We start from the raw sequence: 129,944 nt of genomic DNA, 5'->3' as shown, positions 1-129,944 counted from the left end.
AGTGTTTCCCTACAACCTAAGAGGGAGAGAGAGTAGCGCAGCGACTGTCATGAGTCTGTGGACTGGTATATTTACATATACTGTGGCAGTTAAAGCAAGGTAGGATAACTCCTTTGACACCCGGACAATTTTAATTATGTCATTCAATTTGGTATCAAGTATTGAGTCCGGTTTTTAATCATACAAAAAATGTTGTTATTAATCAGCACCAAAACTGTCAACCGTGGGAAAACTGCAACTGACTCGTATACTAAGATATACTCGTATACTAAGATATACACTATTAGAGGCGATGTTTCAAGAATATTTACGATTTATTTTCTATGTTTATTTTCTAAAATATTATAAATTATGTCCATTGTGATAAACACTGAACCGCAAAAGAAACGTCACCCCAAGTAACATTGCATGAAAAGTTGTCGTTTACATATCTGGGTAATTTTTGCCAAGTTTCATTTTTTTGATATGTCTCAAAGTATGTTTACAGTGTTTGGACAAACAAGGTTTCTCATATAGCTATCCATGGTGACGTTTCTTTTGTTGTTCAGTATAGTATGACCGTAGAGAAGGACTGCTAGCCTGTGACCTATTATCCACGTATGGTATCCTGTGCCCTTCTTTCACTGTCCTCTCTAAGTCGTAGTGTTCACAAACACAAGACCTTGTACATCGGTCGAACTGTGGAGCGTTGTGTCCGTGCATCAGTTATTAAATATTGGTTTGGCATCCATTTGTGTTACATTGTCAGTATCTACCTGTGTCGTCATCAGCTGTCGTCAGGGTGTTTGTGTGTGATGACAGTGACGTCATAGTCAGTGATATTACAGTTATATATATCACAGCTATCTGTAGTTAGCATATTACAGTTATATCTCGGAGAACTGTCGTCAGTGGTATTACAATTGTATCCCGGTGCGCTGTAATCTCACTAAAATCAGATCTAAGTTCTGGCTGCCGCTAAACAAAGATCTGAGGACATCCCAATACGGGTCACGTCAGACCGACCTTTCATTAACTTTGACCCACCACTGAAACGTAGAACAAGAAATCGACATCAGCCAATTAGAAAGCAGCTTTCTCGAGCTTTACGGCACTCGTTTCAACCTGGTGAGTAGCCTAGTGGTTAAAACGTTTGCTCGTCACGCCGAAGACCCGGATTCGAATCCCGACATGGGTATAATGTGTGAAGCCCATTTCTTGTGTCCCCCGCCGTGATATTGCTGGAATATTGCTAAAAGCGGCGTAAAATCAAACTCACTCTCTCACTCATGATCTGGTAAGCGACGCTTTGATTGGTCGTATGAAAGGTCGTTCTGACATGACGTGTAATGGGATGTCCTCAGATCTTTGTTTAGCGATAGCATGAGCTAAGATCTGATTTTAATGAGATTGGGTGCGATGTAGTCAGCAATAATACTGCTATATATCACAGCGGATATTTGAATGAGACAAAATATTCAAACAGTGCTCCAAGACATAAAAATACTGACAACACATCTATTTCACAATGTGCCGTTGACCTATAGTTTTTATACTCGGGTGCGGTGTTTGCCCGGAAGTACCGGCCTTCACCCGGGGCAACACAACAACATAGTTGGCGGTGTTCAAACATACCCGGACTTCCGGGTTCACACACGTGCTCTGCGACAGGAGACTGTAGTCGTTATATGTTGCCGGTGTCAGGTAAGGCAAACGTTCTAGTATTTTGTAAAATATCATCTTTATTTATATTATATTAGGAATAACATATATTTTAATAATAAAATAGTTTATTCGACGACCTGTACATAATTGAGTCAGGAACTGACGAACAGGTTTTTCTAAAAAGCTAACTTTAAAACCCGCACTAATCTCATAATACTGAAGGTGTTTTTTTAAAGTGTTCGAGCCTGACCCGCCTTTGTCACATGTTCTCATTCATCGTTTTGATTCTCTAAAAAACGTATCCGACCCTGATCTCATGATTGTATCTGAACAATACGGAGAATTATTGACCGGTTTCTCATACAGTATCTGATTTTCTCCCTGCTCAAGGGCGGTCGGGTAGCCTGGTGGTTAAAGCGTTCGCTCGTCACGCCGAAGACCCGGGTTCGATTCCCGACATGGGTACAATGTGTGAAGCCCATTTCTGGTGTCCCCCGCCGTGATATTGCTGGAATATTGCTAAAAGCGGCGTAAAACCATACTCACTCACTCACTCTCCCTGTTAAATGTGTTCTGTCTCCGATTAATCATTCTGTCTCTCTCTCTCTCCATGTATTAAAAGGCCACGACAGCATCGAAGCAATCTCGAAAGTGACCGCCATTCTAAATGCTGAATTTGTTTTCTAAGATTTTGGGATGTAGTTTTGCTTATAGCAATAGAATTGTGATGACGAGTATCATTATTCGAAAAACCTTTTTGACATAAGTTATATATTATTTACAATATAAGAGCGAACGCAGTGCGTGAGGGTTTGAGAGATTATTCTTTGACGCCGCAATAGTAGGCTTGCTGTTATTCACGCACACACACGCGGGCACACACACACACACAAACGCACACGCGCACACACACATACACACATACACCTGTTGTAACTACACTAAACATTATATATTCGGAAGATTTAAAAAATGTGGTCGGGTTTCTACACGTAAGCTGTTTGCAACTCGACAACTAACTTTTTGGTAGTGTAAATATCAAACCAATACAACGTACAAACTCTAAATACATCTAGGGTTGTTAACATTCACGTAGAACGTGTACGCAAACAGATCAGCACAAAATACACCGCGTCTTAGGAAACGGTCTAGACTAACATCTAGTCTCTGAAATGAACATATCGCACAGAAAAAACAGTTGTTCAATTATCTTAATAAAAATATAATAAAAGCGAGCCCAGAGACTCTCTTCATTTTCAGATACTGCAGTAATCTAGATTTGCCAAACATTATAGACTTGCATGGGCTGTATTTGATATATATGTGCAGGGTCTGTAAGACAGCCTAGAAACGGTCGTTTATTACAGGAGTGGGAGTGTCAGGTTTATCATTTACTAAAGTACTGAAACTAATTAAGAAAATGACACTAGTCCTGTAGTCCTTACCAAACTGCCTAATAGTCAAGGTATCACAAGGACGAGTAGAAATTTGCCCTTGTTAAGGATTTCGTTATCTGTTGTTTTTAATATCGGGACTAGTTGATAAAACTGTTAGTTTCTACCTACGTATTTGTACAAAACCTGTGGCCACATTTGCTATCCATTCGCCGAAAACTGTATGATGTACTTTGAAATAACACACAAAGCTATATAATTTCAAGCAATGAAAACGAAAACATGTTGATAAACATTTGTCACGTGACCGCACCACACCTTGGGAGTTGGGCGATGTGTCAGCACGGACCGACTTTCCGACAACGCAGCGTTCCTCGGAATAAGTCCGGCTTACCAGGAAAACCCACGTGACGTCACACATCCGCGTTGAGCTATAAATAGCACAACCGGACGCAGCGCTAACATATCTGATAAACAACCGGAGACTTGAAGTCACTAAATAGTCAGCTGCTACGAGTGTTATAACGTGCTTCTGCTACTGTCTGTAGACCGCTTTCGTGGATCTTCGGGATAATTTGGATATCACTGACCGGGAATTGCCTCGTCACATCTTTGCTGTCAAGAGCCATGTCTATCGCTACCGTGTACACGAACAAGCCCCTGGCTCACGTCCCCAGGGAATTCCAGGGTGCCCTGACGAGCCTCGTCCAAAAGGGGGTAGAGGCGAGCAGAGAGGTGAGAATATCATTTGTGTATAAATACAGTAAACTACGGTTATAACGAACTCAAAGGGACCACTAATTATAGTTCGTAATAACCGTAGTTCGGTATAAGCATATATACAGCATATATATATATATATATGTATATACACAACAAAAGGGTGGGACTAAAATAAGTTCGTTATATATCGGTATGTTCGTTATAAGCGTGTTCGTTATAAACGTAGTTTACTGTATGTCACGCGTATAGTCCGGAGATGCTAAACTCTATCAGGCGTTTTATTTTATTTGCTTAGTTTACGAATCCCCCGATACTACAAATAAGAAACGGGCCAAAACATTAAATTCAAGTTCAAAAAAGTTTCAAGTTTATAAACACCGAACATGATTCATGTTTATGAAAACAAAATTACAAATTCTTTCCATACCACTCACTAATCCAGGCAAGTGGTATTCATGCTAAAGAATCCATAATGTTTTGTTCAATACAGTTATGAAGCTAGAGAATTTAAAACAAACTGTTTTCTCGTTCCTCTGACTTTATGTTCTTACAAAAGAAAAAAAAGTAACTCACATGAAGTGACACGCCCCGATTTAACTGTAACTCTGATTAGCTGGTTAAACCCATCTAACACATCCGTCTCACACACCATCTCACATCTCATCTCACACACCCATCTCATACACCCATCTCACACACCCATCTCACACATCCGTCTCACACACCCATCTCACACACCCATCTCACACACTCATCTCACACACTCATCTCACACATCCGTCTCACACACTCATCTCACACACTCATCTCACACACTCATCTCACACACTCATCTCACACACTCATCTCACACACTCATCTCACACACCCATCTCACACACCATCTCACACACCCATCTCACACACTCATCTCACACACCCATCTCACACACTCATCTCACACACCATCTCACACACTCATCTCACACACTCATCTCACACACTCATCTTACACACCCATCTCACACATCCGTCTCACACACCCATCTCACACACTCATCTCACACATCCGTCTCACACACTCATCTCACACACCCATCTCACACATCCGTCTCACACACTCATCTCACACACTCATCTCACACACTCATCTCACACACCATCTCACACACCCATCTCACACACCCATCTCACACACCATCTCACACACCCATCTCACACACTCATCTCACACACCCATCTCACACACTCATCTCACACACCATCTCACACACTCATCTCACACACTCATCTCACACACTCATCTTACACACCCATCTCACACATCCGTCTCACACACCCATCTCACACACTCATCTCACACATCCGTCTCACACACTCATCTCACACACCCATCTCACACATCCGTCTCACACACTCATCTCACACACTCATCTCACACACTCATCTCACACACTCATCTTACACACCCATCTCACACATCCGTCTCACACACCCATCTCACACACTCATCTCACACATCCGTCTCACACACTCATCTCACACACCCATCTCACACATCCGTCTCACACACTCATCTCACACACTCATCTCACACACTCATCTCACACACTCATCTCACACACCCATCTCACACACTCATCTCACACACTCATCTCACACACCCATCTCACACTCATCTCACACACTCATCTCACACACCCATCTCACACACCCATCTCACACACTCATCTCACACACTCATCTCACACACTCATCTCACACACTCATCTCACACACCCATCTCACACACTCATCTCACACATCCGTCTCACACACTCATCTCACACACTCGTCTCACACACTCATCTCACACACTCATCTCACACATCCGTCTCACACACTCATCTCACACATCCGTCTCACACACTCATCTCACACACTCATCTCACACACCCATCTCACACACTCATCTCACACACCCATCTCACACACACATCTCACACACTCATCTCACACACTCATCTCACACATCCGTCTCACACACTCATCTCACACATCCGTCTCACAAACCCATCTCACACACTCATCTCACACACTCATCTCACACATCCGTCTCACACACTCATCTCACACATCCGTCTCACACACTCATCTCACACACTCATCTCACACACCCATCTCACACACTCATCTCACACACCCATCTCACACACTCATCTTACACACCCATCTCACACACTCATCTCACACACTCATCTCACACACCATCTCACACACTCATCTCACACACTCATCTCTCACACTCATCTCACACTCATCTCACACACTCATCTCACACACTCATCTCACACACCATCTCACACACTCATCTCACACACCCATCTCACACACTCATCTTACACACCCATCTCACACACTCATCTCACACACTCATCTCACACACCATCTCACACACTCATCTCACACACTCATCTCACACACTCATCTCACACTCATCTCACACACTCATCTCACACACCATCTCACACACCATCTCACACACTCATCTCACACACTCATCTCACACGCCCATCTCACACACCCATCTCACACACCCATCTCACACACTCATCTCACACACCCATCTCACACACTCATCTCACACACTCATCTCACACACCCATCTCACACACCATCTCACACACTCATCTCACACACCATCTCACACACCCATCTCACACTCATCTCACACACTCATCTCACACGCCCATCTCACACACTCATCTCACACACCCATCTCACACACTCATCTCACACGCCCATCTCACACACTCATCTCACACACTCATCTCACACACCTATCTCACACACCATCTCACACGCCCATCTCACACACTCATCTCACACATCCGTCTCACACACTCATCTCACACACCATCTCACACACTCATCTCACACACTCATCTCACACACTCATCTCACACATCCGTCTCACACACTCATCTCACACACTCGTCTCACACACTCATCTCACACACTCATCTCACACATCCGTCTCACACACTCATCTCACACATCCGTCTCACACACTCATCTCACACATCATCTCACACACCCATCTCACACACTCATCTCACACACTCATCTCACACATCCGTCTCACACACTCATCTCACACATCCGTCTCACAAACCCATCTCACACACTCATCTCACACACTCATCTCACACATCCGTCTCACACACTCATCTCACACATCCGTCTCACACACTCATCTCACACACTCATCTCACACACCCATCTCACACACTCATCTCACACGCCCATCTCACACACTCATCTCACACACTCATCTCACACACCCATCTCACACACCATCTCACACACTCATCTCACACACCATCTCACACACTCATCTTACACACTCATCTCACACGCCCATCTCACACACTCATCTCACACACTCATCTCACACACCCATCTCACACACCATCTCACACACTCATCTCACACACTCATCTCACACAATCATCTCACACACCCATCTCACACACTCATCTCACACACTCATCTCACACACTCATCTCACACACTCATCTCACACACTCATCTCACACACCATCTCACACACTCATCTCACACACTCATCTCACACACCTATCTCACACACCATCTCACACACTCATCTCACACACTCATCTCACACACTCATCTCACACACTCATCTCACACACTCATCTCACACACCATCTCACACACTCATCTCACACACTCATCTCACACACTCATCTCACACACCCATCTCACACACTCATCTCACACACTCATCTCACACACCATCTCACACACTCATCTCACACACTCATCTCACACACTCATCTCACACATCCGTCTCACACACTCATCTCACACACCCATCTCACACACTCATCTCTCACACCATCTCACACACTCATCTCACACACCATCTCACACACTCATCTCACACACTCATCTCACACACTCATCTCACACGCCCATCTCACACACTCATCTCACACGCCCATCTCACACACTCATCTCACACACTCATCTCACACACTCATCTCACACACTCATCTCACACACCATCACACACCCATCTCACCTCACACACTCATCTCACACATCCGTCTCACACACTCATCTCACACACCCATCTCACACATCCGTCTCACACACTCATCTCACACACCCATCTCACACACTCATCTCACACACCCATCTCACACACTCATCTCACACACTCATCTCACACACCATCACACACACCCATCTCACACACTCATCTCACACACTCATCTCTCACACCATCTCACACACTCATCTCACACACTCATCTCACACACCATCACACACACCCATCTCACCTCACAAACTCATCTCACACATCCGTCTCACACACTCATCTCACACACCCATCTCACACATCCGTCTCACACACTCATCTCACACACCCATCTCACACACTCATCTCACACACCCATCTCACACACTCATCTCTCACACCATCTCACACACCCATCTCACACACTCATCTCACACACCATCACACACACCCATCTCACCTCACACACTCATCTCACACATCCGTCTCACACACTCATCTCACACACCCATCTCACACATCCGTCTCACACACTCATCTCACACACCCATCTCACACACTCATCTCACACACCCATCTCACACACTCATCTCTCACACCATCTCACACACTCATCTCACACACTCATCTCACACACCCATCTCACACACCCATCTCACACACTCATCTCACACACCCATCTCACACACTCATCTCACACACTCATCTCACACACCCATCTCACACACTCATCTCACACACCCATCTCACACACTCATCTCACACACTCATCTCACACACTCATCTCACACACCCATCTCACACACTCATCTCACACACCCATCTCACACACTCATCTCACACACCCATCTCACACACTCATCTCACACACTCATCTCACACACTCATCTCACACACTCATCTCACACACCATCTCACACACCCATCTCACACACTCATCTCACACACTCATCTCACACACTCATCTCACACACCCATCTCACACACCCATCTCACACACTCATCTCACACACTCATCTCACACACTCATCTCACACATCCGTCTCACACACTCATCTCACACACTCATCTCACACACCATCTCACACACTCATCTCACACACTCATCTCACACATCCGTCTCACACACTCATCTCACACACCATCTCACACACCATCTCACACACTCATCTCACACATCCGTCTCACACACTCATCTCACACACCATCTCACACACCATCTCACACACCCATCTCACACACTCATCTCACACACTCATCTCACACATCCGTCTCACACACCATCTCACACACCCATCTCACACACTCATCTCACACACCCATCTCACACACCCATCTCACACACTCATCTCACACACTCATCTCACACACTCATCTCACACATCCGTCTCACACACTCATCTCACACACTCATCTCACACACTCATCTCACACACTCATCTCACACACCATCTCACACACTCATCTCACACACTCATCTCACACATCCGTCTCACACACTCATCTCACACACCATCTCACACACCATCTCACACACTCATCTCACACACCCATCTCACTCATCTCACACACTCATCTCACACACTCATCTCACACATCCGTCTCACACACTCATCTCACACACCCATCTCACACACTCATCTCTCACACCATCTCACACACTCATCTCACACACTCATCTCACACACTCATCTCACACGCCCATCTCACACACTCATCTCACACACTCATCTCACACACCCATCTCACACACTCATCTCACACACTCATCTCACACACTCATCTCACACACTCATCTCACACACCCATCTCACACACCCATCTCACACACCCATCTCACACACCCATCTCACACACCCATCTCACACACCCATCTCACACACCCATCTCACACACTCATCTCACACACTCATCTCACACACCATCTCACACACTCATCTCACACACTCATCTCACACATCCGTCTCACACACTCATCTCACACACCCATCTCACACACTCATCTCTCACACCATCTCACACACTCATCTCACACACCCATCTCACACACCCATCTCACACACCCATCTCACACACTCATCTCACACACCCATCTCACACACCCATCTCACACACTCATCTCACACACTCATCTCACACACTCATCTCACACACCATCTCACACACCCATCTCACACACTCATCTCACACACTCATCTCACACACCCATCTCACACACTCATCTCACACACTCATCTCACACACTCATCTCACACACTCATCTCACACATCCGTCTCACACACCCATCTCACACACCCATCTCACACACCCATCTCACACACTCATCTCACACACTCATCTCACACACCCATCTCACACACTCATCTCACACACTCATCTCACACACTCATCTCACACACTCATCTCACACACCCATCTCACACACCCATCTCACACACTCATCTCACACACTCATCTCACACACTCATCTCACACACCCATCTCACACACTCATCTCACACACTCATCTCACACACCATCTCACACACTCATCTCACACACTCATCTCACACACTCATCTCACACACCCATCTCACACACCCATCTCACACACCCATCTCACACACCCATCTCACACACTCATCTCACACACTCATCTCACACACCCATCTCACACACTCATCTCACACACCCATCTCACACACCCATAACATCCGTGAAGATCCGGGGTAGAATAGGTCTTCAGCAACCCATGCTTTCCGTAAAAGGCGACTATGCTTGTCCTCAGAGTCGACTAACGGGATCTGGTGGTCAAGCTCGCTGACTTGGTTGATGCATGTCATCGTTTCCCAATTGCGTGGATCGATGCTCATGATGCCAATCACTGGATTGTCTGGTCCAGACTCGATTATTTACAGACCGCCGTCATATAGCTGGAATATTGCTGAGTGCGGCGTTACAAAACAAACAAACAAACAATCACTAACTCAATAACTGCGGCTCCTGATTCTGACTGCATTTCCTGATTGGCCAGGTTGTTGTGGTGCGAGTGTGTTCGGAGGAGAATATGACGATGGGCGGGAACTTCCACCCATGCGTGTTTGCGACCCTGGAAACGTCAGCCAAGCTGTCCCCCGCCAAGTGTGTGGAAGTGCTGTCCCAGCTGGAGAACTTTCTGCACTCCAAGCTACAGGTGCCCACAAACAGGTAATGTACAGAATCAGAAGCCATACGACGGTGAATGGTCTCTGACAGATTGTTGCAATGGTTGGAAAAACATCTTACCGAGCCCAGGGAGTTAACTGACTGTAAAAGTCCAGTTTCCCCAGGCAAGGGAGTTAACTGACTGTAAAAGTCCAGTTTCCCCAGGCAAGGGAGTTAACTGACTGTAAAAGTCCAGTTTCCCCAGGCAAGGGAGTTAACTGACCGTAAATGTCCTGTTTCCAACTGGTCTTTTATAGTCAATTAACTCCCTTGCCTCGGGAAGATGTTTGAAAACCAACCGCCGTTGTCAACCGCATTTCAGACAAGTGTCATTGGAATGTAATCTAAATGCTTTAGGCGCGAAAGGACAGTGTCTCAGAATGTGTAATATTGGATAGTATGTATTTGTTTGTTGTTTAACGCCGCACTCAGCAATATTCCAGCTATATGACAGCGGTCTGTAAATAATCAAGTCTGGACCAGACAATCAAGTGACTGACATCATGAACATCGATCTAGGCAAATGAGATGCGATGACATGCATCAACCAAGTCAGCGAGCTTGACCACCGATCCCGTTAGTCGGCTCTTACGACAAGCATGGGTAACTGAAGACCTATTCCCTACCTGGATCTTCACGGGTCTATTTGATAGTAACACAACTTTCACGCTCGTGTCTTCTGTCTCAATTTTGATGTGTAATATATCACTCAGAAAACGTCGATAACAAATCTTCGGAGTTTTTATATAAAAAGCCAATTGGTTTTTCTTTGTTCCTCGACAATTGTTCTTATAATGTTGCTCAGAGTGTCATACACTCTCACTCTTAAATTACAGTGGCAGGATGTATACTTTGTTGGTGTATAGCTCGTTGTCCCGCAAAAGTGTGGTAAACATTTTCGTTTTCGACGTCTGAAATGATGATGGGTTTAAAATTTAGACAATTCTGATCCAATTCTAATCATGGTCGCCTAGGCAGCCATATTGAAAAAGTAATGTTTGCCTATTACTCAATTATTTTTGAAAAAATAATGTCATTTGATATGCAGTTTAGCTCACCTGAATAACAGCATACGAGTAAGTTCAGGTGAGCTAAAGAGGTTTGAGGTTATTTTCTATTTTTATCATCCCCTCTCTACCCCCTCGTCTTACAGAATCCTCATCCGCCTGATCCCTGTCGAAGCTCACCTCTCCTCCTACAGCAGCCAGCAGCATCATCTCAACATCGTCGGCTCCTAAACGTGCCTGCCTCGTAGACTCTGTAAATTTGTTATGTGTTTGTTTGTTGTTAAACGCCGCACTCAGCAATAGTCCATGCCAGCTATATGTCGGCGGTCTGTAAATGATCCAGTCTGGACCAGACAATCTAGTGAATGACATCATGAGCATCGATCTACGCATTTGGGATACGATGACATGCATCAACCACGTCAGCGAGCCTGACCACCCGAACCCGTTAGTCGCCTCTTGCGACAAGCATGGCTTGCTGCAGATCTAGTCTCTACCCGGATCTTCATGGGTTTTCTGTAAATATGTGAATAAAGCATCTCTACAAAATCATAGCATGACTTTCATCTCATTACCACATCGCGAAACCTTAAAGGAAATCATCAACCGTACCAAAATGCTGGACGAACGAAAGTAACACGTGACCAAGACACGTGACTATTATCTCATTACCACATCACTCTACAATTTAAAGGTAACCATCAACCATACCAAAACCCTGGACGACCGTTAGTAACACGTGACCACACCACTCTACAATTTAAAGGTAACCATCAACCATACCAAAATACTGGACGAACGAAAGAAAAACGTGACCAAGACACGTGACTATTATCTCATTACCACACCACTCTACAATTTAAAGGTAACCGTCGACCATACCAAAACGCTGGACGACCGAAAGTAACACGTGACCAAGACACGTGGCTATTATCTCATTACCACACCACTCTACAATTTAAAGGTAACCATCAACCATACCAAAATGCTGGACGACCGAAAGTAACATGTGATCAAAACACGTCACAATGGAATTCCCTTTCTGCACACACCAGTGTGCTAGTTAAGACTTTTGTGGAAAAAGACAGCTACGCTACACTATATACATGCACGCCTCCCTTTAGGAAGAGGCTGACCTTGGAATGAGCGAGCAATGGCTGCCTTGAATCATACAAGGTCGGTGGAATAGCCCAATGGTTACAGCGCTTGCTTCTCATGCCAGGTCGATTTCAACATTGGATCAGTGTAAGAGTCGGAGGCTCCATTGTGATAGGGCGGAATACTGCTAAAAGCGGCGTAAAAATCTATCCAGTCAGCCGAGATTGAACGAGGCTGGTAATGCCATTTTTAAAGTCGTAAGGTTCACGTGACTATCACGTGACTCAAAGCAACCAGCGGCACGATTAGCCTGCTGTAGTAAATGTTCTGATTTTGTTTTTGTCCAAATCAAAGTGATTCCCAATATATGTTGTAAATCTTACGTCGTTTTCAAAAACAGCCCGGCATGTTTAACGATTATTATTTAGCGGGATATGATTGTATGAACCCTGCAAATTCGTCTCACTGTATGAAGCTGATTAAATTGGTCGCAAGTATATACTCATATGTTGCCGGAGACCTATTCTAACCAAGAATCCGCATGGGTCGATTTTACCCCACATTTACAATGTAGTTATAAACTCAATCAATTTGAACCATGGACTTTGGAAAATGTATGCATTTGCCGCGGACGGCCGCGTTAAAGAAAATTCATTCACTCGTCCACTGTTCACATTGCAACACGGAAACAAAAATGCTTTCGATAAATATATAATCTGTATGCAAATATAGGCGCGTAGCCAACAATGACGTGATCGGTGGGGTTTAGGGTTCAAGAGCGACGTGCAGGTGAGGTGAGGTGAGGTGAGGTGAGGTGAAATGGGTTAACGCTTTCAAGATTATTGCACTTGCGAGTGTGTGTGAGTGTGAGTGTGTGTGAGCGCTAGTCCCGACTGATGCCGATTTTACAGTGCTAGCTCACTGACGTGCCATGCTGCATGACGTCGGCCTATTGTTCTCCAGTTGGGTTAAATCTCATTAAATTTGGTTTTGGTTTGGTTTGTTTAACGCCGCACTCAGCAATATTCCAGCTATATGAAGGCGGTCTGTAAATTATCGCGTCTGGACCAGACAATCCAATGATTAATATCATGAGCATCCATCCACGCAATTAGGATCGATGACATGCATCAAACCAAGTCAGCGAGCCTGACCACCCGATCCCGTTAGTCGCCTTTTACGACAAGCAAAGTCACGGGTTCTCATTAATACGGATGTCATGATGTCCCCGGGATTTATCAATACAGCTTCCGTTTACATTGTAACATGTGAATGTTTCTTCCTTGAGATATATTTTGCATTTGAACCCAATCTCAAAGGAGAAATGTTTTCTTTTCATTCCCGCGCATTCATCACACAACCTTCGTTTCTGTATCCCATCGCACCACAAGGATAAAGAGGCGCTGATAAACCACAATGATTTTAAGAACGTCTTTTTCAAGTCCCGTACGCCGGAACAGATATTTTACTCCCGTTTCCAAAGGTTCATGGAAAGTATGTTTGAAACATAAAAATGTTGGTAAATATTGTTTCAAGTTTTTTTTTCAGTTTATAAGTTAGATGAAACACTTATCCTCTGGTTTGGGGTTTTAAATGTCAATAAACCATCTGGCGTGTTTTATCCTACACATATATCCCAGCCACAGGTTTGGGGCTTACAAAATCTGTAAAAATATGTGTGAATCTGGGATTCGAACACACGATCATAGGTTTCTGAGGTGCCTCAAGGTAGTGTGTGTGTATGTGTGTGATAATTGCTTAACAAGTCACTCTGCAATATTCCAGCCATAAGACTGACATTACATTTCATTGATTGATATCATGAGCAACGACCCACACTGTCCGGATACGTTGCCATGCCATCAACCAAGTGACCAGCCTCCCACCAGATCCATTCATGTCGCCTCTAACCACCTGCATAGGTTGCCCGAGACCAATTCAAACCCCCATCGATTGCACCATTGACACCATTATTTTAATCCAGAACATACTTACAGGATTGATTTGTGTAAAATAACGAAAATTAAGACTTCAGGATCAAACAAGATTTTCACTGGTTTCAGTGACGTCATACAGCTTGGGGCCCTTGAAGATTCCGGGGTAGAATAGGTCTTCAGCAACCCATGCTTGCTGTAAAAGGTGACTATGCTTGTCGTAAGAAGCGACTATCGGATCCGGTGGTCAGGCTCGTTGACTTGGTTGATGCATGTCGTCGTGTCCCAATTGCGTGGATCGATGCTTATGATGTCAATCACTGAATTGTCTGGTCCAGACTTGATTATTTACAGACTGCCTTCATATTGCTGGAATATTGCTGAGTGCAGCATTAAAAAATATACAAACAAACAAACAAAACAAATCATACAGATTCGCCCTCACTCTGTGAAGGTTCATACTCCAAAGAACTCACAGAAAGTTTAAGCCAATTCTGAAATGAACGTTTGCTATCATGTGACCGGCCTCTCTTCAAACGGAAAAGTGATATATCATAAACTTCACATTGAAAAATCATAATTTGTTGTTTTCAACTTCTTAAGATAAACGTACACAGAATATTGCTAACCGTGGCGTAAACCATACTCTCTCTTTTGAGGAGGTCTTACTCATAATAAATACTATGAATAATATATTTACATTGATAGTGACTTCTCATTCATTTATATTATTTTTACACATTTCAATTTTTTGGAGTCAGTGGATTCGTAAACCAAGTTATTGAAAGAATCTGGCCTAAACAGAAAAAAGGCCGCTGAGGTAGAACCAGACCTTAGTCATACAAGGTGAGGTGAGGTGAAATGTGGTTTAACATCGCATCCAAGATTATTGCACTTATATAGCATCGTGCATGCGTGTGTGTGTGTGTGTGTGTGTGGCTGCTTGTACTAGTCCGGACTGATGCCGATTTATAGTGCTAGCTCACTGAGATACCATACCGCAGTTTAACATGAATACCCCACTCAGACACAGTATACCGACTCCGAGCCAACCAGTCCTTGTTTTAGCCCCTTAATGCCAAGCGCCAGACAGGGTAACAACAAGTACCATCTTTTAACGTCTTTAGGTATGACGCTGCCGGGGATTGAACCCCGGACCTTCCTCTCTCCAGGTGGGTGCCCTACCACTAGACCACGGAGGCTGTCAGTCATACAAGGACAAGATAGTGAGGACAAATATGTAGTTTATTGAGACACACTTCTCAAACATAACAATACAAATATATACAACCAGGTTATCAAAGCCAGTGTGGGCGCGGGGGGATATCATGGCTCATCCTCCCTTATCCAGGGTATAATATGTCCATTCGGTCACAATACATACCCCGGACCCAGTCCATCATAACTTCATTTGGGAGAGAGTCGAAGGGAGTTTATTGGAGACAGCAGCGATTCCATAATATTGACACAGGACAACATCTCATGCTAATAACACAAAACAGGAGTGAGACTGTATTTTTACACATTTCATTCTTTGAGTGTCCCCCCCCCCCCCCCCCCCCCCCCCAAACCTTAAAAATCAATGTGACTGTTCACATATGCAAAAACATTGACACAACATGCAATCAGTCAAGTGTTCCAAAGAAACACTTCATAGCCCATACACTTCTTGATAAGGGTACAAATATTACAATGATTAAGAAAAGAAATAACTGCTTTAAATGTCTACATGTAAACTGTATCTATAAGCATTACAGTGTCAAAGAAATTTCAGGGGTAGATTTGTTAATATAATTCCACTTCCATGTGGTGATAGCACAAATCAAATAGAGCCTTTGGAAGTAGTGGTCTTGGCCATGTTATGATTATCGATTAGTTTATCTTTCTTGTTTGTTTGTTTATTTGTTGATTAACGCCGCTCTCAGCAATATTCCAGCCATATGACGGCGGTCTGTAAATAATCAAGTCTGGACAAGATGATCCAGTGATTGACATCATGAGCATCTATCTAATCAATTGTGATACGATGACATGCACCAACCAAGTCGGCGATCCTGACCACCCGATCCTGTTAGTCGCCTCTTATGACAAGTATAGTCTCCTACGGCAAGCATGGGTTGCTGAAGACCTATTCTAACCCTGATCTTCACGGCTCTTATCTATCTTGACTGGGATTTGATTGGAACATGCCTAGATGAGCAAAAGACACGGCCATCAGCAGTTTCCACAAACTGATTTGGTCATTTTGAAAATAAACCAGCCAAAACATGACCAAATTAGGGATGAAGTATCGGCTTCAAATACTAGCCGGTCCAGTGTTGTATTTGGTTGCCACAAGCCAAGGGACAAGCAGCCCAATCTACCCCTCAAGTTTTCATGTACAGATGAGGATAGCCTGTCAAAAACATTTCATCTGGAACAAACTCCAAATCCCAAAATGTAACAATCAACAAGAATATATTACAAGTGAAATGTTGGTCATGCACTCCAATCTGACTTCATCAGGAGCTATGGAATAGTTTGTCACATTAAGGCACCGACATCTCCAGCAATACAGGGAGGCACAGGTGGCCCAGTCGTCTAAGGCGCCGCGATTCGCTGTGCAGAGTTGCGTCCCTTGGGCACGCCAGAAACCTATGATTGTGTGTTCGAATCCCGGTTCACCCTGATTATGTTTCTAGGTGTGTCAGCACCATACCCGTGCTCGTGGGTTTCACCGAAGTGGTAAACGTCTGAGACCTGCATCACTTCGGGCTTTCCTCCCACATTAAGCTGACACGCCGTGATATAACTTGCATACTGTTAAAAGCGGCGTTAAACCCAACTCACTCACTCCAGCAGAACCACAAACACCAGGATGTTCTTGTCCAGTGGGGTATTCTGTGTGAGAATACGTCGTGGGTACTCCAGACTTGTCTTACAGGGGTTTAAGCTTGGGCCAAAAGGTGCTAGCAGACTTGATACAAGTCATGTAATATTGTCATGTCTGTTGACTCGAATTCCAGGAGTTCCTGATTACCGTTATTCCAAGACAATGTCTCAGTTTCACACACAGCACCAGCATGCAAAATAAAATAAACGCTGGTTGGTAGCCCGTGCCTAGCTTAATTTTATTCTAGTGAGCTGTAATATTGTTATTCAGGTGTCAAATATGAATTTCGAAAAAAGGAAAGGAATTTCCTGCTAAATCAGTCGATCTGCTTCAAATAGCTGATTTGTTGAACTCAGTGCTCCATTGCATACCTGTGCTACTATAGTACAGCACCTTCCTATCTGAGTGAACTTCTTACCCTACACCAGCCAGCACGAGATCTCAGATCAGCACATAAACTCCAGTTTAGTGTCCCTATGGTCTCACTCAAAGCATTCGGCAACAGAACTTTTGCTCACACTGCATCAGTGCTCTGGAATTCCCTTCAAGTGGAAATTAGGCAATCTCCAACTCTGGACACTTTCAAGACAAAACTAAAGACTTATCTCTTTAGATGTGTCTATGACCCTGTGTGCGGCGCTATGAGCGAGTACGTAGACGGAAGTGGCGCTGAAGAAATGGACTTTATTATTATTATTATTATTTACACATATTCGTGTAGAGTGAACGCTGTATTCCAGTTATATTAGGCTTGTCAGCTTGATGTGGGAGGAGTGAGTTAGTGAGTCGAGTTTAACGCCACTTTTAACAGTATTCCAGTTATATCGCGGCGTGTCAGCTTAATGTGTGAGGAAAGCCCGAAGTGATGCAGGTCTCAGACGTTTACAAATTTGGTGAAAGCCACGAGCACGGGTATGGTGCTGACACACCTAGAAATATACCGTATTCTAAGTAATAAGTGCTCAGGGCGCTCTCAAAATAAGAAATAGGGGGCTCTTATTAGAATGGTATTTTGATTGAAAAAAAAAAGAGTTGAAAGATACATTTTGTGGTTTATGCTGACAGCCTGAAATGTTTATATACGACAGATATATCTTTCCAGAATTAAATTGCCCATAATTAATGGTGCGTATAACACACGAGTGTGTTTTATACACGAATAAATAAGTCTTGTGTACATTGATCAATCGGAAGGGGTGCTAATTGGGATTGTTCACAAGCCAATATATTAATATATATCGCCGTGGGCGCTTATGAGAGTGGGGCGCTTATTACGTCGAATACGGTAACCGGGGCGAACCGGGATTTGAACCAAAGGTTTCTGGTGTGTCCTATGATGTACAGCGAATTGCATCACCTAAACCAACTGGGCCACTCGTGCCCCTCATCCATGTGGAGCTCATGCACCATATACACATGCATGTTGAGGTGCAGTCCTGATGCACGGCTATCCTGATACACTTGCAGGGTCAGCTTTGTGATCCAATCATATGTCTGTCTCTCCCGGCTGTCAGTTTCTAGCCACATCTAGCCTCACATCTAGCCTCACATCTAGCCTCACATCTAGCCTCACATCTAGCCGGAATGTCACTAGTCCTGTGAAAGCATTCACTCACACACCAAGACGTCCACCTGGTCAGTTTGGTCTTCCTGCTTGCTGACTGTGATACGTGCTCTGAAAGAGAAAATTGCGACTGAGTAAGTGAGGTTAGGTTCAACATAATTTTGAACGATATTTCAGTTACAGCACGGTGTGTCTGCTTAGTGTCATCTTCCCGAGGCAAGGGAATTAACTGACTATAAAAATCCAGTTTCCACCCTTGCCGAACTAGGCTGGTATTATGGAGTTACATTTTGGCTGGACTAACGAGTCTATGCATAGTCCAATCAAAATTGTGCAACGAAATCGAAATCCGGTAAACTGTCATGCAGATTTCGGTCGATTGAAGGATTTGCAAAGCATGTGCACCGCCAACTCGTTGTTTACAGATATTTTCTAAATCTTTTCATGTTTTTAATCAAGGTGCTCACGCTTTGCGCGATGTTAAGACCCGTTTTATCACAACATAGACCTTGATTATTGATCAGATCGTCTTGACTGGGCGCCACTGTTTTGTTTGAAACAAATGCAAGTGATACGAAAGGTGGAATCTGATTGGTCTAAAGGAGAGGCTTAGAAGGGACATAACAGCCACTGGTGGCGCAACGATGGACCCAAGGATTTCCAATCTAGTTCGGCAAGGGTGGAAACTGGACTTTTAAAGTCAGTTAACTCACTTGCCTCGGGAAGATGCTTAGTGTGGGAGGTAAGCCCTACCGTATATTGCTGTCTATAAGGCAAGTTTTCATAACTAGAATTAGGGGGGTTTGAAGTGGGGACCCCCTATACACGGGGTTGAAGATCTCACAATTATTGCTAATTGTACCACTTTCAGGCTCCCCTGGCGAGGACAACCGGCGTTTGATAGCCAGAACAGCACCAATGTTGTTTGACAGTAAACTTCATATTTTGTCCAAAATAACTGTACCAAGAACTATTTCTGAATATAAACACCAATTGTATCTGATTTTCTTGTTTAACTGAGTCTTGCCTCTGATAGATAATATATCAACACGAGTTGATAAAAGTGGAAAAACTCCGGGGCTTACCAAGGATTTTTTCCACTTTTATCAACGAGTGTTGATATATTTGATTTCAAAAGACACGAGGGTGAGATTTTATTATCACCAACATCATTCTTCCAACTTTTTCAGTTTGTAGACAGTAATAAGCAGTGTCTTAAGTGTAAAAAGTGCTGCTAACAGCTTCAGTAGCAGAGCAATTGGTGATGTCATTTGAATGTGACGTCATGGTAACTAGTGACGTCACACTGGTCTGCAAAGCATTGTGATGCACTTGATCTCACCCAAGCGATATCTCCTGTGGGAGCCATTTTGGATGATAAATATAAATAACTTATGCCAAAGGTGCATAAGATAATATGAGATGATCCCGCTTATGTGTGCTTCCAGCTCTCGACTTACGGATGTTGAGTTTTTTCATTTGTCAGCTGGCTTGGCAACATGGACAGAACCAAGACTCAGTTAAACAAGAAAATCAGTTACAATTGGTGTTTTTATACAGAAATAGTTCTCCGAACAGTTATTTCCGACAAAACATGAAGTTTACTGTCAAACAACATTGGTGACGTACTGGCTATCGAATGCCGGTTGACCACGTCCATTTCTACCCTTGCCGACCTAGCCTGGAATTTCTGGGCTCGATCGTAGCGCCACCAGTGGTTATTACAAACTATGTCTCTTTTATAGTCAGTTAACTCCCTTGCCTAGGGAAGATGCAAGCTCCTTCCTAGCGCGTGACACCTTCGTTACACTCTTAATAACATCGCTGCCACCAGTTTGGGCACGGCCATTACAAGAATCTTGAAATTTGCCCTCTAACCCCGGATATAGTAACATTTATACTTTCGTCTTTGGGAATGCCAATACAGTTATTTTTTAAAAGGTTTACGACTGACCATATTTCCAAGATGAATTAACCTTCTTGTTCGTTTGGTTCAAGATTGCAGATGAACGGAAAATCAACCGAATTCTCCCATACATTCTTACAATACCAATTACATGATTGTTGTAATGAAACAGAAATTCACAAAGAAAATAATATAGCAGAGATAAAGCATCACAGCAGTCATCACTTGTTTGTGAACATAAGTCAGTCAGTTGCGAGTTCAGCTCCAACCATGGTTGTGGCCACCTATCACAGTGGGGAGCTTTCACTGGTGGCAGCGATAGTACAGAGAGCTCCACAAACGGGATATCATCAGAGTGAGTGAGTGAGTTGGATTTAACGCCCCTTTTAACAGTATTCCAGTCATATCACGGCGTGTCAGCTTAATGTGGGAGGAAAGCCTGAAGTGATGCAGGTCTCAGACGTTTACCACCTCGGTGAAACCCACGAGCACGGGTATGGTGCTGACAAAACTAGAAACATAATCAGGGCGAACCGGGATTCGAACCCTCAATCACAGGTTTCTGGCGTGCCCAAGGGACGCAACTCTGCATAGAGAATCGCAGCGCCTCAGACGACTGGGCCACCCGCGCCCCCAAAATCATCAGAGCCAACAAGCAATAAATGAAGGAAACAAGCAGTTTAACTTTCAGCTTAAATGGTTTCCACCTTTCCACCTTTGCCAAACTAGGCTTGAATTTCTGGGCTCGAATGTAGTGCAGCAGTGGCTATTACGAGTTATGTCCCTTTTACAGTCAGTTAACTCCCTTGCCTCGGGAAGATGGTCACTATGATGGGAAGCGAGGTCGTACCTGTGTGGGTGGCTGGTAGGTGCTTGAGGGGGTAGCCTGGGTGCGGGCGGGGTACCCGGTCACTATACTGCCCTGGAATGATAGAACAAACGTGAGGGACAGACCATTGGATGCCTGGAATTTTGTATCAGACTTAGATATTTTTCAGCTTCAGCTGCAAAGCCATATATTTTATTATTATTGTTTGTTTGTTGTTTAACGCCGCACTCAGCAATATTCAAGCAACATGAAGGCAGTCTGTAAATAATCGAGTCTGGACTAGACCATCAAGTGATTGACATCATGAGCATCGATCTAGGCCATTGGGATATGATGACATGCATTAACCAAGTCAGCGAGTCTGACCACCCGATCCCCTTAGTCGTCTCTTATAAGCACAGTATCCTGTATCAGATCTCTAGATGTTATGATTTTTTACATTAGCAGTATCTCGTGTGCAGGCTGCAACTTTATCCTCTCGTCCGAAGCCCTTGTCTTGTAAACTTTCTTGGTATCTAGAAAGATCAGCTTATACTAGTCCACTCACTAAGACTAACACCTACAATAATGCCACTCTACAAGTGTGGCAGAGTAGGCTCAACAGTTTTGGAAATAAAGCAAGGCTCACTAACAAGCAAGACTTCGACTCCAACATATTTCTTAATTAAAAAAAATTAAAAAAGGAATATTTTGTCAGAAAATCCACTTATCGAAAATAAACTTTCCACTGCACCTCTCCAATTGGAAAAGAATCATGACGTAGTTTTCTGGATAGAGGTCGCACAAAAGTAAAAAAATGAAAAAAAAGCTGTTTTTTTCAGAAAATCCAAAAATTGACATCAAACTTCGCACTGCACCTATCCTAAGTTTGAAAAGAATCTATGAAGAAGTTTTCAAGTTATAAGTCAGACAAAACATTTCCTCTGAAGGTGAGGTGAGGTGAGGTGATGTGAAATGGGGTTTAATGTCGCGTCCAAGATTATTGCACTTATATAGCGACGTGCATGTACGTGTGTGTGTGGCTGCTTGTACTAGTCCAGACTGATGCCGATTTATAGTGCTAGCTCACTGACATACCATGCCGCATTTTAACATGAATACCCCACTCAGACACAGTATACTGACTCAGAGCAGACCAGTCCTTGTTTTAGCCCCTTAATGCCGAGTGCCAGACAGGGTAACAACAAGTACCATCTTTTAATCTCTTTTGGTATGACGCGGCCGGGGATCGAACCCCGGACCTTCTGCTCACCGGGCGGACGCTCTACCACTAGACCACGGAGGCTGTCTTTCCTCTGAAGGATGGCCAGGGAGACAGAATTCTTTGGTATAACTATATACCCTGGCCCTTTAAGGTCAGGGGTGTACAATAAACTCAGACTTCAGAAGCTGCAGACCCTGACTAAACTCTTCAGGCCCTCATTTCAAAAACTGCAGCACACTGTGACAAATAAATTAAAACATAAATTTACTGCAGGCCACAGGGACCCATACAAATTTTGAAACTACGAGCCCGATGTACCTGCCGCGTTTCTACAGGCAGGAGCCTATTTTGAACACTGGTGAGCAAGCATTAGACCAACTTCTCCCAGGATTCCTTGTAAGCATCTGGGCAAAATGACCTTGACCTTGACCTCTGGAGCCCATTCAACGAAGCTATCTTTACACTAAGGAAGTTGGAAATCTATCATGAAGTTATGATATACATGACACGAACATCTGCTTGTGAGATCGCCAGAGGTCAAAGTCAAAGTGACATTAGCAGACTCAGTGTTAACCTAGCAGTGTGCAAGGAATGCTGGGAGAGATGGGTGACTTATAAAGGTGAAGGTCACTGGTGTACTTTGGACGAAGCAGCTTGTTGGACTTGAAGCTGCTGCTGCATCATTGCCGCTGCCGCCGCCGCCGTTGGCTGCTGCCCGGACATCTGGGGGGCCTTATTGCGCAGCCCACCCTGCAAGGCAAGCACACACTACTGACTACACAGACAGACAGACCTACCTCAGAGATTACCATCTTCAGGACACACAAACTTATTTCCACGTTATACCAATGACCTTGCACAAAATGACGAAACGTAAATCAAAAAAATATTTATAATATAAATTTGCTTAATTTTTTTATCTTTTATTATAGGTTTCATTTAATTACATAAGATTATGAAAGAAATAAAAACCAAATTAACCCAAAATAATTTTTGTCTTTCTGTCCCCTGTCTTGACAAATTGTGCAAGATCATCAGTAAAACAATAAATCGATCTGCCTTAAATAGTAATAAGAACAGGTTTAAAAGCTTGCACTACTAGCTCGGCGTCAGAAAAAAATAGGAAGCATTCTACCTACTGACTGTTCCCCTGGTGGTGGTGTGATAGACACAAACCTATACTGCTGCTGTATGGGAGAGACAACCTGATTGGTGAGGTGGCGCCAGTGCTGGGCAGACGAGTGAGTGTTAAGGCCACAGCATCCTCGTCCATCCAGGGCATTATATCTCTATATATAGGCTGGATCCCTCCATCATACCGTATTCGACGTAATAAGGGCCCCGCTCTAATAAGCGCCCACGGCGATATTTGCTGATATATTGGCTAGTGAACAATCCCAATTAGCATCCCTTCCGATTGACCAATGTACACGCAAACCACGAAATTTATCTTTCAACCGTTTTTTTCACCAACATAATATTCTAATAAGAGCCCCCTATTTCTAATTTTGAGAGCGCCCAGTGCGCTTATTACGTCGAATACGGTAAAAGCTTTGTTACAGAAATGACGTCTCCCTCCAAATCCAATACCAGTACCTTACTACTAACTAAGAAGTGTTCGAAAGAAAGTGGGGGTGATGGGGGTTTGTTTGTTTGTTGTTTAACGCCGCACGAAGACTCCAGGGTACGAATAGGTCTTTAGCAACCCATGCTTGCCGTAAATATGCGACAAACGGGATCGTGTGGTCAGGCTCGCTGACTTGGTTGATGCATGTCATCGATCCCAATTGCGTGGATCGATGCTCATGACATTAATCACTGGATTGTCTGGTCCAGACTCGATTATCTACAGACCGCAGTCATATAGCTGGAATATTGCTGAGTGCGGCGTTAAACAACAAACCAACCAACCAATCCAAACTTTAACCTTTTTGACTAGGGCTCATCTTCCTGAGGCAAGGGTGTTAACTGACAATAAAAGTCCAGTTTCCACCCTTGCCGAACTAGTCTGGTATTATGGAGTTACATTTTGGCTGGACTTACGAGTCTATGCATAATCTAATCAAAATCGCACAACAAAATAAAAAATCGGCTCGTAACTGTCATGCAGACTTCGGTCGATTGCAAGATTTGCAAAGCATGTGCACCAGTAACTCGTTGTAAACAGATATTTTCTAAATCTTTTCATGTTTTTAATCAAGGTGCTCGCGTGATTTGATGCACTTCGCGATGTAAGACCCGTCTTATCAGAATATAGATCTTGATTATCGATCAGATTGTCTTGACTGGGCGCTGCCATTTTGTTTGAAGCAAATGCAAGTGATACGAGAGGTGGAATCCGATTGGTCCTTATGAGAGGCATAGAAGGGACATAACTCTTAATCGCCACAGGTGGCGCTATGATTGAGCCCAGGAATTCCAGCCTAGTTCAGCAAGGGTGGAAAGTGGACTTTTATAGTCACTTAACTTTCTTGCCTCGGGAAGATGACTACGGCTACGGAAAGACTCTTGAATTTCATGCTCAATTTCGAACACAATTTTATTAAATCAAGCCTTAGTTCTTGCTTCCACTAAACTAAGAACTGAGGACATCCCATTACATGTCTCATCAGAACGATTTCATCCGACCAATCAGAGCGTTGCTTACCAAATCAGGAAAGTGACAGTTGGAATGTGTTTTCTAGTCATGCATCCTCAAGGAGGTTAAATCGGCATTCCAGAAACAGTTACAGGCTACACGACTGAATCTGTCAAAATCATCGTCTATCACTCGCTTCAAAGGGATAAACATTTGAACTGGAAGAGACTTTCCATAGCATTCTATTTTTGTCATAAAATTCATTTTACGGAATGGTTCGTTTCGCAGCCCATTCTTTTAAGAATTAAGTCAGTAGCCTCGTTTTGGCTATTTCCGGTATTCAAGCAGTTTTTCGCATCGCAATTTCCCACCCACCACTCCCAGTAGCATTACTAGGTTCATGAGGGCTCTGCTCAAGAGTTAAGAGAAATGAGTAAACTATGACAATAGAGACATACAATCTTGGACATCTTGTTTCAATCACAAAACAAGAGTGACGTAACAGGACAACTATTTCCAACATGACGTCATTCAAACCGACCCATAACTGAGATATAATACCCTGGATAAACGAGGATGAGGCTCCAGGAGTGATGCAGAGTTAGTGTAATCACAGCAAGTGATGATAACACAGCATGAAGCTCCACTCACCATCACGGGGCTAAAATTATCATTTCAACAGCAGCGAAAGCCACAAGAAAACCTACATATTTAAAACTGTAACTTCAGTTTAATCCATGTTAGTTCTTTTTCAATCTCATTAAAATCAGATCTTAGTTCTCGCTACCGCTAAACAAAGATCTGAGGACATCCCATTACAGGTCACGTCAGACCGACCTTGCCCGAACTTTGTCCGACCAATGGAATGACCAATCAGAAGGCAGCTTTCTCGTGCTTTACGGCACTAATTTCAAATTGGCGACTACGCTTCGAAACATATTATGATAAATTCTTGATTACAATTTGAAACCTGAACAAAAGAACATTCCTGAATGGTTAATAGATGGTCTAGATTGTATGGATACAGTCGTTTTACCCGTAACTATTGTTCGGAGTTAAAGTTTCGAGGCTGCATGATCAGAAATCACATTCCGACTGTCACTTTCATAATCTGTTAAGCGATGCTCTGATTGGTTGGATGAAAGGTCGTTGTGACGTGACCCCTAATGGGATGTCCTCAGAGCTTTGTTTAGCGGTAGCGAGAAATGAGGTCTGATTTTAATGAGATTGGTTCTTATTTGAAAAAAAGAACAAGTTCCAGCAGGTAATAAATACATACAATAATCAGACAATATCTGACAAAAAGCGAAGTCCTGGTATGACTCCTGTCACCGTGCTACAAACGCATACAGACAAATCTTGTCTAACAAATGTGAATATTTGTCATTGTAATGGAAGTAACATCCCATTCTTTCAAAAAACTCTATGTGATGCCAAACAAAAACAAGTTATTCACAGCAATTTCTTTTTGTGTTCACTTTTTGATAAATCCAATTCATTATGACCCGCACAATTTGGAGGTATGCTGCATTTCCCACTGGGTGAGTGAGTGAGTGAGTGAGTGAGTGAGTGAGTGAGTGAGAGTGAGTGAGTGAGTGAGTGAGTGAGTGAGTGGGTAAGTGAGTGAGTGAGGGAGAGTGAGTGAGTGCGTGTGTGAGTGAGTGAGTGGGTAAGTGAGTAAGTGAGTGAGTGAGTGAGTGAGTGAGTGAGTGAGTGAGTGTCTAACCTTGCTTTTAGCAATATTCCAGCAATATCACTGTGGAGGACACCAGAAATGGACTTCACACATTGTGGAGAATCGAACCCATGCTTTCGCCGTGACAAGCGACCACTTTAACCACTAGACTATCCCCCCCTCCCCACTGATTGCTGTCACTGATTTCTAACTGTTATCCTAATGACTATATGCGCAGTCTGTGTTGTTATTGTTGACTTACACAGATTTGCCATATGCAAACAGTTTTTTATGCAATACCACATAAATGCAAAAAACTCATTTTAACTAAATTTGTGAAAAACAAAAATTATACAATTTTGCACTCACCATTCCAACTGAAGATAAGTAACAATCAAATATATAAACAGAGCCCTAAAGAGCTGTAGCTCACCTGACAAATAGAAATAATTGTACCCATGTTTATAAGATTGAAATATTGAGCACTGTTTAGACACCTGAGATTAGCAACATTCAAACAAAGATACAGTTTGATAGGCCTTGTAGCATCCCTGATGTCAAACAAGTTGTAGCACTAGAATAACGGTGGTACAATTTACCTGAAGGTCAAAGGTCATTTCTCAGTCAGAAATCAAAACATGCCCCCAAATAATATTGTATGTTATTCCCTATACCCCATACTTGACAATCATATTTCATAATGATATATGCTGAAAAATACCAAGAATTACATTTTCAATATGGTCACCAAGGAAGCCATGTAGTCTCTAACAAGTCCCCTGAGGGCGTGGTTGAATCTGGCGCATACAGACAGTGTAGTCTCCAGGTAGTCCCCAGGGGTGTGGCAGACCCTGGAATCATGATGTACTCACCCTAGGGAAAGGATACGCCCCCGCCGGCCACGCTTCAGTCTGGTAGTTGCGTTGTTGATCTCGAACCTTAAAGTAACAAGTTGATACAAGTTGACACACAGCAACAATCCAACACTTAAACCCAAAGTAGATGCAATACCCATGATGGTCCGGCTTAGAATCAATCTTCAGCAACCTACACGAGATGTATCACAATACATAGGTCGTGGTACGATACGTATCGCGATATGCATATATATGTCAAATTGCCTGGAAACTTCTTGACTATAAATATTTCAGAGCAGGTTGCAAAGGAAAAGCTAGCTGCAGACACATGTTCATAGTAGTTATGATTAGTTGTGTACTTGAAAAGCTAATTACAACACATCAGCAAAAATGCTGAGCTGGGGTTCATAAAATGAGTATTAAGTAATTTATTTTAGCAAGTGTAAAGTCTTTTATTGATACATAAGAAAAACATGGTGTATCATATCGATACATAAAAAAACTGTATCGTGTATTGTATCGTGTGACCTGCCCTATATACCGACCTGCCCTATATACCGACCTGCCCTATATACAGTCAAGTCTCATTAATCCGACATCGTTGGTTGCACATGATTGTGTCGGATTAACGAGTATGTCGGATTAACGAAATTAAGTGATTTGTGATCGAAAATCGGACGTCTTCACGATAGATAATAACCGTGTGTACCTTGTAATACAATCATTAAAAACGAAATATTAATATTGTTATGTTGTTTATTCATTCATTCCTTAATTTATAATTAATGACTGTGCAAAAATAATAATAATTTTCCCAATTATACATAACAATAGAGTCATTACTCACTGAATTTATCACATGATCAACGACACACATTTCCTCGTGTAAATGCAAGTGCTACTGTCTTAACAACTTGTTTCATCTACTTAAAATAGTCTGTCAGTGTTTTCTGTTTCTAACATTTTGAAGGCACATTTCTCAAAGTCCCCTGCTCGCTTGACGTCTAGGGCTTGTGGTTCTTCAGCATCAACATTGTCGAGGTGTAATTTCAATTGCTGTTTCTTATAATAAAGCTTGAAATTCTTTATGATCCCGGCATCTAGAGGCTGAATGTGCGATGTGGTGTTTGGAGGCAAAAAGTGACATTTCACATTAGTTATGTCGACAGTAGCATGGGATGGGGCGTTGTCCAACAGCAATACCACATGGCATTGCTCCAATCGCATTTGCCGATCCAAGATCAGTAGCCAGGCTTTGAGTATGAATGAAGTCATCCATGCTTTCTTGTTTACATACCAGTCGACCATGGTGAGTCGACCATGTTTTATATACCTGTTCGTATTTTAAACTGGCTTCATGCACATTTATCTGGCTTCAATTTGTAAACTACATTTGTATAGCTTTGTACATACAGGTTTGAATAGCTTTTCCTGTTAATTGTTAAGTTAATCTCTGCAGCCAGTGCGTGTCAAAACACGGGGTTGTGTACTCGCGGTCAGATGACCACGGAGTACGCTGACCACTGTGTCGGATTAACGAGACTGATTAATGAGTGTTTTCGTGATTTCGTTGCAAATTAGGTGTGTCGGAGTTGGAGTGCGAGAATGTCGGATTAACGGGACTAAATAGCACTGAATCAATCGGTTCCCATCATTTGTGTCGGATAAAGCCGAGTGTCGGATTAACGAGTGTCGGATTAACGAGACTTGACTGTACCGACCTGCCCCATATACCGACCTGCTCTATAAACCGACCTGCCCCATATACCGACCTGCCCTTTACCGACCTGCCCTATATACCGACCTGTCCCATATACCAACCTGCCCCATATACCGACTTGCTCTATAACCGACCTGCCCTATATACCGACCTGCCCCATATACCGACCTGCTCTAATAGCCGACCTGCCCCATATACCGACCAGCCCCATATACCGACCTGCTCTATATACCGACCTGCTCTATATACCGACCTGTCCCATATACCAACCTGCCCCATATACCGACTTGCTCTATAACCGACCTGCTCTATATACCGACCTGTCCCATATACCGACCTGCCCCATATACCGACATGCCCCATATACCGACCTGCTCTATATACCGACCTGCCCCATATACCGACCTGCTCTATATACCGACCTGCCCCATATACCGACCTGCTCTAATAGCCGACCTGCCCCATATACCGACCAGCCCCATATACCGACCTGCTCTATATACCGACCTGCTCTATATACCGACCTGTCCCATATACCGACCTGCCCCATATACCGACATGCCCCATATACCGACCTGCTCTATATACCGACCTGCCCCATATACCGACCTGCTCTATATACCGACCTGTCCCATATACCAACCTGCTCTAATAGCCGACCTGCCCCATATACCGACCTGCCCCATATACCGACCTGCCCCATATACCGACCTGCTCTATATACCGACCTGTCCCATATACCGACTTGCTCTATAACCGACCTGCCTCATATACTGACCTGCAATATATACCGACCTGCTCCATATACCAACCTGCCCCATATACTGACCTGCTCTATATACCGACCTGCCCCATATACCGACATGCCCCATATACCGACCTGCTCTATATACCGACCTGCCCCATATACCGACCTGCTCTATATACCGACCTGCCCCATATACCGACATGCCCTATATACCGACCTGCCCCATATACCGACATGCCCTATATATACTGACCTGCCCCATATATCGACCTGCCCCATATACCGACCTGCCCCATATACCGACCTGCTCTATATACCGACCTGCCCCATATACCGACCTGCTCTATATACCGACCTGCCCCATATACCGACATGCCCTATATACCGACCTGCCCCATATACCAACCTGCCCCATATACCAACCTGCCCTATAACAAACCTGCCTCATATACCGACATGCCCTATATATACTGACCTGCCCCATATACCGACCTGCCTCATATACCCACCTGCCCCATATACCCACCTGTCCCATATACCGACCTGCCCTATATACCGACCTGCCCCATATACCGACCTGCTCCATGTACCGACCTGCCCTATACATACCGACCTGCCCCATATATCAACCTGCCCTACATACCGACCTGCCCTATATACCGACCTGCTGGATCTTGTACTTCTCCTCGTTGAATGTGGACTTCTGGGTGGCGTGGTCCAGAGGCTGCTGGATGGGGATGCCGGGGTTGTGGGGAGACCCGATGTACCCCGCCGCTGGACAACACACAATGACATGGCACGGTCAGAAATAGGGTTGGCTATGGTACAGATCATAGAGATCGGTAATCGTTAACTAAATATTGATCAATTATCGAAAAGTTTTGGTGAAGTAACTTTGAGCAATACGCAAAAAGAATTCAAAAGATTCAACATATTTCACTCCACGGGTGGGTGGTGGCACATTTATGCAGGGGTTAGTTTGTGTACAATTGAGATATAACAAAAACAGTTACCTTATTCGACGTAATAAGCGCGCAGGGCGCTCTCAAAAATAGAAATAAGGGGCTCTTATTAGAATATTATTTTGGTGGAAAAAACAAAGCTGGAAGATAAATTTCGTGGTTTATGCTGACAGTCTGAACTGTTTATATACGACATATATATTTTTCCAGATTTTTTTTGCCCATAATTAAGGGTGTATATAACACACGCGTGCATATTATATGTGAATAAAGTCTTGTGTACACTGATCAATCCGAAGGGGTGCTAACTGGGATTATTCACATGCCAATATATTAGCAAATATCGCCGTGGGCGCTTATTAGAGCGGGGCACTTATTACATCGAATACGGTAACTGTCCCTACCTTGTTGCTGCATTCGCTGTATGACATAGCCCGGAGGGTAGTTCTCTATTGGCTGTTTCTGCTGATGTTGAGCATAATGGCTGGGATAAGAGGTGAAAGCTGATTGGCTGGCTGGGTTGTACTTGCTGGCTGGTGATTGGCTGCTTGAGTAGACCACACTCTGTTGTTGGTAGGTGTGTCCTGGTTGGCTGGCATAGGTCACATGGACAGGTTGACCCTGGGGGTAGTTGCCTTGTTCTGTGGACACAGTCACTGATAGACTTGCACAAGTCTCTAAGGCAATAATTATTAGTTTAAATCATAATTTCTAGATTATTTAAATAATAAGAGCAAGTTGTCACTATAAGAGACTGGAGTCCACATATCTAGACTTGCCTATTAGGAGGATAGAATTACTACACATCCATGGATTATTTTTTCAGTGCAGCCTTGGAGCAAGGCTTAGTGACTAAGGTCACTGAGGTCACTGGAGGTGTTCTCTGTGTGGAAGCCTAAGCATTTCATGCAGGGTGTTATCTACGACTCCAAACTTACTACCCTTGGTGGCACAATAGTGAGTGAGTGAGTTGGGTTGAACGCCGCTTTTAACAGTATTCCAGTTATATCATGGCGTGTCAGCTTAATGTGGGAGGAAAGCCCGAAGTGATACAGGTCTCAGACGTTTACCACTTCGGTGAAACCCACGAGCACGGGTATGGTGTTGACAAACCTAGAAACATAATCGGGGCGAACCGGGATTCGAACCCACAATCATAGGTTTCTAGCGTGCCTAAGGGACGCAACTCTGCAACTCAGCGAATCACGGCGCCTTAGAAGACCTGAAATGTTTATGTATGGCAGATACATTTTTCCAAAATTTAATTGCCCATAATTAAAGGTGCATATACCACACGTGTGCGTATTATGCGCGAATAAATAAGTCTTGTTTACATTGATCAATCGGAAGGGGGCCTAATTGGGATTGTTCACGTGCCAATATATTAGCATATATCGCCGTGGGCGCGAATACGGTAAATCCTGTCTTGATTCAGTTCAAATAATGCAAACAAATACTTGAGAATCTACAAGGAGTTATAAAAAAATTGAATATGTAAGTAGTCTTAAAATTATCTGCGAGAGAGTCGGGCAGGTGGAGGAAAATTTCATGCAGCCCGACAGAAAAGTTACCAGCCACGGGCAGCAGGCAGGCAGTTATTTCGGACACTGCATAGAGTACATAGAAAGTGTGACGTACTGAAGTCAGCCTGCTGGTGCTGGTAGATGTGGGTGGCCTGTTTGGCGGGGGTGTAGGAGTAGGCCTGGTACGACGTGGACGGGGGAGGGGACGGACTTCTTGTGCGCTTCACACCCTGCAACACAAAAAACAACTGTCATACTAGACCCCCAAAAGTTAAGAATTATGAATATTTTGGGGGATATTTCTAAATTATTGTGTGCTCAGTCTTCACCACAAAATATTAATGATCCTTAGGTGAGTAGAGGTGAAATGGGGTTTAACGTCGCGTCCAAGATTATTGCACTTATATATAGCGACGTACATGTATGTGTGTGTCTTTGTGTGGCTGCTTGTACTAGTCCGGACTGATGCCGATTTATAGTGCTAGCTCACTCAGATACCATGCATGAATACCCCACTCAGACACAGTATACTGATTCCAAGCCGACCAGTCCTTGTTTTAGCCCCTTAATGCTGAGCGCCAGAAAGGGTAACAACAAGTACCATCTTTTAACGTCTTTTGGTATGACGCGGCCGGGGATCGAACCCCGGATCTTCCGCTCTCCGGGCGGACGCTCCACCACTAGACCACGGAGGTGGTTTAATGATCCTTAACTTTTGAGGGTCAGTATATATAAGGCAATATTGTTTTGTATCAAAACATGATCTCATGAGTGAGTGAGTGAGTGAGTTGGGTTTAATGCCGCTATTAACAGTATTCCAGTTATATCGCGGCGTAAGGAAAACCCGAAGTAATGCAGGTCTCAGACGTTTACCACTTCGGTGAAACCCACGAGCACGGGTATGGTGCTGACAAACCTAGAAACATAATTGGGGTGAACCGGGATTCGGACCCATAATCATAGGTTTCTGGCGTGCCCAAGGGACGCAACTCTGCACAGCGAATCGTGACACCTTAGACGACTGGGACACCCGTGCCCCCTGATCTCATGATACAACACTTGTCCTTTTATAAGGATGCATTGTTATGCATTTCAAACCATACTTCAGTGATCGGGCAGGACATTTCTGCCATACATTTCTGTCTATGGACATTGATCACTGCAATGGGGACATAAAATCCCGGAGATATTACATAAAATTCCCTTGGATTTACATAAAACAATGGGGACATAAAATCACGGAGATTTTACATAAAATCCCCTGGATATTACATAAAATCATGGGGACATAAAATCCCCTGGATATTACATAAAATCCCCTGGATATTACATAAAATCATGGGCACATAAAATCCGGGAGATATTACATAAAATCCCCTGAATATTACAGAAAATCATGGGGACATAAAATCCCGGAGATATTACATAAAATCCCCTGGATATTACAGAAAATCATGGGGACATAAAATCCCGGGGATATTACATAAAATCCCCTGGATATTACATAAAATCATGGGGCCATAAAATCCCGGAGATATTACATAAAATCCTGGGAATATTATCCAGAATTCCGGGGATATTATAATATCCATGTTTATGAGATTTAACCTGACTGGAGAACAGTAGGATGACATGACTTGAGGTTTATACTGAGAGTAAAAAGATGCCAGTTTCAGGCATCAAGGGTCGTGTTCATTGAAGAGAAAGCAAGGTGACACTCACGATGATAGACGAGGGAGGTTTGTACAGGGCGGGTCTGCCGGAGATCTGCTGTATCATGACGGGGTGGCCGGACACGGGGATGGCGTGGGAGGGGAAGCCTTGCTGGGCGTGCAGCAACATCTCGCTGCAACCATAATGTCATATTTTAGGTGACCAGAATTTGACAACTGACCACAAGATGACCATCTCAAGAACAGCTGGCCTGAACCTTCCTCAATCTCATTAAAATCAGACCTCAGTTCTCGCTACCGCTTAACAAAGATCTGAAGACATCCCATTAGGGGTCACGTCAGAACGACCTTTCATCCGACAAATCAGAGCGTCTCTTACCAGATTATGAAAGTGACAGTCGGAATGTGATTTCTAATTATGCATTTTCGAAAACTTTAACACGGGGTATTCCAAACGATAGTTACGGGTTTAACGACTGAATCCATGCAATCTAGACCATCTAGTAGCCATTCCAGAATGTTCTTTTGTTTAGAGTTCTAATTTGCAATCGAGAATTTGTCAAAATATGTTTCGAATCGCAGTCGCCAATTTGAAATTAGTGCCATAAAGCCTGAGAAAGCGTCCTTTTGATTGGTCATTCCATTGGTTGTTTAAAGTTCTTGCAAGGTCGGTCTGACGTGAACAGTAATGGGATGTCCTCAGATCTTTGTTTAGCGGTTCCGAGAACTAAGATCTGATTTTGATGAGATTGGAACCTTCCACAAACAGTCATTGGCCGTAATTGATTGCTAATTATACAAGAGGAATCATAAATGGTTTAGACTTTATGCGTTGTTGGTACCCTTTGAAGCCTAGTACTCCTCATCTTCCCTAGGCATGTGAGTTAATTGACTATAAAAGTCCAGTTTCCACCCTTGCCGAACTAGGCTGGTATTATGAAGTTACAGTTTGGCTGGACTAACGAGTCTATGCTTAGTCCAATCAAAATCGCACAACGAAATTGAAATTCGTTTTTTAAAGTGTCATGCATATTTCGGTCGACTGCAGGATTTGCAAAGCATGTGCACCGCCAACTCGTTGTCAACAGACATTTTCTAAATCTTTTCATGTTTTTAATGAAAGTGCTCAGGTGATTTGATGCACTTCGCGATGTATAACTCGTGTTATCACAATACAGATCTTGATTATCGATCAGATCGTCTTGACTTGACGCCCCCTTTTTGTTTGAAACATATACCAGTGATACAAGAGGTGGAATTTGATTGGTCCATGTGAGAGGCTTAGAAGGGACATAGCTCGTAATATCCCCTGAGGCGCTACGATCGAGCCCAGGAATTCCAGCCAAGTTCGGAAAGGCTGGAAACTGGACTTTTTAAGTCAGTTAACTCTCTTGCCTCGGGAAGATGAGTACCCCTAAATTATAGCTAAAAGTGGCCAAGATGAAGGTACATACCCTTATATTGAGTAAGCGAATTGTTTTTATGCCTCTTTTCACATTATTATTCCTTGGGAGGAAAGCCCAAGTGATGCTGGTATGGAGCTGACAAACCTAGAAACATAATCAGGGGATTCAAACCCACGATGACATGTTTCTGACGTGACCCAGGGTGAGGTGAGGTGAAATGGGGTTTAACGTTGCATCCAAGATTATTGCACTTATATAGCGACGTGCATGCACGTGCGTGTGTGTGTGTGTGTGTGTGTGTGTGTGTGTGTGTGTGTGTGTGTGTGTGTGTGTGTGTGTGTGTGTGTGTGTGTGTGTGTGTGTGTGGCTGCTTGTACTAGTCCAGACTGATGCCGATTTATAGTGCTAGTTCACTGATTTACCATGCCGCAGTTTAACATGAATACCCCACTCAGACACAGTATACTGACTCCGAGCCGACCAGTCCTTGTTTTAGCCCCTTAACGCCGAGCGCCAGACAGGGTAACAACAAGTACTATCTTTTTACGTCTTTTGGTATGACGCGGTCGGGGATCGAACCGCGGACCTTCCGCTCTCAGGGCGGACGCTCTACCACTAGACCACAGAGGCGGTATCGTGACCCAGGGACCAACTCTGGGTGACTAAGACAACTGAGGAGACAAGTGGTCCCTGTATAGTGAGAGATGTTAGGGGGACTGACCTCTGTTGCTCCTTGATCTGTGTCCGTCTCCGTGTCTCGTCCTCCTGATGGAGAACCTTCTTGAGGCGAGAAAACAGGTCATGCTTCTCCGTCTTCAGCGTCTCCAGCTTCACCTCCAACTGCGACACCTGCACCACAAGTAGGGGTGTCATTTCATATCGGGATATCAAGGTACCGATTATTTTTCAATGTTTTTTTAGATCAATTTTTATGTAGATGTTGCATCATAGCGAGCAGTTTTTCACACAGCAAGCAGTTTTTCACATGTATTGTTATGTGTTAGTAGTTTTACCTCTTCCCGAGGCAAGGGTTGGTTGGTTTGTTGTTTAACGCCGCACTCAGCAATATTCCAGCTATATGACGGCGGTCTGTAAATCAGAGTCTGGACCAGACAATCCAGTGATTGATATCATAAGCATCAATCCACGCAATTGGGATCGATGACATGCATCAACCAAGTCAGTGAGCCTGACCACCCGATCCCTTAAGTCGCCTTTTACGACAAGCATAGTCACCTTTTACGGCAAGCATGGGTTGCTAAAGACCTATTCTACCCCGGAATCTTCACGGGTCCTGAGGCAAGGGAGTCAACTGACTATGAAAATCCAGTTTCTACTCATTAACATTTTGACCATGTTGACTGGACTAACAAGTCTATGCGTAGTCCAATCAAAATCGAGTAATGAACTACACATCCTGTTCGTAAACAACATTGATTTCAACGTGCAGATTTTCTGATTGACTGGACGATTTGAAAAGCATCGGCACCGTTAACTGGACGTCGACAGATATTTTCCAAATGTTTTCATATTTTTGATCATGGTGCTCATATGATTTGATCACTTCGCGAGGTTTTTATTACAATATAGCTCTTGATTATCGATCAGATCCTTTGACTGGGCGCTGCCATTTTATTTGAAGCAAATGCAAGTGATATGAGAGGTGGAATCTGATTGTCAACAGGAGGGGCATTGAAGGGACATAACTTGTAATAGCCACTGGTGGGGCTACGATTAAGCCACGTAATTCCTACGTAGTTTGTCAAGGGTGGAAACTGGACTTTTGTAGTCAGTTAACTTCCTTGCCTCGGGAATTAAGATGCAACCCTTCCTGCGTTCCTCAATACCATCTTCCGGAGGCAAGGGAGTAAACTGACTTTAAAAGTCCAGTTTCCACCCTTGCCGAACTAGGCTGGAATTACTGGGCTCATTTGTTGTGCCACCAGTGGCTATTACCAATAATGTCCCTTCTAAGCCTCTCCTATGGACCAATCAGATTCCACCTCTCGTATCACTTGCGTTTGCTTCACACAAAATGGTGGCGCCCAGTCAGGACAATCTGATCCATAACTTGTGACATAACGGGTCTTACATTGCGAAGTGCATCAAATCGCGTGAGCACCTTAATTAAAAACATGAAAGGATTTGGAAAATATCTGCTGACAACAAATTGGCGATGCACATGCTTTGCAAACCCTGTGATCGATCGAAATCTGCACGACATTTTACAAACCGGATTTTGATTTTGGTGCGCGATTTTGATTGGACTATGCATAGACTCGTTAGTTCAGCCGAAACGTAACTCCATAATACCAGCCTAGTTCGACAAGGGTGGAAACTGGATTTTATAGTCAGTTAACTCTCTTGCCTCGGGAAGATGCTCAATACCGACTATGTATTGTACTGTTGGAGGACACTCACCTGTTCTTTAGTCTGTTCCAGAGTAAGGCTGTCTTCCTCCTCTTTCTTCTTCTTCAGTTCTCTCTCCTTCCTCAATCTCTCCATCATGGCATCCTGCTCTTGTTCTGGAAGACAGAGAGTAATCATGACAACACATCATAAAATTAAGAACATGTCTTCGTGGGTCTGACCATCACAGTCAGTATGATTTACCATTAACTTACCAGTTGTCACAAGCTCAGCTTACAGACTAAGACAGATTACTGGACAGAGGCTTCCGACACGTTGCTTAAAGATAGTCATCAATCATACTAAATAGCTGGAAGATCTACAGTAACCATGGCAACACATGGTCGAAATATGTCGCAGCTGAATTCCATTTCTTTATACATCAGCAGTACAACATCTTAAATTCATCTCACAAAATAAACAATTAATAGATTAAACATTATAAAGTGCCCTGTGTTCTGTGTGTGTGTTTGTGTGGCTGCTTGTACTAGTCCGGACTGATGCCGATTTATAGTGCTAGCCCACTGAGATACCATGCCGCAGTTTAACATCAATACCCCACTCAGACACAGTATACTGACTCCAAGCCGACCAGTACGTTGTTTTAGCCCTTTAATGCCGAGCACCAGACAGGATAACAACAAGTACCATCTTTTAACGTCTTTTGGTATGACGCAGCTGGGGATCGAACCCTGGACCTTCCGCTCTTGGTGCGGTCTCCGGGCGGACGCTCTACCACTAGACAAGGGAGGTGGTCTCCGGGCGGACGCTCTACCACAAGACAACGGAGGTGGTCTCCGGGCGGACGCTCTACCACAAGACAACGGAGGTGGTCTCCGGGCGGATGCTCTACCACTAGACAACGGAGGTGGTCTCCGGGCGGATGCTCTACCACAAGACAACGGAGACGGTCTCCAGGCGGGCGCTCTACCACTAGACAACGGAGGCGGTGTCCGGGCGGACGCTCTACCACAAGACAACGGAGGCGGTCTCCGGGCGGACGCTCTACCACAAGACAACGGAGGTGGTCTCCGGGCGGATGCTCTACCACTAGACAACGTAGGTGGTCTCCGGGCGGATGCTCTACCACAAGACAACGGAGACGGTCTCCGGGCGGGCGCTCTACCACTAGACAACGGAGACGGTCTCCGGGCGGGCGCTCTACCACTAGACAACGGAGGCGGTGTCCGGGCGGACGCTCTACCACAAGACAACGGAGGTGGTGTCCGGGCGGACGCTCTACCACAAGACAACGGAGGAGGTCTCCGGGCGGACGCTCTACCACTAGACAACGGAGGTGGTCTCCGGGCGGACGCTCTACCACTAGACAACGGAGGTGGTCATATTTGTAAGATGTCAGCTCCATGGAGTATGTCTTTCATTGCTTGAGAGAAACCTGTACTGGCTAATTGGCCAGACTGTGACTTGGTGTATTTCACGTCTTCCAATGCTGCCTGCCTCGAGACATGCTCATTACATCAACCACCAGTCGGCTTGTCTGATCTAGACATGGCTATTTACATTTTTTGTTTTGTATAACGCCGCACTCAGCAATATTCCAGCTATATGACGGCAGTCTGTAAATAATCGAGTCAGGACCAGACAATACAGTGATTGACATCATGAGCATTGATCTACCCAAATGGGATACGATGATATGCATCAATCAAGTCAGCCAGCCTGACCACCCAAACCCGTTAGTCGCCTCTTACTTCAAGTTTAAAAAAAAAACAGTTTTAAAATACCAAAACGGACTTGTTTTGGTCATTCATGTCAATTGCAGAAGACAGAAAGCAACTGTATTTTAAATGTCCACAAAGTAATCCCTGCATAAAGGTGACACTACTCACAAGTGGGTGAAATACGAGTGTTGTTTACTTACAGACTTTTTTTTCATATTTGCCCAAAAAGTTACTCCTTCGATATTTATAGATAATTAATAGGGTTGCGACGGGTACTTGACAGGTACTTTCTGGACGCGAGTACCCGTTCAGGGGAGATAACTCTAATCGCCTTTCGTAACTCGTAAGTCACTTCAAAATGGACGACAAAGCGGACAAACGTTCAAATGTTTTAGGTAAGCCATGCAGGCATTTAATAAAAAACATAATACCTTAGAATAGATCAATAGATGTTTGATGACCTTTTATTCGCAAAAGCATTACAAACAAGTGGGACAACATTGAACTACGGGTACTCGTGTCCGGTTCGGGTATTGTCTGCCGGGTACTCCAGTTCAGTTTTCGTACCCGGTCGCAACCCTAATAATTAATCGATATTTAGTTAACGATTATTGATCTCTATGATCTGAATCAGCAGCCAGCCCTACACACACCTACCTTGTTTTTTCCTCTCCCTCTCCTTGAGGATGTGGCGTTTGAGGGCGTGGTACATGGTACGGGTCATCTTGGGACGCTCAAGCAGTGCTGGCATGTTGGTGCGGGGGAACTGTATACCGCGGCGCTTCTCCAATGCAGATATTGACCGGCACTCTTACAACGGGTACTATATGCCTGGAATGCAACACAATATAATACAGTCAATCTTGAAATTAATGTGAGCGTGAATTTAATGCGAAAATGCGAGTGGGTTTTGCTCGCATTCATTAAGCTTAGCATGTATGTCTCCATAATAACTATCAACACTAAGACTTTGGACAGTGGAAACACCAATTTAATCAAGTAAAGAAAAAAGGCTGAAGGAAACACACATTCCAATTTCAGTGTTCCTGTTTACTGGTAATTACCGGTAAAATTAGGCTTTGACCGGTAATTTGTTGGTTGGTTGTTGGTTGGTTTGTTGTTTTATGTCGCACTCAGCAATATTCCAGCTATATGACGGAGGTCTGTAAATAATCGAGTCTGGACCAGACAATCCAGTGTTCGACATCATGAGCATCGATCCACGAAATTGGGATCGATGACATTGTTCAACCAAGTCAGCGAGCCTGACCACCCGATCCCGTTCGTCCCCTCTTACGACAAGCATAGTCGCCTTTTACAGCAGGCATGGGTTGCTTAAGATCTATTCTGTCCCGGATCTTCACGGGTCGTGTGACTGACAATCCCTGTGGACTGGCAAAGAAAGTACCCTATAAATCTTTGTTTTTGAACAAAACATTGGCTTTATTCATATTAATATATATTTCAAATGAAGTCAGCTTGTCTGATACCATCAGAGAGTCCGCTTGTTTATTTTTAGTGCAAGCAAATCACATTTCGCTTTGCTTCGAGGTTAACTATATATTTGTAGCAACTTTGGCTTGAAATATTAACCAAAAAAAGGAGAATGTGACGGAACTTTACGTAAATGACTTGTCGATTTAACGAAGTTACTTCAGAGATGATGTCATTGCATTGAACATGATGAACAGAATTAAAACCAGGTAATTTTCACACTTTTTTTTATTTGCTAAAAGTTGGGACTGACAAAAATTAGGGGGGACTGGTAATGTTTCGAGTTGCCAGTCCTGGTGGACTGGTAGTTTCAAAAGAAAACAAGAACACTGAATTTTCTTAACCTGTACACCAGTCCGGCGGGACAATATGATTGAGGCGAGATGTTTGGTAGTGAGAGTAGCAGGATGAAATCTAATAATTTATTATTATTTTATAACTTATGGAAAAATGGAAAACATAAAACTTCTCTAGACACTAAAATGAAATATTTTTAATATACTCAGATTTTAAAAGAATACATTGTGATTCACTTGAACAGATTTATCCAGGAGTTTAGGATTGACTGGAACTTTTGTATAGCTATAGCGACTCAGAAGTACTATGTTACACAGATTTATAATCAGATTAATCTTTCTGTCTGTGCATAGATAAGATAACCTATAGCCTGGAATTTAATGCAAAACCGAAAACATGAACTAGTATGATCCATTACATGTTTAAAATTGAACTTTCTACCATCTCCTTGTCCATCTCAACCATGGTAACCTTAGTAAATGTAAGTAGGTCAATTTTTGTGTGGTAGTGAATTAATACACAGTGAAGAATGAAGTATCGATATTCAGATTGTCATAACCAATAAATACTGAATAAGTCACCAAATCTAAGAAATAGATTTTGAGATTGACAGGTCACTTGATGACGAAAAATTCTTATTTAATCAATTTGAGAACCCTGTTTACACCACCGACACAAGGCAACATGATCTGTGTTGTTGGGAAGATAACTAACTATGCAGTATTTCGTTGAGGGGTGGATATCCATATCAGACGGGTTATCAGTCACTTTTTGATGACATTCTTGGCACTGAAGCGGAAATAAGGATATTTAAGGTGGAATTTCTGTCACGTATTTCTGTTTTGATAAATATTTTTATAAATATGTTCATGTACAGAACCAGCGACCTCGATTTCTAAATAGTTGAGTTTGAATCTTTGAATGTCAACAAATTGGTTTTTGTAGTCGGCACATAAAATAAACATACCTTCACTTGAACAAGGCTTTTGTGACTTTAATAACTTCCTCTTTCAATACGTCATATATTTGGAGCTCCAAACAATCTGATTTTACGATATATTTGCAAAACTTTACATTTTACGACGAAACAAGAATCCAAACACATTTTCCATTTCCGGGGAACTCTTCAAACAGGAAGTCGAATAAGTTGGAACCGGTTCAGATATAACGATATTTCATTGGTCAAACCCCAAACCAATCTCTAACCGGTTTGTGAATCTTCGACTTGAACAAGTCGCGTTGTCTGAATGCAAGTTCGATGGCTGAAGAACGTAATAGGGGAAGGGAAGTAACTGTGGAAGACAGTAATGTATATTGCAATAATGGCAACCGAATCGACATCGTTTATGCAGTTTGACTACTGCAACCTCTGTAAAATAAGTCACAAGAAACGAAAGAAGCATATCTACTCTAAAAGACATCAAGAAATATTACAAAATATACTCAAGAAGTTTGAGAAGAAGGTAATTACGATAACACGATGTGGGGACTTAGGTATTGCCAATGAAACAAGTCCGACTGTCAGTAGACCATCGCTGAGCACAGGCACTTTCAACACAAAACATCTTGTTCACAAAAATCCTTGATCAGCAACAATGCAGTTTGCCGGGCGCAGTTGCAAAGCTAAATGGCCCTGATGCCATTCGTGTTAGGTAACCCTTTCCGAGTAAACAGTCCAGAGCTCCAGATAAGCTGCGTATCTGCGTAAAATACGCATCAGAAATGCAGAAATACGCAGTAAAATATAATCCAAGCGTATCAAATACGCAACGAACATTACAGATATGCTACAAAAATAAACCTTGTGCGTATCATCAAAATATTGTGAAGTAACCCTGCGAATTCGATCAGCAAATCAGCAACTTATTTTGAAATTATAAGTTGGCATTCCGTCAACCTTGCCAAACTCCACGATGATAGTAAAAAATGATCATTTGCCATCACGCTTTCTTGTGGAAGTATCGTGGTATTTTTGAGTCCTATACAGCTCTCGAACCCACACGACACTAGTTTGCAGGGACTAGATGAATAATGTTTTTAAATATTTAACTTAAATACCCACATGTGTAAAAACTAGTGGCTAACAGAAATTTTAATACGCAGATAGAATTACTGATACCCAATGATTTTAAAATGCATGGGTAAAATACCCACAACACCAAAAGCTTATCTGGAGCCCTGAAACACCCCATCTGGTGGTACCCCTTTCCGACCATTCTTGTTAGGTAACCCTTTCCGAGTAAACAGCCCATCTGGCTTCCCGATCCTTCGGGTTAGTTCTGAGTTGGGGTATGTGTTGGCTATCTCTTTTAGATAAACAAAATATCCTGTCGTAATCGAATAGAACTTGAGGAAATTTAGAACAATTTTTAGTAAGAATTCCCCCTAAAAAATATATATAACTAAAAGGGTTAAGCAGCAATGCATACATATGCAACTGTTGGAGTAACTTTAGAATACAGTACCACTTCTCTTCAGGACGATCTCTGCCGTTGTTCACGTGTCTCGAAAGACAAGCAACCAATTTTTGTGAGAATTCGCGACCTTCATATTGTTAGCCTGTGACTGAGCTACGTCCACACTGTGAAACTGAGTGCAAATTTATCTAGTCATGCCTACGTCGTTACGGAACTGAATGAAAAGGGTCCAATAGGTGACACTTTCGAAGGTTACAGGCAGGCTGGTTTTTCGTGACTTTAGTCTACGGACGCTTACGAGTGATCTTGATGCCATTTGTCACACTTTTCCCATTCCTTTATCTACAAGAAACCGAGAGGTGAGGAATGAGTTGATACGTCAAACTCATGGGTACTCATGAATGACATGGTATTCCATAATTTGTTGGGTGAGTTTGTGACAGAAAAGTGTGATAGAGAACACTGTAAGGATAATTAGGAGATAAACATACTGTGTTTTCAATGTAGAGCTAGGTTACCTGTAGATTTAACTGCGCTAAATTGAATTTGGAACCGAACGCGCAGTGTGAGCTTTCAAATGTTAAATTTAGGGCGGTTAAATCTACAGGTAACCTAGCTCTACATTGAAAACACAGTATGTTTATCTCCATTCTACCATGACTAAATAAAACGCGAAGTCTTTGGTGTTAGCAAATATACTGAGTGAAGCGGCATGGGTTGAGTTCAGTGTTTTGAGTGGGTTTTCGATCTGAATAACGGAATCACCAAACAAAATATGGCGCTGTATATACTCAGGCAGTGGGCTTTCACTTCACATCGCATGCACCATTATGACGTCATATCGCTCATTGTGACGCAAAAGATATGACGTCACAGTCGTATATAGAAAAACGTAAAAAATCCAAGCTCTCTGTTGTCTCCAAAACATAAATACATTCCCTTTGTGGGGGCACGGGTGGTCCAGTCGTCTAAGGCGCCGCGATTCGCTCTGCAGAGTTACGTCCGTTGGTCACGCCAGAAACCTATGATTGTGGCTTCGAATCCCGGTTCGCCCTGATTATGTTTCTAGGTTTGTCAGCACCATACCTGTGCTCGTGGGTATTACCGAAGTGGTAAACGTCTGAGACCTGCATCACTTCGGGCTTTCCTCCCACATTAAGCTGACACGCCGTGATAAGATTGGAATACTGTTAAAAGCGGCGTTAAACCCAACTCACTCACTCACATTCCCTTTGTAGATTTCTATCATGTTTTCAGCACGAAATGTATTGCCACACATCCTTTGAATATTGTAGTAACCGCATCCGTGCATTTTGTAACCTGTAATTGTAGATATAATTATTTGAATATGCCTACCGACAATGACTGAAAATAGTACTATTCTATGAATATTAGCTTCCGCGGTGATGCGGCCGTCAAACCAGCTGTTTCAATCAGAGGGGGTTTGCTGTGATTTAATAGCCTCTGATTGACCAATCAGAATCGAGTAAATTCCAAATTCATGGTAGAATACTGAATAAATGTAGCAGGTGAAAGTGGCTTGTAAAGTTGTATGAATGTTTCAGGAGTTTCCAGTAGCCAAAACATTCGACACTTAACCATTTAGTTCTGCTTTCTGGACCTTTTTGTGTGAAGACTATTAGGAGCCGCTATAGAATCTATAATAGCCACTAAACAGGTACCTAACCCTATCATAAATCTAGGGTTGATTAATCGTATAGGGGATCCAAAAGCTAAGGATAGAGCTTGGGTAATGTAAAAGCCACTATTGATCGTAAAGGGTGATTGATTGTAAAGGTTATCCAAAGGCTAGAGATAGAGCCATTTTACCTGCAAAACTTGATAAAAATTTCTACATTTTCATTATTATGCACAGGAATGCAGTTTATTAGGTAAATTGTTTTGGCGCTGAGCACATCCAAATGTCGCCAGTGTTAGGGTAGGTTGTCTGCGGAGCTCAGCTACATCTGTGAGGAAGAAGTGATTCGTCCAATATATGATGTCATCAAGTTGGGAGAGTATATGCAACTCTCCAGAAATGATGTCATGATAGAACAATGTTTTATCGTGAAATAAACCATGCTTCGTTCTTCATTGTTCTTTGCGATTTATCGCATAGTTCTATTATAATTCCTACCAAAACCAAGTTATTTTTCATAAACATCTGGTCCAAGACGGGCTGTGTGTTACACTTAAATGGTGGCCTTTATTGGCAGTTGTCCCAACTTCTTTCATGAATCCGGTATTCACTGGCTTCATCTGATGTTGCAGATACAGGATGGACGAGTGTGTATTGACAACCCCGGTGTTGAGCCGCTGGGGTGGGAGAACGGAGCAACGTTCTGGTGTTACTTCTGTCAGATGGAGGTCGGCAAACACCGGGCCGAGAACGACTGTACAGTGAAACATGGTGGACTTATACTGCACTTAGCCAGGTGAGCTTCAGCCTGTACAGCCACATATAGAGGACTAACTGTAGTGTTGTGTTTTGTGTTACAGTACTGTTGCATGACTGTGTTGTTTGTTTTTTGTTGCAGTGGTGTTTTGTTACCATGGTTACAGTGCTGTTTTTTTATGTTATTTTTGTGACTTGTTTCAGTGCTGTCTCTTGTGTTACACTGCTGTTTTGAGTTACAGTGCTTTCGATTGTGTTACAGTGCTGTTTTGAGTTACAGTGCTGTCAACTGTGTTATAGTCCTGTGTTTTGTGTTACTGTGCTGTCGATTGTGTTACAGTGCTGTCGATTGTGTTATAGTCCTGTGTTTAGTGTTACTGTGCTGTCGATTGTGTTACAGTGCTGTCAATTGTGTTACAGTGCTGTGTTTTGTGTTACAGTACTGTTGATTGTGTTACACTGATGTCGATTGTGTTACACTGCTGTGTTTTGTGTTACACTGCTGTCAATTCTGTTACACGTCTGTTGATTGTGTTACAGTACTGTTGATTGTGTTACACTGATGTCGATTGTGTTACAGTACTGTTGATTGTGTTACACTGATGTCGATTGTGTTACACTGCTGTGTTTTGTGTTACACTGCTGTCAGTTCTGTTACACTGCTGTTGATTGTGTTACAGTACTGTTGATTGTGTTACACTGATGTCGATTGTGTTACACTGCTGTGTTTTGTGTTACACTGCTGTCAATTCTGTTACACTGCTGTTGATTGTGTTACAGTGCTGTTGATTGTGTTACACTGATGTCGATTGTGTTACACTGCTGTGTTTTGCATTACACTGCTGTCAATTCTGTTACACTGCTGTTGATTGTGTTACAGTACTGTTGATTGTGTTACACTGCTGTTGATTGTGTTACAGTACTGTTGATTGTGTTACACTGATGTCGATTGTGTTACACTGCTGTGTTTTGTGTTACACTGCTGTCAATTCTGTTACACTGCTGTTGATTGTGTTACAGTACTGTTGATTGTGTTACACTGCTGTTGATTGTGTTACACTGCTGTTGATTGTGTTACAGTACTGTCAATTGTGTTACACAGCTGTCTTTTGTGTTACAGTGATGATCATGCGAAGAAGACTGGTGAGTTTTTCTGGAAGAATATCATTGACAAGAAGAAGAAAGCTAAATATATTCTCAGTCAAGATGATGCAGACAGGTGAGTTGGGTGTCCATGCATGGCATCTCAGGGTCCCCCGTCAAATAGGTCCATCTAGCACGGACTAGTCTACTAGTCAGCTCACAACTCAATGGTCTTTTCAACTTTTCACTTGTCTTGGACAAGGGGACAAGCGTTTATTTTGAGACTCGATCTTGATATGAAGACTTATATATGAGAGATGTCAATTACTTCAAGCAGGAATCTAACTACTTATATCTCCAGTGGTAGGAGCGGCATGGGTGGCCCAGTCATCAAAGGCGCCGCGATTTGCACTGCAGTGTTGCATCCCTTGGGCATGCCAGAAACCTATGATTGTGGCTTCGAATCCCGGTTCGCCCCGATGATGTTTCTAGGTTTGTCAGCACCATACCCGTGCTCGTGGGTTTCACCGAAGTGGTAAACGTTTGAGACCTGCATCACTTCGGGCTTTCCTCCCACATTAAGCTGACACGCCGTGATATAACTGAAATACTGTTGAAAGCGGCATTAAACCCAACTAACTCACTCACTCCAGTGGTAGGAATGAATCTCATATATTTGCTTTGCTTTTGCTTTATGAGTGAGTGAGTGAGTATGGTAATACGGCGCATTAAGCAATATTCCAGCAATATCACGGCGGGAGACACCAGAAATGGGCTTCACACATTGTACCCATGTCGGGAATTGAACCCGGGTCTTCGGCGTGACGAGCGAATGCTTTAACCACTAGGCTACCCAACTGCCCCCTAGTGCTATATTAAGTCTTCTAACTTTGCTATATACATGAAATAGAAAGGTTATCGCGTAAGTGTGTTTTTGGATGTTAAATATCATGTAGCAGGAACGAACATTGTATTTAGCATCCCAAGGCGAGCTAGAAGTTGACATCCATAGATTCTCTTCCTTCGTCCTTTTTACCCAACTCATTGCTTCAAAGCTTCATTAAGCGCTGGCACGCATGCCATGACACATCTCCATCGATGCAGACACTGATTAACCCTTGTGTTGCAGGTTCAGCAACAAGGCTGACACAGCGGTGACCGTGTACAGACAGCGAGTGAAGACACAGCTCTCACAGGTACATGGCAATTAAACAGCATTAAACAACAAACAAACAAACAATGGTACCCACCTTTAGAATATTCTGTTTTCAAAATGGTAGTTAATGTGAGATTTCATGTTAATTTGGTTGATGTATTCAGGATGCATGTGCTCCGTCTGTTCAAGGTTGCGAGCAAGATTCGGAGTCAGGCTGCGGAGAGAAACCAGGTGACGAAGAGAAGTTTTGTGATGCAGACTCAATGGACCAAGGTGTGTGAACAAGGGAGGTTATTCTGCTGGTACATCTGTCAAGGGAGATAACCTGACTGTATCCATCTGATTGAAGTCCTCATCAGAGGGGTTGTGTGTCACTGGCTGTCTATTTAACCACTAATTATTTTCACATGATTGATTATGTTTAAAAACAAATAACTTGAGAGCGGATTGTATATTTGAACAAGAGTATCCAAAAGCCAATGTCAGGAAATGCTTGATATATATTAGGCTTCTTTAATTTAATGCAGTTCATTCATAAATTGTATGTAATGTACCGACTGTGAAGATCCGGGTTAGATTAGGTCTTCAGCAACCCATGTTTGCCGTTATAGGTGACTGTACTTGTCGTAAGAGGCGACAAATGGGATCAGGTGGTCAGACTCGCTGACTTGGTTGATTCATGTCATCATATCCCAATTGCGTGGATCGATGCTAATGATGTCAATCACTGGATTGTCTAGTCCAGAGTCGATTATTTACAGACCGCCGTCATATCGCTGGAATATTGCTGAGTGAGGTGTTAAAGAACAAACAATCAAAGTATGATACTATGTAATATACTGATGACATTTAGAAGTCTCAGGTTAGAGGATTAGCGGGAATTTCCAAGGCTGCCTTGACATTGCATTGTACGTCCTGCACGTGACTCTTTTGTTCGAAGTTTCCTGAATTCTTTAGACATCTACAAAGCAGATATCCCAGCATTCAGCACCTGGTCATGTGACTCCCCGAATGTCCAGTAGTCATGGCAACTGCCATGCTGTCAGTGTGCCAGGAAAGAAGACAGTTTCAGCCAAGGCAGTTGGCCTAACATCCATCAACCGTCACAGCGACAAGGTAAGCCATCAGGAAATGTCATATTCGATGCATGCTGTGGAAATTTCTGGTCAGATTGCATCCCCAGTACCTCAGGGAGTTAACTGTCCAGTTTCCACTCTTGACGAACTAGGCTGGAATTTCTTGGCTTGATCGAATTATGTCCTTTCTATGTCCCTCCCATTGACCAAATAGATTCCACCTCTCATATCACTGGCATTTGCCTCAAACAAAATATAGGCCCCCAGTGAAGACAATCTGATCGATAATCAAGATAGGAATGGGTGCCGTCCGTCCGTCTTTCTGTCCATCTGTCACATTTCGTTTCAGGAGCAGAACGAAAAAAAACATGAGATATATCTTAACCAAACTTGGCACATAGATAGGTCTAGTGGTGAACTGGTGCCTTTTGATAGTTTGGGAATTTAAAAAAAATAATTTTCGAGTTTCCATGGCAACAACTTTGACTTACACTGAAAATCACCAAACTTGGCACAGATCTTGAAAACCATACAATATTTCTTCCAAATTTGGCATATAAATAGGTCTAGTGGTAAACTGGTGCCTTTTGATAGTTTGGGAGTTTTTACGAATGTTTCCTTAGCAAGGGCAGAACTCGGAAACAGCTTACATAGTCTACAAAAACGTCTACGCAGGGTTGTCTGAGAACTGTTACCATAATTACCTAATTGAGATGTATACCACTTGACAAAGGAACTTGGTCAAGGTATGTGGTGAATTATTATGAAAACACAAAGTGGCAGTGCATGGTGGTAACATGAACAGGGGCACCCTGAACCAGCCTACTTCCTCACAGTGGGTACCAGTCACATGAACAGGGCCATCGGAACCAGTCTGACTCCTCGCAGTGGGTAGTGGTAACATGAACAGTGGCACCTGAACCAGCCTACTTCCTCGCAGGGCATGCCGGTTACATAAACAGGGGCACCCGAACCAGCCTACTTCCTCGCAGTTTAAATTTGTTGGTGTGCTTGATAATGTGTGTTTCACAGAAACACACATCAATGATTACAGTGAAAGAGACCTGCCAGGATATAAAGTCTATCCAGGAGACACTACACATGGTATTGCTGTGTATGTTTCAACAAGTTTCAAGAACAGTGTCCAGCTATGTGATGTAATGTCATCTCGCAGTATTGAATACATTTTCGTTATTGTTGGCAAGTTCTGCATTGCTTGTGTGTAGGTTCCTCCAAAAGTGTCAAGGACACGGTTGTCGCATTCACTTACTGATTTCATGCAGAAACTTCAGGATCTCTCCAAGCAGCATGAATGTGAACATGTCCTAGTTACTGGGGATTTCAGCTGTGATCTGAGTGAAAAGCTGAAACTTGAAGATTTCTTTAATGTGTGGAAAATGACTCAACTCATTCACTCTTCAACTCACTGTCTTGGAGCTACACTGGACTTGTTGTTTACTGATCATGCCAGTGCTGTAGCATTCCAGACTCCAGTCTACTACTCAAATCATCAGATGATTGGTGCTGTACTTCTCAGTACACCTCATGGTGACCCCTGCTCTTAATGATCTCTACGTAAAGTAAGAACTCCCTTACTTCTCTAATTATTGTTTAAGTAATAACACAACTCATTACTAATAAAGTTACATATTCTATCATAAACTGCAGATGGCAAAACAACATGAGTAATAACTCTTTTAGTGCTGCAAATACATAGTTCACAGGAGCTAATGCATTGCACACAACCGGACATGTCAATATTGGTGGGATATATGAGTATTTCATGCTTGTTGAAATGAGAAGTGCGAAGTACATCATATCACTGGAGACCATTGATTAAAAACATGATAGGATATGGAAAATATATATTGATGCTAAATTGATGATACACATGCGAATCCTGCAGTCTACCGAAATCTGCATGGCAGTTTTCAAACCGTATGTTGATTTCATTACCCGGTTTTGATTGGACCGTGCACAGACTGGTTAGTCCAACCAATATATAACTCCATTTCGGCAAGGGCTGAAACTGGACTTGTATTGTCAGTTAACTCCCTTGCCTCACCAAGATGGTCGCTCCAATGTTGCTGAAAACAAACATTTCTACACCATCTGTCCTAGTGTTGTAAAAAGGTGACGCATGATGAGGAGATGGACATGTTGAATGTGGGCAGGGTGGAATGGTTTACATGTGCATTCAGCCACAATAATATATTTTCGATCTACTTTCCTAGTACTTCGATAAATAATTGTTGCCATTGAAAGCTGAGGCTTTTTTCCCCCCAGCTTTCTGAAGTGGAGGATGGAGCAGTGGGGGAGGGCAATGTGTTCACTGGTGCCACGCCCCCCTGGTTGATGGAGGAAGACGAGGATGCTGGGTCAGGGGAGATAGGACCGTCACTGCCGGAGTATAACAAACACTGTAAGTATGATGAACACGGACAGGAAGACTAACCTACCTAGTGGGGATAGCTTGATGATCAGGATGCCAGGGCTGACAGTGACAGAGTATGTACAGTGATCCCTCGCTATTGTGCTCTTCGATAAAGCGCTACCTCGGTTACTACGAGCGATAACGCATGGCTCCCAAAATTTATGTACACTTTTAGTACTGAGAGCTTTACACAGACATGATTGTATTGTTGTACGTTGTTCATTTGCACATAACGCTTCTCATTGCATAATCAACCGTTTATCGCTGAATGGAGTTCTAATAATCTGTTTGAAAACATCCGTGGCAAGTCCCGGAAATACGATTGTTCTACTAGTTAACTTTTCACCCTATACATCCTTAGAAGCGCATGCATGCAATAAAAGAGAACCACAAGCGAAGTTTATATTCTTAATTAGTGGGCAATCCAATTTGAGGCGACACTGTCAACTCACGTGTAGTTGCTGTCACAACACGGTGGTCATTCCTTTTGATTCGGATCAAGTAACCGTATCAAACCAATTAATCTGGCTTGAATGTGTATCTATATTTGTATGAATGTGTATGAATGCGCATAGTGCTGGTCAAAACTCTCGTTTTCCGTATTTTAAGCAACATGACCAATCAATGCCACTGAATCACTCTGTACTTGTGTAATGAATTGTGATTGGCTCTTCACTCATAGCGTCTGTTACTACCATTATTGATCGATATTTTCATGTAAGTAGGCTACATTCACATTGAATGTGACAGTTAAGGCTTGTAAATAACAAACGGCGAAAACATAATGGATATGTATTTTAACACTGTGAACAGTAAACAACTTGTATCATTGCAATGTGTGAGACAAGGCGAAGATCGTGAGATTGGCCGAGTGCACTCCCCCGCCTCAGCCTCGGTTAAACGGCTCATCGTCTTTAACGCCCACCATTTATTTGGACCCCATTGGTAGCGTTGTAGTGAGGGACCACTGCATCAAGGATTTATCATGTTGGTTTGAAGACAGTCCATGTCCAACTCACTGCTGTGGATCAGGTCCAGGTCCTACTGTGGATCAGGTCCAGGTCCTGCTGTGGATCAGGTCCAGGTCCTACTGTGGATCAGGTCCAGGTCCTACTGTGGATCAGGTCCAGGTCCTACTGTGGATCAGGTCCAGGTCCTACTGTGGATCAGTTCCAGATCCAGGTCCTGCTGTGGATCAGGTCCAGGTCCTACTGTGGATCAGGTCCAGGTCCTACTGTGGATCAGTTCCAGGTCCAGGTCCTACTGTGGATCAGGTCCAGGTCCTACTGAGGATCACGTCCCGGTCGAGTGCGCTCCCCCGCCTCGGCCTCGGTTAAACGGCTCATCGTCTATAATGCCCACCAATTATTTGGACCCCATTGGTAGCATTGTAGCGAGGGACCACTGTATCAAGGATTTATCATGTTGGTTTGAAGACAGTCCATGTCCAACTCACTGCTGTGGATCAGGTCCAGGTCCTACTGTGGATCAGGTCCAGGTCCTACTGAGGATCACGTCCCGGTCCTACTGTAGATCAGGCCCTGGTCCTACTGTGGATCAGGTCCAGGTCCTACTGAGGATCACGTCCCGGTCCTACCGTAGATCAGGCCCTGGTCCTACTGTGGATCAGGTTCGGGTCCTACGAAAAGATGTGGTCCAGGTCCTACCGTAGATCATGTCCAACTCCAGGTCTTGCTGTAGATCAGGTCCAGATCCAGGTCCTACTGTAGATCAGGTGTTGCTGTAGGTCAGGTCCAGTGCTTCTGTGAAAGCATGGACTCCAATCATGTAGAACTTCACAAGGTCAAACTTGTAAAGGATGTCAGTTTGTTCAGAATGTGTCCTCCTTGTAATGTGTTAAGTGTGCTTATATGTGTTTTTCTTCAGTGGAGAGAGAAAAGAAAAAGAAGCTGCCAGCTAACCGTGTCGGTGCCAAGTTTGATCACAAGTCTGAGACGCCTGCATCGTGGCTGCCTTCCTTTGGAGGTGTCTGGCATCAGGGGAGACGACTCAACGCAAAGTAATTCACCCTTGCACTAACCATGGGGGCGGTGGGGTAGCCTAGTGGTTAAAGCGTTTGCTCGTCACGCTGAAGACCCTGGTTCGATTGGAATATTGCTAAAAGCGGTGTAAAACCTTACTCACTCTCTACACTAACCATGTGTCAAGCAACCTGTGAAGGTCTGGGTCAGAATAGGTCTTCAGCAACCCAAGCTTGCCATAAAAGGTGACTCTGCTTGTCGTAATAGGTCACTAACATTTTTGCTGACATTGGTTAATGCATGTCATCATATAACAATTGCGTAGATCGATGCTCATGATGTCAATATCTGGATTGTCTGGTCCAGACTCGAATATTTACAGACTGCTGTCATATAGCTGGAATATTGCTGAGTGGGGCGTTAAACGACAAACAAACAAACAAAAATGTGTCAAGGAGATGTTTCTATGTGTTAAGGAGAGTTCAACACTTCTGAACAGAACATATAAACACCTTTTCACCTCACCATGAAATAGCTGGAATATTGCAGACCGCTGAGTAAAACAACATTCACTCACTTCATTCTTACTTCTTGTAGGATCCAGTTTGAGAGGAGGACTGGTGGAAAGGCCATGCAGGCAAGACCAGACATGTCCCAGTTGCAACGGCAGCCAGAAACAGTGATACCCTACAAACGCAAGAAGAAAAACTCAGAAACAAATACATCCACAGGAATTCACCTCATCTCCTCACCACTGCTTGAACCCAGCCCACAAACACTGCATCAGTATCATGACAATGTAGCCATGGCGACGCCCATCTCATCTCCCTTTGTACAGCTGCCCAGGTTCGGCCTCCCTGCACCTGCAGCTGTAGATGGTGTCGGAGTGGGCGGTGCTGACCGATGGGGTCAGGAAGGACAGAGATTGAGGGTAGGACCAGGAGGCAGCATTTCAGAAATGTCGGCCTGTGAGGGCGACACAAGTAGTGTCGAAATTAGGAGCAATGATGAAGGATCGTATGAAACGAGGAAGGATGTGGAAGTTTCAAAACAACATGCAGAGTCGGACAGAGTCGTAGCACGAGATATCATTCATAGAACACAGGCCAGTAACGAGACCTGTTCAAGTGTTTCGCAACCAGCATCCTCCCTGTCGTTTGTTCCAGTGTCCGTGAAGAATCAGCAGGTAAGAAGGGCTTCAGATGACAAGCCCTCAATAAAGAGGGGTCTGTCTCCTGTTGAAGTAGCTCCATACAAACGTAAGAAGCGGCCTGTGAGAGAAACGGAACCCAGACAATCCACGAGTGGCGTGGGTCAGATGTTCACCCAGGCCTGTGACCACGCTTTCACCCAACAGATGGCAGCTCAAGGAAGTCGGCAGGCGTACCCGCGCTTCAACAACAACAACACAGCCCTACCTTCTGATCAGTTCATGATTCCACCTCCTCAAAGGCATTATATGACTCCCTGTGGTGGAACCAACATCCATTCTTATCCTGGCCACTGTGTGAATACTGGTTCCTCCTGCAGACCTACATTGGGTCCCTCTGGGCAGGCTGTCAGGGGAGGTAACCTCCACACTAACGTGACTCTGGTACAACCTGGGTTTCTAAGTAAAGACAGATTTCCTGGTTCCTCAGCACCAACTACATCCCATGTAGGTCCCCACCACGTTTACATGCCTGTCAGACCGCCAGTGCAGCCTCCTTCTGGTTTTAGTTCCTCAGCACCAAATACATCCCATGCAGGTCCCCACCACGTTTATATGCCTGTCAGAGCGCCAGTGCAGTGTCCTGCTCCTTTTGGTTCCTCAGCACCAAATACATCCTGTTTGGGATCGCAACATAACTATGTGAGACCTCCAGCCCAGGCTATTGCCCAAGGTTCCTCAGCACCAACTACATCTCAAGGGAATGGGATGAACTTGTTTCAGAGCATCAGTGCAGCAGTGAGACTGCCTCACTAACACAGTGGGACTGGAGGGAGTAAACACTGAAAGTGAACAATGTTCTATCAGTTTTGAGGTTGTTAATAAATTGTTGTTTTCTGTTAAATGTTTGTGTTTGTTAATTTTAGCAGTTTGAGGATGAACGATGGGGAGCCCAGTGGTTAAAAGTGTTGACTTATCACGGTGAAGTCCTGGCTCTGATTCCACTTCCAACCCAAACTGATGACGTGGAGTTATGCAAGCGTCGCTAAAACTTTCTCTTCGCTGCCTTTAGAGCCTTGCAGAGCAGTCCATATGAAACCTTGACTCATCTTTGAGCTGCATCCTGTCCCAGTCTTGTCTCTTGAATCTCAGTGAACCCGTGAAGATTCCGGGGTGGAACAGGTCTTCAGCATCCCATGCTTTCCGTAAAAGGTGACTATCCTTGTCGTAAAAGAGACTAACAGGATCGTGTGGTCAGGCTCGCTGACTTGGTTGATGCATGTCATTGATCCCAATTGCGTGGATCGATGCTCATGATATTAATCACTGGATTGTCTGGTCCAGACTCGATTATTTACAGACCGCCATCATATAGCTGGAATATTGCTGAGTGCGACGTTAAACAACAAACCAACCAACCAACCTGAATCTCAGATGCTGTCTACACCAAGCTAGGCGTACCTGACTGACATAGAAGCAGAATTTGGCGTATTGCTGGATGTCGGAGTGGATGCTGTGCTCCTTCAATCAGTTTTGTACGGTTCTGCCTCCATTTGGTCTGAACCGACAAATTTTCTGAGCGGTTTGGTATCGATTCAGTAGATGCACCAACCGAATATGATTTTCTTGTTGACGTGACGTCACACGTGGACGAGCAGCCCATGGGAAGTCATGAGTGTTGCCGTGTTGTGAAAAACGTCTGCAAAGAGATAATGTTGTGTTTCGATGAACATTAAAATGTCGGTCAACTTTGTTATGTGCCGTTCCTGTTTGTAGCATACCAACAGTGTGTTCACCATTTACGGTTAAACAAAAGTGTTTTTATGAGCACCTTACAGCCAACAATCATTGTGTCTGGTTCACATTCAAACATATTGTATGGGTAACATGCTCACATCAAACATGCACGTGCAAATTGTGTATTATGACCTTAAAATCGAGGAGATGTCTTCATGTAATCTTTTGAAAGATGCATATTTTCAGAATAAATGGGTTTTTTTAATGAACTATATATGAAGCACAGTTATTTTTGTTTGTTAGTATATATTAAAGAAGGCCTTGAACCAACCAATTCGAAGCATGAATATATTATAAAAAAGGTATCTTCATCATTTACAGACTTCATTTATCTTTTCTAAAGTAAGATTTTAAAACAAGAAATGAAAGTACACATCAGCAACTTCTGCAGCAAAGTTAGATTGATGACGTTATGAAGCCACGCATGAAGGGAAAACAAAGACGTCATACATGTGGTGAGGTGATGTGAAATGGGGTTTATGTCGCGTCCAAGATTATTGCACTTATACAGTGACGTGCATGTACGTGTGTGTGTGTGTGGCTGCTCGTACTAGGCCGGACTGATGCCGATTCATAGTGCTAGCACACTGAGATACCATGCCGCAGTTTAACATGAATAACCCACTCAGACACAATATACTGACTCCGAGCCGACCAGTCCTTGTTTTAGCCCCTTAATGCCGAGCGCCAGACAGGGTAACAAGTACCATCTTTTAACGTCTTTTGGTATGACGCGGCCGGGGATCGAACCCCGGACCTTCCGCTCTCCTGGCGGACCCTCTACCACTAGACCACGGAGGCGGTACGTCATACATGTTGTTTAAGACATTTATGGCGCTACTGACATTCCTTTTCGCCGTGTGCGATAAGCTGCATGACATTATGGCGGAACTTATCCTCATCAAGGGGCGGTCGGGTAGCCTAGTGGTTAAAGCGTTCGCTTGTCACGCCGAAGACCCGGGTTCGATTTCCGACATGGGTACAATGTGTGAAGCCCATTTCTGGTGTCCCCCGCCGTGATATTGCTGGAATATTGCTAAGCGGCGTAAATCCATACTCACTCACTCACACTCTTGTCATCAAACGCTGTATCTCTTGCGATTTGATTTATGGTTGTGAGAGTCCAAATATACGGTAAAACCCTTTAAACAGTGGACGCAAACATGTATCAACACACGCTCCGAACAAGTCCCCATTGAATCGGGTTGACACATACAGGCAACGAAGTCATGGTTATTGGCAAGACCAGTATCAGGACTAAATGTTTTACACAGTGTAGTACATTTCACGTCGGTGCAATTCTATATTATGTAGGGATATGTTTCACAATGTTATTCAGCGATCATAGACACCGTGCACTAAGCTTCCTGCTAAAATGATTGTCAACTGATAATAACGTAGGTTTCTTTTTTTGTTTATTTTGTTTAACGCGCCACTCAGGAATATTCCAGCTACATATTACACAAAGAAAAAAGTTAAGCACACCCCTGTTTCTGAACCATGACAAATGGCAAAAATCTGACATGGGATGACTGACCACAGGAGCTGGGCGATACCAATGTCATCGGATAGAACAAACATTTGACAACAAATAAAGAAGATGATGATGATGATGACAAAAACATCACCGTAACACAGGTACTGTTTTTAACCTTAGACAATACCTAAAAAAAGCATGGATCTGCAGGATTAAGAAAATTTTCCTGAAAGTCTCTACTTGACATGACTCGTGAAACAGATCAGTAGCGGGTAAAACCGCCACGTGCCGGGATGACGCATTCCACCCTACGTCGCATGCCTCCAGTCAGACGTTGGATCTGTTGATGGGTCAACAACAACCACTCCTGATGCAATGCTGCTTCCAATTTGCGTAAATCTTGTACAGGAGGATCTCGTGACTGTATGCGCCCCCCCCCCCCCCCCCCCCCCCCAGAATATCCCAAACATGTTCAAGGGGGTTCAATCGTCCTTCCGTCAGTGCTGTGGAGCAGAAAGCGACTTTCGGCTGACCAATGGATGTATCTCCAAGTTCTCAGATTCCAGTTCTGTCGCCCAATACACCCTGCTAAACAAGCAGCTTTGTGGTGATCTCTCAACAAGGGACGCTTTATGACTCGTCTAGCCCTCTGTCCTGCTGCTTTCAGCCGATTCCTGACGATTCTGGTGCTGAAACGACGATTGGGCAACCACAGCTGTATCAGACGAGTACTTGTTAAAAAGGGTTCTCGGCATATGAGACGAAGAAGGTCCCTGTCTTCGCGATGTGTCATCACAGGAGGTCTTCCGGATCTGGGACGGTCCTGTACATCACCGTCTGAACATGTTTCTCGACTTAACGGCTTACGAGAGTGTGATGATACCCCAAATTCCATCCAAAGGCACTACAAGACATTCCTGCGTTATGCATGCCGATTATTTGCCATCTTTTGGCGTTTGATAATCGCCTTCGGCCATGGTCACACAATGTCATGGAATAATTGATTAAAACCGACCTTAAGAAAGCAATTATAACGTTTGTATATACTGCTTTTAGAGATACCCGAGGGTAGCGTGATGCACGGGCATACCATGCATGGCACGAGAGCTTTCGTCACGCATGACTGATTACATCATCTCGAGAAAACATAACTCTTCCCGTAATTATATCTTTCATGACTGTTACAAATAGTGGGACCAAACAATAATGAAATATATTAGGGTGTGCTTAACCTTTTTCTTTGTGTATATACATAGGTCATAGTTTGCGAAAGGTTGTTTTAATAAGATTGAGGTAATCTATGCATGTGAATTATCCTGTTTTCTTTATTTAAAGCATTAATTGTTTATTGTTAAGCAAGTTTATTGCTGCAGCTTTGTAATATGCAGCTACCAGCCGACTCGCCTCGCATCATAACACGGGCTGTGTACTCGCGGGCAGATGACCACGGAGTACGCTGATCACTGTGTCGGATTAACGAGACTGATTAATGAGTGATTTCGGTATTTCGTTGCAAATGAGGTGTGTGGGAGTCGGAGTGCGAGACTGTCGGATTAACGGGTCTAAATAGCACTGATTTAATCGGTTCCCATCATTAGTGATGATGAAGCCGATTGTCGGATTAACGAGTGTCGGATTAACGAGACTTGACTGTATATGGCGGCAGTCTGTACATAATCGAATCTGGACCAGACAATCCTGTGATTGACATTATGAGCACCGATCCATGCAAGTAGGATACGATGACATGCATCAACCAAGTCAGCAAACCTGACCACCTGATCTCGTTAGTCGCCTCTTACGACAAGCATGGTTGCCTTTTACGGCAAGCGTGGGTTGCTGAAGACCTTTTCCAACCAGGATCTTCAAAACAAATGGATCAGTTGTCGGCAAAAACGCATGGCTCTACGTTTACTCAGTTTGTTATATTTGCGAGATTCCTTGAATCAAGTTATGGTAAGGCTGACGTATACAAAAAGGGGATTCAATTTTAACCTATTGTGGACAGCGTTATTTGAAGTCGTACAGCAATTTACTCGATGACTATCTTTATTGTGGGTTTGGTCAGGTCAAATCAAGGAAAGTCTGTTAGATAAAACGATCGAATGAATACACAATCATTTAACTATTACAGTATTATCATTAACTCTCATTGTTGATAGGTTTCGGAGTCATTGTGTCGATGAATAGTTTGACGTGGACAGGCTGATACGCCCATGCACTGGTTTATCATTTACCTGGTTCCTTCCTCTGGGTTTAGAGGACAATGCATATTCATAAATTAAATTTCAATACCAATACAGCACGCCAGGGTTTGGAATAATATTTACAGCACAATATGTTAAACTATGATGATTGTACGCCATAAGTAGTTGACAGTCACACAACCAGGTGGAAAGCCATATCGACAAGTTGACAAGACGGCTGTCCCGGTGAGATATGTTGTTTATATAAATATTCCGAAACATATTGATCAATATTGTTTTCCTCCTAGGGAGGAGTTGATGCATGTTTTGTTTTGTGTTAGGAGTCAATGTTGAGCACAGAAATGATGTCGACCTCCCTGCCTGTGAGATCGAGCTGCTTCTTGTTGTGTAACTGAAACTTGGTCACAACCTCTTCGATGTAACACATTTTGACAGTTGTCATACAAGGGTCAGTGAAATTCTTTCATATACAGTCAATCTTAAAAGCGATGTTTTACCCTTCTTCCCCAGCTGCTTTATGTGTTCTGCCTCTCAAACCAACCAACCAACCAACAAACAAACTTAAATACAGGTGTCATATAGCTGGAATATTGCTAAGTTCGTCGTTAAACAACCAACAAACAAACAAACAAAATAACTTAAATACAGGTGGCATATACCTGGAATATTGCTGAGTGCATCGTTAAACAACCAACCAACCAACCAACCAACAAACAAACAAACAAACAAACATACAGGTGTCATATATCTGGTATATTGCTGAGTGCGTCGTTAAACAACCAACCAACCAACAAACAAACAAACTTAAATAGAGGTGTCATATAGTTGGTATATTGCTGAGTGCGTCGTTAAACAACCAACCAGCCAACAAACAAACAGACATAAATACAGGTGTCATATAGTTGGTATATTGTTGAGTGCGTCGTTAAACAACCAACCAACAAACAAACAAACAAACTTAAATACAGGTGTCATATAGCTGGTATATTGTTGAGTGCGTCGTTAAACAACCAACCAGCCAACAAACAAACAAACAGACATAAATACAGGTGTCATATAGCTGGTATATTGCTGAGTGCGTCGTTAAACAACCAACCAACAAACAAACAAACTTAAATACGGGTGTCATATAGTTGGTATATTGCTGAGTGCGTCGTCAAACAACCAACCAACAAACAAACAAACTCGGTGTTCTCGTATGCAGTAAATTTAATAGGTAATCACCTGATCGCTATTATTTTTCAAGTGATCTATTTCAACGATTTTAAAATTACAGATCTTAGCCATTCAACACTCAAAAGAATGTTGACATAGTTGTCTAGTGTTGTCTTATGTTTACAGATGACGCAATCAGTCATCTCGAATGCCCTTCTCCTGTCGATACACACCATCTTCAGTATTAACCTGGTACAGAGCGGTAAGTGTCTGAAATAACTTATGCTAAATATAATGTTCGTCCCATCATCTTCTACATATCAATGTTACCAAACCGGGTAATTTACAAATCGCAGCATTTTGTGAAACAACCTATATTAGAAACACTGTTCCTTCCTTGTATCATGCGCAGCGATTGTTGCAATGCTGTGTATATAGGAGATGTGATTTAATGGTAATGTGGGGTCCTCTTTATTTTTTCAGATACAGCTGTAATACACTGTCCTGACATAGCCTTCTTGGGTACTTCTGCCCGACTTACCTGTTCCACGCCTGTCGACTTCTTTACTACAAGTTACAGCTGCCCATGCGGACTTGCACCACAGTGTCAGGCGGAGTCAGGCTGCACCAATGTATCAGGATATAATGCAAGCATCGTCAATCAAACACAGACTGAACTCACGATAATCAGTGTACAGCCACAACATGCAGGCAACTGGTCATGTGTTGACAGATACTGTTATGAAAACCCGTTTTGTCATCTTGTCGTCGCAAGTAGGTAGAAGTGTTATGGAGAATAAAGAGAAATAATGGGTGAATAGAAGCAATTATCAGAAAGCTCTGTCACTATCCACTGTAAGATTCCGACTATATCATGACCATGTGATTATGAATTGCTATCAGTTAGTGATGATACCACATAATGTCATTGGGGGCACGGGTGGCCCAATCGTCTAAGGCGCCGGGATTCGCTGTGCAGAGTTGCGTCCCTTAGGCACGCCAGAAACCTATTATTGTGGGTTCGAATCCCGGTTCTCCCCGATAATGTTTCTAGGTTTGTCAGCACCATACCCGTGCTCGTGAGTTTCACCAAAGTGGTAAATGTCTGAGACCTGCATCACTTTGGGCTTTCCTCCCACATTAAGCTGACACGCCGTGATGTAACTGGGATACTGTTAAAAGCGGCGTTAAACCCAACTCACTCACTCACTCAAAATGTGAGCGTATCCTGCCCCACCGGTGTATGAGTGAAATGTAAGGCGTTATCTTTGAGTAATATCATTAATACTTACAATGTAATAATGAATTTAAGCAGATAAAAAAACAAATTTACAAGTTTCATTTTCTGTTGTTTTGCGTCACAGTTAGCAATATTCCAGCTATATCTCGGCTACTTGTACATAATCAAGTTATTGACCAAACAAACCAGTGGTGGATATCATGAGAAACGAACTACGTGGGGTAGATAACACAAACCAAATGCCATCTATGAAAGCATCCAAGAGTCACGGGAGTGATTAATCTTCATTCATCTTTCATTTCATTTACAGTAAACTACGTTTATAACGAACACGCTTATAACGAACTGACGGATATAGCGAACTTATTTTTAGTCCCGACCATTTGTTGTAAATATGCTGTATGTATGCTTATAACGAACTACGGTTATTACGAACTAAAATTAGTGGTCCCCTCGAGTTCGTTATAACAGTAGTTTACTGTATTTAAAATGTTTATGTGGCCAGTCAATCTTATGGACTTATACTTTGTCAAAGTAAACAATGCAAACTGTAACTATCATAGGGTATTCGCTTGTAGTTCATGTGAATGGTTTTCATACCTGTACTAATTGTAATTAGAATGCAACGCTTGATGATGTTATATTTATAAAACTGTCGATAACAAATGTAAGTTGGTGTTATGTTTACGACATACACAGTTATGACATTTATTATGTTTAAGATATATTTTTAATTAAGATATATACACAGTTATGACATTTATTATGTTTAAGAGATATTTTTAATTAAGATATATACACAGCTATGACATTTATTATGTTTAAGAGATATATACACAGTTATGACATTTATTATGTTTAAGAGATATCTTTAATTAAGATATATACACATTTATGTCATTTTTATGTTTAAGAGATATATTTAATTAAGATATATACACAGTTATGATATTTTTTATGTTAAGATATATTTTTAATTAAGATATATACACAGTTATGCCATTTTTCATGTTTAAGAGATTCCCTCGGTCAACATAACCAGTGATGTGGATGCTGATTCAGTGAATCTGGGTGACAGAATATCCCTCACAGTCGACATTCGAGACTACCACTGCTCTGATACTTATAACTTAACACTACAGGTCGGGAGTGTCACCTATACATCTGGCACTGGGAGGAATGCTACCATCAAATACCTGCCCAAAATTGTACCCATTAATGTGACACAGACACACTTTGGGGACGTTAAGCTTGTGTTTGCCTGTGGTAATCACCAGTGGAATATTACTCCTGAAGGTGTAAACGAGCTACTACAGAATCGTAAGTATTATTCCTGTCGTGATTCACCTGTAAGTTAAATGTCCCAAACATAATTAGGGCTGGTATTTGGAACATTTTCGTGCTGTTTAACGCCACACCCGGTGTTGATGAGCTATATGACGGCGGTCTGTAACTAATCGAATGTGGACCAGGCAATCCAGTGACTGGACATAAATCTATGCAATTGGGGCACGATGGCAGGCGTCAGATGACATGCATCAACCAGGTCAGCGAGCCTGACCACCCGATCCCGTTAGTCGTCTTACAACAAGCATGGACGGTGGGGTAGCCTAGTGGTTAAAGCGATCACCCGTCACGAAGCAGACCTGGCCTCGATTCCCCACATGGGTACAATGTGTGAAGCCCATTTCTGGTGTTCCCCGACGCAATATTGCTGGAATATAGCTAAAAGCGGCATAAAACCGCTCACTCACGAATTCAATTTGGATAGGAGCAGCACCACAAATGAATTGATTTAAGCACTTCTGTGGTCACGAGGCCCAGGGCGGTACACATACTCCTCAACAGTTTTGCCCTGCTTAAAACAACAGCATAGTCTAAGTTTATTACCTCCCAGGCGCGATGGACCAAAGCCATTTGATTTTATGTGAATTTTAAACCAAACGTTTTACCTCTGTAACAATGAAACTTGAGCTAAAACAATTGTGTGGGCGAATAAAAGGTTTCAAACCCAGATCTATTAATTTATTTAATATAAACTTGTTCTTTCTTCTGGCTGCCCAGAGATTACTCCATATAAATATTTTCCAAACGGTACGATCTTGGTTCAGATCGCTGTACCACACTTCTCCATTGGCGGACAACGGGTATCCCGTGTGATATTTAGGAAGTATCATAAAGTAACATAATGTACAGAACTTGCATAAAACATATTTCGCAGTTCATAAAGTATAAGCTATTGGTCCTGATGTAAGTTAATATTTAGTTGTTAATTTCATACAATAGCCCCATTTCGCCGTGTCAGAAGACTACACTCGTTAACTTTCCGCGCGGGTTTGAATCCCGGTGGCGACAAACATTTTTCATGAAATTGCTCCATAATCAAGATTAAATGACAGGGAAAAAAAAAAGAAGTTGCGACATTGCCGAGTGGTGTTTAACTAATGATTCATTCAGTTAGACCACAGACAAAGACAAAAGTTCACGTTAACCTTGAAATAACAGGTGGTAAAACCTTTGTTACAACATTCTTCTTTGAGCATTTTATAATGTCACAAATTATTAATTGAAAACGTGAAAAGGACATAGCAGCGCGCTGGTATCCGGAAGTGCTTCTGCGCATGCGCGAAGAGTTGCATGCAGGGTAATGTTTGCGCATCCAAGATGGCGTCACTTCCGGTTCCGAGAGGCGTGCACCTCCACGACGGCGGCACTTCCGGTTCCGGGGAAGAGGAGGAGGACGTGAGAAGCGCTCGTAACGATTTTAAAAAAAGAAGAAAAAATTAAGATAAGCGCACGTAAAATCCTCTACTTGTATTTGAAAAAAGAAAAGGAGGAGGTTGGGAGGAGGAGGGAGAGAGGGAGGAGGAAGGGAGGAGGGAGAGAGGAGAAGGAGGGAGGGAGGGAGGAGGAGGAGGGAGGGAGGAGGAGAAGGAGGAGGAGTTTTTTTGTGGGCAATGATGAAAGTGTTCTTTCGGCAGAGTGGGGTGGCCTTGAAAAGGGCCGTTTGGGGGAAGAAGAAGAAGAAAACTTTAGTACCGCTGTCCAAGAAACAACATCATGTCCAATCTTATGGATGTCAAGACACTGAGGGAAGTGAGCGGTGAAGTGTTCATTGATGATCCGTTAGAACTGCATGATCTGATGATGACATGTAGTGCCTTGTACAAAGGTGACTATCAAATGTTGAGTGCGAAAATAAGGACCGTCACAGGAACTGGAACGGGAACGGAAACAGGAATGGAAACTTCATCCTAGGAAGGCGGCAAAAGGTTCCTCATTCGCGTTGCTCTGATTCACATTCTCCTCGCAGAGATAGTGTAGCTGTAGCTTCTTCTTGTGTCTCACCAGCCCGGTCATCTTGAGGTAGTCACAGTAAGGGGACCACTTGTGGTGTTCCACCCAAGGATCGTCGTGGGATGCCCATCTTCTCAGCCGCATTGGAAACAGTACACACCATCGGCACTCTGCTTGTACACGAAGCCTGCAGGGGCCATCTCTTCAGGGGTCTAGTTCATTTGCGTCAAACCAGGCTAGCCTTCTTTCAAAGTGTAGATAATGGTTCGACGGTGACTTACTGTGTGGCGACCTGCCATCACAACCATCCGTACCCTTACTCCTGGGTCCACAAGCATCTACACTATCAGTCACCACGTCTCCCTCACAAGTATTCGTACAGCAATTCGTCTCTGCCATTCTCGATGTGATGATTTTCACAAGTGACTCTGACCCACTCGACTGGTCACTTTTTTAATAGAAGAGGCGCTGAAACCCTGCTTCCTGGCTGGTCAACAACGCATTGGTCCGTTCCAGCGCCCGGCCTGAGCCTCGGTTTTCCAAAACGGACCGACCCTTGTTTTTCTTTTTCATAGAAAATAGTTTTTCCATGGGCGAAAACGCACAACGCCGGTTCGACCAATCAGAGACCAGAACAGGTCGAGTGCAGCCTCTGATTGGTCAACAACCCTTGCTTCTGATTGGTCAGATTTCGATCCTGTTTTTTGGGGTAGCCATGACCACCGTCACCACGATCATGTTGTGGAACGGACGTCTGAATTCTGAAGGTGGACCAACATGGACCGACATAAATGTGATGTAGGTATGCCTACGTGATGCATTTCGTGTGTTGGCACTTGTGTATGCCTGCGTGGCGTTTTTTACTCGTGTCTCCATGCAAATGCGGTGCCACGCGTGGCAACAAACAGACGTTTATATTGATATAGAACGATAGACATAAGTGACGTTGTCACTCCCTCATCCACGCCGAGGTGTTGACACTCGTGCCTACATGCGTACTGTCACTCGTGTCTCCATGCAAACGTGATATACTACGTGTCTCCATGCAAACGTTGTGTCACGCGTGTCTCCATGCAAAACGTGCAAATATTATTTAAAATATTTAGATTGATAAGGATAGAGAGAGATCGATAGACATACGTGGTGTTATACTCGTGTCTCCATGCAAACGTGAAGGCACTAGTGTACACATACATACATAGAGGCGTGGTGTCACTCGTAGGCGTGTACTGCCAAGAGGACGGGGAGGGTGGGGGTTCTTTTGGATTGTTGTTTGTGTTGGCAAAGCAATGATGAAAGAGTTTTTTGGGGAGAGATGGGTGGCCCTGAAAAGGGCCATTGGAAAACAAACTGGAAACAGGTAATGGTAGGAAACTGGAAAACTGAAAAAACTGGGAAACTGGAAACGAGTGGAAACTGGAAAAACAGCTGAGCAGTATGTGGCATGCGTTAGTCCCTTTGCTCAGAGGATCTTTCTTCTTCCTTGTCCTCCTCCTCCTCGGACTGATGACGTCGTCGGTCATGTTTTCTTTTGCCTAGACATGGTGTGAAGTCCGCATGGAGTTGTGCGATGCATTCTTTTAGGGCACGGCCATCAATATGTCTTCTATGAGATGAAGCACTTGTGTCACTTGTGTCGACATGGACGGCGCTGCTGGAGTCTTCTTTCGACTGGGTTCTGGGCAATCTGCAGCGAAATGGCCCATGGCTTGGCAGTTGTAACATGGGCCCTTGGGGAGTCTTCTTTTAACTGGGTTCTGGGCAATCTGCAGCGAAATGGCCCATGGCTTGGCAGTTGTAACATGGGCCCTTGGGGGTCTTCTTGACTGCTTATCTTCGGACAGACAACGCAGCGTGCTGATTGGTCCGTTCCGGCTCCCGGCCTGAGCCTCGGTTTTACAAACCGACCCGACCCTTGTGTTTCTTTATCATAGGAAATGTGTTTTTTTCCATGGGAGAGAAAGCACAACCTTGGTTCGACCAATCAGAGGGTCGCCAAGGTCCTGGACAGTCTCTGATTGGTCCACAAACCAAGCCTCTGATTGGTCAGATTTCGATCTTGTTTTTTCTGGGGTCTGCATGTCCATCTTGTTTTTCTCTTGGGTGTGCATGCCGATCTCCATCCTAAAGACAACACAACACCTTTTTTTGTTCAATTTCGTAATCCCCCACTCACACAAAACAAAAGCCACAGGATGAGGGGCGTCCGTGTGATTTTGTGTCCAGAAAATGTTTTCACTAGGGGGTGAACAAAACACTCGGCTCTTCTCTTCCATTTTTCATTCACTTTTCCATCATGACAAAACAGGGGACTTTGGCGTGCTTCAGATGTTCTTTCCAGGGTTTGTCTGTGGCTTCCCATTGGCAGAGTGTCACACCTCAGCAATAACAGGTAACACGATCACCTCGACCATGATAATAACCAGCCATGACCATGTCATAAGGGGTCTGGGTCATCTGTTTAGGCCACGTTTGAAAAGACCTCAAACGTTCTTGAAATGAATCATAGTCATGATGATCTGTGAAGCATGGCCTTTCTCTTTTATCTATTTTCTCTTTACTTTTACAACGAGCATGTGCACAGACATGACAGACAGACAGCGTTGACGACATCTCAACTCAGCCTCTACCCTCGGTTCGGCACCCTATTGGAGTTGAGATAATCAAGACACAAAGAGTCAGTTCAATCAATCACTGTTTTACGATGAACAACAACAACATCAACATCAACCCAGATACATAGCAAATATGAAAGACAACCGAGGAGAGAGTGTTTCACATGTCCCTTCAACAACGTGAAAACCTTTCATCTTCAAGCTTTTCAAGAGAAGATGGGGTCACCATAAGATGTGGTCCTTCATCATACTGTCCCAAACAGGCCCCAACAATGCATCAACCAAGTCAGCGAGCCTGACCACGCGATCCCGTTAGTCGCGTCTTACGACGAGCATGGGCGGTGGGGGTAGCCTAATGGTTAAAGCGATCACCCGTCACGAAGAAGACCTGGGCTCGATTCCCCATATGGGTACAATGTGTGAAGCCCATTTCTGGTGTTCCCCGACGTGATATTGCTGGAATATTGCTAAAAGCGGCGTAAAACCATAGTCACTCACTCACTAATTCATTTTGCAATATGGCTACATGGCTGAGATAATGCCGATGCGAGGTTAAATTTTAACTCACTCACTCATTTTGGATAGGAGCAGTACAACATATGAATTCTGTGGTCACGAGGCCCAGGGCGGGAGACATACTCCTCAACAGTTTTGTCCTGCTTAAAACAACAGAACATTCTACGTTTATTACCTCCCAGGCGCGATGGTCCAAAGCGGTGTGAAATTGCATTTTTCCATTTTATTTTATGTGAATTATAAACCAAACGTTTTAACTCTGTAACAATCAAAATTGAGCTAAAAAAATTGTCTTGGCAAAAAAAAGCTTCCAAACCCAGATCTAATAATTTACAATGGGTGCGGAATTTACACTTGTTCTTCCTTCTGGCTGCACAGAGATTACTCCATATAAATATTGTACAAGTGGTACGATCTTGGTTTAGATCGCCGTACCACACTTCTCCATTGGTGGAATACGGGTATCCCCTGTGATATTTAGGAAGTATCATAAAGTAACATACTTTATAGAAATTGCATAAAACATATTTCGCAGTTCATAAACGGATAAGCTATTGGTCCTGATGTAAGTTAATAATTAGTTGTCAATTTGATACAATACCCCCATGTCGCCGTGTCAGAAGACTACACTCGTTAACCTTCCGCGCGGGTTCGAATCCCGCTGGCGACAAACGTTTTTCATGAATTTGCTCTATAATCAAGATGAAATGACAGGGAAAAAAAAGTTGCGTCATTGCCAAGTGCCATCGTCAACTAATAATTCATTCAGTTAGACCACAGTCAAAGACAAAAATTCACGTTAAGCTTGAAATAACAGGTGGTAAAACCTTTGTTACAACATTCGTCTTTGAACATTTTATGATGTCACAAATTATTAATTGAAAACGTGACTAGTACATAGCACGCTCTGGTATCCGGAAGTGGCTCTGCGCATGCGCAAAGAGTTGCATGCTGGGTAATGCGTGCACCTCCAAGATGGCGTCACTTCCAATTCTGAGTGGCGTGCACCTCCATGTTGGCGTCACTTCCGGTTCCGAGTGGCGTGCGCATCCAAGATGGCGCCACTTCCGGTTCCGAGAGGCATGCGCCTCCAAGATGGCGCCACTTCCGGATCCGTGGAGGAGGAGCGCTCGTAAAATTAAAAAAATATATGAAAAAATGAAAAGAAGCGCACGTAAAAATCTCCACTTTTATTTTTAAAAAAGAGGTTGGGAGAAGAAGGAGGAGGAAGGGAGGAGGAAGGGAGGAGGGAGGAAGGGAGAAGGGGGAGCGAGGGAGGAGGAGGAGGGAGGGAGGAGGAGAAGGAGGAGGAGTTTTTTTGTGGTGGGTAGGCAAAGCAATGATGAAAGTGTTCTTTCGAGTGGGGTGGCCCTGAAAAGGGCCGTTGGAAGAAGAAGAAGAAGAAAACTTTTGTACCGCTGTCCAAGAAGCAACATCCATGTCAAATCAATGGATGTCAAGACACTGAGGGAAGTGAGCGGTGAAGTGTACATTGATGATCCGTTAGAACTGCATGATCTGATGATGACATGTAGTGCCTTGTACAAAGGTGACTATCAAATGTTGAGTGCGAAAATAAGGACCGTCACGGGAACTGGAACGGGAACGGAAACAGGAATGGAAACCTCATCCTAGGAAGAAGGCAAAAGGTTCCTCATTCGCGTTGCTCTGATTTACATTCTCCTCGCAGAGATAGTGTAGCTGTAGCTTCTCCTTGTGTCTCACCTGCCCGGTCATCTTGAGGTAGTCACAGAGAGGGGACCACTTGTGGTGTTCCATCCAAGGATCGTCTAGGGACGCCCATCTTCTCAGCCACATTGGAAACAGTACACACCATCGGCTCTCTGCGTGTTCGTCACGATATGGCTGAAATATTGCCGATGTGACGTAAACTCACTCACTCACTTTCTGCATGTACACGAAGCCCGCATGGGCCATCTCTTCAGCGGTCTGGTTCATTTGCGTCAAACGAGGCTAGCCTTCTTTCAAAGTGTAGATAATGGGGCGACGGTGACTTACTGGGCGGCGACTTGCCATCACAAGCATCCGTACCCTTACTCCTGCGTCCACAAGCATCTGCACTATCAGTCACCACGTCTCCCTCACAAGTATTCGCACAGCAATTCGTCTCTGCGATTCTCGATGTGATGATTTTCACAAGTGACTCTGACCCACTCGACTGGTCGCTTTTTTAATAGAAGAGGCGCTGAAACCCTGCTTCCTGACTGGTCAACAACGCATTAGTCCGTTCCAGCGCATGACCTGAGCCTCGATTTTCCAAAACGGACCGACCCTTGTTTTTCTTTTTCATAGAAAATAGTTTTTCCATGGGCGAGAACGCACAACGCCGGTTCGACCAATCAGAGACCAGAACAGGTCGAGTGCAGCCTCTGATTGGTCAACAACCCTTGCTCCTGATTGGTCAGATTTCGATCCTGTTTTTTGGGGTAGTCATGACCACCGTCACCACGATCATGTTGTGGAACGGACGTCTGAATTCTGAAGGTGGACCGACATGGACTGACATAAATTTGATGTAGGTATGCCTACGTGATGCATGATGCATTTCGTGTCTCCATGCAAACGTGATGTCACTCGTGACTACAAACAGACGTTGTTTTTTTTATTAGCCATACATAGTGTTATCACTCGCTCATCCATGCCGAGGTGTTGGCACTCGTGTATGCCTGCGTGGAGTTTTTTTACTCGTGTCTCCATGCAAACGTGATATACTACGTGTCTGCAAACGTGCAAACGTGGTGTCATGCATGTCTTCAAACAGACGTTTATAAATATTATTATTTATGATATTTAGATTGATAAGGATAGAGAGAGATCGATAGACATATCATAGGAAATGTTTTTTTTTCCATGGGAGAGAAAGCACAACGGCGGTTCGACTAATCAGAGGGTCGCCAAGGTCCTGGACGGTCTCTGATTGGTCCACAACCCAAGCCTCTGATTGGTCAGATTTCGATCTTGTTTTTTTCTGGGGTCTGCATGTCGATCTTGTTTTTCCCTTGGGTGTGCATGCCGATCTCCATCCTAAAGACAACACAACACCTTTTTTTGTTCAATTTGTTTACTCCCCCACTCACACAAAACAAAAGCCACAGGATGAGGGGCGTCCCTGTGATTTTGTGTCCAGAAAATTATGTCACTAGGGGGTGAACAAAACGCTCGGCCATTCTCTTCCATTTTTCGTTGACTTTTCCATCAGGACAAAACAGGGGACTTTGACGTACTTCAAATGTTCTTTCCAAGGTTTGTCTGTGGCTTCCATTGGCAGAGTGTCACACCTCAGCAATAACAGATAACACGATCATGATAATAACCAGCCATGACCATTTTTCATAAGGGTCTGGGTCATCTGTTTAGGCCACGTTTGAAAAGACCTCAGACGTTGTTGAAATGAATCATAGTCAGGATGATCTGTCAAGCATGGCATTTCTCTTTTATCTATTTTCTCTTTACTTTTACAATGAGCATGTGCACAGACATGACAGACAGACAGCGTTGACGACATCTCAACTCAGCCTCTACCCTCGGTTCGGCACCCTATTAGGGTTGATATAATCAAGACACAAAGAGTCAGTTCAATCAATCACTGTTTTACGATGAACAACAACAACATCAACATCAACCCAGATACATAGGAAATATGAAAGACAACCGAGGAGGGGGTGTTTCACATGTCCCTTCAACAATGTGAAAACCTTTCATCTTCCATCTTCAAGCTTTTCAAGAGAAGATGGGGTCACCATAAGATGTGGTCCTTCATCATACTGTCCCAAACAGGCCCCAACAATGTTTGGGACCCCTCAGTAAAACAGGTACAGTCTATGGTCTCCCTGAAACAGACATGACATATCACTTGACTACTGTTGCAGCTTGTGTACTTCAATATGTTGTTATGACGGTAGACACTAATTCACACTGTGTGACCACGACCATCCTCCTGTGGAGAGCTTGTTTGATCTGAAAAGTCCTACCCCTGACACAGCTCTACCATCCTCTACTGCCATACAGATCGGGAGGAAAACTGCTCTTTCCTTTGTGCCGCACGTGTGCCGAAACCCAGTCACAAACGTCCTGCGAGCACACGGATGAGGAGAGGGCCTTGGTGGGCACGTACACCACCCTAGAAGTCAAACAAGCCGTGGAGTAGTATGACTACAAAGTGCTTCAGATCTACGAAGCTTGGCATTTTGACACCTTTGAGAAGTATGACCCCAAGACCCAGGAAGGGGGACTCTTTGCCCGCTATGTCGACCATTTTTTCAAGCTGAAGACCGAAGCCAGCAGATACCCCAAGGGTTGTACCGACCCAGATGCTTACATCGAAGACATTTATCAGCACGAAGGCATCCGCCTGAACAATGACAACATGAAGAAGAACCCAGGACTCTGTGCTCTTAGCAAGCCTGTCTTAATTCGCTCCGGGGCAAGTACGGTCAGCACTTAGACTATGGTCAGCAATCCTGCCAAGTACTTTACTCTGTTTAGAGATGAAAGAAATATCATGAACGATGTCATGATCATCAACGAACATATGGTGCTGGGGAACTTTACCCCAAGAAAGAATTCCACACGCCCCATGCTAATTCCAATGTCGTCCTGGCTGTTTGGGTCACCACACAAGCGCGTCTCAAGCTAAACTACACCCTCAAGCGGCTGGATTGCAGGGTCTTGTACTTCGACATGGAGAGCGTCATTTACATTCATCAACCGAGGCATGGAATCCAACCATGGGGAATATGTTGGGGAAGTTAACAGACGAGCTGGGCGAAAACACCATCAAGACGTTTGTGTCAGGAGGTCCCAAAAAGTATGCCTATGAGTTAATAAAGCCTAGACCCGATGGAACGTGCAGCACAATCTGCATCACGTCTGGGAGTTTCACCAGATGCGGGTGCATGGCCTTCATGATCAAGTGGCGTGTCCACCTCCATGGAATCCTCCTCCTCCTCGGACTGATGTCGTCATTGACGCTTTGAAAGGAGCTTTCTTGAGGGGCTTCTGTCATGCTTTCTTTTGCCTAGACGTGGTGTGTTCGTCTCCAGGGGAGGGTGTGCTGCTGCTGCCCCCTTGCGTGCGCCCTCCTCCTGGACCCTCTTCTTGGGTTTTTCCGCCAGGGTCATCAACCATGCACGCACATCGTCTAGCATGGTGGGACCTTGAAACACGCGGCTGGGACTGTGACCTTCTTGTCTCCATGGACAGTCTTCGCACAACTCGTTTGTCGCTTGATTGATGCACTGTCCACATCCTAAATGCACCATGCAAAAATTCGTCATGTGCACCCCTATGTCTTTCATACATTCAAAATCATAGAAGAGGAATTTGACGTTGTTTCGCTGGACTTGGTTGCTCCATCCATCCTCCTCATCTGCATCAGCATCAGAATCGGTTCACAGGCACTGGGTCCATCCTCTGGGGGTGACTGGAGATGACGGGTGTAACAGCGCTGATTTCGGAACCATCCTTGACATGACAAGCAAGGCATCCCATGATCTTCCTTGGGTCCGCAAGGTGTGGAGTGGAGGCATGCCTGGCAGCGATATTGCTTGGTGCAGGGGTGGTTTTCGGGATGATCATAACCATGGTCGCAGTGCTCACAGTAATGGTTAGACCCATAAAAGGCTGGCATGGAAGTGGTCACATCAAAGTGGTCACGATGATGGTATAAATGCAACATGGTGGCGTCGGGTGGAGCCTCATCACTCTTGTACAACAACCTGTTGAACATATCTTGACTGTCGACTTTCAGTTGAAAGTTCCTTTGGGTCAAGGCACCTCCCACGCGTTCTAGGTTGTCCAGGCCCTGACAGCGACCTTCAGGAATGCCAAGGTGCCGAATCAATGCCTGTGCCTGTTTGGCTGGAATGTTGGTTCGATCCATTCTCACCAGTCTCACTCTCTTGTAGGACCATTCTGGGGTCGGGGGATCGGTCTTCTGGGCATAATGTTGTGCCACCACAATGGCCCTTGCCAAACAGGATTGATCTTTGTTCTTGATCCGTACATATTTTGCGTTCTAAAAATGCTTCCAGTCCAACCATGTCATTGAGAGGCCTCTGCCTGATCCGAGCCCGTCGGGCTCTGCTAAATGTAACAAGGTCACATCCATGGTGTCATCGATGGCAAGATCTTGATTTGACTCTTGGACCTTTTCCACGGCATACACCATGGGGATCTTCCAAGCGTCGAAATGGAATTCGTATGGGGGAGTCCAAAGCGGGGTGACGGATACTAGGTCCAATACGATCACCCTTCTGGCCTGACACCTGTTGTTAGAAGTCCTCGATCACGGTGTCAAATAAACGTTGCAGTTCTGTGGACAGCTGGTGTGGTGGCATGTCTTCCAAGTAGTCTTTGTTGAATGTCAAATGATCAGTATGGTTAGCGCTTCTTAACCGTCTCGCTCGAGACACCGCCATCTTCTCCAAGTGATACGGTTCACTCTGCTTGCCAGTCATGATGTCTATGAGTGCCTGATGAACGTCTGCTCTCCTTGATTTGTAGACAAGGTTTCCAAAAACAGGATCAAAATATGACCAATCAGACGATTGGGTTGTCGACCAGAAGACAGCACCGACCAATCAGAAGACAGCACCTGAGCCAAGTTGTACATTCTCGCCCAGGGAAAAAAACATTTCCTATGGAAAAGATACACAAGGGTCAGGTCGGTTTGGAAAACCAGGGCTCAGACCAGGCACCGGAACGGACCAATCGGTGCACTGAGTTGCGGACCAATCAAACCAGATACCATTTCGATCTGCTCCCTCACCTATAAACAAGAGTGAAGCCACTCACACTGCATTCTATGAGATCAATCATCATGGCAACCAGCACAGAGAATTGGGACTTGGAACTCACAAAGACAGAAGCATTGCCATTGCCTCTTCCATGGAAATGTGTCAGGTGCCAGGGCTGTCTTCCTGTCTACGCTCTTGACACGAAGGCACGTGATGACACATTTCAGTGCATCTATTGCAACACCGTCCTGAAGGACACTTACATGAGGCGATAATGCCACACCAGTAAGTGTCCTGTCAGGAGACAGATGTCGGCCCATCCGTGCCTTTGTAGCACAGCGCCTATGTGGGTGAGGAGGTAACTTCAAGATCAAACGGCACTTTTCAGGGCCAACCCACTCTCCCGATAAAACGCTTTCATCATTGCCTTGCCTACCCACCACAAAAAAACTCCTCCTCCTCCTCCCTCCCTCCCTCCCTCTCCTCCCTCTCCTCCCTCTCCTCCCTCTCCCCCTCCTCCCTCCCTCCTCCTCCCTCTCCTCCCTCCTCCTCCCTCTCCTCCGCCTCCCTCTCCTCCTCCTCCTCCCTCTCCTCCTCCTCCCTCTCCTCCTCCCTCCTCCCTCCTCATCCTCCCTCCTCATCCTCTCCTCCTCCTACTTCCCTCCCTCCCTCTCTCCCTCCCTCCTTCCTCCTCGCAGAACCACTTCCGTATACCAGAGCGCTGCTATGTACTACTAACGTGTGTATTGAAAATGTTACAATTTATTCTGTTACGGTCACCAACATACCAACCACTCTTTCAACAGGATCGCTTACTGCATGGAGCCCTCCAACGCCATCAGATACGTCAACGTTATTCATAGTTGCAGGAGGAGTTACTTCGATTGTTATTATGAATATGATTATCACTTTCGCCTGCAGTTACAAGTGGAAAAAACAGGTAAAACTACGTCAATTAAACATTCTCATTGATCCTCCCTATATAACTGTGGAAGTGCCAGCTAACAGGTTTATTCCGGCGCGGATGTAACTGTTCAAGACGTAAGGAAAAGTTAATCACGTGACATACTGACGTTCATCGGGAAATGAACGACAGTCACCTTGGTTGTGTTCACCTTGGCGAGGTCACCCGCTCCTGTCAATGTTGTACAACAGATCGTACCTGATGTAGATGAACTCTATGCCTCTGCGAATAAATCCAAGTACCCAGCACATCATAACTATACCACTGCATTGCCATATACAGAGCAAGAAAGCTAGGAATATACAATAATTTTCTTTGCTCAAAAGCAACAATTCAAAATGCACTGTTGAAGATAGATATTATATGTTCTTTACCTGTTTGTTTTGCTTTAAAAATTCAATACGTCTTTATCAAGAAAAGATTCCTCTGCAGTATAAGAGAGGGGGTAACATTTGTGTATAATCTTCTAGCATACTTTTCGCGAACACCTGGTATCATTACTTTTTGATTGTGATTCATAAACACGTGCTCATGATTAAGTCGGAATTGTAAATCCACTCTGCTTTATGCAGAGATTTCTATTGGATATGGAAAGGGTTTTGTCGCTTTATTTCACCCATACAGTCAAAATGTATAACTTATTCCTGGCATCTGCCACCTGGATTCTATAGCCCTACTCATGCACCCACTCACCTAGTTTGGTTTATAGTCAGCTGCGAGTGAGGCCTTTTAATGATTTTGATTTTATGTTCATTACTTGACATTGATTACTATTATGTTGTTTCCATTCGTCACCACTCGCCCCTTTCCGTAACCTGTAAGACAACCTCGGCTTGTTCCGGAATAACACGAGTTGGTCCTGAATGTGATGTTTCGTCATATGTTTTGTATTATTATTGTATTATGCCATTGAGGTAGGTTTAAGCGATAATGGCTTCGAGTGACACATAGAAATATTAGATTCAGTTATATTGATTTGATTAACAGTATGGTAATCCTAAAACGGTCACTGTAAAGTTAAAGACAAGTTTTAATGAATATGTATGTCATATGAACTCAATTTAATGTGGTAAATTAGGAAAGTTTGTATGCTTTCGTCATGTTTGTCATCCGATTTGTTGCTGATGCTTACAATCGTCACGTACGGTACTGGTATAAACACGCCTACCGGCAGGCAGGGCAACAACACGTACTATGTTTTAACGTCACCTGGTATGAATCGGTCATGAATCGAGCCACCTCTCTTTCGCTCTCCAGGCAAACGTTGTGTCAACTTGTCCATAGAGGCAGTCTCAGCATAAGAATAAATGTCATTCTTTTTAGCTGAATCCTTTTGTAAAACATTCTTCTGCAGGCGCTGAGATCAGGAGACGTATGTTCTGGTACTGCTGGGAGGGTACCTCAAGAACAAGAAGAAGCGGCAGTGTATAGAAATTCTCTTTATGAAGCATCTCATGTGCCCGAGGTTAGAGGACCACTCGGCAGTACAGACAAAGCAGATTCCAGCACACGTTTGGGGGGTAGGTAAACTCTAAGAGTTTGTAATTCGGGTGACAATACAGTGTTCCAGAAACTATAGGTGTTGCTTGTGTCATGGTGTCATAAACAAGAAAACGGAATCATCGCTTTTTCTGTGCGAAATATAATACATTCTAAAAATTCGTGCTTATCAAGTATGTTTTCGTAATATTTGTGACAGTCATGGCCAATCTGCTTCATCAGCCCTAGGGGGCTAGGGGTGGCCCAGTCGTCTAAGGCGCCGCGATTCGCTGTGCAGAGTTGCGTCCCTTGGGCAGGCCAGAAACCTATGATTGTGGGTTGGAATCCCGGTTCGCCCCATATATGTTTCTAGGTTTGTCAGCACCATACCCGTGCTCGTGGGTTTCACCGAAGTGGTAAACGTCTGAGATCTGCACCACTTCGGGCTTTCCTCCCACATTAAGCTGACACGCCGCGATATAAATGGAATACTGTTAAAAGCGGCGTTAAACCCAACTCACTCACTCACTCATCAGCCCTACTTATCATACAATGGCTAGTGTTAAAAAAAACCCCAATTACAACTGACATTATCCTAAATGAGTTCAGCGTGTCGAGCTGTTTTTGTTGGAATTCTTGGGGGTGGGGGATGGGGGGTGGGGTCTCACCGCCCTCACTGCCCGTGAATTACATTGTTTTATGGTATTTTGAGTTCGTTATAACCGTAGAATACACTTTCCGTGTGGATTTTGTTAATTCCTTTGCAATTTGTTTTCATTCTCAATTCTAATTTCAATCAATGAATATATTTTCCAAACCAAGTCCGAACGTTTTTGTTGACATTTGTTTCAGGTAGTGATTACCTACATCCCGAAAGGAGAGGAGAATATGTTGCCCTTGATATGAATGCTGCCCAGCCTTCCAGCATGTATGAACATCTGAGAACATACGAACAAATTGCCTACATGTGAAGTACTGGGTTCCTGCAACACTTTGTCCACACATGAATAAACTCCCACCTTGTATGAGACCCGTGAAGATTCCGGGGTAGAATAGGTCTTCAGCAACCCATGTTTGTCGTAAAAGGCGACTATGCTTGTCGTAAAAGGCGACTAACGGGATCGGGTAGTCAGGCTCGCTGTTTTGGTTGATGCATGTCATTGTATCCCAATTGCGTGGATCGATGTTCATGATATCAATCACTGGATTGTCTGGTCCAGACTCGATTTTTTACAGAACGCCGTCATATTGCTGTAATATTGCTGAGTGCTGCGTTAAACAACAAACCAACCAACCAACCCACCTTGTATGAATTTCGAGGAAAGAGTGGCCACAAGTTGGAAACAAACAACACAATTAGATCTAGAACTACAGTTCGATATCATAATTTATAATTAACAATCAAGATAATTTGTCACAAGGGATCATTAATGTTTAATAATAAGTCCATTTCTTGCGATGTTTTCCACCCAATATGTGGTTGCTCAAAGGTTTTACTATCAACCCTCCAACAATATACCCTATATTGCTGTCGTTTACAGAGCCTTGATACATTCTCAATTCAACATAATATGTTTTGTCTTGATTTGAAGGTATAAATGGTATTACATCTTTTCTTTTAGACTCATAAATATGAATTTCAAGGTTAACTCTCAATCGATTTGTGTTGTGTCATTATGTCATTGTTACTCCAAAGAGCTAAAGATTGTTTTCAGCAAATGTGGATAGAAATAGTAAATGTACTTATACCTCTTCTCTCTTCAAACAACAATTTATATTCTAAGAATATCTAATATCTATCACAATAAAAGAACTTCGAGTATCGCTAGCGCAGTTCAGAGCAGGTTATTATGATATAAATATCTATAAAAGGTATATTTCAAAAGTATAACAATATCTGTACATCTTGTGACCCTAATGCTGTAGAAAATGAGTATCATTTTATGCTTGTGTGTAAACTCTGTCTTCAATTAAGAAACAGGTATATTCCGAAGAAGTTTACATCGTATCCAAATATCAATTTGTTTTGCATACTCATGTCAATCTCAAATATTACTTTATCACAAAATATTGCATTGTACATACACCATGCATTGTTAGTCAGAGGAAACACGCATACCTTGTAAATACGTGGCACTATGGGCCTATGGCCTTTCAGTTTGTCTTGAATAAACAATTTTGACAGGCTTGGGTCAAATATGGTAGTGGACGCCATTCCCCAAATTAATCTCTGAAACAAAACAATTTCCTTGTGGCAGTATTTGTGAAAAAGTTATAGTAAGACATACACTACCGTATCCACATAACAGCTACGATGATCAATGATTCTTGTTTGAATTACATAATCAGTCTTAATTCCGTCAACAGAGTTTCTAAAATGGGGTATTGCCAAGGAATTGTTTCTTTCCAGTTGAGTTGGCATGGTTGCCCAGTCGTCTAAGGCGCCGCAATTCTCTGTGCAGAGTTGCATCCCATGGACACGCCAGAAACCTATGATTGTGGGTTCGAATCCAGTTTCTCCCCGATTATGTTTTAGGTTTGTCAGCACCATACCCGTGCTCGTGGGTTTCACCGAAATGGTAAACGTCTGAGACCTGCATCACTTTGGGCTTTCCTCCCACATTAAGCTGGCACGCCGTGATATAACTGGGATAATGTTAAAAGCGGCGTTAACCCCAACTCACTCACTCTCTCGTTCCAGTTGTAATGTTTATACTATGAGCTATATGAAGCAGGTGTGTTTGTACCGAAACGTAGCAACTGTTAAAAAAGAAGTTGTCATGTACACAGTTGCCTGGTAATAGCTTACCCCACTATGCCAATGTGACCGGGATTGTGCAGGTGTACAGGAGGACCAGACATAGGCTACGGGTGGGAGACTTTATTTCTTTGTCTGTTGACAGATAGACACCCCTGGGGTGGGTGACACTGGGGTGTAGATTATGACACTTTCTCTGGAGGAATATAGCGCTGGTTTATATTTGTTGTTTAGTCCCAAGTGCCCTGATCAGATGCGATCATTGACGTGCTCTGATTGTTGTAAAGTGCAATGGCTGACGTGCAAGTAGCTTTCAGTATTTTATATCAAGCCAATTAATACAAGGGGCCGCGCAAGACAAAGAACATAATGTAGCAGGGTGTGGAGTCATCCAACAGATGACATCCTTACCTTGTCAGCTTGCTGACGGGGTTAACCTCTTTGGTCATATGGACAAGGCGCCCGACGAAAGGCAGGCAAAATTTGCGCAGAAGTAATCAGTTCTGAAAATCCATCGATTTCATTAATCAAACAACCGTATTGATTGGAGCGTATTCATCATGTATAATGTATATGTTGGCGGAAAGTCGTTAACTCAGTACTGTTGAAGAAGATCAATCCTATATCCTATATATATATATATATATGGGATATTTTTTATGATGCCTGTTACCTATAAATGTGCGTGGACTGCTGGAGTGGATATTGATCAGATCGAAATAACATTTACAAGTTACGTATTTGTGTTAATGTTGAGCATAGTATGTCATAGTAATAACATTATGGTTAAAACAATGGTTCGTAAGGATTTTCTGCTTTTATGTAATGTCTTTGCAAGAGATCGAATCTAACGGTTTCTGTAATATATCCAATAATAAATTCTTTATTAAAACAGCATACCATAATTTTATTTTATCATTTGTTGCCGCTTTCGTCCAGTCGTGAAGAGGTACACAAGCAGATGAAGCTGTTCGCACTGACAATATCCAAAGTATTCGCATGGAATGTTCCTTTTATATAAACTGTCATCAAAAATTCAAGTGACACGTTGTATTTGTTTGCTGTTTCATGCCGCACTTAACAGTATTCAATTCTGTCTGCAGCCTGTTCATAATTAAGTCTGGATCAGACAACAGCAATCTCCCAATTCTTCAAAAAGTCAAGTACGGTGGCCCATAAGGTACATGGAGTTTGTTTTTCAATATTTTGATATTTCACTTATTTTTATCGTAACCTTTTGCAAATTAACACAAATTGTCATACAAATATGTGATAAATCATGTATAAAAACAACCAAAAACATGGAAAATGTACTTTCAAGTAGCTATTGAGTCGCTGAAATGTGAAGCGAAAATGTCAAAAACTAAAATGGAAATAAATTAGTTTTTGATCATTTCCTTTTTTGTTTTTGACATTTTCGTTTTAGTTTTGGACATTTTCGTTTCACTTTTCAGCGATTCAATATCTTCTTTACACATGATTTAACACATATTTGTAAGACAAATCGTGTTAATTTGCAAAAGGTAACGATAAAAGTAAGTGAAATGTCAAAATATGGAAAAACAGACTCCATGTCCCTTATGGGTCACCATACATAACCCATATCAATAATGCGTGAAGCAATCCGCACCATCGGGCATGATGTACGGTGGCCCATTAGGGACATATAGTCTGTTTTACAATATTTTGATATTTCACATACTGTTATCGTAACCTTTTGCAAATTAACACGATTTGTCATACAAATATGTGATAAATCATGTGTAAATAGGATATTGAATCGCTGAAAAGTGAAGCGAAAATGTCAAAACACTAAAATGAAAATGTCGAAAACAAAAACGAAAATATCAAAAACGAAAAAATGAAAATACACAAAACTATTTCCACCGCGGTGGAAATAGCGGTGGAACCTCTTCTAACCCAAGTCCCATCTTCCGTCAAGTTACGACAATACATTTCTATATCGATAAATGACGACATAATACATACTTGGAATGGAAGAGAAAATGGCAACGGACATCAACGAGAATTACATGTTTTCTTATCTCCTTTGATGAAACTTGAAACTGTAAACTAGACAAGACTAAAAACAGCATTAAATAGACAAACCCTGTCTAGTACAGTGTGGAGAAGGTAAGTAGTAGCGATACGTGGATGTCGACATGTACACAGATTTTATCATGCAAAACAGTTTTACGCAGAATGTATCACTTGGGAGACAATAAAGGGATATCTCCCAGAAGATATGGGCACACTGGAGTTGTATCAACTTACTTTAAATTTAAACTACAAATTACTGGGTGCTATCAGTCTTGTCAAGATCTATATAAAATATACTGCTCGATTTGACACTGCCATCTGTCTATCAGTGAAACACCATCATCACGATATTACACCATACCAGTCCGTTCGGCATCAACTGTCACGTTCACAGCACAGACTCTATATCCTTGTTTAGATATTTATAGATTTATTAATGTAACAAACGTATCAGAAATGTGCTATCCCATATATCCTAACAACATGGCCGGACATTCGGTACAACACCACTCTCCTTCTATCGCCGTTTCTCAAGTAAATCGCAAATCGTGCACAAAACATGATACTTATCTCGAGTGATTATTCCATCTGTCCCAGTTCATTTCACCTCCCAATTCTTCATTCCTATGAAATAATATCGATCGAAAGCCGGCCAACTAGCAACTTTGTAACGAACCCGCCACAAATGGTCGATGTCAGACCTCATGGAATATGTTTGATTTTGCTCCAGATATTGGTTTTAATTTCATCTTACCAGCCTCGATGGGATTAGGAGGGCACGGGTGGCCCAGTCGTCTGAGGCGCCGCGATTCGCTGTGCAGAGTTGCGTCCCTTGGGCACGCCAGACACCTATGATTGTGGGTTCGAATCCCGGTTCGCCCCAATTATGTTTCTAGGTTTGTCACCACCATACCCGTGCTCGTGGGTTTCACCGAAGTGGTAAACGTCCGAGACCTGCATCACTTCGGGCTTACCTCCCACATTAAGCTGACACGCTGTGATATGACTGGAATACTGTTAAAAGCGGCGTTTAATCCAACTCACTCACACACTCGATGGGATTAGTGCTGAGACTCGTCTCAGACTTGGTGACTTGATTGACAACCATTAAACCTTGATGTCCCCATCTTCCCGAGGCAAGGGAGTTAACTGACTACAAAGTTCCAGCCTCGATCGTGGCCAGTAGGAGCTATGTCCCTTCTATCCCGCTTCTATCAGATTCCATTTCCCTTACATTTGATTCAAACAAAATGGCGGCGCCAAGTCAAGACGATCTGATCGATAATCAAGATCTACAGTCCGTTTGACTCCAAATGAGAACGATGAATTGCAAATAACTCGAAATCCAGAAAAGTGTATGAAACATCAATACGGTACTTGACCATGAATACCCTGTACCTAACAAAATCTGAATTTTGTTTAGTTTAAGACCCATGACGGACGAAGTTCTTTTAGAAACTATCATGTAATTTTGTTTAGAAATGTGTACATGACACGTAGGGGGACAAACCGTGGAAGGCACAGCGCAAGCAGGTATGCACTGCACGTTCTGTGGTAGGGGAAATGACAGAGCGTTAGAGGGGTCGTCTCATGATAATTTCAGTCGCAATCTGACACGCTCATGCCATAGATCTCGTCGTTGGAACTGCTGGTGCCTGAAACGACTGCCACTATTATAGGTTGGATTGTTGCTGGCCGTAGTCCATCTCGTGACCAATAACGTGGCTCTATCTTGTCAACCACTGTGGCCACACAATGCCTCCATGTTTCTACTGTTACCCGACCAAGGGATTTCTTTACGAGTTGTTCAACGTCTCGTAATTTGAACGTTGTGTTCGATCGTCCAACGTCAACGAGAGAGAGAAGATATTAAAAAATAACGGATATTTGATGATGCTGTATTTGTTGATCAACCTCGTGTATTCTGAGTTTACTCGATGTGTGCATTTTCACCTCAGTGTTCTGCCTCACACCCCGCCCCTCTGTATCCGGTGTCCGGGAGCCCAGAGATAGATGGTGTGCTAGATAACAGTTTCTGCGTGACTGGTCCTCACGCCCACAGTTGATGGCTATCAGATCCTGCACGATGGTAGCTATCATGGCGATATTTCAGTTAAGCCTGTTACCATTTCACACGACACCTGGACGCTTGACGTCACTGACACCTTCACATCGCGTGACGCTACCTGGAACAATGATGTCTGTGTTGTAGAGTGGAAAAGGTTTGTTTGCTCAGATCGGTTTCTGATACATTGCAAATAAAAACATATAGTAGTGACATTGTGAAATATACCATTATAAATAAAAGCGACCCTTTCCATTTTCCAAAGAAATCTCTGGTTAAAGCACACTCGGTTGTACGAGTTTTTGCTTCCACACAGCCGAGCAAAATAAGAAAGTTTAGCCCATCTTTGATAGTGGCTGATAAAAGTTTTTATCTAATTCTTGTTTTGTTTAAAAAAGAAATAGAATTGTATAACAATTTGCAATTATGTTTATATGTCTTGTTCAAGAACATTTTAAAATTTAGGTGGAATATATCTATATCTAAGATTGTTATTGGCTCTATCCTCGAAGGGGGTTAAAGTAGTGTAAAATTATAACCCCCCTGAGAGGATATTGTAAGTCTCTGTTCATTCAATGAATATTTATATCTCCTAGTCTTTTAAACGTAGAATATCTGTCTTTTTAAATTTTGGCTAAAAATGCGCACAATCGCCAGCGACTGAGGATATGGTATAAATCCTGCTGGGGTCCATGCAGGTAGCAAAGGTACTGTAAGTCCCCATGGCCCCAGTATGGTGATCTATCTTCAGTGGTTGGCGATCAATAGCCTGGTTTTATCATATCTTGTGTATTGTGACATCTTTTTACAGTTCCGTGCTAGTTTTATATTCATATCTGTGATAGTCTAGTTTGTTTTACTGGCCTTTGTCGACAGGTTTTTACATTGTCAAATTGTATTAATTATTGATGTAAAAATAGATCTCGTCACTATATGGCTGAAATATTGCCGATGTGACGCTAAATCTTAACTCACTCACTAACTCACCCACTTCAGACAGTTGCAAAGTTGCTGAGACCGCATGTGTGTACACTGTACGACTTCCAGACAGACAGACAATAGTTTATTGGTTGGTTGGTTGGTTGGTTGGTTGGTTTGTTGTTTAACGCCGCACTCAGCAATATTCCAGCTATATGACGGCGGTCTGTAAATAATTGAGTCTGGACCAGACAATCCAGTGATTAATATCATGAGCATCGATCCACGCAATTGGGATCGATGACATGCATCAACCAAGTCAGCGAGCCTGACCACCCAATCCCGTTAGTCGCCTTTTACGACAAGCATAGTCACCTTTTACGGCAAGCATGGGTTGCTGAAGACCTATTCTACCCCGGAATCTTCACGGGTCACATTAGTTTATCAACGTCTCACTTCTGTACATACATAAAACAGCTTTGTACAACTTGACATAGATTAAATGTACAGAACCATTCAACAGAATTATGAGAGACAAATTATCATAAAATTTATACATAAATGATATATAGATGATATAGTAAAACGTTATCCATATAAAATATGCTTTCTACGATTAAGAATAAAAAAGCAGACATTATCAAGTATAAAACACACACCGGAGTCACTGACAATTAAATAAAGTTTGTCGATATCAGGTATATTTAAAACATTATAAGATTTAGCAATACATTCATTAAAAAGAGTTGCCCTGATATCATCATATAATACGCAGTGAAACAAAACATGGACCTCGTCTTCTACGCTGTCATTACAGTGAAAACATTTTCTATTGTGGACAGGTACACCTTCGTACCGACCGGTTTCGACTCGAATAGGAGCCACGCCACATCTAAACTTGGCTAGTGCCGATCTATAGTTTCTGGCCATCTTATTTTAAACATAGTATTCTGTCCCATTTACTTGTTTGTAACATCGATATATTCTCAATTTATTAAGCCCATTTCGCCCCTCTTCCTTTCTTAACATATCACTCCAACGGGTAACATATTCCACCGTTGTTGGTGACTCCGGGGCCAAGCCAAGTCAAGCCCCAGGATCAGTTTTTGAATCCAAGAATACAGATTTGTTCATGCAAGTGTGCCCTGACTGATACTATCGTGTCCCGTGAGCTTGGATCGTCTTCATGCTGACTCAGGCTTAACTATTGTAGGACAATACAGCTGGAATATTGCGCCGTAAAATGAAGTTCGCCCACTCAATGAGCTGATCAGGAACGCCCCGCCCTGCTGTTTTGCGCCTGCATGTAAATCTGCCACATTCTGCAACGTGTGATCAAACGCAATACAAGTATCGCCACTATAAAAGAGGCTCGCATAGTACCTGGCTTTAGCTGCCGGCGATAAAGTCACATGAATTAAACGCTGTTGTCATCAAGATGGGAACGTTTGCCTGCCTTATGCTGATCGTCACATGCTGCACACTTGCTGAAGGTAGGTCTTGTATCTTCTTATTCATGTAATAGAGTGAGTGAGTGAGTTGGGTTTAACGCCGCTTTTAACAGTATTCCAGTTATATCGCTGCGTGTCAACTTAATGTGGGAGGAAAGCCCGAAATTATGCAGGTCTCAGACGTTTACCACTTCGGTAAAACCCACGAGCACGGGTATGGTGCCGACAAACCTAGAAACATTATTGGGGCGAACCGGGATTCGAACCCACAATCATAGGTTTCTGGCGTGCCCAAGGGACGCAACTCTGCACAGCGAATCGCGGCGCCTTAGAAGACTGGGCCACCCGTGCCCCCTCATGTAATAGAGGCAGTCGGGTAGCCTAGTGGTTGAAGCGTTCGCTCGTCACGCCGATAACCCGGGTTCGAATCACGACATGGGTACAATGTGTGAAGCCTATTTCTGGTGTCCCCCGCCGTGATATTGCTATTCCTGTAATATGTATGCTTCCTGTTGATGATTTATAAAATACAATGTTTTAATTACACAGGTGCATGCCCAGTTGGTTTTCATCATCATGGCGCATCTTGCTACTGGTTTTCACATATAAAGGGAGATTTTGCTGAAGCCAGGGTAAGATATATACATCTGTTTGTCTTAGTTTCGCTGATGATACTGATTGTGTTAAAATATTTAAGGTTCATTGAGGATCATCTCCTTTCTTTGAGTTGACCATTGGCCCAAGCCCACGTATATCATTAATACAGAATTATGACACGAAAAGTCATCATTACGGAAGCCTTTTTGGGCCATTGCTTTATTCTTGAAATTTCAAAATACTAACTTGACATTACGAGATGTTATATTGAAATTTCAAGATATTAAGTTGAAATTTCAAGAAAAAAATACAAATGGCCCTAAAAAGGCTTACGTACATTATGGAATAGGCCACATTTAATTTCAAACCGACAAGTGATAAGAGAATGAGTGAGTTGGGTTTATCGCTGCTTTGAACAGTATTTCAGTTATATCACGGCGTGTCAACTTGATGTGGGAGGAGTGAGTGAGTGAGATTGCTTTAACGCTGATTTGAACAGTATTTCAGTTCTATCACGGCGTGTCAACTTGATGTGGGAGTAGTGAGTGAGTGAGTGAGTGAATGAGTGAGTGAGTGAGTGAGATGGGTTTAACGCTGCTTTGAACAGTATTTCAGTTCTATCACGGCGTGTCAGCTTGATGTGAGAAGAGTGGGTGAGTGAGTGAGTTGGGTTTAACGCTGCTTTGAACAGTATTTCAGTTCTATCACATTGTGTCAGCTTGATGTGAGAAGAGTGGGTGAGTGAGTGAGTTGGGTTTATCGCTGCTTTGAACAGTATTTCAGTTCTATCACGGCGTGTCAGCTAGATGTGAGAAGAGTGGGTGAGTGAGTGAGTTGGGTTTAACGCTGCTTTAAACAGTATTTCAGTTCTATCACGTTGTGTCAGCTTGATGTGAGAAGAGTGGGTGAGTGAGTGAGTTGGGTTTAACGCTGCTTTGAACAGTATTTCAGTTATATCACGGCGTGTCAGCTTGATGTGAGAAGAGTGAGAGTAGTATAGGTAATGATGGTTCTGGCTCACTTCCACTGGAGCGGGATTCATATACTTATACCACCACTACAGGAGGAATTTTTTATGCCAAAATGACTATGCGATTCAACGATAGTCATGAGATTAAACTAAATTGACCACCACCTGGAGTCTATGATATAAATTTTTATAGGTAATGGGGGTTCTGGCTCACTTCCACTGGAGCCGGAATCATATACCTATACTGCTACTACAGATGGAATTTTTTATGCCAAAATGATTATGCGATTCAACGATAGTCGTGAGATTGACTCTAGCTCATCAATACCTGGGGCCAATCATTGCTTTAGATGAGCCTAAATGGTAATAAAAATATTCTTCATTATTTTTATCAATAAAGCGATATTCAACATTTTTATTAAGTTCTTCGTTCATTTTACTAGGAGACCAGACTATATAACTCCACTCTTTTTGTAAATTGATAAGAAACAATTGATTACCGTATTTGGTTGGTTTGACATCACTGATATAATAAAACCCTTGTGGTAATTCTCTCCATTTAATAGTTTTTTCCATTATTATATATTTATGTAAGCATTTGTCTAAATGTAATCACACGATAGTAAGCAATTTATTTTTAATCTCCAACAAGTTCTTTGGTTTTGGCACGGAATAATTGACGCGCTTGTTGCCTCCCCTGTTCTATGAACTTTTTTTTATCGTCTTCGCTAATACCACTGGTCTTACGAGAATTTGATCGAATCTCCTGCTTCATTTCATTGTATTTGGTAAATTCCGACAGCACTAAACGAAACTCATCCTCGGATATCTTACAATCGGCCACTGCTGTTGAAATATGATCCTCGATGCTGTTCAACTTTGCATCGGCGAGTATCCGAATACTATCGTGTTTTAATGCTTTCTTTTGCAACCTACGAGAAATGAATTTTATGGCTATTCCTGCCAGTCCCGAGACTCCAGCCGCTATTTCCATGCCGAGCACGATAGGCGCGGCGATTATAGTTGATAGTAAACCGACACCGGTTACACCGAGTCCCATGCCAGCTACTACAAGAGCGGTGTCGACTCCGTCCAGAGCATTCACGGCTCTGCGATACTTTTTATACAATCCAAGTCTCAACTCCTTATCCTTTTCTATTCGATGTTTTATGTCGCTTATTTGATGTAATCGAAATCCATCAACAGTTTCCTTCATTTCATCGAGCGCTGGATATAAACTCATAGTGTATATTACGAATATATAAAAGTCTTTAATTGGTCTTGCTTAAATGTTTTGAGAGTATACATCAACCTTATCAAATGTATATTATACGGCAAGAATATCTTAGAAAGAGAAATACTACCACTTTTAATAATTTGAACCCCCTCGAGGGATGTAACGGGTGATGCACCGACATGAATAATACTGCAACGTTGACGCTCGTGTTTCTTGAGCCATTTAATCGATAGACCTGGTAATATTTCGAAGGCATCTATCGGTGCATCTCCGAACAAGACTTCAATAATAAGCGTAGAAATATTAGGTATTGCACTCAAGTTAACTTTAATATTATCGAATTCTGTAACCAAATTTAAACTAACATTTTGGATTGCCGGACGACTATATAACATATGACCTGGTTTTTCTGGCAGGGGAGTGACTAACACACTTTTTCGTTTTGATGGGATATAGGCCGCGAGTACGATACCACTATTTATTATCTTAGTTAAATTATGTCCCTTACGCATCATCGCATAAGGTGGGGTAATGACGATATTCAGTAGCCACTTGATGTTTGCCTCGACCATAGTCCATTTATTCTCTTTGTTGTAAATAATATTGTACGGAGTGGTTTTAAGGAGTCTACTAACGTCGACATCGCTTAAATCTTCTAGATTACCCGCGAATGTGACTTCTTTTCGCTTGTATACATTATCGTGTAAGTGTAAAGCGTATAACTTACCATTGGTACCGGGTTTATCGAATCCTTCTGTGTCTCTGAGATCGGAAAGCGCAATTGTATTACATTGTCTTATCGTTCCAGGGCCTGATGCATCAACCATTATTTATAATATGGAGTGTTACACTTAAGTATCCTATATGTACAGGTTGGTGTTTTACATCTAATACAGAAATTTTAAGGTCTGAAATAATACCCCGCTTTAATTTTTTATATTGTAATGATGAGAAAGATTCCGTTCTACCGCTATTGTATTTTTCATTTTTCACTGGAACACTTCTGAGTAGAGTTGAAGGACTTTCTTGTTGAATATTATCCGTCGTGCTGATTTGATCAAGATGGATGAACAGCTCTTTATAGGGAACTAAATCAGGCAATGTATCTCCCTGTCGTGTTTTGTTAGCATTATTAATTCCACTTCTAAGATTAAATCCAAGCGTAACTTCAAAGTATGGGATAAGAGTTACAGCTTTTTCTCCAGTGTCGATTTTCAGTCTCCCAGTCGCCTCATTTTGTGTGAGACTAGCTCCATAAGGCTTAAAAAATTCATCATTGAGTGAGCATACGCTGTAATACCCTTCAGGTATAGTAATGAATTTGCTAAAACCATGTTTTATACTAGTGATATGTATCCTATTATTATCTCTTGCAGCACTTATATTGGTCCACCTCGGGTAATATGTTACATCGCATAGAGCTACTTCGAGTTGTCCATCCGAGTTATCGATAGTTTGAAGCAGTTCAATAGACTGACCATTTGTTATTCCCGGGAGTGTAACATACATATTAAATATACAATGATACTATATCATAACTTAAATATGAAATCAACTTACATTACTAATCAATCGATTATAGTAACTGCCTCTGGTGCTGAATTTTAAGTTAAATTCCCCGATATCTTTGAAAAATACAGAGTCACGGCAACTAGCGATAAAATGGTGCACGATTGGTTTCACAATCCGATGCAATTTTGGCAGAATCAGTTAAACTTTGCCGTATGGTGTGCCACAACGGGATGTGGCGTATCTCTTTACGCTCCAGGATTTGAACTGAATAAGTCTGTTATGTCATTTCACGTGTACTATCAGATTAGACGTATACTTAAAGAAATTAGTGCTCCATTACCGCAGGATCGAGCGTGGAATTCCACAAATAATAATTATGATAGGTCCGCGTATGAGCGTATTTGTCAGGAATTTAATGTTTCTACGAGTAAAGATTGGCGCATTAAAGGAGCAAACCATGGTCTAGGTGTTCCTTACACAGAGGAAAATAAATCTGTCAAAGAAGAAAGCGATTATGTATATAGAGAACTTCATAAACCTGGTCTTAATTTTTATAATTTGCGGCAGGCCAGCAAACTTTACTCAAGAATGTATGATAATCGGTATAAAGTCGGTCATTGGTATCATGGGTGGGAACTTTATAGTAATGATTGGAGAGGGGATATTATGAGTTTTAAGAGTGGGTTAATTTATATTGTTAAAAAATTTATACAAATGAACGATACCGCAGGCGCTTGGAATGAATTTCTTAATGATAAAACGGAAAACAATTTTACTAACCCAGGATTTGTAAGAGTTAATGAATCGATAAGAACTTATGTATGGGCAATTCTCGGTGCGCAGTCTCAAACACGAACGTCCATTATCGGTTCTGGGACGGCGCTCGATGCGCAAAAACAGTTTGTCTCAAACGTGGAGGACGCCATTAATTCGCCAGTTGACATACCATCGTCTATAAAGCGTTTTCAAGATGCATTACAGTACGCTCAATCTAAAGTGGACTTTGTTTATGCACCGCGACTATACATGTCTCCGAGTAATATGGAACTTAAGATCGGTCAACTGATAGGTTATAATAATAAAATTGTTATCGCTACCCATCAACAAAAACCAGGTATAAATTCAGATATGAATGTCGAATTAATAACGCAAACGATCACTGGTGAAAAGGGAATAGTCAAGCCGCAAACATCTTTTATCGCTCAACCATCTACTGATGCACAAGTGTCACCGCATATTGCGGCTAAAAATCAACAACATATCGATGAAAAAACAGCGCTTGTAGTGGGTGGAGTCTCGGTTGGCTTACTCATGATTTGGTTAAATAGTTCTTAATGAACTGATTTGGTGGTTAAATAGTTCTTAGCGAATACGTACAACAGCCCTGCAATTGCTACGATCAACCCCCACAAGTTTTGACTAAGCCAAGTGGTGGTCTTAGCTAATAAATTCAATAGCCAGGAAACAACACTCCCTATTATACCGGGAAGTGCGGCCGTGGCTTTCTCAGCTAGCTTTCCCAGTGCTGAACCTAATGCTTTTAAATGCTTTTTTATCCACTCTTTTATACCGTTTTTATCGTTAGGCGGTGTACCACCACCTGTACCACCTGTTAACGAGAGAGTCAAAGTCGATATGATAAATCCCAACGCGGTTAAAATACTAGCAATTGTTATTCCCTGTTCTCTGAACAATGTTTTAATTTTATCGGCCAGTGTAGTATCATCGTTGAGGACTTGATCGATAGTTTCTCGAATACGACTGATTTGCGAACGAAGTGCCTTTCTATTACTGGAAGCTGCTTCGAGGCGGGCCAATCTTTCCTCTTCTAAGTTACGCAATCTTTCAGCAACGCGACGTCTACTGAATTCATCGCCCGCCTGTTCGAGTTTTGTTTTCTCTTGAGCTATATGTTTGTCGATTTCGGATAGCTTGGCTGTATTATTGATGAGTTCTCCCCGCATAGTTTGCATTGCCTTGTCAAGACCTCATAATTCCCTAATACTGAACTCTGAATGTGGTACACTGGCCGTGGAATTATCGTAGTAGGTATCCAAGATTTCTCCGAGTCCGTCCGAGGCCACCATTGAGGCTGCTTCCAAATCATCTGTATTAACAAGTTCTTTCCTCATAGTCTGAAGAGCCTTAGTAGTCTTCACGGAAAGTCGTCGGTAGTCCACAAAACCTAATTCATCACGAACAAAGCCGATGCCTTTTTTAGCGGCTATCGTAGACAAGGCTAGGGGCTTACGAGTACGATAATGCATAAGATCAATATCCGGAGCGCCACGCAGTCGCAATATTCCTTTACTATCTCTCTCAAACTTTGAATATTCACGACCTATTGGGATAACATAATTTTTATCATCTTTTAAGCCATCGTAATAATCATCAACGGCTGATTGTAAAAGGACATCATTTACGGTTGGGATCATAAAGCTGGTTTCATCAGTACCCTCTTCGATTGTACTAGTATCAGTTATGTTATCTAGATCAAAGTCATTATGTTCAAAATCAGTCATTTTTATATTAAACATAGGGTACATGTTTTCAATATAAAATGTCTTCGCAATACGGACGCAAGTTAAACCCACAACGCAGACTTCGAGATCCATTAGTTGGTCAAAGCAATTCGTCAGTCTGTAACTATAACTAATAACCCTAGTACCATCGATCAGAATCAAATGCTTCTGGTTCGCTTTCCTAATCTCGGCGCACACGATGTGTTAGTTCCGGGAACTGTCCGACTACCATTTACGATTGTTTTGAATTCTACCGACGTTAACAGGGAGCCCGTTCAGAACTTAGGTCGTGCTATCGTTAAGAAAATCGCTATTAAAATTAGCGGTAATGAGGTTTTGAGTATCGACGATAGCGATGTATACTATTGTTAAATGGATCTCTGGAGAACGGATAAACAGCGGGAAAACTTACAGTACCAAGGTATTTGTAATAAGAACACTTTGAGACTGCGCGTAGATGCTTCTAGTGGTGATGGTACTGTCGTAAAAGATCAGGCCGTTGCCGACGCATTAGGTAACCGATTCTATATTCCCCTAGACTTTGAATTACTAGATTCCCACATGCCCTTTTATCAAGCATCCCTAGGCGATAGGTTAGAATACGAACTCACTTTTAACGACTACGGTAGAGTAATCAGAGCTGCTGAAGAAGCTAGCTATTCCATTGACAATATCTCGCTCGAGTACGATATGATAACGGATCCCGAATTAGCCAGACAAATTCGTAACCAGTATTCGGGAAGTTTAGCCATTTTGTACGATCGCGTGCTGCGGCATCGAAAGATCACGAGGGACAAAAAAGATACGATGTGGAATATCAATCTAAACGTCCCCACGAGGTCGTTGAAGGGTATTTTAATGTTGTTCGAGGACCCCTCCGATGCGTTTAAAAGAAATACAGAGAAGTTCTACAATCCCAAGATTACGAAAGTAGAATTGACTATCGAGGGCGTTCCTAATCAACTATATAGTCAAGGAATGCTATCGTATCACCAGTGGGATGAGATTAAAAAACTTCCTTCTATAAAACGTTCTCCGGAAGTTAACGCGGTCGTGAAAGATCTGTCTCTCGGGAGTGTATCGATGGGTGAATACCTCACCTCGAAGTACGCGCTATGGCTCGACATGCGAACAACGGACGATGACCAATTACACGGCAGTGGGAGGAGAATAGAAAATGCTAGCGAGGGTGTCACCATACAGATAACGAAGCTCTTCGAATCAGCTGGTAAATTAAACATATATTTGTACGTGATTATGGATGCGCAACTTAATATACAAAATGGGAGATTCGTGCAAGCAATCTATTGATAATCTTTTACCTAAAGATCCGCACTGCGCTATCATATGCGGGCAAACGGGCTGCGGAAAAACAGCCTTTATTCTAGATATTTTAGAAAGTCATTATCGGGACGTTTTCGATCATATTATTATTCTGTGCCCGACTATAAGCGTTAATAAAACATACTTATCTAGAGATTGGGTAATGAATGACGACGGAATACACAGAGTCGATCCGGGCGATCGTTTACAAGACTGTCTCCGAGTATGTCATGAAAAATACAAAGGAGAATCAACCCTTTTCGTAATAGATGACTGCAGCGCGAGTAAAGAATTAACAAAAAAGAAAGATATGCTTTCGTATTTAGCATTCTCCGGACGGCATACTCAACATAGCGTTTGGGTACTTACTCAAAAATACAACTCTGTCCTGAAAGATCTCAGAGAGCAGACCAAATGGGTAGCACTGTTTCATTGCAAAGATCGAGATTCATTCGAGGAATGTTTACGCGAAAATGATGTCATTTATACCAAGAATGAACATGACAAAGTCAGAAAAGTGTTAGCAGCAACGAAGCACTGTAAACTCTTATTAAAAGCCGATCAACCAGCTGCTTACGCAATTGCTTAGCAAAAATGTAGCAAAATTATAGCAAAAATGTAGCAAAATGTAGCAAAATATAGCAAATTGAACATTAGCGGTTAATATTACATAAAATGTGGTTCGAAATCATCATTCTTTCGCAACAGTTCATTATTACGGGATGTATTGGATACGTCATATTATATTATGTTAGACTTAAATATCTCCTTAGGTATTACATTATGGAATGCGACGAACTCATCGAACAAATGCTCAAAGAATCTGATGTAGATAAATCTTTAGATAAACATAGAGAAAGACTTGTGGCTTTGGTAGCCGGTGGAAAATGTTCCCAATATTTGGGAGAAAATTATACCATCGAAAAAATTGATAACATGACCGACAAAGAGATTAAAAAACTGTACGCGCGTTACGAGTCTAGACTGGGAGCTACCATGACTAAAACTATAGGGTCGTCTATATTACAACTATACACAGTCGTAGCTAGTACGTTTCTCCCCATCCCGGCAGAACATCGCATGTATTTATGCGAATCTCTAGAGAAAGACCCATTCATCGAACACGCTATAAGCTCAGTGAGCTGTGAGTTTTATCATAGATTCGGAATGTTTTTAGCTCCACTCACCACAGCTTTAATAACGGCTAGGTATTGTCAATTTAAACATACGTGCCCACTAAATAATATAAAGAACGAAGTTCAAATAAATAATGGAGACACAACAGGTGACACCACAACAGATTGCGCAACCACAACAGATTGCGGAAACGCAACAACAGATTGCGTAACAAGTGAATGAGGAACCACAAGTGAATGAGAATTTGAATGCACCACAAGTGAATGAGAAAATACTAAAACCCAGAGTTACTAAGAACCCCAAAAAAATAGCTGCAGGAAGAAAGGGAGGGCTGGCGCGCAAAGCAAAATTAATAAATAATTCAAATCCGATTAAAACATGGACACTAGTAGGAGTTGCTGGTATAGCGGCTGTATGGTTCTTTTATAAGACCGGAGAAGAGAAAACGTCACCCCCGCCGCAACAACAAGTTCAATTAGAGGTTAGTCCTCATATAATGCTATAAGAAGCATGACTACTCCAGTTACAGACGGTAAAATGTTGGTAAACGCGACGTATCATTCAGCGGTGGTCACCGGCTTGGCCATTGGCTATGCCCGTATGGCTAAAATGCTTACTAAAGCCACACCTCCCAAGCTAGATTTTAATGGATTTGATATAGGTATGATGATTCTGGATATTGGATTAGCAATGGCAACGAAGGATATGCTCATCAAACAAGGACTTATCCCGGAAGACATAATGAAGTAATTAAACATTTGAATATTTTATATTATTGAACATTTGAATATTTTATATGGCATCAATTGCGATGATGGTCGGTGGAGCTGTTGTTAATGCTCTAGCTTTTTCGGGGAGTAATTATTTATTTTCCAGTATGAGGGAATCAAACGCTAAAGAAGTTGAAGAGGAGCGTAAACGACATAACAAAGCATTAGAACAATACCAAGCAGCCCAGTTACAATATACGCAGCAGAGAATGAAGAGATTAGACTTTATTCATGAAAAACTGATTAAGGAAGGACATTCAATTCAAACGTTTAAGGATGTCGAATCCGCCATGCACGAATACTACCTCGTTTATGGGAAAAAACTCGACCCAATACCTAGACCAACAATGAGTCAGTTTTATACACCGTCAGAGGCTCAGAAAGACCGAGAGGTCGCATTTGTTATTATTGGGTTATCCGCTGTATTGATTTTCAGCTATACAATAGTTTAGATGTGATTTGCATTTAGACAAATGATATGATAGATGTATATACCATGAATAACTGCAAGTTTACACTCATGGGGAAGACGACTCTATGTAACCGCCGCTGTGTTGATGTTTACTGCGGTATACACAATTATTACATCAAACGTGGACACATAAACTATAAGTGTTCTGAATGCGGGATAGGGGTCAAAGGTCATTATTGTTTATGTAAGAAACACGGTGCTGATAGGGTCAGGAATCAGATTATTTATGCTAGGAAGAGAGATTACATCAATGAGATGAATAGGTTGGGGAGGATACGTATTTAGATATATGAAAACAACCAATTAGACAAATGAATCATTTTGCATATACCATTCAACCACAATGGTTTTTGTCAGAGAGTTGAAGGCTATGGCAAAGCAACGTGGTCTACGTGGATATTCTCGAATGAGAAAAGCTGAATTGATTACCTTACTCGGTTTGGAATACAACAGACCAGAGACTGTTAGAGAACTCAGAGTTCGAGCGAGAAACAGTGGGCTGAGAGGTTATTCTCGAATGAGAAGAGCTGAATTGATCGCTTTACTAGATAATGATGTTGATGATATTCAACATAATAATGATGATAATCAACAACAAGAATTAATATTTGTACCCACATCCGCCGGCGTTGGTAAATATCTAAGAGGTTGGAAGATGGATATTAATTCCAACATGGATGTTAACGATATTAAGCCCATCATATCGAGTAAAATTAATGAGGAATTAGATGATTTACAAAGTATAAAATACCAGCTGACGATTAAAATGACATTGAGTAAAAGTAACGCAGACGATAGCGTCGAATATACCGAACCATATTTCCGTAGCAATCAAGAAGTTATAACCGAATCCGATACTATAAACGCATCATTAGATACATCAATTCAGAGGATACAGGAAACTTTAGAACGCTGGACTAATAGAGGTTCGGGTTGGGGTGTGGATAAAATCGATAGTTTATATTTAGATATAGCAAATTATATGCCTTTCAAAGGTGGATCTTATATAGATTTACCCCCGTATTATAAGAAGAAAAAAGCTATAATTAACGTAAAAAATAAATCCGATGACTGTTTAAGAATGATGATAAGATCTGCATTGTTCCCCGTAGACAAAAATGCGGACAGACCTTCTAGCTATCCCCAAAACGATGGACTCAACTTCGATGGTATAGACGAACCTACACCAATATCTCAAATTGATAAGGTGGAAAAGCAAAATAATTTAGCTATAAATGTTTTCGGACATTCTAAAGGAATTGTTGTACACAGGATAAGCTCCGCTCCGGAACATATTCCCAGAATCAATTCATTTCTGATCGAAAAAGATGGAAAATATCATTATACATGGATAAAGAGTTTAAACAGGGTGCTATACGATCAAACAAAACATGCTAGAAAGAAATATTTCTGCGAAAGATGCCTACATGGGTACAGCAGACAAGATCTATTGGATTCGCATAAAGAAGACTGTAGAGGTGTTGGACAGAATGCTATCAGGATCGATATGCCTAAAGAGGGAAAAAATATATTAAAATTTGAACATTATTGTAATCAAATGCCAGTACCGTACGTAATTTACGCCGACTTCGAAGCGCTTATCAAACCCATAGAAAATACCAACCATAATAATCAAGAGAGTAGTTTTACGTACAAAACTCAAGAACATATTCCTTGTGGGTTTGGATATATAGTTGTAAGGTATGATGGGAAAACAAACCAGCCCGTGATTTACAGAGGTCCCGATGCAGCGGGAAAGTTCCTAGAATATCTACAAAATGAAGAGAGAATAATCAGGGAAGAATTATCGTGTAAGAAACCCATGCGTATGACGATAGATGATTGGAGGGCCCACAAGAAGTCAACGAGTTGTCACGTTTGTAATAAACCCCTGGATGGGGATTCCGTAAGAGATCATTGTCACGTCACGGGTAATTATCGGGGAGCCGCTCATAACGAGTGTAACTTGAAACTAAAAATGAATGCTCAAACAATACCCATCCCCGTTGTGTTTCACAACCTTAGGGGATACGATTCACATCTCATTATGCAAGCTATCTCAAAGACCGACGGCGGTTTAATGTGCATTCCCAACAACATGGAAAAATACATATCGTTCTCGTTGACTAAACCTATACATTATAGGGACAAGGATGGGAAATCTAGAATAAAGCAAAGTAATGGGCTTAGATTCATAGACTCCGTACAGTTTCTGTTATCTTCCCTGGACAATTTAGCTAAAGCAAACAATCCCGATGACTTCGCGATAACAAATCAATATACCGATAAGATAACTCGTCATTTGCTGCTGAGAAAAGGTGTATATCCTTACGAATATATGGATGATTGGTCTAGATTCGAAGAAACTGAATTACCACCCCTCGAATCATTCTATAGTAACTTAACAGAATCTAGAATAACAGATGCCGATTATGAACACGCTCTGACGGTCTGGGATAAATTAGGTTGTAAGAATTTAGGCGATTATCACGATCTGTACTTAAAAACCGATGTACTGTTACTCGCCGATATATTCGAGATATTTAGAAAGACGTGTTTAAAACAATACGGCTTGGACCCGGCATGGTACTTTTCCAGTCCCGGACTATCGTGGGATGCATTGTTGAAGAAGACCGGTGTAGAACTAAAACTACTCACAGATTACGATATGCACTTGTTTATCGAGAAAGGATTAAGAGGGGGTATATCGATGGTAGCGAAAAGGTATTCCAAGGCTAATAATAAATTAGTGGAAGGATACGATCCGAGTAAACCCGACACTCACATATTATATCTCGACGCTAACAATTTGTACGGATGGGCTATGAGTCAACCTTTACCCACGGGTGGTTTTGAATGGGTCAATGCGAATGATATCGAAGTGAATGATATCCATAATATCAATGTGAATGATGAGAATAAAGGGTACATACTAGAAGTTGACTTGGAATATCCGAGTTCCTTACATAAAGACCATAACAGTTATCCACTAGCTCCCGAAAGATTAATGGTTAATAAAGACTGGATGTCGGAATATCAACGTTCATTGATGGGTAATAGTAGGTTAGCTAACGTAGAAAAACTCGTACCAAATTTGATGGATAAGACAAAATATATAGTTCACTACAGAAATCTCCAGTTGTATCTATCGTTAGGTATGAAACTTAAGAAAATACACAGAGTTCTTAAGTTTGATCAAAGCCCTTGGATGGAGCCCTATATAAGGCTGAACACAGATTTAAGAAAGATAGCCACCAGCGATTTCGAAAAGAATCTATATAAGCTCATGAATAACTCGGTATTCGGTAAAACTATGGAAAATCTAAGGAAGCGTGTTGATGTTAAATTAGTCAGATCTAATGAGGAAGAAAGACTCAGGAAACTTATAGCCAGTCCGGCTTTTAACAGAAGCAAGATATTCGATAACGACTTAGCCGCGTTGCATATGCAGAAGAGTAATATAAAATTCAACAGACCGGTGTACGTTGGTATGAGTATTCTCGACTTGTCAAAACACTTAATGTATGACTTTTATTACAACGAACTTAAGAAGCAATACGGCGATAGATGCGAGGTGTTATATACCGACACAGATTCTTTGTTGATGGAAATACAAACCGAGGATGTGTATAAAGATATGGCAGAAAAAATAGATATGTATGACACGAGCGATTACCCTAAAGATAATCCACTGCACAGCGCTGTAAATAAAAAGGTGTTAGGTAAGATGAAGGATGAATGTGCTGGGACTCCTATAGCGGAGTATGTAGGATTAAGACCTAAGATGTATTCTATAAAAAAGTCCGATAATGGAGAGATAAGAAAAGCTAAGGGTGTTAAGAAGTATGTGGTAAAAAAGCATATCAAACACGAACAGTATAAAGAATCATTATTCAACGGTAGAACGTTCAAACACGAGATGAACTCTTTAAGAAGTTACGATCATAGGATATATGGATTAAGAATGAACAAGACATCATTATCCCCCTTAGATACAAAGAGATGGATTGATAATGATGGTGTAACTACCTATGCTTATGGTTATGGTGGTAATACCATACCGTCGGGAACTATGAACAACTCTTCTCGTACAAATGTCCTACCCGGTCCATCTTGAAGATAATAAAGAATAGGCTCTCCTTCTTTCGTAACCAATCTACTAATGTTATACGTCTTAAGGGACCATATGGGATCGGTTGCACGACGTAGGCCTCCTTCGAGTTCACCGGGCTGGTATAAATATCTTACCCTTACTCTATCCGGAAGTTTTTGTTCTTTGCCTCTCCTCGGTGCTGAAGATTCGGAAGTCACGGATTTCATTTTAATCGCATCGGATGGTTTCTTCCCTATTAATCTCGTTACTTCATTATTCAGCGCTGATACAACGGCTGATAATCGTGTCACCCATTCGGTTGATCTCAATCGCTCGGATTTCATTTCGATCCCATACTGATAGCCAAACAAACGTTCCGCTAATGTCCTGTTAAATCTTTCAACGATAGCTTGACTGCGGTGGGCCTCTCTTTCACCACGGACGATTTTGACGTCGTGCTTTGTTAAGAGTTTAGTTACCGATCCCATAAACTCGCGACCGGGATCTACTTGAAATAGTTTAGGCCATTTTAGTGGTCCGCGTTTATATATGCGACTCAGTGCATTAGTTACTTCTGTTGAATCTTTCGAGGTTAATGGCTCAGCCTCTTTGTATCGACTAGCCACATCCACTACTGTTAAAGCGTATTTATACGTTTTGCGTTTTACCTTATCGTGGGGAAGAAACAAGAGGTCAGCCTGATGAACTTCATTCGTCGTAGAAATATCAAACTTCTTCCTCGGTATATAACGCGGTGCTGGTAAATATATTTGCCACAACGCTTGTTTCTTTAACCAATCCTTGGCCACATCTTTAGATACCTTAGCCGCGGTGGCTAATTTTTTTATTGCTCCTACACCTTTCCAATATCCTCGTGGGCTATAGTAAATTTTATTCATTATTGATTAATATTGATGTTTTGTTTAATACAACTAATGGCTATCGTTGAATCGCATAGTCATTTACACATAAAAAATCCCCCCTGTAGTAGCAGTATAGGTATATGAATCCGGCTCCAGTGGAAGTGAGCCAGAACCCCCATTACCTATAAAAATTTATATCATAGACTCCAGGTGGTGGTCAATTTAACTTAATCTCATGACTATCATTGAATCGCATAGTCATTTTGGCATAAAAAATTCCTCCTGTAGTGGTGGTATAAGTATATGAATCCCGCTCCAGTGGAAGTGAGCCAGAACCATCATTACCTATACTACTGTGAGTGAGTGAGTGAGTTGGGTTTAACGCTGCTTTGAACAGTATTTCAGTTCTATCACGTTGTGTCAGCTTGGGGAAGAGTGGGTGAGTAAGTGAGTTGGGTTTAACGCTGATTTGAACAGAATATCTGTTATATGACGGCGTGTCAGGTTGATATGTGATGAGGAGTGAGTGAGTTGGGTTTAACGCTGCTTTGAACAGTATTTCAGTTATATCACGCCGTGTCAGCTTGATGTGGGAGGAGTGAGTGGGTGAGTTGGATTTAACGCTGCATTGAACAGTATTTCAGTTCTATCACGCCGTGTCAGCTTGATGTGGGAGGAGTGAGTGAGTGAGTTGGGTTTAACGCTGCTTTGTACAGTATTTCAGTTCTATCACGGCGTGTCAGAGTTTATAATATCTTTATCATGTAAGGCCATGTCAAATAATGGATACTTAAGGCGTACTTTCACTCATCCAAAACTTAATAAAAACCAAAACATCAGCCCCCAAAACCAAGTTCTAGCTCGTAAACACCCCTTACTTACCCCAATATCCCAAAGAATAACAAACTACCTAAATGAACACTAAATTAAAAATCTTAAACAAAACAATCAAATATCTTCACCCCTAAACATAAAATACCCAAAATAAACACAACACTAGCTAGCCAAATAAATAAACAAACCGACCCAAACATAGCTAAAACTACCACACTAGCATACATACACGAAAATTGGCCAAATTGGTGTCACATTTACACGGACGGATCCTCAGATCCGACCTCCAAACACACAGGTTTCGGAGTCCATACCACGCAACCAACTAAAACCACACAATCCTTCCGACTCCCAAACAGCCAATCAATATTCACGGCAGAACTAATGGGCATGGCCTCAGCCCTCTATAATCAAGAATCCAAAAAACACAAAAATCCTAATACTTACCGACTCCCTAAGTGGACTGCAAGCCCTCCAAAACAAAAATACCAAAAACCGACCTAAATTAATAAATCAAATACTTAAAAGCTCCAACGACCTAACTAAGGCAGGCAAACAAATAACCTTCTTGTGGATACCCGCCAACGTAGGAATATACGGTAATGAAAACGCCGATAAAGCAGCTAGACTATCCCTCAAAATCCCAGAAATAAGCTTAAACTTACCCATCTCAAAATCAGAAATTAAAAGTGTAAACAAGCAAAAAATCACAAAAAAATGGCATAACCTATATCTAAACTCAAATAGCCAAATCAAAAAAGTGCTCAGCAAACCACTAACCAAACCAAAAATTCTCCATCCATCAAAAGAAATCGACAGAGTAATTACTAAACTCCAAACAGGACACACCAACCTAAATAACCACCTAAAAAAATTAAAAAAACACACTACAGGTAACTGCCCACACTGCAAACATCCAGAAACCCCAGAACACGCACTCATCCACTGCACACACTACCTAACACATCGAACCACATTACAAACCAACCTCAATCTAAACAAGGCTCTCACTCTAGAAGCAATACTAAACCCACAAAATAAACTAGAAAACTTCAAGGCCTTAGGCGTATTCTTAATAAAAACGGAACTAATAAAACGCATCTAAAAACACAATAACCTACCAAATCAAAATCACATAAACAAACAAACATCCACCATACCCAGCTCTCTTAGTTCTCCTCCCCAACCCCATCGGCATCTATTCCAAATCTCAAAATTCCCAAATTCTATATAAGCAACCCCTAAAACCCCCCTCTTGGGTTGCACAGACCACTCTCGCCCCTTTCGGAAACACATTAAATGGCCTGGCCGGGCCCGTGTGCGAAATACTCATCAGTCGGAAAGCGCACGTTAAATCTCCAAAGTAAGTAAGTGAGTAAGTCAATGAGGTGAGGTGAGGTGAAATGGGGTTTAACGTCGCGTCTAAGATTATTTCACTTATATAGCGACGTGCATGCACGTGCATGCTGCTTTTACTAGTCCGGACTGATGCCGATTTATCGTGCCAGCCCACTGAGATACAATACCGCAGTTTAACATGAATACCCCACTCAGACACTGTATACAGACCCTTAATGCCGAGCGCCAGACAGGGTAACAACAAGTACCATCTCGTAACGTCTTTTGGTATGACACGGCCGGGGATCGAACCACATACATTCCGCTCTCCGGGTGGACGCTCTACCACTAGACCACGGAGGCGGTCTCACCCAATGCAGTAGCAATGGACACTTTGTATGGATACAATGTTTCACTTAATCCTAATAGTGCCAAATGACAGATATTTTTGTTTTCAGAAACACTGAACAGCGAATAAAAGTGATCCATATATCACCATCAAAGGCGCTAATCGTTACTCAGAAATCCCGCTTTTTCTCGTTAGTATCTAAATCTTGTAACTCCAGGTGATTGCATAAATTACCGCTGCTCATTAACCAGATGTTTGCTTTAGAATGTAGATCTGAGATCCCTTTTTCCGCGTCATATTTCAAGTAGGACTACAAGTATTTGCTTTCTGTGCCCCAATTAAAGAGAAATGGTCCTGCAATAAAAAATCTCTCCGCGCTCAAACAAAATACGAGGCACATGAACTCACAAAATTTGAACAACATTTGACAAAAGGGAAAAGGGTAATTCAATAAAATGAAAATGAAGTTGAAAGTAAGTAATGATAATTCACCGTTCGGCCTCACGCTTACATCTTCATGCGCACACACACTCACGCACGCACGCACACACACACGCTCACGCACACACCACTTAGTGCGAGCACCTACACCTTCGCACACACACCTGCATAAACGTTCGGGAGAAAACATGCACATACACACATACACATGCACATACACGCATACACATGCACATACACACATACACACATACACATGCAGATGCACACACACACACACATGCACATGCACATACACACATGCACATGCACATGCACATGCACATGCACATGCACATACACACATACACATACACACACACATACACACATACACACATGCACATGCACATGCACATGCCCACATACACATAAACGCATACACATGCACATACACACATACACATACACATACACACATACACATGCACATGCACGCATACACATGCACATGCACATGCACATACACACATACACATGCACATGCACGCATACACATGCACATACACATACACATGCATATGCACATGCACATACATACATACACATACACATGTACACATACACATATTCCCATACACACATACCAATGCACATGCACATACACACATGCACATGCACATACACATACACATGCAAATACACACATACATGCACACATACACAAATGCACATGCACATACACACATACACGTGTACATGCACATGCACATACACACACACACACACACATAGCCACACACACACACACACACACATATATACATACACATACACATACACATACACATATATATACACATACACATACATATACACATACATATATACATACACATACACATACACATACATATACACATACATATATAGATACACATACACATACAGATACATATATACATACACATACACAAACACATACACATACATATACATATACACATACGTATATACATACACATACACATACACATACATATATACATACACATACATATACACATACATATATACATACACATACACATACATATACACATACATATATACATACACATACACATACATATACACATACATATATACATACACATACACATACACATACAGATACATATACACATACACATACACATACACATACACATACACATGCACATGCATATATACATACACATACACATACACAAATGCACATGCACATACACACATACACATGCACATACACACATACACATGCACATACACACATATACATACACATACACATACACATACACATACACAAATGCACATGCACATACACACATACACATGCACATACACACATACACATCCACATACACACACACATACACATACACATGCACACATACACATACACATACACACATACACACACATAAACATACACACATACAGATACACACATACATATGCACATACACATACACATACACATACACATACACATACACACACACATGCACATACACACATACACATAAACATACAGATACATATATACATACACACATACACACACATACACATACACAAATGCACATGCACATACACACATACACATGCACATACACATGCACATACACATACACACATACACATACACATACTCACACACACATACACACACATAAATATACACACATACACATGCACATACACACATACACACATACACATGCACTTACACACATATACATACACATACACATACCCAAATGCACATGCACATACACACATACACATGCACATACACACATACACACATACACATCCACATACACACACACATACACATACACATACACATGCACATGCACACATACTCATACACATACACACATATACACACATAAACATACACACATAAACATACACACATACATATGCACATACACATACACATACACATACACATACACACACACATGCATATACACACATACACATAAACATACAGATACATATATGCATACACACATACACACACATACACATACACAAATGCACATGCACATACACACATACACATGCACATACACATGCACATACACATACACACATATACATACACATACTCATACACACATACACACACATAAATATACACACATACACACATACACATACAGATACACATGCACATGCACATACACATGCACACATGAACACATACAAACATACACATACACACACATACATATACACATACACATACACATGCACACATACACATACACACATACACATACACACATACAGATACACACATACACATGCACACATACACACATACACATACACATACACATATACACATACACACATACACATGCACACATACATACACATACAAATACACACTTAACACAGATTATTAACTCCACTCCAAAAGAGGAAATGATTATTTGTTTCTGCAAAAAGTCTGTCTCTTTGTGTGATTTCATGATAGTATATATCACTATATAATGGAAAAGAGTATCATTGAAATATTTTATTAACCATATTTCTATTGAGGAGAGTTCATCAGGGGTGGCCTCCAACGCTTTTTCTTTGGTTTTCTCGCCTTCCACTTTTTGTCTTTTTATACTGCTGCCTTCAGATCTGTCCACATGTTTTCCCTCCTGGCTTCTTACTTTACTTTCACTAGTAATGATTCTAGAAAAGATAAATGTGTTTCTTTTCACAAATAAATCTGAATAGATGTACAAAATATTCATATTTGTGTCCTTTCCTTTTACGTACCAGTCCTGGTTTGACACTTCATTTATTGAATTCGAAGCATTTTGTATGATCCGTTTTTATTGTTTTTGAAATAATGTTTTATTTTCCATTTTTTGCAATGATTTTTACATTTTAGGGAAGTTTTATGTACACTCAATTGTCAACCTCTCACGAAAAACATGGACATATTTTAATGATGTCTGACCATATTTTCCTCTTCGTGGTATTTGTAACAGAATTCGTGAAAAAAAGAATTTAGGGTTTTAATATTCGCGAGAACGCCGGTCAAAAGAAGTTTAATGTCGACGGGTTCAAAATAACTCTTCCGCTTTTAGCTATTGGTTGATGCGCCCATAATATGCTTAATTTTCTCGCTGGACAAGATTGATGTCGGCTTTGATGCAAGGGGGAGTAACTCTAATCTTGCTTCATTCTTATTTTCAAAGAGGAGTAGTGAAGTTAATTTATGTTCTAATTCACTATGTTCAACCGAACATAAAACATTTACTATGACAACATACTCCACTCATGGGTAATGCCTACCGCTGTTAACAGGCGAGCGGGTTTATTTACAAAATCATACATGTAGACACGCGACTGTCGTGTTATATTCCATTCCAAACACCGACACTCCATATTCTCTAAGGTATTCTTTCTGTAACAAAAACGTACATTTTAATATTTTTGGCACATAAAACCGTTACGAAATACTGCAATATCCTTGTAATATTGCGCTTGAACATTTTATGAATTACTGTGAAATTAACTTTTTGAAAATATAAAGATAACTTATCTGGACGGTGGGTCTTCTTGTGTATCCAAATCCATGTCCGGACTCCTGAATCACCTCTCTGTGGGATCACTCACTGAAAGAAAGCAACACCCTTCTCCATGCTAAACAGCACTCAATGCCCTGCGGCAATTTTTCCCATACGGTTTTACCTGCCATTCGGCAACACTGCAATAACAGGCCGTCCAACACAGAAAAGCATTACACTTAAAATCTGATTACCTTTATGTGTATATTTTTAACAAACAAAGAAGACAACAGCTCGCCTGTGTGACGCGAAGGCCTCGAGTGGTGTTTCTTGCCCTCTCCTCTGCACCTTAAGCACGTGACGCCACCGCTTTCACGTGCACAGCCTTCTTCAAATCACATTCGTTACCGTATTTACCCCATAGTAAATACATTTATGTTCTAATTCACTATGTTCAACCGAACATAAAACATTTACTATGACAACATACTCCACTCATGGGTAATGCCTACCGCTGCTCGAATTAAAAGAACGGGTCCATGCAGCAGATTTATTTCAACTTATTTACAATCCCAACATTGATGACACACTCAATAGTTCAGAAACATTGTCTTTGATATAACCGTCTTTGGCCTTATCTGACGCCCAGCGTCCGTGTCTCTTGAACAGTCTGTCTGTTACTCCGGCGTTAGCTGCAGCAGTCGCTCCGCCTGACCGAAAACTGTGAAGACCCACTTTTTTGACATCTTCACCAATTAGTTTGAATTTCTCAATAAAGATTTCCCTCGCTCTGGTATATGATAAAGGTTTCTGACCTTTAAATACATACTTTTGTATAGATTTACAGAAGGAAAGTTGACGAAAAATATATTCATTGGAAGTTTCAGCAACATTTCCAGCAATCAGGTACCTGTTTAGCATATTTACTGGACATAGATCTGAGCCTGTAGCAGCGATCAAAACATGACGCCCATCCCTATAAACGTCAGTTTTACTGTTCTCAACAAAAATATTCATGAAGCCATCTTTGAATTTAATGTTTGACCGTCTGATATTCACTACTTCAGAAAATCTGAAAAACCCAGCAAAAGATAAAAGTGACATTGTTAAAAACCTTAAATCAAGTAGAGGGGTAGTTTTCCCAGATATAACAACCAATTTCTTTAACGTGTCACAAGTAACAGGTTCTTTTTTCTTGACTGGAGTACTACACGTTCTTAATGCTGCTTCTCTGATCTTCACAATCAAATCATGTTTACAAGGATCTGGCAGACATGCAAGCTTGTGCGCCCAACTAATACCGTAAATAGCTTCCATAACAGATGGAGCTTTCTTACCTCCCTGAACAAGTGATGTAAGATACAAAGCAACATGAAATGGATGAGCAGACAAACATGTAATCTCCTTAAATTTTGAACTCCATTTTTTCCAACTATTATAAGATCTTTCATACTTATAGACTGTCGCTGGGGCCTTAGACTTGAGAACTAAATCTGGCATATGTCCTGCTAGATCAATAAGGTCTGTATGAACTAAATTGTTCTTCAGCTTCCAGATACCGGAGGAGAACATGTCTGAAACAACAACATTGATCTCATGGAATAATTCTAACTGCTAATGCGTAGCCATCGAATTTGTCAAACAAGGATTTCTTGCTGCCGCCTGAAAATGCAATACTTCCATTTAATTGCAAACTATCAGCGATATAATGTTTGAACTTTCCGTCATCAAAAAGTGAAGTCCAGAACACAGCTGATTGCCACCTAGGCACTACTAAAGTTATGCTAGCTTCACTTTGAAGAGCATATCTAATAGCCTTTGTAACCAAATGCATAGGGGGGACAACCCAGTTGTTATCGTATTGCCATGACTGTGTAAAAGCATCTACTGCTTCTGTGCCAGGGCACCAAGATCTGGAATTGAATCTACACAACTTAGCATTATAATGACTAGCAAATCTATCAACAGTATGTGGACCCCACTTCTGGTTTAGCAACTTGAAGACAGCATCAGTAACAATCCAGTCATCAGCATCTTCAAATTTACTTAACGCATCTGCTCTGTCGTTCTCTGAACGTGGAATCCAGCTAAACTTTATCCTGATGTTATACATCCTAACCACGGTGAACACGGACATAGCAAGCTCCTGTAAGGATGAATTGAAACTACCAAAAGAAACAATTTGACAGCAAGCCTTGCTATCTGAGAACCACTTAACAGTCTGATTAGACAGAACCTCTCTGAAAACGTTCAAAGATAATTCAACAGCCTTCAAATCCCGCCAAGTTGAACTCTTGCCCACTTGATCCTCGTCCCATAAACACTGAAATATCCGGTCAGAATTCTGTATATAGGCAGCACAGCCCTTGGAACTAGCATCTGAGAAAACGGTCAAAACAGGGGCAAAAGTTTCATAAAATCTTCTGCTATTAAAAGTGTAAACATTATCTCTCCAGAATATAAGTTCAAATACACACAGGGGGTCAACTAGACTTTGCTTTCTATCCCAACTTGAAGTTCTTTGTATTACTGAATACATGCGTCTAGTCAAAAGTCTGCAGACATCCCCATAAACTGGTAAAAGAGAGATAATTTGTCCTGTTAAACTAGCCAGGTTACGTGCTGTGAATTGCGGTAAACCTGCCAAAAATCCTGCGCATGTGTTTCTCACATTATCTAATCTCCTATAAGGAATAGATATCACACCTATGTCAAGATTCCAATTCAGCCCGAGCCATTCAAGGTGTCTTGTGGGTTCCCAAACTGACTTCTGATCGTTACAAACAAAGCCTGCTCTGCACAAAGAAGATTTAACAAAACCAGATCGCTCCTTGCCTAAGGCTTCAGACGAAGCAAACCCAAATCCATCATCTAAGTAAACTACAACATCTACAGGATGTTTTCTCAAGTATCTATCTAATGGCTTAAAACACTTAGTAAATATATAAGGGGCCGAGGTTAGACCAAAAGGTAAAACTGTGAAACAATAAAAACGCTGTACACCTTTAACTGACCAAGAAAAGCCTAAAAACGTGTGTTGACTAGGGAGAATATCTATGCGGTGATACCCAGACTTAAGATCAAACTTGTACATGTATCCACAAGGTCTAACGAAATCCAAAGCAATCTTGTAATCCTCAAAGACTATCTTTTCTTTCCAAACATATTTGTTTACTGCTCTTAGGTCTAAAATCAACATTTTCTTACCAGAGCTATTAATAGAAACTGATAGGGGATTTACAACCTGAGGTGAGTCTACGACTTCAACAATACAGTTGTTTAACAGGAGATCCTGGATAGCCTCAGAGACAAAGTCGCTATGTTTTACAGCAGAAGCGTTGTTCTTACTAAAAGACAAGGGAGGCGACTCCACAAAGGGGATGATGTAACCTTCCATAATTGTTCTAATGATGAATTCTGGAGCTTCTATATCCTTCCAAAATGAGATGTGCCTCTTAAGATTTTCCTTAATGTTATGCTTACTCGCTGACGTGTCTGTTCTGTCAAGATAACTAGGTACAGGTACAAAATCAGTACTAATACCTCTGGTTTCAGGTTTGACTTTGTCTACGGGTGAAACATCAAGCTGTGACCAACTACTAGGCTGTTCTGATATTGAACGGGAGACCTGTGGCAAATCCATGATAGTTTTTCTTTTAATACTTCTGCTTGAGTTCTGATCCCCTGAAACATATGTAATACGATCTCAATCAAGATAGTAACGCATTAGCCACTCAAATATATATGTCATATCTCAAAAGTGGTTTTGATTTACCTGAATAATCACTGCTTTTTGCAGGCCTCTGTAGGCTGAAGTCCTTGTGGTGGGTTGAAATTACTTGACTGCGATGACCTCTGGACGGCTGCAAGGGGACATGTGGCTCTCCAGTGCCCAAAGGCTCCGCAAAAGTAGCATTGTTGGTTTGGAAGTGGTGTTTTCCTGGGTTGAAAACGAAAGGGCTGGTTCTGCTGAACCTGAGGGGCCTGTTTTGGTAATTCGCTGTTAGGATTGGGGAAAGTTGCAGAAGGATAAGGACTATAACCTCTACCACGGGAATTGAAAGAAGTAGGGCGCTTTCTGCGCTGTGCCTTACTTTCCGCTCTCTCGAAACGTCTCTCTTCATCCGAGTTTGAAGCCAACTCATCCCCTTCCAACTCCGAGACTACTGCCCAACCGGCTGTAGATCTGTCTGCAAGTCTAATGTACTTGTTTCTTTTACTGATGTTAGAGCTAATTTCTCTCAAGACATGCACACAATCGACTGTGTTATCCCGATTGATAAACCGAATAGCAGAGTCAACCTGATCCAAAATACCAATGTTGAACTTATATTGTAACTGATTCCCTTTGAATCTAAACTGTGGAGAGTCAAAGTCTTTTCTAGCTCTCTTAATGACAGAATACGACCTCTGCTCAGTTTCATCAATAATTTCACTTTTGAAAGTTTTCAACTTACAGTCCATATATTGCTTAAAAAGTTGAAATGTTTCGTACCCTTCAACAGAATCCTGTGCTTTGTTAGGTTGACCAGGAATGTGTAGTTCTTCAACGGAGTCAAGATTTTCCTGCTGTGGTGAATCCATTCCGAACAAAGAAGACAACAGCTCGCCTGTGTGACGCGAAGGCCTCGAGTGGTGTTTCTTGCCCTCTCCTCTGCACCTTAAGCACGTGACGCCACCGCTTTCACGTGCACAGCCTTCTTCAAATCACATTCGTTACCGTATTTACCCCATAGTAAATACATAGACTATACTGGAATTGTCTTCAAATAAACTAACGAAAATTGATCGTCAATTATGGAACACGCATGATAACAAATGTGATATGTAAAAGAACGAAAACATTTGAATTTACAATTTGAATGTTGCTTTCTCATCATGCCCAAATGGCAATATTTTCAATGTGTCTATTTTTCAGAGGCCACTTTCAGTAATATGGCTTTGGATAAGATCACTGGAGGCGTCACATGCGTAATTTTCTCTGACTTTATGTGTATGAATGAAGTCGTAGCTTCAGCATTACAAAGGGAGCTGCAGTCAAATACACATCCGGTATGAAAACAGATTTACACTGAACATGAATCGTAATCATGGCTCTGAAAGAAAACAGTTAGCGACAACCGTCGACTCCGCATTTAGTAAGGCCTCTGGTGGTATCTATGCAAACTAGTACCTGTGTTTTTATGGAAAATGTAACAAGCCAGATAGCGTAATTTGAAGATTCTGCCTCAACTGGTCATGTAGATCATGCTCTATCCCAATTGCGTGGATCGATACTCATGATGTCAATCACTGGATTGTCTGGTCCTGACTCGATTACTTACAGTCCGCCGTCATATAGCTGGAATAGTGCGGCGTTAAACAACAAACATCCAACATCCTCAAGGGGCTGGACGTAGTCTCCGCAGATGCTCAAAGAGGGGAGATATGTCAGCAAAGCATTCTGGCAATGGCAATAAGGCAGCGCTATTGCATTTGCAAAGTAATTGCTTATTCTCGTGGTATGACGTTGTCTGGCGTTGTCTTGCTGGACAATGACCCAGTTACTATGAGAAAGGACCAATAGCAGGACGACTTCATCCCTTTTCCTGTCAGATCCCCCTGTATGGCGACCATAGATATTTTTGTTCCCAACAAATTGCCCCCCAAACCATAATAAAGTGAGCCACCATGGGGATGGACCTCTTGGATGCATCATTACATTTAACGGGTCATGAGTAAAAAGGGTGACTTGTAAAAGTAATCCCATATGCATTTTTCGCAGGCAAGAAAAATATGCCGGTTAGTGAACTTCTCATTACTGATGATAAATTTGGGATTTTCCTCATTAAATCGCACGTGTAAACCTATAGTGACTGACATCTTCTCAAAATCACCTCATCCTGTCTTCAAGTAGTTTCAAGTAGGTTTGGGTTTAAATTCAAGAATTTTATTTATATTGACATTGGTATCCCACCTACTGAAGCGTAGTAAGGCCACGGTGATTTTTTTTTGGTCTAAGTATCTCCTACGTAGGACTTATTATCTCCTACGTAGGACTTAGTATATCCTACGTAGGACTTCTTATCTCCTATGTATCTCAATACACGCAAAAACTCTTCGACGCACAGAAAAAGTCAGTCGTCTGATGAGGTCACGTGGGATTTGACGCCATTCTTCTTGGAGGGCCAAGATCAGTTCTTGCCGGTTGGCTGGAGAGTGTGGCCGTTGTCGAACACGACGATCCATCAAGTCCCAGAGGTGTTCTATGGGGGACATGTCGGGTGAGCGTGCAGGCCACGGCAGGACGTTGACGTTGTTGGCTGCGAGGAAGTTAGTGACAATTCTGGCTGTATGGGCTCTAGCGTTGTCATGCTGATAAATGACACCACGTGGCTGCTGTTGGAGAAATGGTGGGACACATGGACGAAGAATGTTATCCATGTAACGCTGAGCTGTCAAGTTTCCGTCAACGATGACCAGCGGTGTCCTCTCCTGCCCACAGATCACTCCCCACACCATGACACTCCCTCCACCATATGGTACGACCTCCTGCACGCAACACGCCGCCGTTCGTTAACCCCTTCGGCGGTAAACACGTTGTCTTCCATCAGCACTAAACATACAGAATCGACTTTTGTCAGTGATGACAACCGTCTGCCAGTCACGTCGTTGCCAACGTCGTACAGTCCGGGCCCATCTCAATCGCAGACGACGATGTTGCGCTGTCAATAGCTGTCCTCTGTATGGTCCAAAAGCCCTGATTCCATGAGCCCTGTGTCTCCTGGCCACTGTTTGTCGACTAACCCTGTGACCTAAGGCATTTGTCGCCGATGACGTCACTGTCAGGAAGCGATTTCGGAGGTGCAAGCTACGCAAGTACCGGTCATCATGGGGCGTGGGTCTGCCTGTTCTTGGCCTGTCAGCGGTCCGCCCTGTCTGTCTGTAACGTTGCATCAAGTTAGTAACGGCAACACGGGAGCAGCCGAAAGTTCGTGCAATATGGGCGTGGGGGGCTCCCATCTGTGCCCATACCCAAGGCTCGTTCACGTTGTTCGACTGTGAGTCGTGGCATTTCTTTTGTGTTTTTTTATCACTGTGGATGCAATCGTTTTATACCCTTACCCGCACGTGCATTTTCAGTTGTCCGTGGTGCACGTGTTTTTCACTTTTTCGCGTGTTATCTCGCAAACATGTAACAGACGATTAACATTTTCTGCATACACTATTGTTGTATTTAGGTTATGCGTTTTAGATAGACTTCATCGGAAAAAAAATTACACTTTGTCTGAAATTTATATTTTCAGTTGGTAAAGTTTCTTTTGGACGTCATTTTAGTAATGTATTTAGCAACAATAATGTCGGTATTGCACGGGAAGTGGTTTTCATGAAGAAGTTGACATGATTCCGACTGTATCCAATGGTATGCATCTATTAGTGGTTTTCAAGGTATTGACTTTGTACCTTGACCAAACAGTTTGATTTAGTTACAATTTTGAATAATTCAAAAGGACAACAATGTTCCTTGTCGCATAGGAATGGAAATGTGTTTCTTGTAAAAACAGAAGATGGCTTTACGTTGTACTGTCTCACTTTCCAAATTGATGGTAGACACTGTGAACGTAATGTATGCTTATCCATCAGCACAACAATAGCTTTGACCAAACAATAACCGACTCAATCAGTACCACTCGAAGATCTACTAATGCACAGCACAGTCTGAACACACACAACTGTTCTTAAATACAGCAATTCTAACAGGTCAGCTGGCACGAGTTATCACTGCTTGTCAAAACACTTAATCGACATGCAAACTGAAGCAGCTTGTGACATGGATATGCAGATGGGCGTGTCATCACAATCGTATAAAACAGCCTTGTCCCCTGGATTTGACATCAGTTTACGCTGAACTGTACATGTACGAGGCAAAAGAAAGCATGTGAGCAGGTTGTCTTGTTGAATGACACGCTTGAAGGACTGCAGCATCGATATGACAAGGCCCGTCAAGAAAACCACCGTTCACCTCCGAAGCTGAATGGCCAGTTTGGAAAGCGTTTGCAATGAATACTACGAGTATGCTTTTGAAAAGCCCGATAAAATAGCTGTGTTGATATATTACCTAGCTGTCGACACCGAGGCCGCCTCTGAAGACAACGAGAGCGACACCACCACGGAACACTATACACCCCATCAGCTGATATATCCTTTCTCTTCAGTATCAGAGGCCAAAAGCTCGACCACTTTCGCAGCTTTCAATTTGATTTAACGTAAAAGGATAAGCAGGGTGAAATGAAGTCAGTTTAAACTATCAGGACAGATACTAGTATCTAGACTTACTTGGGATGATCCGTTTGTACCATCAGTGTTCCCTTCGAAGCATATTTTGTGGCACTGTTTCGGGAGTTGTTTGTTCACGACTGCACGACCAGATCACTCAAAGTGAACATTTCCGATACAAATCATTCAAAAACTCCGTAGAAGTGTGCCAGACATTCCTAATCTCTAACGTAAAACGCTGTGAGTAGATCATGGTTGTCTTTTCTAATTCCGGTTGTGACCTCGCCCTTCGATCGTTCGAAGCTGTCACGGACATGCAAGCAGATTTGGGTTTGTTGATTTTCAAGTCTTCAGTATAGGGTGGTACAGTTAACATGAATGTCTTTGACGAACGCACTGATTTCCCTCTTCAAAAAAGGTACATACATGATATGAATTCAGCTGATAGATCAAGGAAACCGAACCATTTTGCTTGCACAGATGGGACCCCGGCAGTGCGAGTGTCCGACTGCTGGTCAGATATTCAAAGCGCGGCACTAATTTGACTTTTCAATTTTTCTTCGTCTGTAAACGAACGAAAGTTGTTATTTATTTACACTTAAATATATTCAACGTGGGTAATAAAAAAAATACAACTCTCATTCTCGTTTCACTCTGTCAGATACCTAAGAAAGTCCACTCGTTTCGTAAAAATTGTATCTAACGAGAATGAGTGTAGTATTGTCGATGTCTCTGCCGATGCACGACGGCGTCTGTCTGTCAGTGACAAGATCTTGTCAAAACAAGCCTTGATTAAAAAACCTGAAGAACCTATTTGGAAACATGTCTTCTTTATCAGTGCGAAGTAGTGTAGGCTGTGTAAATCAGACAGAAATATAACTGCAATAATGTGATCTTTATGTTTTTTTAACAGAACTATACTTTTCACGCATAACAGCACGTTAAGTGAGTAATTCGATTGGAGTGATTGGACACTGTTTTTTTCACACGAGGATTGATACATAACAGCTGCTTCTTGGTCGGCGACAGGGTTTTTTCCCCTTGAAACGTCTTTAATATGATTATGAGTAATAAACAGTGAGTGAGTGAGTTAAAGTTTAACGTCACATCGGCAATATTTCAGCCATATCGTGACGAAACAAAATTTGACATTAACATAATATATTAAACTGTATAAAATTCAAGTAATAAACAGAATAACCCACTCGGTACGAGTGATTACAGAAAATAGCTATAGGTCACTCGTGAAATTAATGTTTTAAGTTCCGAGCTTTAGCCAGGAATTTACAAAATTACTTTCACTCGTGACGTTTTTTCCGTAATCAATCGTACCGAGTGGGTTATAAACTGCACCAGCTGAGTTAAATCTAAGTGCCAATACATAATCCTTTCCTTTATTATGCCTCAAAGTGAAATTGACCAGTCAGAGAGCCAAACTACGAACCCATTATGTGAAACCTAGTAACTGTCTGACTGTATTCATCTCGAATCTTCACCTCGCTGACTGTATCTTAGAAGTATGATAACAATTGTCACAAGTAGGTAATATATAATCTCACACTGGGAACCGAGCGAGTAAGCAACATCCAACAATAGTGAACTTCTTTTACAGTATCAACATATATCATCACAACATTATTTATTGTCTCGTTTTTGTATTCCATGTCACATGACTGTATTCAGTTCACATGACTGTATCTCAATTCTCATCATCGTATATCACTTCACTGTATTTGTAACCGTATTGTATAACCATGCGACCCGTAGTCGTCATTTCACGTATATTGTAACGCATTTGTATTCTCGTATATATACACACAAAGCGAACTTGCTTAATAGTGGCCTGCAAAATACATGTGCAGCCAGAATCATCTGTAGAAGTAGTATAAAACCATGCGACCCGAAGTCGTCATTTCTCATATATTGTAACTCATTTGTATTCTCGTGGCCCGCGAAATACATGTGCGGCCATAACCCATGAACATTATTTTTTTTTTTCAATGTCAACCAACGCATAACTTTAAATAATCCGAGTATTCGGAGTATTCAAAACACAATATTTGACAATTACAATACACATTTTCAACATATACGCACGATTGTATTTTCCTATAACCTTGTGACAATTGAATCATCTAACAATGTAATAACGATCTATAGCATGTGCTATCTCCATGCATATAGCATCATGTAATTCTAAACCTGAAATAAAACACATGCAAAAATCAATATCAGAGGGGCCCGTCTCCAACACGAAGTCTGCAGTGTTTGAACTAAAAAGAAAACGAAACATAACAATTAATTTGAAACGCTATTCGAAATATATATTGAGATTTCTAACGTTTGCGCTTCTTTTTTAATGACTTCTGTATCATGTAACCACGAATCAATCCTTGAGGGATATTAGATTCGGGTTCCCATGTAGCCTCCTGTAACCTGAAATTTTCCCAGTGAATCTTGTAGTACTTTTCTCCATTCACTATTTTATGCGCTAAGATTCGTTTTACTATGAAAACGTCATCCTCCTGTGAATCAAAATCGGGATTCTGTGCCTGCTTGGGGGTTAATGTCTGAGGCGTCGGGGCGGTCATCTCCGTATGATTGTTGTCAGATTGAGACGGAATCGTTTGGTTGTCCGTAGCAACAACTGGGATTGGGTTAGTTGGTCTATCTTTTGGGTTGACAAACCGTTTAAGCCGGTTCGCGTGGACAAAACTTAAATACTCTGTGATCATTATACCAAGATAGGTTGTAAGTAAAATATTACAATTCACTTGAATCGTCACATTGCCTTTATGCTATCGACGAATCCCTATGGGGTCTGAGATTACACTAAGAGGGAAAAGGTACTGTACTGTCCATCATGCAACTCTGATACTATATCTGGTATAGTCAAAGTCGATATGTTGTCATCGTCAGCCGACTGGGCGAGATCATTGCCTGCACGGTTCTTATCAGTAACAGTGTTACATTTTTTGCCCGATCGATACTGAACTGCGCAAGTGAAGTAACTTATTGTTTTTGATTGGGGAGGAATTATAATATTTGAGAGCTTGAGATCAGTAATTTGTTCTTGTTCTGTGGTCAGTACTGTTTGTTGACCAGCAACAGGTGGTAAGAAAATACTATTGACCAAGAAATGAAGAACTGTTGAACCATTTTGAACGGTCAAAGTATAATTTTGACAGCGTTTTGTTTTGAAAATCTCAGCCTAAAATCAGAGACAGTAAATTAGAAACAACTTAAAAAAATGTTCTATTTAAAAACCACAAATAATTTGAGGTAACATATCTGACTTTTGCAAAATGATGTCATTCCACAGACATTGAAAACTTCAAGACTTAGAAATCTAGTAGCATCTCCTGAATCCACAGTTGTAGAAACGTGAGGAGATTGAGCTGCTTAAAACATGGAGAATGGGAAACCGGTGGATCACGTGACGTCAAATAAGTATGGTCAAAAGTCAATAAGTATGGTTTGCTCAGCTCAGTGGGAAAGTTGCCTGAAAGATTGTGACTATAATTGTTCATGGCTGGGTGGGGGACCTGAGTGACACCGAGCTGTAAGAGCGGAGCGGATGCGGGCGGTGAGGGGATGAGGGGCGGAGAAAGGTGTCCTCGGTAGAAGGGAAGTCCGACACATAGAAATAACTCACGGAACGACAATAGGAAAAACAAAGACTGGGATCGTCTTAAACATTTTGTTCAAGAGAAAACCCGCATACTCCACCATGTCGTCCAGTGCGACCCTAATACAGTTACTAAATGTATTGCCGTTCCTGGTCAATTACGCCATGACATTGCCACTCGCCTTGTCCGCCGCCGCTCGGCTCCGTCAAGGAGTGATTGGTCTAACGACCCTTACTCCAAGTTGTCTCTATCAGCATTCACACACCCATAATAAAGAAACGCAAGACCAGTTTATACTCACATAGTTTTACTTACTCTCAGCCCATCTATCAATACACGACAGGATCAGACCGGCCAAACTCGTCCCTAACTGGGGGAAACTTAGAACGATCGGGATTCGACTCGATCGATTGCAAACCGCGCTCTCCTCTCCTAATGTTGAGGTTATCATTTTATAGTGTTCGAGCCTGGCCTTTCCTTGTCACATGTCTCATTACCTCCATTTGATTCGTTACAAGTTAGATCTGACCATGAACTCATGTGTGTCGTAATTGGAAAAATACCAGAGCCTACGTGCCATATTGCTCATCTCTCTATTGATTTTGTGACACGCGTCCGGAAGCTCCAAATGAATTATGCCTTGAAACTCCCCATTTGTTTCACTAACTCATGGACGATAGCCAGAAACCAATCCAATGATAAATGTGAAATGTCCAGAATACACTTGTGATAAATGTGAAATGTCTTTTCTCTATTGATTCCTTTCAAACTAAAAGTTCTGTCACAAACTATATCTAATGCAACTCCTCATTGCAGCTATAATGGTTCTATTTGTTATCATTAGTTTCTGAGATGCATTTTTAACCTTATAACACTAGCGAGCTGCAAACATTTGGTAAAGTACAGTAAACTACCGTAGTGCTCAAATTCAGTAAGGGGAGTGTCATATAGCTCCTTTTGTCCACATTTTCTATATACAGTCATATCCCCCTTCACATCTATGCTGTACATTACGACCCATGTCAAGGTAAGACAAATACAAAAAACTTCGCGTATCATTTTTAACAGGTTGGACTCTTTAATACCAACACTGTTACCAGTAGAATGTAAAATGTTAAACTGATCAACAAAGTTAAGACAAATAACAAGATCTGAGAACTGAACTCCACTTGCACTGCAAAACCCTTCTCAACTGTGCCCTGGTCCCTTGTCTCTGGTCAAATTGCCTTTGCTTTTGCTTTCGGAACGCCCACTGTCAGCGGTCACGTTTTTGAGGAATAAGCCTCAATATTTCATATGATATATTTATACTGAGATTAATCCGTTTCAGATTTGAAACATAACAATAAAAACATTTATGTGCCATTGAAATATTGTTTGGTGTTATCTATTCCTTTTGAAAGTGGTCGCCGTGAGAATTATCACTTCGTCCGACTCTATGTCACCATCCCTGAAATGTCAAGTAGATCATTTGTGTTCAGTCACAATACCGATTGAGAGCAATAACTCTAAAATAGATAGTCAAAGTAAAATTAGGTCAAACACCGTTGTGTCGAAGTTGAAGGGACTAACGTTAAAACCGAGATTAGACACAACTGAAAATAAAGAATAAGAAAAGAATATGCACAGACGAAGCTGTTACCACGAGACAAGCATAAGCTCAAAATTAGACACAACGGTATTTAAACGACACTGTACATCCCTTTAACGAAACAACAAATCTCATTAATGTTGTACATATATTATTGTAAAGTATCCTGATATGATAGTCGTAGAATAATTCCTACTAGTAGTGAATCAGCCACATAGGTCTCAGATACAATACGATGTGATCCTGTGTATCATATACTACAGAATGCTGTATGTTCATAAGCCCTGAGCTGTTAACCGCTGCATGTTAATAAGTCTAACTGTACTGGTCCAAACCAAAGCCACAGTGAAAGTTAGTATATCTGCTAAAATTAAAAAATATATTATGTGAGTTCAGTGTGATCATTGACAGATTCATTTCCCCACACTTATGGATGATATTCAGCATACATGATCGTGATGGTACACTTTTTGTAAAACATGAACATTTATTTTCATTTATTTTCCCACCTTCAAAGAAGTTCGTACTGATAACAGCTTTCCTGAAGAGAGACATTTCCCCATAATCGGTCTTATAAAGAGAACAATTTATGTGTTGACTACATTATCATGTGTCACTCATCCAGCGAAGTCACGAGATATTTCACAAGGCTCATGGAATATCATATATCCTTTATTGTGAAGGTGTCTACCGGGACATTAAGTCATTACATTACACATGTTAAACCTTGAAACATAAATTATCCCTACCTAACACACAGGGACGGTTCACCACCAGTAGTATAGGTAATGATGGTTCTGGCTCACTTCCACTGGAGCGGGATTCATATACTTATACCACCACTACAGGAGGAATTTTTTATGCCAAAATGACTATGCGATTCAACGATAGTCATGAGATTAAACTAAATTGACCACCACCTGGAGTCTATGATATAAATTTTTATAGGTAATGATGGTTCTGGCTCACTTCCACTGGAGCTGGATTCATATACCTATACTGCTACTACAGGGGGGATTTTTTATGCCAAAATGACTATGCGATTCAACGATAGTCATTAGTTGTATTAAACGAAACATCAATATTAATTAATAATGAATAAAATTTACTATAGCCCACGAGGATATTGGAAAGGTGTAGGAGCAATAAAAAAATTAGCCACCGCGGCAAAGGTATCTAAAGATGTGGCCAAGGATTGGTTAAAGAAACAAGCGTTGTGGCAAATATATTTACCGGCACTGCGTTATATACCGAGGAAGAAGTTTGATATTTTTACAATGAATGAAGTTCATCAGGCTGACCTCTTGTTTCTTCCCCACGATAAGGTAAAACGCAAAACGTATAAATACGCTTTAACAGTAGTGGATGTGGCTAGTCGATACAAAGAGGCTGAGCCATTAACCTCGAAAGATTCAACAGAAGTAGCTAATGCACTGAGTCGCATATATAAACGCGGACCGCTAAAATGGCCTAAGCTATTTCAAGTAGATCCCGGTCGAGAGTTTATGGGATCGGTAACTAAACTTTTAACAAAGCACGATGTCAAAATCGTCCGTGGTGAAAGAGAGGCCCATCGCAGTCAAGCTATTGTTGAAAGATTTAACAGGACTCTAGTGGAACGTTTGTTTGGCTATCAGTATGGGATCGAAATGAAATCCGAGCGATTGAGATCAACCGAATGGGTGACACGATTATCAGCCGTTGTATCAGCGCTGAATAATGAAGTGACAAGATTAATAGGGAAGAAACCATCCGATGCGATTAAAATGAAATCCGTGTCTTCCGAATCTTCAGCACCGAGGAGAGGCAAAGAACAAAAACTTCCGGATAGAGTAAGGGTAAGATATCTATACCAGGCAGGTGAACTCGAAGGAGGCCTACGTCGTGCAACCGATCCCATATGGTCCCTTAAGACGTATAACATTAGTAGATTGGTTACGAAAGAAGGAGAGCCTATTCTTTATTATCTTCAAGATGGACCGGGTAGGGCATTTGTACGAGAAGAGTTGTTCATAGTTCCCGACGGTACGGTATTACCACCATAACCATAAGCATAGGTAGTTACACGATCATTATCAATCCATCTCTTTGTATCTAAGGGGGATAATGATGTCTTGTTCATTCTTAATCCATATATCCTATGATCATAACTTCTTAAAGAGTTCATCTCGTGTTTGAACGTTCTACCATTGAATAATGATTCTTTATACTGTTCGTGTTTGATATGCTTTTTTACCACATACTTCTTAACACCCTTAGCTTTTCTTATCTCTCCATTATCGGACTTTTTTATAGAATACATCTTAGGTCTTAATCCTACATACTCCGCTATAGGGGTCCCAGCACATTCATCCTTCATCTTACCTAACACCTTTTTATTTACAACGCTGTGCAGTGGATTATCTTTAGGGTAATCGCTCGTGTCGTACATATCTATTTTTTCTGTCATATCTTTATACACATCCTCGGTTTGTATTTCCATCAACAAAGAATCTGTGTCTGTATATAACACCTCGCATCTATCGCCGTATTGCTTCTTAAGTTCGTTGTAATAAAAGTCATACATTAAGTGTTTTGACAAGTCGAGAATACTCATACCGACGTACACCGGTCTGTTGAATTTTATATTACTTTTCTGCATATGCAACGCGGCTAAGTCGTTATCGAATATCTTGCTTCTGTTAAAAGCCGGACTGGCTATAAGTTTCCTGAGCCTTTCTTCCTCATTAGATCTGACTAATTTAACATCAACACGCTTCCTTAGATTCTCCATAGTTTTACCGAATACCGAGTTATTCATGAGCTTATACAGATTCTTTTCGAAATCGCTGGTGGCTATCTTTCTTAAATCTGTGTTCAGCCTTATATAGGGCTCCATCCAAGGGCTTTGATCAAACTTTAGAACTCTGTGTATTTTCTTTAGTTTCATACCTAACGATAGATACAACTGGAGATTTCTGTAGTGAACTATATATTTTGTCTTATCCATCAAATTTGGTACGAGTTTTTCTACGTTAGCTAACCTACTATTACCCATCAAGGAGCGTTGATATTCCGACATCCAGTTTTATTAACCATTAATCTTTCGGGAGCTAGCGGATAACTGTTATGGTCTTTATGTAAGGAACTCGGATATTCCAGGTCAACTTCTAGTATGTACCCTTTATTCTTATCATTCACATTGATATTATGGATATCATTCACTTCGATATCATTCACATTGACCCACTCAAAACCACCCGTGGGTAAAGGTTGACTCATAGCCCATCCGTACAAATTGTTAGCGTCGAGATATAATATGTGCGTGTCGGGTTTACTCGGATCGTATCCTTCCACTAATTTATTATTAGCCTTGGAATACCTTTTCGCCACCATCGATATACCCCCTCTTAATCCTTTCTCAATAAACAAGTGCATATCGTAATCTGTGAGTAGTTTTAGTTCTACGCCGGTCTTCTTCAACAATGCATCCCACGATAGTCCGGGACTGGAATAGTACCATGCCGGGTCCAAGCCGTATTGTTTTAAACACGTCTTTCTAAATATCTCGAATATATCGGCGAGTAACAGTACATCGGTTTTTAAGTACAGATCGTGATAATCGCCTAAATTCTTACAACCTAATTTATCCCAGACCGTCAGAGCGTGTTCATAATCGGCATCTGTTATTCTAGATTCTGTTAAGTTACTATAGAATGATTCGAGGGGTGGTAATTCAGTTTCTTCGAATCTAGACCAATCATCCATATATTCGTAAGGATATACACCTTTTCTCAGCAACAAATGACGAGTTATCTTATCGGTATATTGATTTGTTATGGCGAAGTCATCAGGATTGTTCGCATTAGCTAAATTGTCCAGGGAAGATAACAGAAACTGTACGGAGTCTATGAATCTAAGCCCATTACTTTGCTTTATTCTAGATTTCCCATCCTTGTCCCTATAATGTATAGGTTTAGTCAACGAGAACGAAATGTATTTTTCCATATTATTAGGAATGCACGTTAAACCGCCGTCGGTCTTTGAGATAGCTTGCATAATGAGATGTGAATCGTATCCCCTAAGGTTGTGAAACACAACGGGGATGGGTATTGTTTGAGCATTCATTTTTAGTTTCAAGTTACACTCGTTATGAGCGGCTCCCCGATAATTACCCGTGACGTGACAATGATCTCTTACGGAATCCCCATCCAGGGGTTTATTACAAACGTGACAACTCGTTGACTTCTTGTGGGCCCTCCAATCATCTATCGTCATACGCATGGGTTTCTTACACGATAATTCTTCTCTGATTATTCTCTCTTCATTTTGTAGATATTCTAGGAACTTTCCCGCTGCATCGGGACCTCTGTAAATCACGGGAGTGTTTGTTTTCCCATCATACCTTACAACTATATATCCAAACCCACAAGGAATATGTTCTTGAGTTTTGTACGTAAAACTACTCTCTTGATTATTGCGTTCGGTATTTTCTATGGGCTTGATAAGTGCTTCGAAGTCGGCGTAAATTACGTACGGTACTGGCATTTGATTACAATAATGTTCAAATTTTAATATATTTTTCCCCTCTTTAGGCATATCGATCCTGATAGCGGTCTGTCCAACACCTCTACAGTCTTCTTTATGCGCTTCTAATAGATCTTGTCTGCTGTACCCATGCAGGCATCTTTCGCAGAAGTATTTCTTTCTAGCATGTTTTGTTTGATCGTATAGCACCCTGTTTAAACTCTTTATCCACGTATAATGATATTTACCATCTTTTTCGATCAGATATGAATTGATTCTGGGAATATGTTCCGGAGCGGAGCTTATCCTGTGTACAACAATTCCTTTAGAATGTCCGAAAACATTTATAGCTAAATTATTTTGCTTTTCCACCTTATCAATTTGTGATATTGGTGTAGGTTCGTCTATACCATCGAAGTTGAGTCCATCGTTTTGGGGATAGCTAGAAGGTCTATCCGCATTTTTGTCTACGGGGAACAATGCAGATCTTATCATCATTCTTAAACAGTCATCGGATTTATTTTTTACGTTAATTATGGCTTTTTTCTTCTTATAATACGGGGGTAAATCTATATAAGATCCACCTTTGAAAGGCATATAATTTGCTATATCTAAATATAAACTATCGATTTTATCCACACCCCAACCCGAACCTCTATTAGTCCAGCGTTCTAAAGTTTCCTGTATCCTCTGAATTGATGTATCTAATGATGCGTTTATAGTATCGGATTCGGTTATAACTTCTTGATTGCTACGGAAATATGGTTCGGTATATTCGACGCTATCGTCTGCGTTACTTTTACTCAATGTCATTTTAATCGTCAGCTGGTATTTTATACTTTGTAAATCATCTAATTCCTCGTTAATTTTACTCGATATGATGGGCTTAATATCGTTAACATCCATGTGGGAATTAATATCCATCTTCCAGCCTCTTAGATATTTACCAACGCCGGCGGATGTGGGTACAAATATTAATTCTTGTTGTTGTTGATTATCATCATCATCATTATTATGTTGAATATCATCAACATCATCATTATCATCATTATTATCTAGTAAAGCGATCAATTCAGC

At 42.1% G+C, this 129,944-nt stretch overlaps 5 protein-coding genes and 1 pseudogene across 6 annotated transcripts; 3 read left to right on the top strand and 3 right to left on the bottom strand.

Moving 5' to 3' along the window:
- Positions 1–3,496: 3,496 nt before the first annotated feature.
- LOC139457479 (macrophage migration inhibitory factor homolog) lies at positions 3,497–12,572 on the top strand. Its single transcript, XM_071238863.1, has 3 exons — positions 3,497–3,773; positions 10,842–11,014; positions 12,165–12,572. Exons 1-3 carry the CDS (start codon positions 3,666–3,668, stop codon positions 12,247–12,249), a joined length of 366 nt encoding a protein of 121 aa, XP_071094964.1. The 5' UTR covers positions 3,497–3,665; the 3' UTR covers positions 12,250–12,572.
- Positions 12,573–16,620: 4,048 nt separating this feature from the next.
- Positions 16,621–43,566, bottom strand: LOC139458149 (G protein pathway suppressor 2-like). 2 transcript variants are annotated; one of them, XM_071239468.1, is made up of 12 exons: positions 43,417–43,566; positions 41,316–41,489; positions 38,989–39,092; positions 37,289–37,416; positions 35,211–35,334; positions 33,604–33,718; positions 32,370–32,606; positions 31,668–31,777; positions 28,551–28,616; positions 24,065–24,175; positions 22,243–22,314; positions 16,621–19,597 (listed from the first exon to the last, which is right to left on the bottom strand). In XM_071239468.1, exons 2-12 carry the CDS (start codon positions 41,407–41,409, stop codon positions 19,559–19,561), a joined length of 1,200 nt encoding a protein of 399 aa, XP_071095569.1. In that variant the 5' UTR covers positions 41,410–41,489; positions 43,417–43,566; the 3' UTR covers positions 16,621–19,558. The 2 variants fall into 2 exon arrangements, with proteins under 2 accessions (XP_071095569.1, XP_071095570.1); XM_071239469.1 differs by lacking the exon at positions 24,065–24,175.
- Positions 43,567–43,756: 190 nt separating this feature from the next.
- Positions 43,757–57,014, top strand: LOC139457478 (uncharacterized). Its single transcript, XM_071238861.1, has 9 exons — positions 43,757–43,912; positions 47,138–47,301; positions 48,382–48,480; positions 49,474–49,540; positions 49,690–49,773; positions 50,458–50,616; positions 52,863–52,998; positions 54,898–55,030; positions 55,590–57,014. Exons 1-9 carry the CDS (start codon positions 43,757–43,759, stop codon positions 56,956–56,958), a joined length of 2,367 nt encoding a protein of 788 aa, XP_071094962.1. The 3' UTR covers positions 56,959–57,014.
- A 4,800-nt stretch (positions 57,015–61,814) lies between these two features.
- On the top strand, positions 61,815–78,234 carry LOC139456949 (uncharacterized). The gene is made up of 6 exons (XM_071238415.1): positions 61,815–61,848; positions 61,944–62,071; positions 62,965–63,040; positions 63,262–63,552; positions 65,036–65,339; positions 77,982–78,234. Exons 3-6 carry the CDS (start codon positions 62,965–62,967, stop codon positions 78,232–78,234), a joined length of 924 nt encoding a protein of 307 aa, XP_071094516.1. The 5' UTR covers positions 61,815–61,848; positions 61,944–62,071.
- Positions 78,235–111,562: 33,328 nt separating this feature from the next.
- LOC139457476 (integrase/recombinase xerD homolog) lies at positions 111,563–114,528 on the bottom strand (annotated as a pseudogene).
- Positions 114,529–114,668: 140 nt separating this feature from the next.
- On the bottom strand, positions 114,669–115,469 carry LOC139457477 (uncharacterized). Its single transcript, XM_071238860.1, has 2 exons — positions 115,381–115,469; positions 114,669–115,083 (listed from the first exon to the last, which is right to left on the bottom strand). Exons 1-2 carry the CDS (start codon positions 115,467–115,469, stop codon positions 114,669–114,671), a joined length of 504 nt encoding a protein of 167 aa, XP_071094961.1.
- Between the last annotated feature and the right edge of the window lie 14,475 nt (positions 115,470–129,944).

The sequence above is a fragment of the Haliotis cracherodii genome, unplaced genomic scaffold (assembly GCF_022045235.1).
Source record: "Haliotis cracherodii isolate W230 unplaced genomic scaffold, xgHalCrac1.p SCAF_12, whole genome shotgun sequence".
In the NCBI taxonomy this organism is placed as follows: domain Eukaryota; kingdom Metazoa; phylum Mollusca; class Gastropoda; order Lepetellida; family Haliotidae; genus Haliotis; species Haliotis cracherodii.
Note: the sequence above shows the minus strand (reverse complement) of the source record. Positions and strands in the feature narration are given on the sequence as shown.

Bases quoted from the DNA above. Each gene is read 5' to 3' on its own strand.
- LOC139457479 (XM_071238863.1), top strand. From the start codon at position 3,666: ATGTCTATCGCTACCGTGTACACGAACAAGCCCCTGGCTCACGTCCCC. The intron at 3,774-10,841 runs GTGAGAATATCA...CTGATTGGCCAG, and splicing joins GGGTAGAGGCGAGCAGAGAG to GTTGTTGTGGTGCGAGTGTG. The intron at 11,015-12,164 runs GTAATGTACAGA...CTCGTCTTACAG, and splicing joins CTACAGGTGCCCACAAACAG to AATCCTCATCCGCCTGATCC.
- LOC139458149 (XM_071239468.1), bottom strand. From the start codon at position 41,409: ATGCCAGCACTGCTTGAGCGTCCCAAGATGACCCGTACCATGTACCAC. The intron at 35,335-37,288 runs GTCAGTCCCCCT...TTATGGTTGCAG, and splicing joins CAGATCAAGGAGCAACAGAG to CGAGATGTTGCTGCACGCCC. The intron at 19,598-22,242 runs GTACGACCTCGC...TTTCTCTTTCAG, and splicing joins CCTACCAGCCACCCACACAG to AGCACGTATCACAGTCAGCA.
- LOC139457478 (XM_071238861.1), top strand. From the start codon at position 43,757: ATGTATATTGCAATAATGGCAACCGAATCGACATCGTTTATGCAGTTT. The intron at 43,913-47,137 runs GTAATTACGATA...CTGATGTTGCAG, and splicing joins TCAAGAAGTTTGAGAAGAAG to ATACAGGATGGACGAGTGTG. The intron at 48,481-49,473 runs GTGAGTTGGGTG...CTTGTGTTGCAG, and splicing joins AGTCAAGATGATGCAGACAG to GTTCAGCAACAAGGCTGACA.
- LOC139456949 (XM_071238415.1), top strand. From the start codon at position 62,965: ATGACGCAATCAGTCATCTCGAATGCCCTTCTCCTGTCGATACACACC. The intron at 63,041-63,261 runs GTAAGTGTCTGA...TTATTTTTTCAG, and splicing joins TATTAACCTGGTACAGAGCG to ATACAGCTGTAATACACTGT. The intron at 65,340-77,981 runs TAAGTATTATTC...TTCTGTTACGGT, and splicing joins AACGAGCTACTACAGAATCG to CACCAACATACCAACCACTC.
- LOC139457477 (XM_071238860.1), bottom strand. From the start codon at position 115,469: ATGGATTCACCACAGCAGGAAAATCTTGACTCCGTTGAAGAACTACAC. The intron at 115,084-115,380 runs GTACGAAACATT...CAAGTACATTAG, and splicing joins GCACAGGATTCTGTTGAAGG to ACTTGCAGACAGATCTACAG.